Source organism: Mesocricetus auratus, unplaced genomic scaffold (assembly GCF_017639785.1).
Source record: "Mesocricetus auratus isolate SY011 unplaced genomic scaffold, BCM_Maur_2.0 Super-Scaffold_100014, whole genome shotgun sequence".
NCBI classification, from domain to species: Eukaryota; Metazoa; Chordata; class Mammalia; order Rodentia; family Cricetidae; genus Mesocricetus; species Mesocricetus auratus.
Genome location: NW_024429197.1, coordinates 3,810,506 through 3,951,152, shown reverse-complemented (window position 1 = coordinate 3,951,152; position 140,647 = coordinate 3,810,506). Strand labels below are relative to the sequence as shown.

Below are 140,647 nucleotides of genomic sequence, written 5' to 3'. Positions count from 1 at the left end.
GAGCCTGGCGGGCTGGGCCGGGCCAGGCTGTGGTGGGGCCCAGATACCACAGCCCACTCTAGACTGAGTTTTGTCTTCCCAGCCCATTACTGGGACACCAGGAAGGGTGAGCAAGAAGGCAGGCAAGGCCCTTGCCAGCTGTCCCCCAGGATCCTGGGGCCAGCCCTCCCTGGGCTCCTATTTTGTCATCTATGGGTGACACTCCTGACCCTGCCTGGTTCCTAGCCCAGACATCTTCTGAGCTCATTGGAATGTGTTTGTTACTGTTTCATTTCCCTCTACACAAGGGCTCGGAAGACTTCTTCCTGGCTAGTCAGCCTGTGGATGTGGGCAGACCCCTACCACTCCTGTGGAGGCATGGTGGCTGCCAGCAGCCGCTACACAGACACAGTGGTGCAGGACTCATCTGGTATGCCAAGATGCTGAGTTCCGTTCCCAGCACTAGCACCATACCCAGAGAGAGGGGGTGCAGGGGGAGAGAGAGAGGAGGGAGAGGGACAGAGAGGGAGGAGGAAGAGAGGGAGGGAGGGAGAGACAGAGAGATAGACAGAGAGGGGCAAGGGAGGTCAAAAGGCCAGTTTACAGGGGTTGCTACAAGAAAAGTAAGGTATACAGGTGAAACCACTGAGCTGTCTCCCACTTTCTGTGTGACCTTGGACTTTTTTCCTCTCTGTGCTGAAGGTGTTTCCATACCCATCACAAAGGGAACCTCCAAGGTACAGAAATGGTGTCGGTGAACATGTGATTCCTTTTGCAGGGGCATCTGGATAAGCTGTTTTCCAGGTGACTCTTCGAAGACACCCCCAGACTCCCTGGAGAAGTGTGCCGTGTCTTCTTCTCTTGTGGCGGGAACCAAGAAGAGAGAACGTGATCCGAAAAACTCACGCATTCATTCATCTGCCTTAGTTCATTCATTCATTCACTTGTTCATCCAAGCCCAAACTATTTGCCAGCTTAAGTTCCAATTAGAAATTGGAATTAGGAACTATCCCAAGGGGCTGGGGCTGAAGCAATGGCTCAGTGGTTAAGCAATGGCTCAGAGGACCCAGGTTTGAATCCCAGCACCCACATCAGGCAACTCACAATGCCTGTAACTCCAGGTCCAAGGAATTCTATGTCTACTTCTGGCTCTGTGGTCAAGTACACACACACACACACACACACACACACACACACACACATACACATATATAAATAAATAAGTTTCACCCTGGGAGAGAGTCTATTGTGTCTGGACTCCAAGAGTGGAAAGTGGGAGAGAGGTGACCAGCCTAACCTTAGCCTTTCTGAGGTAAAAGTTTCTCATTTGGGTCAACAGCAAGTGTGATGCTGTGTAACTTTAGGTAGACTACTTAGCAATCCTGAGCCTGCTCATCTGTAAAATGAGAACGTGTGGAATTCCCCTGCAAGGGTTGCCCTAAGACTGAGAGTGTAACCCTGGGTGACCAAATGAACACTGCACACATGGTGTTTCTAGGGTGGAGGTTAAGGCTACAGGTGTTAGGTGAACTGTTTTGAGTCCTTGTTCTGATATTTGCTGGCTGAGGGATCTTGAGTCCTTCCTGGCTCTGTTTCTTAGTCTGTTAGCAGGGCTCATACATATTGTGCAGATTAAAATTGTTTAAAATGTAGATTCTGCCAGGCGTTTAGTGGCGCATGCCTTTAATCCCAGTACTCAGAGGCAGAGGCAGGCGGATCTCTGTGAGTTCGAGGCCAGCCTGGTCTACAGAATGAGTTCCAGGACAGCCTCCAAAACAAAACAGAGAAACGAGAAACCCTGTCTCGAAAAACCAAAAAAAAAAAAAAAAAAAGTAGACACTGGGCCTGGAGAGATGGCTCAGCAGTTAAGAGCTCTGACTGCTCCTCCGGAAGACCCGGGGTTTGAATCCCAGCACCCACATGGTGGCTCACAACGGTCTATGACCCCATCTACGGCCTCCATGGGTACCCACACAGATGTGGTGGGAGACATGCAGGCGGGCAAAATATCCATACACACAAATTACTTATTTCTTTGTTTTTTTTTTTTGGTTTTTGAGACAGGGTTTCTCTTTGTAGCCCTGGTTGGCCTCGAACTCAGACATCCACCTGCTTCTGCCTCCCGAGTGCTGGGGTTAAAGGCATGTGCCACTATGTCTGAGTAAAACAATGTTTTTTTTTAAATGTAGGTCATCGGTGAAGTGTCAGTCCACCTGCAACCCCAGTTTCTCAGGAGACTGAAGGAAGAGAGCCACTGGAGCCTAGGGGCTTGAGGCTAGCCTAGACAATATAGCAAGGCTTTTACCCTCACAAAAAACAATGTCGACCCTTTAGTGCAAGGCCTGACACATGGTAGGCAGATGCATGAACACCAGTAGTATAAAATACTTTTATGCTACCCGAGGGTCAGCCTGCCAATGGCATTGGTAAACTTCTTTGGAGATGTCTGTCCCTGGGGAAAGGGGTAAGACCAAATTTATTTAATATTCATGTACATCAAAAAAAATCTTGTCCTTTCAAAATTTCTATTCCGGTCTGTTAACATTTATGTGGTACTATGACTTACCTGTGATTTACAGACTCGTGGATCTGTCTACTAGAGAGTGGGCAAACTGATTGGGGACCCCCTCTGTGGCTGGAAGATCCCCCACCCCATAGAGGAATTCTGTGACCTTGGATAAAGACTGATCACATGGCAGACAGGGCCTTGTTGGGAGGCTGGGATTTCTTTATATGGAATGGGCCTCGTGTCTGCACCTGCGGCTCGGTCGATCCACCAGAAACTCTGGATTCCGGACACTGAAGGTGGTGCCCTCCGCACCCCTTGGGTTTCCCGGGAGGGCTGGGTCTGTTATGACGCTTTGTTGTTGGGTTTCCATGGGGCTGCCAGGCCTGGGGATTGCAATGATCTTGGCTGCACCACCCTAGCTCCAGGCCTGTCTAGAGGCAAGAAGGGACCGGTGCCTGCAGCCTGCCTTCCAGGGTGACACAAAGGAGGAGGGAGAGATTTGCCTTCCTTTGGGGGTGGAGTCATTGGACTGGGAACAGAAACTTCGGTGGACCCAAGAGTTAAGTTTGGCTTGCACAAGAGTAGCCATGTCTAGAACCCCATTGGGCCCAGGAACCAAATGACTGGTTCTTCTTGCTCACAGGGCAGGCTTTGGTTCCTTATGTCTTCCAAATCCCAATGTGTAGCCAGTCTGAGAGCTATGTAGTCACAGGGTTACATAGTACTTGGGCACTCAAAGCATTTATTCATTCCCCATCCATCCATCCATCCATCCATCCATCCATCCATCCATCCATCCAGTCAAGAGTTTACTGAGACTGACATATTACAACTAGACCTAGCATTTTGGGAACCAGTGGGGGATTTGATGGCTTCTAGACATCTACAGGCTGGAGAATGTGATCGCTTATAACACTGGCAGAGGCTAGGGTCACAGACTGTGGTGAGTGTTGGTGAGTGTGTGTGTGTGTGTGTGTGTTGGTGTGATAGTGAATAAGAACTAAGAAACTTTGCTCCAGAGAGTGTAATGAGCCCACACACAGGCCATTTTAATTAGTGATCTTACGGCTGCTACAACTCTGAGATGTATGCTGATTCCCCAGATGTCCCCAGTTCCTGAGCCTCAGTCAGACCTGAGCCATGACAGAAGCTGAAAGAGAGCTGACTTGTGAGGACTTCCTGCTCTAGGAATTCAGGAAGCTCTTCCTGGAGGAAGTCACAGCTATTCATTCATTAAGCATGGTTGAGCACACCCACGGGGACATCACTGATGAGAATGGAAACATTCTTACACCTCAGAGCTTATGTCTCCTAGGAGATAAATAAGAGGCAGTCTGGAGGTGACAGAGAAGGCTCTGTCATGCTGAAGTGCCATGCAGGGGCCTGGGGGCGACAGGAAGGCAGGAAGCTTGCCCAGTGGCCTGAGATGGAGCCAGAGGCCCAAGCAAGGGCTGCTGTTCAGCTGCTGTGGTTTCTATTGAGGGTCGTGGAAAGCCATTTTTTAAAGTTATTATTCTCCCTGTCTGTTCTCTCCCCTCCTGCTCCTCCCCATTCTCCCCCCCCCCCCCCCAGTCTCAAGCTGTCCAGGCTAGCTCTGAACTCACTGCATAGCCAAGGATGACCTTGAACTCCTCATCCTCCTGCCTCCACCTCCCAAGTGCTAGAATTACAGGAGTGCACCACCACGCCCAGTTTATGCAGTGCCTGGGGACTTCTGGGAGCCAAGTGACAATGCCCAAAGTGTCAATCACTCCTTCCCAGATGAGCTATGGAGATCGGGATGTAGTGGCCCCCTTCTGTGAAGATCTGCAGCCAAAAGCTGCTGGCACCACAGCGCCACTATTGTTTTCCTGTGTGATGCTGGATGGTAGACACCGTAGCCCAGTGCCCGCCGCTCCCCCCACTCCCGCCGCTCCCCCCACTCCCGCTGTCCTGTCATCACAAGCCACGCCCAAAAAGCGTATTGATAGCCCAGAAGATCAAATTCAAAATTCAAAGCATAGTTTCTGGGAATGCATGTCAACTTAACCCACATAAAAGTTGGGAAACTTAAATCGTTCAACAAGCGGGTAAAGGCACTCGCCAAGCAGGCCTGACACCACCTCCCTCCCCCTCAAGCCCAAAGACCTGAGTTCAATTCCCAGAATCCACATAAAGGTGGAAGGAGGAAACTGACCCCACAAAGCGCTTGTCTGACCTCCACATGCGTGCCATGGCACTTTCTCTCTTTTTTAAATTTTTAATTATTTATATTTTATGTGCATTGGTGGTTTTTGCCATGGATGCCGGATCCCCTGGAACTGGAGTTACAGGCAGACAGTTGTAAGCTGCCATTCGAGTGCTGGGAATTGAACCCGGGTCCTCTGGAACAACAGTCAGTGCTCTTAACCCCTGAGCCATCTCTCCAGCCCCACCATGACACTTTCATGCATGTGTACACATCACCATCATCACCATTAGCAATAGCCATTAACTTTTAAAGTTATTTTTGACTTTACATTAGGCAGTCATAAGCCAGGCACCATCCATCTGTTTAGCAATTAAAAACAAATTAGTTACATTGGAGATGGAGCATAATGGTAGAGTACTCACTTGGTAGTAAGGCCACATGCTCCATCCCCAGCCTTGCTGAAAATAAATCATTGATAACTGACAACCCCGGGTGGTGGTGGCGCACGCCTTTATTCCCAGCACTTGGGAGGCAGAGGCAGGCGGATCTCAGTGAGTTTGAGGTCAGCCTGGTCTACAAGAGCTAGTTCCAGGACAGCCAGGGCTGCTTCATAGAGAAACCTTATCTTGGAAAACCATAGACGATGCTCACACCACTTCTGTTTGTGCAACCTTAAAATTCTAAACTTAGAAAGCCGCTGGGGATGTGGCTCAGCGGGTAGAGAGTTTGCCTATACGCACAAAGTTTTGGGCTTGGCTTGTGATGACGGACAGCGGGAGTGGGGGGAGCAGCGGGAGTGGGGGGAGCGGCGGGAGTGGGGGAACAGCGGGAGTGGGGGTACAGCGGGAGTGGGGGGAGCGGCGGGAGTGGGGGAGCGGCTGGAGTGGGGGTACAGCGGGAGTGGGGGGAGCGGCGGGAGTGGGGGGAGCGGCGGGAGTGGGGGAGCGGCAGGGGTGGGGGGAGCGGCAGGAGTGGGGGGAGCGGCAGGAGTGGGGGGAGCGGCGGGCACTGGGCTGCGGTGTCTGCCATCCAGTATCACACAGGAAAACAACAGTGATGCTGTGGTGCCAGCAGCTTTTGGCTGCAGATCTTCACAGAAGGGGGCCACTACATCCCGCTCTCCATAGCTCATCTGGGAAGGAGTGATTGACAGGCAGAAGGGTGGGTACACTTTGGGCATTGTCACTTGGCAACCAGAAGTCCCCAGGCTAATTTCTATTCCCACTGGCCGCATCTGAAAGTTCCTCTGTCTTTGAACCCTTGCCAAGAGTTGATCTTGTCAGCCTTTTAAAATTTTGACCATGTTTTGGGTGTAAAGCGGCAGCTCATTTTAATTTGCGCTTGCCTGATTGCTTGGGAGTGGACCGTCTAATTTTATGTTTATTGGCTCTGGGAGTTGCTTCTCCCGTGAACTGACTGTTCATATCCCTTGCCCATTTTTTTTTTCTCACAAGACTGACTTTTTCTAATTGACCTGTGGGAGTTGTTTATATATTTGAGTTACTACTTCATTGTCTTCCTAATGTTGCAAATGTCTTCTCCCACACTGTTTATCAGAGGGCTCTAAAGAGAGAGGAGGGACAAGATCCCATTTACATTGTCAAAGATCCCTCAGGCTAGGCATGAGGAATGGATGGGGGTGGCAGAGTCAGGAAGTTATCTTGGTGGTCCAAGGAGTGTGAAGCTATCCTAGACGGGGGGTTGGGGGGCACACACAGGGGGGAGAACAAAGTGGATGATGTGGGGTACAGGTTGGAGGTGGAAGAGAAGATAGACATCAGCATGATTCTGGGTTTTGGCCAGAGTGACTGGGTGGATGCGGTGCCATTGACAAAGATGGAAACTGACAGGCAGAGAAACAGGTTCAGGATGGGAGCGGAGGGAGGGAAGACAGCTGTTTGCATCACAGCAAGGTGATAGCCAGATGATCCAAACCATCCTGTCAAGGGGGCAGTTCAAGGGTCAGGCAGGGCTAGTCTAGACATTTGAGGCCACAATATGGGGATGGACTTTAAAGTCAGCAGACAGGGGTCTCTGACCGATTGAAGCACAAGCCAACATGGAGGCTGACAGTGATAAAGATTGGCCTTGGGCCGGCAGGGCACTTGTCAAATAAAGGCACCAAGCCTGAGCTAGGTCCCTAGAAACCACATAGTAGAAGGAGAAAATTGATTCCTCAGAGCTGTGACACATGTTCACACACACACACACACACACACACACACACACACACACACACACACACATAGACACACTAACACACAGTGTATAAGATTTGCCTCAAATGTAACTCCACAGGGAGCAGAGATTTGACTGACCACCTATTGTGTTAGTGTAAGGCTTAGGATAGTAGACCCTTAGTATTCGAGTAAAGATGAGACTAACAGGGCTATGAGAGTTGGGGAGTAAGGTGCTATGGGAACCAAGAGACAAGAAAGATCTGAGAAGGCAGGATGGTCAACTGTGTTGAATGTTGCTAACAAGTTACACAAGACACAGAAGGGACCCTTGGGTTTGGATGCTCAGGGATTCTGATGGCCTTGACAAGAACAGTTGAGCTTTGAAAGGTGGAGGGTTTGGGAGCTCCTACTTAGGAAGAAGGACATGTGGGCGGAGTGATGGGTTGGTCCAAGCCACTCAGGCTGTGCCAGAGGACAGAGGGTTTGAGCAGGGTCTGCAGCAAAGGGGCTGGGCTGTGGGAAGGCAACAGGTTTTCAGGCAGAGAGCAAGGGATGGGAAGAGTCAGTCACACAGAGGGTTAGCAGCATGGTGGCTCCTGAGCTCAGGCCCATCAACCAGGTTACTGAAGTCAGCAACTTGGTCTCAGTGTTATTCAAGGTCCTAGAGACAGAGTTACAAATTAGAGTCAGGTGTGCTGACACACACCTGTAATCCTAGGACTTGAGAGGTAGAGGCAGGAGGATGGTGAGTTCAAGGTTGGCCCAGAAGTGATGGTGCACTCCTTAAATAGCTGGACTTGTAGAATATCAGGATGTTTCCCCACCCACTCTGTGTAACAGGTTGTCCTGGAGCTTGCTTTGCAGACCAGGGTGGCCTTGAACTCATAGAGATCTGCCTGTGCTGGGATTAAAGGCATGCACCACCGCCACCCGGCTAAGGATATTTTTAATTGTTAATTATATTTTATGTATTTATTGTGTGTATGTGCACATGCCACAGCACACAAGAGGAGGTCGGAGGACAACTTGGAGAGTCAGTTCCCCTCTTCCACTATATAGATTCCAGGATCAAACTCAGGCCATCAGGATTAATGGCAAGCACCTTTGCCCCCAGAGTCATCTCATTGGCCCAGGATATTTTAAAAGAGAATCACTATAAGACATGCTCCCAACCTGGGGCTGTCCAGTGGAAATGAAATGTAAAGCTCTATGAATTAAATCTTCTAGTTGACTACAAACAGAAGCAGGAGGAATTAATGCTGAATTTAACTTACTGTTCAGTAGGTAACCAAGATAAAAATAGTAATATGAAAAGTAATATATTCTCTTGCATATTTAGTTTTTGAAATCTGTGTTTGGGGGCCGGAGAGATGGTTCAGTGGTTAAGAGCATTTACTGTTCTTGCAGAGGACCTAGGTTTGGTTACCAGCACCGCTATCAGCCTGATAATGCCAGTTCCACGTGATTTGTCGCCCTCTGCTGGCATCCACAGGTGTTTGCATGCAAGTGGTGCACATAACTCATGTAGACACATGCCCATACAAATAAATAAATGTATTTTAAAATTTGTATTGTATACATAGGCAGTCCTAGTGCCACATTTTCCTCAGAAGCTCCTGACCTGTGTTAAGATATTACAAAATTTACAATCAAAAGGAGAAAGTTTACATGTTATTCCAAAGACCGACAGCCTCCAAAACAATACAGAGAAACCCTGTCTCATAAAAACAAAAAAAAATTGTGTTTTTCTAAGTTACTTGCCACTATCACCTAGTGGCAGTGAACTTGACTGAAACGCATGAGGCCCTAATTTGATCCCCTGAGCCTCAAGCAATAAGCAAAGCTAAGCAATACTCCAGTGACTGACTTATAGAACTGTTTTTTTTTAATGTCATCTTTTGGGAAAAGTAAGTCATCTAAGTAGAAATAATTGTAGTCTAGACATGGTCCTTAAACCCCAGAGCCATGTGTGAAGAGAGACACTCCTGTCTGACGGCAGAGCTGGGACCCAGAGAGGGGAAGGTATCCACAGAGGCAGAACAGTGCTGAGCAGGCAGTGTCCATAGAGTCCACCAGGGCTGATTGCTCCCCTCACCACCTACAAAGGAAGCATCAGCCCCAGTCTTGGTGGTTTGGGAAGCAGAGTCCCAGAGTGCATCTGTCATTTTCCTTGCCTACCCCCACTTTCCAGAAAGCTGAGAGTTCCCAGTCTACTGCAGAAGACCCAGCCTACTGTTAAGAATCCCCATCTTGCCAAGGCCCAAAGTCTTCTTCAGACTGAACACTCAGAATTCCTTCGTTTTATGTTCATCTTTTGTGTGAACAGTTTCCATCACTGGGTGATAGGTAATTTTTTTTCAGAGTCTGAAAGGTTCTAAGGCTCTAAGGAGCATTAATCGAGCATCTACTGAATACTCAGCTTGGCATCTGGCTTAGTGAAGGTGACCCAGCTACTAACCTCTGACCCAGGCAAGTAAACATTATCATTCAGATTATGCGCTGGGTGGGGTGGCATGGGACCCGGCATATAGCTTGGCAGACAGTGCTGTGGGAGTGAGCTGATCATACACCTGGCTAATGGAAACCACCAGCCAGCAGCCTCCAGTGCCAGCTGAGTCTCCCAAGAGCTGGACGGGACCTTGGGAAAATTCATGAGGAGCCCACGCCTGGCAGTAGAGAGAGGCTGTGGCCTGTGGCTGTGGGGGTGTTTGGGTAACAGCCCAAAGACTAGGAGGGGCTGTTTACGTTGTTGATGTTTGGAACTGAGAGGGGCTATTGTTTTGCCAAGTCTTGGCTTGTTGGTGTATGAAGTTGGCACAGAACCATGGGGTGTTGCTAACATACCTTCATGGCAGCAGCTTTTACGTCTATCTGTCTGTCTGTCCATCTGCCTGCCTGCATCTCTCTCATACACACATATATGGATACATATGACGATCTACATAATGTAATTTGTACAAAGTGTAGAAATGAAACCCTTTGTTCATAAGTTCAGTTTGGGGGGGGATGGCTCAGTCAAAGTGCTTGAGGACCTGAATTTGATCCCCAGAACCTACACAAGAAAGATGGAAGTAGTGAAGTATAGAGAGATCCTTGGGGCTTCTGTGCAGCCAGCCAAGCCGAGTCACAAAGTTCTAGTCCAGTGAGAGACTCCGGGCCAAACACCAATGTGAACTGAGGAATGGCACCTGTCCTTGAACCCTGGTTTGCACACGAACAGGCACATGCACATATGTGAATGCTCGCCTGCCTGTAACTTCACATGCACCAGCCCCAAGTTCAGTTTCAAGATGGCATTGCAGAGTATCAGTCAAGCTCAGGAGCCTTCTGAGCATGGGTAGCATGACCACTCTATTCAAAAGCCCAGGAATCAGCCCCGCCCATGCACAACATGAGGCTCCTGCTGGTTGCCTTGGTCTGTCCTCCACCCTGAACGCCTGCCATCCTTACCCTCTCCACCAAGGCCAAATGCCACGCTTGCACCAAGTGCTTTCCAGACTTATCTTACACTATCTCAACATCCGGATGTGGGAGCTGGCTGTCAGGCTTTGTTGCATATGAGAGAATGAAGCTCTGGAGGACGACCTGGAACTTGAATTAACACTGCGAGTCCAAGGCTAGGTTTGCATTTGCACTCCCAAGCCTCCTAGGAGAAGCTGCCTTGTTCTTTGTGTCTTGGTACCCCCAACATTTTCCTTTGAGGTGTTAGTCAGATGGTCAGTGGGGCTGATCAATGGTGTATAGCTTTGCCTTTGCCAGGGTCCTCACCACCAGGACTCCTGGCATCTCCACACAGGGCTCTTGGGCACTTGCGTTTGTTTCTTGAGTTGCCTCGGGCTCCCGCAGCTGTTGTCCCTTCCCCTTCCTTTCAGTCCCTTCTCTGGGTACCACCCATAGGAGCAGCCTGGGGTTCTTCTGAGATGTGGGGTCACCAGAAGAAGAACCAACAGTTTGAAGGACATATTGATGCTGATCTGTTCACCCACCTTCAGACTACCACTGCCCTGAGCCCTCTTTCTTGTCTCTGCCATACCTTCCTACTCTTTTACCTTTTCTTCCCAGTGCTTGGACTGCCTTTCCTTATCTATTCATCCATCAACCACCTATCCACCCATCATCTGTCAATTTATCTATCCATCCATTCATCATCCACCCATCTATCCATCATCTATTCACCCATCCACCCATCATCCAGCCACCCACCCACTCATCCATTCATCCATTCATCCACCCATCCATCAATCCACCTATCCGTCTGTCTGTCCATCCATCTATCCATCCATCATCCATCCACACTTGTTGAACATCTAAGCTGCACCAAGCTCAGAGTTTTGATGCTGGAGACACAGAAAACAAAAAGGACATGTTCTTGAGGATTTCAAGGATAGAAGGACACTGGACTAGAACTAACACATAGTCTTGTCTATGATAAATTCTATGAAGGCAAAGGATGGAAAACCAGAACAAGAAGGGAAGACTCATCATAGGCTATGTTTAAGACAAGGTCTGCAGGACGCACATGGCCGGGATGAAGGAGGTCTTCACTAAAGGGATCATCCTTGGCATAAGGAAGCACTGATCTGAGTGTAGCTAAGATGTCTGGTCTGGAGTTACAGGGAATGGAAGGAGTAGGATAAATGGTGTGGTACTTTGAAACAACATGGCCCCCAAAGGGAATGGCACTATTAGAAGGCATGGCCTTGTTGGAGAAAGTGCATCACTGTGGAGGTGGGCTTTGAGGTCTCATACATGCTTAAGCCATGCCCAGTGTCTCAGACCACTTCCTGTTGCCTGTAAGCCATGATGTAGGACACTTGGCTACTTCTCCAGCACCATGTCTGCCTGCATGCCATTATGTAACACCATGATGACACTGGACTAAACGTCTGAAAATGCAAGCCATACTGATTAAATGTTTTTCCATTGTAAGAGTTGTCACAGTCATCTGGGCGTTGGTGGTGCATGCCTTTAATCCCAGCACTCGGGAAGCAGAGGCAGGCAGATCTCTGTGAGTTAGAGGCCAGCCTGGTCTACAGAGCAAGTTCCAGAACAGCCTCCAAAGCCACAGAGAAACCCTGTCTCAAAAAAAAAAAAAGAGTTGTCATGGTGATGGTATTTCTTCACAGCAATAGAAACAATAGAAATACTAACTAAGACTCTCTTCTGGACTGATAGCTGATGAGTGCTGGTGGCAGCCCCAGTAAGCCTCCTCCTGCGTCTTTTAGCTGAGTCGGTGCTGGGGCAACATTTGTTTCTTCTTTGTTCATGGAGGGCGAGATTATACCTTGGGGGATGCACCTAATGGTGAAAGGGTAATCAGGGCGGCCTTTGTTTCCTTCCTTAGAATCCAAGTACTAACACACACACATACACACACACACACACACACACACACACACACACACACACACACACACGCGCGCGCGCGTGCATGCATGCGCAAAAAAACCTTAAAAGTTCAGCATTGTATGTTGGCAAAATTATTGGGAAAACTGCTGCCATAAGTGATTTTGGTGAGAGACCAATTTGGGGTTAGTCACTTAAACTTCAAATGTGTGTGACCAGGGACGGGGCTTCTCAGAATCTCCCCAGAGAGAGGCTGGGCACATGACTTTACAGGACTAGTCAGAAACAATAAACTAACAACCTGAGCATCCAACGGCTGAACTGTGGGAGATCCCATTGTGCCACCTCGTGAAGATCTCCTAGGCAACGAGGATGCTCAAGACTCATCAGTACAGTGTGCACATTGTGACACAAACGGCACGAGAAACAAACAGCCCAAAGACAGCTGCAGACTACTTAAAAACACTTTTATTTTATGTGTATGAAAGAGTCTTGCACCACATGCCTGAAGTGCCCCTGATGTCTGCAATGGGGTGTTGGATTGATCCCCTGGAACTACAGTTACAGGTGGTTATGAGCCGCCGCAGGAGTGCTGAATTGAGCCTACGACTTCTACGCGAGCAGCGGAGCCACCTCTCTGGCGCCAGAGCAGGCTGCTCACTTCCAAATGCGTGCACGTGCTGTCACACACAAGGGATGCTGAAAGGTCTCAAGGAGGAAGCATGCGAGCTCTCCCAGTGGTCACTGGTGGGAGGGAAGTGGACACCGGCAGATGGTGGCAGTGGCGGCTGTGCAGGATGACAGCTTTATGAATTCTGCTTCACCTTATTTCCCCGAGAGGCTGTCATTCTGCATCACTTGTATAATTAAAAAAAAAAATTAAAGAGTCGGAGATATGGCTCAGTGGTAGAGCACTTGCCTAGTATTTATGAGGTCCTGGGTTTCAGTCCTAATACCACAAACACATAAAAGTTAAAACTGAAATTAACACATAATAATTGTATAGAACTAATGTGTCTTGCCTGTACAAGTGTACACATTCATTTCATCGTAAATTCTTTGAAAATGGAGCTGTGCAGCCTGGCATGGTGGTAAACACCTTTACTTCCAGCACTGGAGAGGCGGAGGCAGGCAGATCTCTTATGAGTTTGAGGCTAGCCTGGTCTACATAGTAAATTACAGGACAGCCAGGACTGTTACAGAGTGAAAACTTGTCTTGAAAAAACAAACAAACAAAAAGAGAGGAAGGCTCATCACAGACTGTGTTTAAGCCAAGGCCTGTAGGGCATACTTGGAGGCAGAGGAGGGTCAGGAGTTCAAGGTCATCCCCAGCTACACAACCAGCAGGAGGCCAGCCAGGGCTACATGAGATCTGTCTCAAAACAAAACAAAAAACAAAATCAAACACAAGCATCCCCAGTACCACACCCCAGATACAACCACCATGAAAGTCTTACTCTTTCCTTTTTTTTTAATGCCTAAAATGTAAAAGGTGACCGAAACACCCACTTTTCTTCCATTTTCTTGTGGCTGTCTTTCCACGTCATTATTAGCTTTGTTTTTGTTACATTTATTTATTTATCTGTAGGTGAGTGCATGCTCCACTCATGTGGAGGTCAGAGGACAACTTGCAGGAGTTGGCTCTCTCTTCCTACCATGCAGGGCGGGAGGGTAGAGGCTCACGCTCCTCAGCTCACATGCTCTGGTGCTGAGCATCTTGCCAGCCCCTCAAGCATTCTCTCAATGGCTCCATTGTGTTGTACCAGCTTGCACTTAATGAAATCCCCTGAGACTGATGACTGAGGCATGGCTCCTTTCTAGTCTTCCTTATTATACAACCTCGTAAGTACATCTTTACATCTTTGTCTCACTGCTGAAGAATGCTTTATTAGGAGTCTTTGCTGGGCTGAAGCAATTTGAGGGTTTTTGATGGCCCGTGTCTAGTTGTTTTGCACAAATGGGGAGGCCCTTGCAGACTGAACAGGCCAGGATGTTCTCAGACACCCCATTTGCCTCAGGCTTTTCTGGAACACCTTCCATCCACAGGGAGGAAGAACTCTAGCTTGTCTCCCTCATGGAAAGATCTCAGAGAAGAAGAAATGACTTCGCCCTTGGTGATGAGGTCAGAGATCGTCTCTAGAGGACCCACTGGTCACAGTACGGATTTAACAGAGCCTCCGAGATACTGAACATTTCTGAGCAGTGGGAGTGAAGTCAGGGATAGAAAGAAGTGTAAAGAATCCAGCGCACTAGTGTTCACCGGCACTAGAACACCCAGCCTCAGAGTTCAGAGTTTGGAGACAGCATATGGCCCAATGGCAGGCCTGGGCAGCATCTCCAGAGAATTTTCCACTTTCCTTGTATGCTCTCTCCATCTTGCTCTCTCCATCTTGCTCCTCTCCTCTCCTCCCCCTCCCCTCCCCTCTCCTCCCCTCCCCTCCCCCTCTCCATCTTGCTTCTCTTCTCTCCCAGTTCCTTCCTTTTCCCTCTCTTTTCTTTGAAGCAATGTCTCATGTAGCTCAGTGGGCTCAAATTCACTGGGCAATGACCTTGAGCATCTCATCCTCCTGCCTATACTTCCTGGGATTACAGGCACGCCTAGGGAATGGTATCCCCCACTTTTAGGCTAGGCCTTTACACACCAATCAACAAAATCAATATAATTTCCTATGGACATAACCCCAAATCAGCTTTGATAAGAGCAAGCTGGAGTTGTGGAATTCCAGGTAGGCTCCAGCTAAGGGCCTGGGGCTGGGCCTGTTGTTTCTATTTTAAAGGGACAAAAAGGTTTTGAGCAAAATAAAACCAGAGGAGAAGTCTCCTTGTCAAATGTAGGGAAGGTGCACAGAGGTGCGAACAAGGTGTGCCTCATGTGGGGATCAGAGTTATTGAATGCTGTACCCACAAGTCTAAGATCATCTTGGGGTCAGTCTCGGTAGCCCCAGTGTGGATGTGACACCGGCAGAACCTGAGGTGACAGAGGTAGAAGCTTTGGTATCCTGAGCTCTAAATAAGATGGCCGAGTGTGTCTGATCAGCCTCAGGGCCCCTGTTGGCCGCTGCTGAGCTCAGTGACAAGTTCACAGCCAGTGCAGACTACTGCTGTCCTTACTACAATCCTGCTCAGGGCTAATTATATTAGTAGCCCTGTGGGGCCAACAGTGGGCAATGGCTTGCTGTGTATGTATGAGGATCTGCGTTCCGATTCCTAGAACCTACCTAAGGCCAGGTGTGGGAAGACAGGCACATCTGTAATCTCAGCACACTCCCATGGAGATGGGAGGTGAAGATGGGAATTTGTGGAAGCTCATGGGGCAGCTAGCCTGGTGTACGCAGCAGGGAACAAGAGATCCTGGCACGAAGTTGACCTCTGACCTCCACATGCACCCCTGCACTCATGCATTTGTATACATACACATGCACACTGATTTTTTTTTTGTTGCTGTTGTTTTTGTTTTTCAAGACAGAGTTTCTCCGTATAACAGTGTCCTGGAACTCTCTCTCTCTCTCTCTCTCTCTCTCTCTCTCTCTCTCTCTCTCTCTCTCTCTCTCTCTCTCTCTCTCTCTCTCTCTCTCTCTCACACACATACACACACTCATTATCCTAAGGATGGACAGAGCTTCCAAGACCATGATGCCCTGAGGCTTCAGACATCCTCTCACAGCATTGACAAACTAATAATTAAGATTGCAGAGAGAGTGAGTCAAGGGCCTGAAAGCTACCATAGACCTGGGGGAGAAGGCTGACTCTGTGTGACCCCAGCCGCCTCTCCCAGGTGGCTTCATGAGGCTCGTGACAACCAGACAGAAGAGTCGGGATGTTGGGAATTTTAGATCCCTAGCCAGAGGATGATACTGTCAGGGTCTCCTCCGCCTCATCTGAAAATGGGGACAGTGCTACTTTATACACAAAAATATGGGCTGAGCCAGAAGATTCTCTTGTCTGATTCCAGTACCTCACCTCTGACCTGGGGGGTATCTCAGATCTTGACCCTGATTTTGACAGAATGACAGGTGTCAGTCACTCTCCTCCAAGAAAATTCCTGATTAAGGGATTATAGTTTGGCTGTAGGAGACTAGAACTGCATTTTAAAAAAATTACTTTATGTGCATGAATGTTTTGCCTGTATGCCTGTATGCCTGTATGTATGTATGTATGTATGTATGTATGTATGTATGTATGTATGTATACCACATGTAAGCCAGGTGCCTGCTGAGGCCAGAGGGCATTGGCTGCCCTGGAACTGGACTGTAGGGTTGTGAGCCGCCATGGGGGTGCTGGGAACTGAGCCTGGGTCCTCTGTAAGAGCAGTAAGTGCTTTTAACTTCTGAGCCATCTCTCCAGCTCCATTGCTTGTGTTTTTTGAAAATTCCAGTAGAAATTTATATAGACGCTTGTGGGATTTTTGCAGGTAGGACTTTATCCTATCCACCCCTGATTGCTGGGGCCTTGTCTGGCTTGAGCTTGCACAACTCTTGTGTGTGCTGTCACAAGCACCGTGAGTTCATAAGTGCAACTGGCCTGACAGTTTCCTTACAGTCATTCACACCTTTGACTCTCACAGCCTCCCCACCTCTGTCTTCGGAGCTGGCCCTTGAGTCTTGGGAGGAAGGGATGTAACATAAATGTCCCATTTAGGGCTGAGCATTCCACAGGTTTTATTCTGTAACCCCTGACCAGTTGCAGGCCTCTGGGTTTTTGTTTGTTTTGTTGTTGCTGTTGTTTGGTTGGTTTGCTTTTGTTTTTTTATATTTATTTTTATTTCATAAGCATTGGTGTTCTGCCTGCATGTATGTCTGCATGAAGGTGTCAGACCCCCTGAAGTTACAGACAGTTGTGAGCTGCCATGTGGGTGCTGGGAATTGAACCCAGATCCCTCTGGAAGAGCAGCCAGTGGTCTTAACCACTGAGCCATCTCTCCAGCCTCTGTTTTTTTTTTTTTTTCTTTTCCGAGACAGGGTTTCTCTGTGACTTTGGAGGCTGTCCTGGAACTCACTTTGTAGACCAGGCTGGCCTCGAACTCACATAGAGATCCGAAAGGCATGCACCACCAATGCCTGGCTGACACAGGGTTTTTCTCTATAACAGCCTAGCTGTCCTGTAACTAGCTCTGTAGACCAGGCTGGCCTCGAACTCATAGAGATCCACCTGCCTCTGCCTCCCCAGTGCGGGGATCAAAGGTGTGCGCCACCACCACCCGGTGGGTCTCTGTGTCAATTGCCATGTCTACACAAGAAGCTTCTCTGATGAGGGCTGAGATGTGCAGTGACCTTTGGGCATAACTGTAAGCCATCAGGAGCTGGCTTCTTCAGGGACATCGTTCCACACCTGCAGTGTAGACAGGCTGCCCTTCCAGACTGCCCTGAGCACCGCATTTTAGGGACAAACCAAGGCTTACATTGTTTTCTGCTGTTGGGCACTTTGTGGTTCTTTCCATCTGTTTTGAGTCTGGCTGGTGGGTGGGGACAGGTGTGAACCGAGTAAGCTTCTGAAGTGTCTGCAGTTACAAAACTGTCACCAGGGAGGTCACCAGTCTGACTCAGTGACTTCTGAATGTTGAGTGATTTCTAAGTTTGTGCTGAGAACAGCAGGAGACCTCTTTGTCATCAAGGCCTGGGTAAACTCAGGGCATCGATCCTCTTCACGGTTCTGGCTGGGCCGGGCCACAGGGATAGGGCTTCTGATTCACCCTCTTTTCCGGTCACCTCCCAGAAGTCCCGTGGCTAGGACCATTGCTGCAGCAGTACTTGTTTCACAAAGCTACTAGGACCTGCCTTGCGTTCCACCGAGGGCTTCCCCTGAGGTATGACACAACTACCCATAAAGCCCGAGCCTGGGGAGGTTAAATGTGCATGTACCCAGCTGCCTTCTACGGGGAAGAAAGGCAACCTACAGGGAAGGCAGGAGGAGCCCAGCACAGACAGGACACCTCACTCTCCCGTCCCTGTAGTCTCTGGATCCCTTGGGGTCTTCCTGGAAAAACCCCACTCGCTGTATTTCTCCAGGGAGCAATGCAAAGGAGGCACACTGTCCTTGCTTCACAGCACAGTGTTCACACGGGACCCGCCTCCACATTTGGACCTTGGCTCTCTGAGTCCCAAAATGAAGAACCTTCTCCTGGCTGCCTAGCTTCTCTTCTCTCAACTCCAGTTTCTCCATCCTTAAAATGGGCATGAGGGTCCTACCCTGGAATCCATGAGAAAAGAAGGCGCCTGGCAGGTGCCGCTAAACTCGCTGCTGTTGGGGCTGATGTGGGCAGGGCCTGATGAGCGCAGACAGGACACTGCTCATGCTAACAGACAGGGGCTCAGTGCCTTCCTTCTTCTTGGGCTGGGGTCCGTCTCTGTGGACTTCGATGCCTTTAGATGACAGTAATACTGGGGTTGGAAAAGTCATCTCTCCTGAGAGGGCTGCAAGCTCTCCAGTAACCTGGATGTGACTTTGGCTCCACGCTCCTCTGCCATCTCCCAGAGACCATGCACGGTATCAGAGAGAGAGAGAGAGCGCGCTCAGCTCAACCTCTGAGGCACCATTGCATTCCTATTCTGTTTTGATTTGTTTTTGGATTTGTGTGTGTGTGTGTGTGTGTGTGTGTGTGTGTGTGCGTGCGTGCATGCACGTGCGTGCACACGCGTGCCTGTGTGTGTGCATGTACATGTGTGTGGGTGCATGTACACATGTATTTAGAGGCTAGAAGTCACTGTAGGGTGGGTGTCTCCGTCGATTGCTCTTCATCTTATTATTACTATTATTTTGGTAAATGTTTTTATTTTATGTGTATGAGCGTTTTGCCTGCATGTATGTCTGAGTATCACATGTGTACCTGTTCCCACAGATGCCAGAGAGGGTGTTGGATGTCTCAGGACTGGAGTCACAGCAGGCTGTGAATCTCCATGTGGGTGCTGGAAACTGAACCCAGAGGCTCTGCAAGAGCAGGTGCTCACAGTCACTGGTCCCCTCTCCAGTCCTTCCCCTTCTGTTTTGACACGTGGCCTCTCAACTCAGAGAAGCAGATGCTCAGTGAACTGGGACAGCTGGGCTGACAGTGAGCTCTGGAGATCTGCCTGTGTGTCCCCAGCCCCCATTTTGCTGTCCCGGGGTTACAGATGTGTGCTAGAGTGCCTGGCTTTTATGTGGGTGATGGGGCTCTCATGCTCTGTGGCAGGTACTTTACCAATGGAATCGCCCCCCAGCCCCAATTCCTATTTTACTGGTGGGGAAACTGAGGCTCCAAGAGGCCCAGTATTCCTGTCCCTCCCCCATCAAGGGAAGAACCACCTCTTTAGGCACTGGGCTTCAAATGAGTTAGCACACAGCAAAGAGGGACTTATGTCCTCCAGACAGGACTTCAAGGGTGCTAGGAATACTATGGAAAAGGCTGGGTGATGGGCTGGCTTCATCTTCCTGAAGGATCTGTGGGTCGGGTGTGAGAGATGAGGGAGGCAGTGTGCTAATGGACACATGACAGAAAGGTTTGGCTGTGCCACAGAGGAGCAGTGATGACAGCGGGCGTTAACTATGCTGGTTCAGGACTTCCGTCTATATTCCCACATACTGCTGATTTGCTGTGCAAAGAATGGTGGGCTCAGAAAGTTATCTGTTGGTATCTGTTAGCACTGAACTGCTTGTTTCCACTGCTGCCATGATCCATCTCTGGGGCTGTAACCAAGATGGACAAGCCCCCAAATTTACCAAAAGCATCTCTGAGAGGGTCTGCACCCAGCACCTCCAAGCTACGGAACAACCCAGGTGCCCACCTGTAGGAGGGTGGCATGAGTCCACCCTGATGCCTCTATACCACGTGACACCGCACAGTAGAGGAACAAATGCTGCTCTATACACACTGTGTGGGTGAATCTCACGTACATGCTGAGAAAAATAAGCTGAGGACATCCTGCACCAGAACATGCAGTTTTAGAATGGACTGGAAAGAAATCGAGGGTGAGAAAAGTCCTCATGATTTTGGGAGCAGGAGTCTGAAAGGGAACAAGAGGGAGCTCCCTCCTGTGGTCTGGTGAATAAATGTACATTTATAAACTCATTGAGCTGATCACTTGGTACCTGTGCATTTACGGAATGTAAGTTATACCTCTGGGTAGAGTCAAAATGAGAAGCAAAAGTCAGGAGCTGGCCAGCTAGAAAGGCTGGGGACCGATTTCTGGAAGAGGCGGCCACATGTGCAAAGGCCCAGAGGCAGGAGTACATGATGATGTCACTTCTGAGCTCTGGGTTCATTGATGGCACCACTATGACTTGCGTTTTTGCTCTTTGTTTTTTTAAGACAGGGTTTCTCAGTGGGGTTTCTCTGTGTAGCCCTGGCTGTCCTGGAACTTGCTCTGCAGTCCAGGCTGGCCTGAAACTCTGTCTCCCGAGTCCTGGGATTAAAGGTGTGAGCCACCAGCTGGCTCATCCCTTGCTTCTATATGCCTCTTCCTACTCATCTGAAGGTTTCTGAAGACATAACTTATTCCTTCACTCCACTTTAAGATGGCAGGGGAGAGGCTAATGAGATTGCCTCACCAGTAAAGGTGCCTGCCACCCAAACTAAAGACCTGAGTTCCATCATTGGGACCAACACCATAGGAGAGAATCGACTCTCATAGGTTGTCCTTTGACCTACACATGAATGCAGTGGGACACATGCACCCATGCTTCCCGCCCCTACACACGTTAAATAAAAACGGAAAACAGGAAGCAAAAGGTGTTATGGGAGGGGATATGGGCAGAGCAGGGGGGGCTTTGGCAGGGAGGTGGGAGAGCTGTGCTGAGTCCTTTCCTCCCATGAGCCTCTGCTTCTCCATCTGTAGGAAAAGCATTTGATAGATGGTGCTTTCGTGGCTGGTAGGGGTGGGGAAAGGATACATTCAACAGACACCTGTACTGTTTGGGGAGCGAGTGTACACCTGTATGAATCAGCATTGATTAACCACAAGAGCATGGCCACGTTAAGGACACCAGTGCCCCAGACCCATGGGAACAGCAAGACCATCCTCCGGCTCACAGATGACCTTTCCCTAAAACTAGTATGACAGAAAGTAAGACAGTATCTACCACTTCCTCCTCAGGATGACTGTATCCTCAGACTGCTCTTGACAGAGACCCCCACTGGCATTAGCTAACGCCTCCCACCCCTGCCATCTCTACATAATAAACACACTGAATTTCCCACAGCCTAACCCCAGCTGCCCTGTATGTGTGTCTGCCATTTCTTCATTCCCATTGTCTGGGTGAGATCAGTCTGTGGGAGACAGGGATAGAGGCCGATTGCAAGGCCCCGTGGCTCTCTGTGGAGTGATCCAGGTTGACCTTAGGTATGCCTGGCACAGAGTTCATCACCACCCAGGACAGGGTAGGAACAATGCTGGCATATGACAGTTAGCATGTCACAGCTCCTATAAAAAACCACAGAAGGGAAACCGAGGCACAAGGAGGTTGAATAACTTGCCTAAGATCACACAATTAGTCATCTGTGAGGCAGGCCCAAGTCTGGGTCCCCTGCTCCCAACAACACTACATAGACAATGGTACCCAGGCTAGCATCTTCCATTGGGAAGGGGCCTGAAGCCACCAGGGGCTCCCTCAAGACTGCTGACCAAGATCAGTCCTGTCGCGACAGCCAGCAGGACACTCTGGCGCCCTGAATTTAGTGAGATCCACACCCTTTTCGAGGAAGGTGAACACACCCAGAATAATCGTGGAGCCAACAGACAGCTGAAGCCGTGTGTAGCCTGGAGGTCCCAGTAAAGAGGAGGTTCTGCAACGTGCCGCTGAGCCCAAGTGAGCTCTGGCCACCATTTCTGCCAAGATTTTTTTGGAGGGGGGAGACTGCTGCTGTTGTCATTATTGTTTCTTTGGGGGAGGAGCCATGGGACATCTCAAGAATGAAGCCTGGACAAGTTAGGCACATCTGACACTGTGAGGACTCAGAGCCACTCCCTCCCCTTGGTGCCATGATGGTTTACCGCACTCTTTCATTTCGTTGGAGAAGAGCCTGATTGGAATGTTCTAGAAACTGAAGCTTGGAGGGATGGGGGCAGGGAAAGGGGACCCCTTCTCCTGCCAGGCAAGCAGGTTGAACTTAGGCACTGGATGGGGTGCTGGGTAGAGTTGTAGGAGATGCTTCTCAGTGCTTGATGGGCACTGAGAACTTTCTGTTTGCTTGAGCAAAGCAACCCCAAGTGGAGAATGATGCTAATACTGGCAGTCAAGCTGACAGGGATGCAGTCAGCTCTATCTGGGCTGGAGGGCGGGGCAGTTGATCTAGGGTTTGGGCACTGAATGTCTGCATCAAGGGAAACCCCCGCAAGTTCCGGGAAAACTGGAAGGTTGTTGTCACTTAGCTGGTGGGCTATTTGGTATTTCCCCCTCTCACCTTTGGCACAAGGAGCAGGACACACGACTCACTGCTGGTGCCACTCTTGGCGAGTAAGCGGCCTCCCGGCTCTCGTTTGTAGGTACCACAACTGTACAGCTCGGTGGGAGCCCTTCAGTCTCAAGGACCGTTTCTGTGGTCCTCTTCAGACCTGGTGTGTGTTCAGCCATCTCCTCCTTCACGCCCGCCACTGACTCAGGAGGGTCTAGTGTCCCCAGGAGCTCCCCTCCAGCACCCTGCTCAGCTTCCTCTGTCCAAGCAGGAGTCCATCCAGGGTGGTGGGATGGCTGAGCCCCTCAGTGCTCAGGACAGGGCTGTCCCTCCCCAAGAGGGCTTTATACCCAACTAGGGCAACTTGGCAGGACAGAACTTTTCAGAGGTATGGCTCCTTAACCCTTTCCGTGCCATGGGCTTCTCAGACATCTAATGAAGCCTTCAGACCTGCTAGGAATGATTTGTAAGAATTGTATTATGAGGGCACATATGGTGTTCTTTAATCCCAGAATTCCATATGCAGAGTAGATGGGTCTCTGAGAGTTCAAGGCCAGCCTGGGCTACAGAGAGAGACCCTGCTGTCCCAACAAACAAACAAAACAATGCATTGAGGTGTAGCTGTCAGAAGAGTACTTTCCTAGCCTGCACCAGGTGCTGATGCATAGACCTTGTGTGATGTCCTATGCCTATAAGCTCAGCATTTGAGAGGTGGACACAGGGAGATCAGGGATTCAAGTCCAGCCTGGGCTACATGATACTCTGTCTCAAAAAATGAACAAACCAAAACCATATCTTTTTTTTGTGTTCTGACAAAATTCATGCAATGGACAGAATTTAAAATGCAAGTCACCAAAGTATTCAAAAAGCAAATTCGCATCATGATGTATTTATTTCCTTTCTTTTAAAAATTTACTTTTATGAGCATTGGTGTTTTGCCTGCTTGTGTGTCTGTGTGAGGGTGTTGGATCCTGGAGTTGTAGACAGTTGTGAGGTGCCATGTTTGTACTGGGAATTGAATCCTCTGGAAGAGCAGTCAGTGCTCTTAACTGCTGAGCCCCATCTCCAGACCCTACATGTTTATTTCTTTATCAGCACATTAAATAATGGGGCTTGAGAGATGGCCCAGTGGGCAAAGCTCTGCTGCACAAGTGTGAGGCCCTGAGTTCAAATCCCCACGACTCACATAAGACTGGATGCAGTGGCAAGAATCTGTAATTCCAGTGCTCCTACAATGAGATAGGAGGAGACAGGAGAATTCCCAGAACCCCCAGGGCCAGCTAACCTGGGATATAGAACATCTGACAAGAGATCCTGTCTCAATTGAGGTGGAGGTGAGGACCAACACCTGAAGTTGTAGTAGGTGTGTGCTTGCACCACACACACACACACACACACACACACACACACACACACACACACACACACACGGTTTTTTAAAAATGAGATTTAGGACTAAGGATGTGGCTTGCCTAGCAATTGGGATGCTCTGAGTTCCATCCCAAACTCTGCAAAAAACAAGCAAACAGTTATAGCAGTAAGCCCAAGATGGCTTTCAGAATGCTGGCTGCTTAGGTCTCAGCACATTTACAGTACCTCTCATACGGGCGTATCTGATTGCTACCGGTGACAAGGACTTCATTCAGAATCAAAGGGAATGCTGGGTAGTATCCAAAAGACCAGCAACCATAAAAGTGGAACTTGGTCCATCCCAGTGTCACAGCCCCCTCAGAATTCTATTCTCGGTCCACATGGGAGCCCAAGAGCCCCCACTTCCAAGCAAAGGGTCCTTGATTCTTTGGGGTGCATAAGGGAAGCATTAAAGGTTATGAGATCTAAGAGTTGAGAACAGTGGCCAGGTAGGGTTGGGTTCAGAGGAGAAAGACTTCCAGAAGGGAATGTCAGAGCTCAGAGATGAGTTCATTTGCCAGGGAGCAAATGGGGAGTGAGGGAAGGCAACATGACCAGACCCGAAACACAGAAGTGACATCAGAGACACAGCACCATACCAGAGCAAGCCACTGTCTTCTCTGTCCCCAAGGCATTGTCCCCATAAGACAGGGCACCTGCTCATAAGCTTACACCAACAGACAAGACAGATGCATACGTTAGTAGGAAGACAAAAGGGCAAGGAAAAGAAAAAAGTGTGGCTGGAAGAATCTAGAACATACCACATATCTGGTTAAGAGCTGACAGTGTAAGCCACAGGCATTCAAGGGTGGTGTCGCTCCTCTGTGAAGTTTGTGGTGAGGATCAAAGGCCAGCAGCTTGGAAGGTTGGTTAGAGCATGCTTTGAGACAGTGGTGACTGCTCAGGTCTCAGTGACCTCTGTAAAGTGAGAGTAATACTTAAGTAGGCACCGACTGTATGCTAATGCTTGCAATGGGTGCAGGAGGTGCTTGGAGATTTCAGGAGACACTGACTTTAGGGTGGTAGGTGTGAAGACATCTGAATGAATGGATGGATGGGTGAATGAATGAATGAACAGATGAATGGATAGGTGCGTTCTCTAAATAGATGCTTCTCTCAGCAAGGCAGCTGGGAGAAATGATGGCGAGACCCCCAGCTCTGGGCTCAGCTACATCACTGCAGCCTGAGAGAATGTGGTGGTGGGAGGTGGCTAGTCAGGGCTGAAGACAGGCACGCTAGGATCGTCATTGCTTGCTCTTCCCCGGCCTACCTGGCGTCCCTGAATCTGAGTTTGCCAGTGGACCCGCGGGCACGAAGGCTGCGGACAGAGGCGGGTGAGGAGCCCTGGATCCGCTTAGTAGGGGACGGAAGGGCGACCTACGCCACTGAAGGCTGCAGTAAGGGAATTGACAAGCATGTATCTTCGCACGCTATGGTTGATGCCAGATCTTTGCACGCCACAGTCACCCGCATGCGTGAAAATCTGGGGCAGGGGAATTTGGGACAGGGAGGGAGGGGCGGCGAGCGGGAAGTGGCAGACTTGGTGGGAGAGGGCACCCCAGGAGGGCAAGTGAGCCGATCCAGACCGCCAGCCTCTTTAATTAAGAAGCTGCAGCTCCCGGCTCTGCCGCGCTCACCGCGGCAGTTTCGAATGCAGACTGCGTTAGACTATCTGAACCCCGCTAGGCCTGCAGCGCCGCACGCAGGCGAGGGCTTTCCGGGCCGTTGCTGGGCGGAGCCTGAGCTGCAGCAGTTGAAAGGCGCCTAGCAGATAAGTGGCGCAGCTCGTGGGTAGGCGGAGTCCGAGGGCCTGTGGGCGTGGCCAGGGCTGCAGGACCTGAGAGCCCAGTCTCAGCGGGTGAAATCGCTGCATTGGGTGGAAGGGGAGTGGCCTATGCCCGCAGAGGGCGGTCCAGGCAAGGGGGCTTGGCCTTCGCCTATAGAGGGAGAGTCAGGAAGGGGCGTGGCCTTTGCCTGCAGAGGACAGCCAGGCAGGGGGTGTGGTCTATGTCTGCAGAGGGCGGGCCCTGGGGGTGTGGTCTGTGCCTGCAGAGGGCGGGGCCCGATGCAGAGGGGGCAGCGCCGGCGGAGAGTCCTCTGCGCGCCGCTACTGCGGCCGGTCCACAGCAGCTCTGACAGTCGCGGCGCAGGCACGGAGCCCCTCGCCAACCCCACGCAACCACAGCGACCTCCGGCTCGTCTCGCTCTCTCTTCCGGCGCTGCGGAGCTGCATCTGGCGTGCATTTGGCACCACTCCGTCCGCGCTGGAGCCCGCGCCCGCCCTGGCCCGGCCACGCCGGGAGCCCGGCCCCGAGCTGGAACCCCATCTGGAGCCGCGGGCCCGGGGCCCTGAGCCGCGCAGCCGGCGCATGGTCAACTCGCTGCTGTTCGGGGAGATGGCCTTGGCTTTCGGCTGCCCGCCGGGGGGCGGCGGCTGCGCAAGCGGTGGCGGTGGTGGTGGAGCCGGGCCGGGGCCCTCGCCCGTAACGGCGGCACTGCGGGACGATCTGGGCTCCAACATCCACCTCCTCAAGGGGCTCAACGTGCGCTTCCGCTGCTTCTTGGCCAAGGTGCACGAGCTGGAGCGGCGCAACCGGCTTCTGGAGAAGCAGCTGGAGCAGCAGCAGAGCGAACGCGAGCGGCGACTGCGCTACAAGACGTTCTCCCGGGAGCAGGCCGTGCAGACTGGGCCCGAACTGCTGCGGCCGCCGGCGGCGGGCGGCGGGCAGGCCCTCGGCGCGGCCACCGGCATCAACGCCAACGCGGTGGCCCTGGGCGGCCTGCCCCCCGGCGGCGGATCGCACCCGCAGCACTACGGCCGCTTGCCCGGGACCATCTGGAGCTACACGCAGGTGCGGCGCACGGGCGGCGGCGGCGTGGAGACAGTGCAGGGCCCCGGCGTGTCGTGGGTGCACCCGGACGGCGTGGGCGTGCAGATTGACACCATCACGCCAGAGATCCGCGCACTCTACAACGTGCTGGCCAAGGTGAAGCGCGAGCGTGACGAGTACAAACGGAGGTGAGTGGGTGCGCCCCTCCTCCGCCGCTCTCGGGATGGGCAGCGGGGCCTGACAGGTGGGCTGCGAGCTGCCGGGAGGACTCGGTCATCTGAATCCAAGAGCGCAGGGCTATTGCAGAATACCTGGGCGCCGACCACCGGGGCCAAGCACATTGTTTCTCAGGGACGTAATAACCAGAGGACTTGTGGTGATCTCATTCTGTCCACATGACAATGCGGTGTGAGGCTGCCTCGTCCCCATATTGCAGATGAGGAAACTGAGGAGAAGAGGTGCTAAGTGACTTGCCCAAGGCGACTTGGCTAATCGGTGGTGAAAGTCAAGATTTGATCCATTGATGGGAGTCCTGGCTGGTGTGTCTCCCAGGCTTGGTATTTCTCCAGAGATGTTGGTGGTAGATTCCCTTTCCACAGCAGGTGTAAAGAAAAACTCTCAACTAGTACATTATCTTTTTTTTTTGTCCTTGAATTTAATGAGCTCATGTGAGAAGATGGATTGATCTGTCCCGAGGGCCCCAAGATTGGCTGTCTTGTTCCAGGTCTGTAAGGCCCAGATTGCTGGGCTGCAGAATCAGAGCCAGTCACCAGCCTTTAAAAAAAAGTCATCCTTTCTTCACGTTCTCCCAAGTCTCAAGGTTTATTGAGGTCCCCCGGGGGAGAGACACCCATGGGTTAGAATATGGGGTGGACCCAGATCCTGGGTCCAGCTGGAAGTCAGAGGCAGACTGCTTTCAAGATGGCCAGTGTGCTCCTTGAAGTTCAGATTCCCTGGCTGCCATACTGGTACTGCTTTCTGCCTGCAGCCTGGCTAACAATACTGTCTGCTCAGCTTTCCGACACAGGGAGGGAGAGAGAGACAGAGAGATAGAGACAGGGTCTGTGTGTAGGTCTCAGGTTTGCATGGGGGAGGGGCCCTCTGGTCTTAGGCTTCTATCTCAGGCCTGTGTATCTAACTCTGCTTTTGTTGTTCTGACTCTTAAGGGAGTAGGGCCATTCCTTCCATTCCTACAGTCTCCCTGGAAGCTGGGGCCGGGTCTCCTTTCTTACCCTCTGCTGAGGTCTACTGACTGGGAAGAGGTCCAGGACTAGCTCCCATCACCTGCAGGGTAGATGGTTTGTCATCAGGGAACTGGGAATAGAAAACTCCAGACAGTGCTCCAGGGTAGAGTGGATGAGGCTCCTGTTGGAAGGTGTAAAATAATCAAGTAGATGCTATTACCTGTGATAAGCAGGGTGCAGAGCCGGCTAGAGTCCCTGTTGCAGGTGCAGGGCCTGGCTTGGGAGGGGGATCCTTTTCACTCTGGCCTTGTCCTGTGCCCCTCATAGTGAGACCACCCTCTGCCCTTGGTGGTCATCCCCATCAGAGCAGTCTAGGGAAAGAGACACTTGTCTTTGATGGTGAAACTGGAGGAGGAGGAGGGTTGGGCTGGCCCTCCTGTCCGACACCCTTGGCCATGTAGTCATGACACAGGCTTGCGCTGTATTTGTTTGGTTGTGTGTGTGCTTTTTGGCCCTGGCTACTAAGGTGATGGAAAAACTGCCCAGGCTTAGGGGAGAAGGGTTGGCATTGAGCAATGAGCTGTTCAGGTTGCACCCAGGGTGTGGGGTGTGATGTCAGCTTCTGGCACTGTCCTGGAATGAGCTGGCCCTGCTGAGACAGGTGGGGTGTGAGCACCTCTCTTCCCGCCTTTCTGGGAAGATCATGTACACTTTCCTTCCTTTTGTTTTCTTACCAATTGGAAAGACCTGTCTTCTCTGAAGTTGATTCAAAACTTTGGATTTTTCCAAAGTGAGCATTCTGCCTTGTTCAGTCCTCAGTTTACCTACCTGCAAAGCCCAAGGTTGTTGGAAATTGCTGTGCTCCTTGAAGCCCTGGGATTGCTTGGTGATACTCTTGGGGAAAGCTCCTTTAGTTAATAAAAATACAGCAAGGACCTGTGAGGTGGCTTCAGCAGGTAAAGGTGCTTACTGCCCAGCCTGACAGCTGTAGTTACATCCCTGGGAACCACATGGTGGACGGGGAGAATCTACTCCTGCAAGTTGTTCTCTGACCTCCACACATTTGCAATGACACGTATGCATATACAACACACAACATATACACATAAATGTAATAAAAATCTAGATCTAGCTGTGTGGTGGTGGTGCACGTCTTTAATCCCAGCACTCAGGAGGCAGAGGCAGGGGGATCTCTGTGAGTTTGAGGCCAGCCTGGTCTACAGAGTGAGTTCTAGGACCGCCAGGGCTACACACAGAGAAACCTGTCTCAAAAAACCAAAGGGGGTGGGGGTGTGGGGAAGCCCAAGCCAAACGCATCAAAGTGTTTGCACAGTCATGAAAGTGCTCTTGCTTTCACATTGATGTCAATGTACCTGATCCCACTAGTGTGAGATTTTAAAAATATTTATTTGTTATGTGTATGGGTGTCTTGCCTGCATGTATACACAGGCATCCTGTGCATGTCTGGTGCTGGTGAGAAGAGTAATGACTCCCTGGAAGTTGAGTCACGAGCAGTTGTGAGCTGCCATGTGGGTCCAGGGAACTTAATCCGTGTCCTCTAAAGAGCAGTAAGTGCTCCTAGCCACTGAGCCATCTCTCCAGCCCAGCATGATCACTTCAAAAAAGAAAACAAAAAGTCTCGGGAGGCAGAGGCAGGTGGATCTCTATGAGTTCAAGGCCAGCCTGGTTTACAGAGAGTTCCAGGATATCCAGGGCTACATAGAGAAACCCTGTCTCAAAAAACCAAAAGCCAAACCCTCCCACAAAACTCTAGTCTACACTACCTGCAAGGGGCTGCCTTGGCTTGTCAGTAGATGACTCTGTGTTTGCGCTGGGGTTGAAACTCCATGGCCGATCACTTACCCAGAATGCAGGGGAAATTGGGTTGCAGTAAGTGAATATATCTGAGCTGCTAGCCTACCTCTGGTACCTTGACTATTAAGAGATCACAGTCCAGGAGATGAGACCAAGGTGTATGCCTGTCTGGTCTGTAGACTGCCAAGAGCATCATAGCTTCGTGGGGGTGTCTAGTGTAGAACCCCAGTGTTGAGCACACTGGAGAGGGAAGGGCTCCAGGGTTCTCTGGCATCAATCTGGAGGATCTCAGAGCCTCCTGCTCCAGTCACTAAATGGTAAGCCGGAAGTATAGCCAGTTTGTTAAGCTGCAGGCCTTTCTGGTCCCATCTCATGATTGGTTTCTCTCCACGTGCACCTCTAGTTTCCTGCTTTCGCTGAGGTGGAATTGGTCCATCTTAAAACCACTCAGTTTAAATACAGCAATGGCTTTTCTAAAGAAAATTTAGAGCAGTGTACCCATCTCCAGGGTCTAATTTTAGAAGCTTGAATCCACTCCCAGCCCACCCAAATTTCTTTCTTTCTATTTGCAAACAGCTCTCCTCTGGAGCAGTCACCAACTTGCCTGGTGTCTCTGCCTATAAGCTTTTTCTGGACAACTCAGAAATGAGATCCCATGATATGTAGTCTTCTAAATCTGGCTTCTCTGACATAGATGGTGTTTTAGGAGTTCTTCCTGTTGTGCCTGCATACATCTGTAGAATAACCCTCATCATCGCTAAACCGCATGCACGGATGGGTAGACCCTGTTTGTCCGTCCCTTCACCTTACATAGTCTTGTGTTCCAAGCTTTAAGTCACTGAGTTCTGTGGCTGACATGGTCTACCATCAACAATACCTACCCATGGCCCCGCCCCGCCCCGCCTCCTTGGTTTCCCTTTGGTTCAACCTGCTCTTTACTGTGTAGGAAGTGTGGTCACTGAGAGTGTATAGAGGGCAAAGTTGTGGAGCGTTGATCTGGAAACCAAAACAAACACTTCTTTCTGCCGCTACCCGGTGCCACCAAGATCTCTTGTTCTGAGTTTGCAAGTTGGGGGTTTTCCCCAGGAGAATCCTGTCAAATTGTCTGAACTTTAAATACATGCATTTTAAAACAATTGGCCTCCAAGAGAGCCTGACTCCCTTGGGTCATCCCTGGATCTGTGTCGGGGCTGATCTTTTTACCTTCTCAGATGTGTTTATTATGCCCCCTATGTGCGGGGCATCCTGTTTCCTGTCTCTTTGGATGACCATGGCCCATACCATGGCATGTTTCCATGATTACCCCTCTTGGTCACTGGAGAAGGAGGCTGGGTTACTTTGTGGTTGTCAGGCAGAAGTTTTGTGTAGGTCCCACTGGCTGCATCAAGGAAGTTGTCACTACTGTTCCAGGAAGAACAATGACTGGTGGAGGCAGCCTCGCTGCCTGCGGGGCAGTGTGTGACTTTCTAGTGTCCCAGGTCCAAAGCCCTTGTAGCCCTGTAGGCCCAGTGTGACTAAGGGCTGACAGGCTTTCTCCCCTCGCTGTGGGTAGACAGGCAGGGTTTACGTGCTCCTGGCTGGCTTTGTTCTTGGTGCCTGGGTGAGTGGAGAGCTGTTAGAGGGTCTGAGGGACCTGGGTTGTCTTTCGTCTTGGTAGATTTCAAGCGGGTGCTTCAGGTCCCTGGAGCCCATAGTAGTACTTCATGGGTGATTCTGGGGACAGTGAGAGGCTGAACCCCTGGAATCTGACATATGCTAACCACAGGCTCCTTTTCCGTGATTCTAAAGGGCTGTCTGTGTGGAAACAGGCTTGCTATTGACAAAAGAAAAATAAATTACCAATTCAGCTATGTATGTTCATTTCCGAGGTTGGGAAACTGAGGCTGGGGGAGGCTTGCCATCTCCAGTGGCTTTGGGCTGCTCTTCTGTCACTTACTCCCTAATCCTCATCTGATGTGACGCCCACGTCTGCCTCAGGCAGGGGCTTCTCGAAGGTTTGCTTGCCACCTTCTCGGGTGGCTGTTTAAAAGGCTCCTTCCTAGGAGGGACTTTTGTCACAGCTATTTCTGACTATGAGACAGAAGCGGCTGGGCTGTTAGCTAGAAGGGGGGACACCAAAACGGGATGTCAAGTGGGCAGCTGGAGTGTCCCTGTCTTCCCCAGCACACCCCAGGGAGGCCCTCCAGCAGGTGGGCCCTGGCCCCTGGATGTCCCAAGCCCTAAAGTCTGCCTCAGAAGCTTGTCCCCAGGCCACTGGCACTTTTTTAATTTCAGAAGCTCCCAACAATAGTTTTTTTTTATTCTGATATCTGAGTGAGGCAGTCTGGGACGGTGGGAAAGGGTTCAAATCCTGATTCTGCCATTCTGTATGACCATGGGCAGGTCTCAGTCTCTCTGAGCTTGCCCCTCTGTGCCGAGGGATGCTGGGAAGGAGTAACTTAGTTCTGCAAAGGCCTCTATGGCTTGGGAAGCTCTAAGGATGTCCTTCGATGGAGCCCACAAAGTCTGTTCCCTTAATTTATGGGGCCTTCTGGGCACAGCCCTGGGCTGCCCAACAAATCCATTTCAGGACACATTGCTGGTCTCTGTGTCCCATGGAAGGCGCCAGAGATGGTGCTGGGGGTGGAGAGAAGCCGGGCTGCCTCTTTGTCCTGCCGAAGTGCAGTCTAGCCATTCTCAGTAGTGATTTGTGCCTCCGGAACTCCCGACACCCCCACCATCCCTTTGTCTTAAAGGAATCTACACCCACAACCCCCCCCCCCCCCCGCTTCAGGACCTCAGTTCACTGGAGAACCGGGTTACTAAGTCTCTTGGCCAGCTAGGCATCTCCCTGGGGACAGATTTGGGAAGGACTCTCAGAGCCTTGAGCCAGAGGGAGGGGGGGGGAGGAAGGTCCCAGAAAAGAAGGGAAACCAGGGGACAGCTGACTCTGAAGATTCCTTCCTTCCCAGAGGAATGCAGGCGAGGCTTTTGTGGCCCCACCGGATGCATGCCTATCCACCCCCACCCCCAGCCGCTATGCACAGTCCCACGTACATGTGCACAAATGCACTCACACATGCATGCGAGCACCTGGTTTCTGGCTTTGGGTCTCCAGCTTGAATCTCCACGTGTCCCGTCACGCCGCTGTTGAAGGACACTGAAGGGTAGAGCAGAATCTAGCAGGATCGTGCATGTGTCCTTTGCTGCAACCAGACTCCATGGCTTCCAGCAGAATTGATCTGAACCCCGCTGGGTATCAGATCCTGGAGGGTGGGACTTTGGCATGGGGGGGGGGGATGAAGCCAGGCTGGCATTCTGTGTAGTTCCGTGTCACAGACGACTGGAGGCTTGAGCAGGACAGCTCTCTGTTTCTTTGTGCTCAGGAGTGAAGGTGTGAGCCCGCAATGTTCCGGAGACCTCAGTACCTACCATTCTGTAGCCCCCACACTCTTAACCCCCACTGCCCAGGATGTGTCTGCTCCCCAATGCGCTTGTGTTCCGCTGTGCCCAGCTTTCTTCTGGTGTTCCCAGAGCTCAGCCAGGCCGGCCAGAGTCCACACTGAGTAAATATTTGTGCAGCCAGGGAGGATTGCAAGTCTGGCTGCTGTCTGCTACTAGGCATCTAGGAGACAGGGAGGTCAGATGAGGCAGACTCAGCATCTAGGGGTCTGCTGTGACGGGACGAAGGGTCAGTGTCTGGAGTCAGAAGACCCAGCTTCAGTCTCAATGCAGCGACTCCATGAGCTGGCATGATGCCCAGACCTAGAACAATAGTGAAAAGCTGTGTGAGCCCGGGCTAGGCGCTGGGCCTCTTCCGGCCTCAGTTTCCCCATCATTACAGCAGGAAGGCTGCCCATTGTGGTGCCACGCATCTGTCATCCAAGGCTAAGGAGGCTGAAGCAGGAGGATCTCCATGCGTTTGAGGCCAGCCTTGGCTATATAGTAGGTTCCAGAACAGCTGGGACTACAATGTAAGCTTGTTTCAAAAAAAGCCAAAAAACCAAAATAAAACTAGAGTCAATCAGTTGGATAAACTGGGGAAGCTAAGCTCTGTGTCCAGGATATGGGAGGAGCCAGTGGCTCCTATGGCTATAGGAGGTTATATACATGAGGCAAAGAGCTGTGTGGGAGGAGTTTGCGGGGCGGTGTGGGAACCGGGTGAGCTCTGTGCAGTAGAAGCTGAGAACCGAGTGCTTGCTTGGGACCTGGGCAAGAGGTTAAGGGTTGTGCACACTCTGGGTACCCCATCCTGGGAGGTTCAAGGAAGGTCTGGGGCCAGATGGGAGGCTGACTAGTGAACAGTGGTTAGCCATGTCAGGGAGCACCCTCCCATCCACGTCAGGGAGCACCCTCCCATCCACGTTAGGGGACTGGTGCTTGCTACCTGGAACCCTGTGGTTGTGGTTGCTCACAGTTCCTGGTCAAGGAGCTGTCACTCAGCATAAAGCCAGCAAAAATATCTGGTCCTCTGGAGGGTTGTAGCCTTGCTGAGCCCCCTAGATGGTAGTGTGGGCTGCCCGAGCCGTGTGGAGCCCAGTCCTTACAGAGACCTGCCTAGAGATGGTGGGGGTTTCACCTTGCCCCCTGGGAATGGAGGAGGTGGGCTTGCCCATGCCTGTGAGCAACACTCTCCTGACACTCCTGGAGGGTCTGGATTTGATGAGGGTCATTTTCCCTCTTACACCCCAATCTGTCTGCCTATCAGGACTTGGGAGGTTGAGACAGGAGGATTGCTGAGAGTTTGAGGCCAGTTTGGGCTACACGGTTCATAAGTGAGTTCATGGCCAGCCTGGGATTCATGGTGCAACTCTGTCTCGAAAGGAAGAGGGACTGGCCAGCTGGCTGGCCTAGGTGCAGGAACCACCCCCAGGTCTCCTAGAAGCTCCACTAGTCCCTTGCTTCTGCCCCTCTGTGAACTCAGGCCATGCCACCTGGAAGCTGACAAAGGTTGCCCTAGGTGAGAGAGAGGCAGGAGCCACCCTGGAGCAAGGTCTTCTCCAGTGCCTGTCACAATGTTGTCATGGCTGGTGGCAGAGCAGAAGGCGGAGACTGGGCTGTGAAGACTTCCCGCTGTCACTTTACAGCAGTGATTTCTTAGGTAGCAAATTAGTCACCAGCAGCAGCTGAGGCTCGGAGCCACCCTACAGGTCATCCAGCCCCCTGCTCTTCAGAGAGGGCCCTACTTCATTGGGGGGGGAGGAGGAGCTCCCGATGAGGGGTTTGTGGCTGGGTGAGCTGGGCTGTCTCTCTGGGTTGCCCATGAGTTGCTTGCTCCGTGCTCTTACCACAGAGATGTACGGAAGTGCATACCTGCTCATGGCTCCTCGAAATGTCTCAGCCCCTTGTGGCGGTTTAGTAGAAGGCCTAGGGTTGGAGTCAGCCTGACTGTGCATCCCAGTTTCTCAGTGAATACTCCTGTTGTCCCTAGTTCCAAGGTGTCCGTGGACAATGGCTTGAAGGTCTTATCTGTTCACAATAAGCAGCAAGGAGCAGGGAACATTTTGGGGACAGCACAAAAATGGGGACCCCCTAACATTTTGTTTCTGGTCAGCACTGTGAGCTTTGCCCGGGCATCAAGAACCGGTCGCCATCTTCTCTTGTCTGTTGCCGGGGACGATGGGTCTGGTGAGTGCGATTGCCTGAGAAGTGAGTGTTCTGTCATCCTCATGGCAGCCACTGGGCACATGTCACCATGCGTTACCTGAGAACCAGGCAGCCTCTGCTGCAGGGTCTTGGAGTCTGGGGTGTGTCATGGTATGTGCCAGGCGCCTGTGAAGCAATGCCCATGCACAGGATAAATATTTCTTAGTCAATCTCATAAGCAAATGTTTATACAGCATTCCCCTGTTAGCAGGCTCCATTCAGAGAGGGTCGCACACATCTAATTCACAGACCCTCACTCCAACCCTGGGAGGTGGGTACCATCCTCAAGCCCATTTTAGAGATGCTGAAACCGAGCCATTGAGGGAACTGGGCTAGGTGAGATTTAACCCTCCAGATCCAGCCTTTATCCTGTGCTGTGCTCATTGAAGGGAGCCCACAGCAAAGATCTCTCCTGTTCCAAGCCTCAGCTTTCCCTTCTGTGAAAGGGGTGAGCAATCATCTGACCCCAGGAGGTTGCAGCGATGCTGGGAAGGTGCCTTGGGAAAGTGCTGGATCTCGCGCGTGGCCTCCTCTAGTGCCACCGGGGGTACCCCAAGCTCTGTGATACGCTACTCCTCCCTCTTGTCCTTGTCACCATGCCTTCCCTGGCCCCTGACACCAGCTGGCAGAGTGTTGGGTGGAAAGCTGCCGAGGAGGCTGCTTGGAGCAGAGCTCTAGCAGAGCCCTCTGGGGAATGGGAGCCTGCTCGTGCTTGCACTGCCCACCGGCCGCGAGACCTTGGTAGAGCCTTTGCCACTCGGAGTCTTGTTCCTTTACTTGGGAATGTGGCTCGTCATAAACACTGGGCGGGCTGCACAAGGAGTCATGACACGATTGCCCTCAGGCCCTCAGGCTGCTCTGAATCTTCAATCGAGGTTGGCACTGGAGAGATGAAGATGGGCCCAGAGTGGTCATGTGCATTGTCCCTCTGAGTGGCTCTGATTGGCAGGACTGAGCCACCTGGAGAGGTGTGTCTCTCTGCGCATGCTGTGTGTGTTCTGACTTCAGATGTGCAGGTTTGCCCAGCCCCTGCCCTGCCCTGCCCATCTGTCGCTTGGCGGGAAGGGCTCCTGCAGTGGGCACTTTGCCTTCCGCCCTCCTAGCTGGTCATTTTTATTATTCAGTTTATTCAAGGCACTTCTATTGGCTGCCTTGCGGGAGAGGAAATATCTTCTGTTCTAAGTGGACCTTGTGAAACCCCCTGGCATTCAGGCTCATCTCTGAGCAGGGACAACATAGCTTCCCAGGGCCTAGTGGGAACCCCCTCTCTTCCCTGGCCCACTGTGGTGCTGGGCCAAAGGCCATCCTGTTAGAAGGCAAAGTGGAAGTTTTGCAAAGTCCAGAAAGTCCTGAATTCTGACTTGGGTACTGCTGAAGCCCTGGGGTGACTCCAGGCCCAGGATCCCAGGAATTACCCCTGCACGGTGTAGGGTTAGTCAAGGAAGGCTCTCTGGAGGAGGCAGCACTTGGGTTACATTTTGAGGGGCAGGGTGAGAAGCTGCAGAGGAAGAGGGCTCTAACTGAGGAGAGCAGCATGTGCTGAGACCTGGAAGGGAGGCGGCCACCAGGGCCACAAGCTGGGGCTGCTCCTTGGTCTAGTCTTCAAAACTTTTCTTGGTTTCAGTCCCTCTCTGGTCTTCTGCGTTCTTGGATTCCAAGTCCCTGTTCTCATCTTGACTGCTCCTAGTTCTTGTTCTGGTTCTTGATTCTTCACGGCTTGTGTTCCTGCCCCTGTCTGAGGCATCACTGGGTGAGGGCAGGGCGTTTGTTCTGTACTCCTTAACCGGATGCCAAGCTTGGTGGGTAGCTTTTGCTGCTGAGGTGTTGGGAGGGAGTGTGTGTGTGTATGTGTGTGTATTTGTGTGTATACTCGCGCGTGTGCCTGCACATGTGCCGCTCAGGCATGTATCCAGAGTGGCTGTATACCCTAAGCCCTCAAGGTCAGCCCCCCCCCACTCTTGTGCAATAGGCTGCAGTGTTTATGTAGTATAGGGTAAGAGACTTTGACCGCTGGATCTTAGAGGCCATTGCTGGCCTTGGGGCCTCAGCTCCCATGCAGTGGGAGTAGAGACCACTTTACCTCTTATGATGCTTAGGTCTATTCCCGTAGTCCACACTGCTCCAGGCACTCTTCATGGTCTTGTTACTCACCCCTTCCTTCCAGCAAAATCCTTCCCTAGGCATCCCCAGACAAGTGCCTGCTATCTCTCTCTATTGTTTTTAAGTTGGAGTCTCATGTAGCCCATGGTGGTGTCCAACTCTGTGTAGCTGATGCTGTCATCTCTCAGGTCCTGGGAAAATAGTCATAAACCATCACACCTGGTTTATATGGTGCTGGGCATCGAACCCAGGGCCTCATGCATTTTGGGCAAGTACTCTACCAACTGAGCTACATCCCTAGTGGGCAGGGGTGCTACTGTCTTTTTAAGAAAGATCAGGAAGTTGTTTCTCAGTGTTTCCTCTTTGCCCCACTTGTGTCCCTAAGGAACAGATACTTTGAGGTCACACAGTTGATCTAGGGCTCCAGTGAAGCTGTTTGATTTAATGTCCCCTGGGGGCAGCTAACATAAGGCTTGAAGGTGGAGTTTGGAAAACACTGGACAGGGGGAGGCATTGAGGGGGATCAAGGATGGTGTGCGGAGGGCTGAAGTGGCCTCCCTGGGCCTTGAGCTGATGTCTAGGTTGACAGTACTGCTGGTGGGACTTCCTCTCTCAGGGCAGGGCAGACACCCACAGGGCTTGTCTGCTCATAAGTGAGGGCACTGAACTAGACTCACCTTACTTTGGGGTCTTGGGGTATTGACTGATCCCCCATCCTGATCTGCAGCCATATGCATAGTTGCATTGGTTGTGTGTGTGTGTGTGTGTGTACACGCGCGTGCCTCTGTTTCCTGTTGAGTGAGAGACCCACAGGGCATAAGGCTTGAGTGCTGGGCCTTTCTCCCTTCCTCTAAGGTAGGTACCGGAATTGTAGCTTTGGATGTTGGTGGAACTTCCTGACCCTACAGAACCATGTCTTCAGAGCCCGCCTCCTTCTGCCTGAGGGTGCGCCTAAAGGGAGGTGCATCTGTTATTTGCAGACTCTTCCTGTGTCTTACTGTTCTTGGCAGTGGGGCTATACCTGTCTTTAAAGACAGCATACCATAACTGAACCTGAATGGGGCGGCGGCGTTCTGAGTTCTGCAGGCTGTGACCAGCAGAGGCCACATTCACCTGGTGCCAAGTTCAAGGACTTGCAGGTAGTTCCTTCCTGAGCCTTCCGGCATGATTTAACTCTGGGGACTGCGAGACACTGCTCTGATCTGTCTTCTTTGGGGGTCACCATTGGCCTGTGAGTTAGCCTTTCATGCAGGGTGGGAGCCCCAACTCAGGCTCAGGCCACTGGGGCTCACCTCACTGCCCCCCCAGCCTCTGTCTTTCTGTCTGGGGGGGTGGGAATGACCCCACAGACATAGGTTGTCACAGGGTTCTGGGGCAGAGTGTGCGCCACACACTAAGCAGTGCTGGCCCTTAGCAAGACTCTGTCCTTGGCCTTCCCCAGCCCCCACACAGTGGGAACTGGTCTATTTCTTCCTGCTCCCAAGGCAGGCTAGCCTTTTGTGTTCTGATATTTCCTCTCCTTAGTACCGTGGCCCATGAAGACGAGGCCATGTCCTCCTCCTCCTCTGTCTGCAGGGTGACCAGGAGGGACGGCATGGCTTGGCACTCAGGGAACAGGATGTGGCTGCCAGGTGGCAGGAATGGGGGAGTGTCTCTGTCCCTGCCTCCCTAGGGATCTTGGAAAGTCATGACCCCTTCTCCGTGTGGCTGTGGAAGCAAGTAGCCCTCTTGGCCTGAGGGCTGGCTGTGAGGGGAGGCGGACGGTTTGCCCAGAGGACTCTCCATTCTCAGCTCACTCTACCAGGCTGAGAAATGGGCTCACATTCCTTGCCCTCTCCTTGGAGTTGAGAGGCAGGAGTCTCATTACAGGGTTTCATCTGGGCTCCTGGGGGACAGGCAGGTGGCCTTCTGGGACCTCAGAGAAGGCCTTTCCCAGGCCTTAGCAAAGGGGTGACATTGAAGACTGGCTTGGTGTTGTTTTCCAGCACTGACGTCAGGGCTGTGGTTTAGAGTTTCCTCCCAGACAAAGGGTGCTTTGTAACTCTGGGTGAGCTGAGCCTAGGAATCTCACTCCAGGTGAGGCCAGGTGGAGGAGAAGCAGGGCTGGGCAGAGAAGCCCTCTGAGGCCTGCCTGTCCTCAGACCCATCACTCCATTTGCTCGTTCTCCAGGAGTGGCCATGTGCCCCTTCAGATGCACTCTCTTTGCCAGCATCATGGCTCTTGCCCATGTCACAGATGGAAAAAACTGAGTCTTGAAAATGAAACAACGGAGTCCAGAGCTGGCAGTGGGCACGTGGGCTTGAGTATCTTTATCTTCAAGAATTACCTTGGGTTCAATTCCCATCAAGCCACATCTCTCCTCCAGTTTTGGCAGTGTGTTTAAAAAGTCAGGGACCCCAGGAGAAGAACAGTGCAGGATGCACTCAGCTTTCAGCAGGCACAGGCTCTGACTCCTCCTTTGAGGATCTGAATTGGAGTGTGTGTGTGTGTGTGTGTGTGTGTGGAGTATTCACACGTGTGTACATGTTAGGGAAGGGGATTGGTTACCAGTGGGTCTGTAGTCACTGGAAATGATTCCAGGGAGGCCTTGTGGACTGGTGTTGTAGTCATCCCAGAGGACACCTAGGACCTTCTGTTCCGCGTTTTTTCAGGATCTATCCATCCATCCATCTTTCCATCTTTCTGTCTGTTCGTCCATCTATCTATCCTACCACCCACTATCCGTCTAAATACTCACCCATCCATCCATCATTTATCCATCTGCCCTCCTCCCTCCCTCCCTCCCTCCCTCCCTCCCTTCTTCTCTCCCCTTCCCCCTCCTTCCCCCTTCCTCCCTTCCTCCCTCCCCCTCCCTCTCTCCCCCTCCCCTCCCCCTCCGTCCCTCTCCCTCCCTCCCTCCCCCTCTCCCTCCCCTCCCCCTCCCCCTTCCTGTCTCCATCCCCCTCCCCTCCCCCTCCCTCCAGACTCCTGTTCTTGGTCTTTGGCTTGAGCTTTGAGGACAACTCTGTGTAGACTGGGGGCCCTTCCGCCGTCTGTCAAATCAGAGCAGGAAAAACCTTGCAGGTTGTTGAATCCCCTCTCCCCCTTTTCCCAGGGAGGGGTCAGTGACATCCAGCCTGCCCAGTAAGTTCTTGGTAGAGCCAGCATTCCAGCCAGCCCTGTGTCTCCTTTTCTGCTGGGGTGACAGGCAGCTGTCTTAACCTGCCCCCTTTCCTCTCCACTCCGTTGATGTTTGGCCTGTTTTGAGACACAGCTAGAGATACCAGAATACAGTCCTGGGCTGGAGCCCAGGTTGGTTTACCAGCTCCAAGACGCCTTTTACCTGGAGGCTAGAAACACGGACAATCCTGCTCAGAGTTCACACTCAAAAGCGGATGGACTTGCCCCTTCTTCCAGCTGTCTTTCCTACTGGGAAGTGCTTCCTGGTCTCTAGACATAGTCCTGAATGCTTCATTCCTTTTTGGTTATTTGAGCTTCACGGCAGTTCATGCCCATTTCCTCACCCTCTTCCCTCCTGTATCCTTTGCTGTTGTCCTGAGGGCCCTGCCTTGACTCAGACACAAGTTAGGGCGTGTTCAGTAGGAGGAGCTGCCTGGACTTCAGGATTCTGCTGGGTCCTGGGAGGGAGGCATACTCTCCCAGGACCCAGACTCTGGACTCACGAGTCTCTCTGAGATAGAATTGGCATGCCTGCCTAGCCCAGGCCCACCCTTCTTGATGTGGAAACTGAGGCCCAGAGAGGTTGAGCCACGTAACTATGGCTGCTCAGCCAACACAGCAGAGTTGGGTACCTGCATTCACCGGTGGCCATGTTTCTGTTTGGACAGAGCCCGGGGTTCCCAGCATGAGGGTGGTAGCTGGGGGATGAGGGGTGGGCTGTTCGGGACTGGTATCTCAGAAGAGAAGAAGCCTTGTATAGGCGCCTCCACAGATCCCTGATGATCCAGGGCTACCCTCACTGGGTCCCAGGGAGGCTCCTCAGATTCCCACCCCAAGTGGGTGTTCGGAAGGCCCGAGAGTGTACTGGTGAGTAAAATCAGGGAATGTACCCTTGTAGCTGGGCAGGAAGGGGTTAAGCAGTTCTGTCTTCCAGGTCTAGGTTCCCAGTTGGTGTCTTGGCCCCTCAGACCAGCCAGGCCATCTGGCAGACAGATGCCATACTGTGTCCCATCTGTCCCAAGACAAAGTCACCAGGAGAAGACCCGCCTGCTGCCTTTGTGAACCAATGGGCCGGTCGACTTCTTACTGTCTGTTCCTGGGAGGCTAGGCCACTTGGGAAGGACTCATAGGCAGCAGGCTGGCCTCTGGCCATTTTCCCTGATGCCTGGGTTAACTGGTGTCCCCAAAGTGACAGAGTCTGGGCTTCCTGTAAAGATGGGCCTGGAAGCCGGGTGTTTGTGGTACATGCCTTTAATCCCAGCACTCGGAAGGCAGAGGCAGGTGGACCTCTGTGAGTTCGAGGCCAGCCTGGTCTACAAAGTGAGTTCCAGGACAGCCTCCAAAACAATACAGAGAAACCCTGTCTCGAAAAACCAAAATAAACAAACAAATAAGCAAATAGCTAAATAAAATAAAAATAAAAAAGATGGGTCTAGAGAGGTGCAGAGACAGGCCCAGGGTCGCACAGTGAGTCCGTGTAGACAAGGTGGGCATGCACCCCTGCTAGCCTCCTGCTCGTAAGCGTATTCCCCTAGCAAGCATCCCCCAAGAGCCTACTATGTGCCTGGTAACTGGAAGTCAGGACAGTGCCCCATCCCAGTGTCAGGGACCAGGAACTATGAGAGCAAAAGCCAAGGGAGGAAGGGCTCATTGCACCCTGGCACACACCCAGAGCCTGGACACTGTGACAGTTCTCCCAGAAGCCATCAGCTGTCCCTAGCCACAGTGTTGCCACCCCCATTTTACAGATATAGAAGCTAGAGGGACTGGTCTGAGAGGAAGTCTCAAGTAGAGATAGCTCAGTCAGTGAAGTACTTGCCTTGTGAGTATAGGGGCATGAGTTCAAACCCCAGAATCCACATAAAATCAATGAACAAGGTGACATGTGCTTGTAATCCCAGAACTACAGAGCAGGGGACAAAGGGGATCCTTGGGGCTTGCTGGCCAGACAGCCTATCCTAGATGGCCCACTCTGGATTCAGCAAGAGAGGCTATCTCCAAAGATACAGACAAAAAGAAAAGATGATGGGCAGCGTCTAAAAGATGACATGTGACTTCCACATACGTGTGCACGTATGTGAATGCATTCCTACACATGGACATATATGCACATACGATCATATATACACATGCGTGTGTACACACACATACGGGGTTGTGGCTTGCCCTGGACAGCACTTGGAGCACTCTCTGTGCTGTGACGGGAGCCACCCAGAGCCACAAAGGCCTGGCAGTCCAGGGTGGCGCCCTTAGCACTCTATATTCGAAATTTTAGCTAGTGAGCAACCTGATGCTGGCTTCTGATCTTGGGGAAACTGAGGTACACGTTCCTCCCCATCCTTCTCCCTTCTGGTAAATCACCTTGCCCAAGGAAACTAGTTCAGGCATTGGGATCAGAAAGACCCAGGTTTGGATCCAGCCTTAGCTCTGTCACAGGGCAGCCTGCCGGTCTCGGGCTTGTGCCTTGGAGCCATTGGGAGGCCGTCCTGGCTCTCGAACTTTCCAGCTCTGCGACGTGACCTTGCGGTTGCTTTACTTCCTGACCTTCAACTTCTCGTTTTTAACGTGAGCACAGTAGTAATTCTACCTCACAAAGTACCTGTGAGGTTTCAGTGAGCCACACGTGCCTCATGTGTGCTCACAAGTCTTGATGTGAGCCAGTGTGATTGTGTGACGCTCTGAGCCTCAGTTTCCCCAGCAGCCAAATGCAGGTGAGGATACCGGAGACTCCAAAAAGATACTGTCCCAGGGACCACGACACTGCAGAAGACTCTCTGGAATTCTTCAGCTCCAATTCTCCCCCTCTGTCCTCAGGGAACTGACTGGGGCAAGGAGACCTGGGTCTCACAGGAAGGCAGCCGCGACCCTGTGTGTATTGGGGTGGGGTGCCATCACCCTGGATCACATCAAAGTGAGTGCCAGGGTTGCCATGGTAACCCAAGTTTGTTCCTAGGAAACAAGTCTCCCCTGTTAAGTGGTGTTGAGTCACTCAACCCCTCTCCCTGATTGGGCTAGCCCAGTCTAATTACCCGTCCCAACACAGCCTGGAGCCTGCCTCTTCCCAGCCAATTAGGGTGATGACGGGAAGGCACACGCAGGCACTCCCTGCTGCAATCCCTCTGCGGTTGCAGCAACCCCAGGGATAATTGGCGGGTCCCTCTCACTCTTCCGCCTTCCTCCGTGTCAGTGGCATGGCCCGAAGCACACCTGGCCTGGCATGGCCTCCCCGCTTCTGAGCTTCTCTTTGAAGAATGGCCCGGACTCTGTGTCCCCTCTGACACCATGCATCCTGTATTCCAGGCTTTTTTCTGACACCCCCTCCCCAGAACCACTTTTTGCTTGGCCATTCTCATTTAATCCAAGTGGGGTCTCTCCCACTTTACAGATGAGGAGAATGAGGCCTGGGCGGGTGAGCTGACTCGAGGCTGCAGAGCCTGGGGGGAGCCTCCGACAGTGATAAACTCGGGGTCTGAGGCAGTGACACAGTTCACCCGAGCTTACAATGCCCCATACTCACCTGTTGCTACTCAGCCACTGGCAGTAAACAGTGGAGAGACCCAAGGTGCACATTAGCGGTCCAGAATAGCCTGGGGAGGTGTTTTTCTCAAGGCTGTAAACATATCCCTGGGTGAGGCCCTCACCCTGCTGGGCACAGGCCCTTGGAACCTCCTGCTTCTGGTCCAGGGCCCCTCCACACAGAGCCATGGATGTGTGAGGCTTTATAACGTGTGCCCAGACACTCTGCTGGCTTCTGACACTGGGGACAGAGCGGGGAAATTCACTGAGTGCTTGGCCAGGCCCAGGTATGTGAGTCAGTGTCCTGCAGATAGACAGCTATGGCCCAGCATTTCCAGCGCTGGGTAGGCTCGGGCTTCAGGGTAGGCAGGAGAGAGTGGTGGAGCTGGCCTGGACTGTGGAGATTAGAGCAACTGATAGGAGGCCATGCCCAAGGCCACGGGCAATCCGAAACTTGGACTGGCCCTCTCAGGAATAGGTCTGGAGGCCGTAACTCATAGGCCCTTTTTATTCATTGACCATTTATGTGACTGCTGGGTGACGGGCCCTGGGCTGGACACTGAGTTGTAGCTCCGACCTTTAGATAGGCCTGATGGTGTACATGCTGAGTTATCTGAGACATGCAGGTAACAGAAATCCTCTGACCCCAGTGACTCAAAACCACGTCAAAAAGGGGGCTTGACCCTGACCTAGGAGACAGAGGAGGCTTCCTAGAGGAGGTGGTATGTAGGCCGAGTTCTGAGTTGGTAATACGTAGAGAGAGATAACAAGGGTGTGTGTGTGTGTGTGTGTGTGTGTGTGTGTGTGTGTGTGTGTGTGTGTGTGTAGCCTTCTAGACAGAAACTAACTCATATGTAAAGGTCAGAGGTGAGTGGGGTCAGGGGTGATGGGACAGCCGGAGGTGGGAACAGGACTGGGATCTCACTTTTTCTCAGCTCCCTGGGCAACTGGGAGCCTGTGGTGTGGAGTGTGATGCCACGTGACCTCACTCGCTGCTGTGACCCATGAGCAAGTAGTCTTGTCACACACATCTCTTCGGAGGGTAGCAAAGGCCTTTTCTGGGTCTGCCCTCGGCCATAGCAACTACTGCTTAGTGTGTGAATGTGAGTGTGTAGCCGTGATCTATGCAGGGTGACCTTGATCACTAGGATACAGGAATGGCTTTGGAGGACCCCTAATGCATGGCGCCACAGGGCACCCACCATCCCATCTGGTAAGACGAGCTGGTGGAGATGTGGGGCATGCTAGCAGACGCTTTCAGGAAGGAGGACTTGGGGGGAGGGCTGTTGAAAAATTTTCTTGTTTGCCCCCTCCCCCGATTTGTTTTTCTGTCCATGCCAAGTCATTGTAAACCACTCCTGCAGTTCCCAACAATGGGGGGAAATGAGCAACTGGTTTGTTTTCTTAACGTTAAAGTGGTTCTAACTAAATGTATGTGACACCATTCAAAAGCAGAAAGATTCAGAGGAAGAGTGTATCGGTCTGTTTTCCGCTGCTAAAACAAAACACCCAAGGCCAGGTAACTTAAGGCATTTGGTTTAGCCCACAGTTTTGGAGACTGGAAGACGGAACAGGAACAGCATGGCACTGGCTATGTTACATTGTGATGGGGGGCATCGTGGAGGGGGTTGTGTTGACACGGAATGATTTCCTGGAGAGACAGGAGGCCAGGGGGCTGGGAAGAGCCAGGCTGGTCCTTCTATAACAGCCTCTTGAGAGAAGCAACCCAGGCCCCGTGAGAACATTAATCCCTTTCCAGGGAGACCTGCAAATAGGGACCAAGTGACCTGGAGTATTGAGGTTTGGATCCCTCACTGTCGCCCCCCCCCGTCTCTTCAGACAATGGAAATAGCAGTTGTCTGAGGTGTTGATTGATTCAGGAAGAACCTGGGCCCCCAGAAGAGTGAGTTCATGAGCAAAAAACATTCCCAGGCTGAAGAGCCCTTGGCTCTGTGTGCACACCCGGGGAACCTCGACCGGGATGTTTCTGAGCACTGCACTAGGGCACTGAGGGAAGGAGTTTGTGGAGCCCGGAGAACCAGTCTTATCTCCGAGGCTGAGGAGTTGCATAGCCCTGGGATCAACTTCCGGACAGTGCTTTGGTCTGAGCCTCAGTGTTCTCATCTGTAGCATGGGGCTTGTGATGCCTGGCTCAGGTGTGAGGAAGTGACAGAAGACTCACTGATGCGTTTTAAGCATTGTGTGGCCCACATAAGGCTTTCCCCACCTTGTGGGAGTGTGGTGTCTGACCACACAGACGGACAAGTAGAATGGACAAGGCTCTGACTGCCATAGCCAAGTCAGGACTCAGGAATGAAAGCTTCAGGATGGACAAGCGGCAGCATATTCTGGGGGAAAGCAAGGAGGGCTCCCTGGAGGAGGTGACGGAAGTATCCTAGCCCTGGAGAGGGTTGGAAGTGATACCCCAGAAGCATCACAATGGCCTGCAACTTGGGACCCAGGTTCCTCTCTAGGGGACACTTCTAGAGTTTTTACGGAATGGGGCAGCATGTGCTCAGGTGTGAGTTCTGGTCAGAGGTGCTTGGAAAGTTTCCTTAGCATTGGCTGCCTGGCATTGGCCACCCAGAATTGACCTCCTGACCTCGGCTGCCCGGCATTGGCTGCCCGGCTACCACTCAGGATTGTGGGGTTGTAAGTACCTCAAAGTGCTTTTGTTGTTTTTGTTTTACTGATGGGTCCCAGGTGTCCCTGACAGACAGGGGCTCGAGACAACAGGGCAGTGGCTTGAAAAACAGTCAGAGCCTCAACTTGTCATGGAGGCAGGTGGCCATGTCCCTCTGGGGTCCACCTCGCCTGCTGGCCCAAGAGGACACTCCCTTGTTTATTTAGAGATGGGGTCTGCTTATGTAGCCCTAGCCGTCGTGGAGCTCGGCCTGCCTCTGCCTTGAGGGTGCTGTGACTAAAGGCGAGTGCCGCCATGCCCGGCCATGAAGACGCGCTTAAACACCGTGTCCCTGACGCCAGCAGGCCCTCCTCTTCCCCACTTGCTGCCGTGTTGGTCCTCGTGACCCCAAAGGACTGGGTAGAATCCACTTATTCTTGGGGCGCATTGTGAGCGGGGTAGGCAGATGCAGGTGTTTGTCTGGAGAATATTGGGTGGCATTAGCGCCTGCCTTCTTCCCTTCTGCTGCCCATCCCCTTGTAATGCTGGTCCCCCACCCAGGGAGTGACACCTAGTTCATTGTCATGGCTGTCACCAGTGACTATGCAGCTAGGAACTTAGGGGCCACATAGCCTGGATGCCATCTGGCCTGTCACTTGCGTTATTTCTCAGGTATGCTCTCAGTCTGAGAGACCGTCATGAAGGGGTCCTGAGGCAGAGGCTGAGGAGTGGTCTGCATGCCCAGGGCATCCCAGGGCCTCTTCTGGACTCCTTCCATACAGTGTGCCATGACGTAGATGCACATAGCACCGATGTCCAGAGAGGGTAGGTAATTTGCTCAAGACCACCTAGAAGCAATCAGGTAGATTCAGGGTGCTCAGGCTCCAGAGCCCTTCCTCCTCCTCTATACTTGTTGGTTTGACCTTCAGGGCTGATGTCTCAGCTGACTCTGAGACTCTGGGGTTCATTATGTAACCATGTGGTTGTTGTAGGTATTTGTCTAGGGACCACAGAAACTGTTTCTGCTTGCTCTGGTGGGCAATGAGGATTAACCCAGTTTGACCTCATGCTGTCACTGAGAGGGAAGAGATTTGCTTAAGATCACACAGCTGAGCTGAGCGGTGGTGGCATGCACCTTTAATCCCAGTACTTGGGAGGCACAGGCAGGGAGATCTCTGAGTTTGAGGCCAGCCTGGTCTACTGAGTGAGTTTCAGGACAGACAGTCAAGGCTACACAGAGAAGCCCTGTCTCAGAGAACAAACAAACAAACAAACAACGAGAACGACAAACCCCCACACAACTGAATAGAGCAGAGGGCAGTCAGACCCAGGACTTCTCTTGTACATGGGCTCAAAGGAGTCAGTTAGTTAGGGTTGTCATACTTTGTCTCTGTCCCTCCTTTCCAAGACCCAGTGGCTCTGCGTAGACAGCACAGAGGCCACCAGCTGCCCTTCGGAAACTGTTCTTGACCGTTGGCAGACAGGTGATGGTCCCAGTCTTTGGTTCTGTAAAGACCTGAGCATCACTGGGCAGTGGTGGTGCTCACCTTTAATCCCAGCACTTGGGAGGCAAAGGCAGGCAGATATCTGTGAGTTCAAGGTCAGCCTAATCCACAAAGAAAGTTCCAGGACAGCCAGGGTTGTTACAGAGAGAAGCCCTGTCTCAAAAAACAATCAGAAGACCCGAGCAGCTTGTAGCAAGTGGCATCGGAACTCTTGTGAAACAGTGAGACACAGGGATGAGTCTGCCCATGCTGCCACCCTGCCCCTTGCTTGCAACTAGGCAGAGGAGGCTCGGAGGCACCCTTGAGGGCATCTGAGCTGGGCACTATCCAGGCCGGTACTGCCTGTCACTTGGGGCCACGGCCAGAGTATGCAAAGAGCACTGTGGATGCACTATCCAGAGAGATTCTCCCCGCTCCTCTGCGACAGGGTCATGCAGCCTGGATTCCTTATGCAGTTGAGGCTGACTTTGAACTTCTGCTCTCCCTGCCTCCACCCTGCACTGCACCGCCATACCTGGTTTATGTAGCGCTAGAGAAAAAACCCAGGTTCTCATGAGTGCTAAGTAAGCACTCTGCCAACTGAGCTATATCCCCAGATTCTTGATGATGATGCTATTACAGGTAAGTGGGCCTGGAGCCGAGAACGAGACTTGCCCAGATTACGCAGTGAATTAGCCACAGCCAGTACTCAAGGACCTCTTGACTCCTTCCTCAGTACCCTCCCTTGCACACAGAGAGAGAGCTTCCCTGTGACTTGTGACGCTGCCTGCCCTCTCCCCAGCAGCCTTGTGGGATGGTTCAGGCTCTGAACTGGCTTATGTGACTGGTGGACGACCATGTGCTGGGGGAGGGCTGTGCTGGGTCTGGAGGGTTCCTTAAAACGCAACCCATTACCAGCCTGTTGTCTGGGCTACAGCCCACTCCAGCTATTACCGCCCGCCTGTAATGGGATCGGCTGCCTGGGTTAAGTGTTCACATTAAATTAATACCTCCTCCGTGGAGACAATCAGCTGGCACTTAATTTGCGTTTCCTTCTGGGCGGCGGAATACAGCTGGGCAGCCCTAGTGGGCATGTCTGTGTGGCAGCATCCCTTTCTCAGGATCCCGGCTCTGGAGAGTGGTACCCAGAAGGTTAAGGCAGGCACAGGTGGACGGGAGTGCAGGGCTCCCTACAGAAAGGTAGGCAGCTTGAGGTTCCTGGTTGTTATCTTCACAGTTCAGGCATGAGGAAGCCAGGAGGGGAAGAGGGAAGTGGTTCATGGGTTTGTGACCCAGCCTTCAGCTTCCTGGGGCACGGGCTGGTGGTTGGTTTTGCTGGGTTCTCCCATTCTTTCTGAACTCTGCTGCACACACAGAAGGCCAGTGGTCCAGAAGAGGGGCGGGGTGGAATGAGGACCCAGTCTCAGCCAAGATTAGCCAGCCCCTTTGGAGGGTGCCGTGGAAGCTGTGGGTCTTCCCAGGAGAGTCTCTGCCGAAGCCCCTGTCTAGCAGAGAGGTATGTGACTGGGCCTCCGCTCTGCTGGGAGCCCCTTGTCTGTCTGTACCTGGCCCTGCTGCAGGGCAGTGGGATTAACTCAGCTGCACGAGCAGGGTGGAGCAGAGAAGGCACAGGCAGACGGAAGGGAAGGAAGCTGCTGTCTGCCCCCACCCAGGGCCAGGCCCACGCTTGGCCCGGAATGAAGTTTTCCACTGATGGCCCCAGCCCAGCCATGATCACCTGCGTCTGTTTCCTATCACCTGAGTGAGTCGGCCTGGGTGTGCCTGCTTCAAGGTGGGGACCACACTTGCTGCTCCCTCCTGGTACCCTGAGGCTCCCGCCTGCGCCCGCTCCCCTGCCTGCCTGGCCTGCTCTTGGAGCCAGACTGAGCTGAGCCGCTGGCTGGGACTTGCTGCCATGGCTCAGGACTGGGACTTGGGGTCTTCACCCTCCTCTTCATGCAGAGTAGTTCCCACAACTATCCTCAGAGATGAGATGTTCTCCACCTCCAACACCCAGAGATCTCACGGCTGGGGAATGTAGCCACAAGGGCTGAAGTGTTACCAAACTCGGAGCCACAGTCTGGACCCCCAAGAAGCCAAGTTCAGCCACCCATCCTTGGGAAGCTAATTAAAACAATCAAATTAACCGTATGAAGAAGAGAAATGTATTCAGTGTGGCCACACGGGCAAGAGGGACAAAGAGATCCAGTGACCCCTCAAGTCACTCTTGGGGTCCTGAAGTGAGGCTAAATCTTTAAGTAGGAGGCCATGATTTGAGCATATATGGAGTCCTGGACAGAGTGTGGTCCCACCCACCCAGGCCCAGCCTTGCTTGGCTTCACTCTCAGCCTGTAAGGTGCTCTGACAGTTGTTCGAACCGTGTGCAGTCCTTTTCCAGGAGTCAAGGCCCCCTCTCTGGCTGTAACCTTTTCCTTGCTGCAGTATGAGATTCCTGGGGAAATTGTCATTTCTTGGAGTCCATTGTTTCTGTGGCCTGAAAGTCAGATTGAGGAACACAAGTGTCTCATTTTCAGAATACCTTCTTTTCTGCCATGCTGCTTCTACAGTCTGGGGGCTCCAGGACTGACTCCCCTCAGGCCCCAGGCTGTCTACTGAGCTCTGATTATCTGCAGGGGCTGCACCCGCTTTCTTCCCGGGGCCTCTGAGCCTTTTTCTGACGGCTCAGGATATGAAAGCCCCGTGAGTCAGCCCCTCAGCCAGAGGCTTCAGCTTGCGTTTCCGCCTCTCCTCTCGGTAGCCAGGCTTCGTGGGCTCCTTCTTGTGTCTGTGTCATTTCGAGCTGTGGAGGAGGGGGAGCCACCGGCCCTGGTTCAGGCAGCCAGGACTGGGCTGGCTTTAAAGCCGACCCCTCCTCCCCTCGGTGGCCAGCCGAGATTTCTCATCTGTCACGTGGTCCCGGCACTGGCTCTTCAGGAATGCTGAGAGACCACATCTGGCAGTGACGGCGCTGCCTCCTCCCCCTTCAGTCGCCGGTCTCCCACATGTGCCTCTTCCGCTTAGGTAGTGGGGGGGGGGGCTGCTCTCAGAGCCTGGCTGGGCCACTTTGTGGAGTCATTTCCTCTCCTGCATTGATTGTCTTCAAGTCCCTGCCTCCCCTCCCGGCCTTGAAGGGCTGTCAGCAGTGGGAGGGGAAGGCTTCTCTTTTTCCTGCAGGCTTCCTGTCTCGGATGTGCCTGCCCCTCCCCCAGGAGGGGTGCGGGAGCCTGGAGGACACAGAGCTTGGCTGTGTGGGAATTTGGCTGTGGATTCCCCAGGCTGGGAAACAAAGATAAGATTGGGGGCGGGGCTTAGGCTGAAGGAAAGGGCCTGAGTGTAGACCATTTCATTCATCAACCTTCTCATTCATCCACCTCCCATTCATCTACCCTCCTACTCCTCCTCCCGCCCATCCACCCACCACCCATCCATCTCACCCACCCTCCCATCATCTCACCCACCCTCCCATCCATCTTCTCACACACCCATCTAACCCATGCGTCCATCCCATTCCATTCAATAAGGGTCAGCAAGATGGCTCAGCAGGTAGCTGGGCGTTGGTGGCCCACGCCTTTAATCCCAGCACTCAGGAGGCAGAGGCAGGCGGATCTCTGTGAGTTCGAGGCCAGCCTGGTCTACAGAGTGAGTTCCAGGCCAGCCTCCAAAAGTCACAGAGAAACCTTGTCTCGAAAAAACAAAACAAAACAACAACAACAAAAAAGATGGCTCAGCAGGTAAAGGCAGTTGCCACCAAGCCTGGCTTCAATCCTAGGACCCCCTCGTGGTGGAAGAAGAGGACTGACTCCCTTTCCATTCAATGAATACCCCTCCTTACTGAGAAGGGGTAGGGAGGCTGGCCCCCAGCTTTGGACCCAGCTCTACCCTCTGCACCCACAGAGAGCTCATTGTTTTCATCCCTCCTTGCTTCATTTAGCCAGGGCCCTGGGTGCTCCGAGCAAGGTGAGGTCGGTGCCCTTAGTAGAGGTGGACTCACTTCTCCTTACTCTCCCTAGCCTCATGGGCCTGGGTCCCTTAGGGGAGAGCTAGAGCCATGCACATGATACCAAGGGTACCTGGGAAGAGCTATCGTGGTGCCCGGGTCTGGCTGCCTTAAATCTGTGGAGTGTTTTGAAGAGGATGCAGTGGAGAGAAGATGACATTTGGAACGGCATGGGAGAAGGGAGAAAGTTCCAGGAGGCAGAGGAGGAGGGAAGGAGCAGGCTAACACCTAGAGGCCAAGCCTGCTTTATCTTCAGCATGGGGCTTGACCTTGGGGGATTGATGTATCCTTCTCTCCAGTTCCTGCATCCATCATCCCGCACTTAAGAGATGTTGGAAGGATGGGTATCAGGACAGTGTGGAGACACCCACCCTTCTGCCCCACAGGTGGTCTCTTGAAGGTGATCCCAGCCACTTTGTCCCCACTCAGAGCCCCACCCTAATAGAAGCTTAGGGAACAAAGGCTTTCAGGAAAGCGTGTCCACGAAGCCCCTGGCCTGAAGCTTTTAAGTGTGTGTCCCCTCCTGGTGGCAGGTGGTCCTGTGCCTTTCTGCTGCTCTGTTCCTTGTTTTTTTGCGGGTCCCCCTCCTTGGCTAAGCCTCCCTCTGTGGGCAGCCCTGGACAGGGCTTGGATGGTGACTGGGAAACAGGTGTTGAAATCTCAGCCAGCCACTCAATTGACAAGATTTTGGTGAAGCTGGGTGCTGGGGAAGACGTGCCACCCGTCTGTCCTTTAATAATTCAGGCAGCTCGTGGCTGAAGGGCAGAGATTTTCTGCATTGTCAGCACGTTAGCCAGCTGTGCCAGCCTTTCCCGCTGCCACCGCTGGGAGGGGCAGCTCTTCGGGGGCAGTGGGCTCAGTCTGTGCCACCAGCTGCTGCCCACATTCAGGGTCTGTCCTTCATCTCCCGGGGGACAGGGGACCAGCTGCACACCTACCCCAGCTTTAGAAATAGAAGACCTATGAAGTCATTTGTGCAAACCCATCCTTGGGATGCAGCCTGGGAAATGCGACAGAAGAGGGGGGTGCAGGGCGTGGGGGTGAGGAAGGGGAGCAGGGAGACAGAGGCACTGATACCGTGGACACACAGAGCGCCACCTGCAGGCTGGCGTCACCGGGAGCTGTGTGCCTCGCATAGACTGGCTGAGTCTGCAGGGTCTAGGCTGAGTGAGGTTTGGGTCCCAGCTCCCTATTAGCAGCTGTGTGATTTTAGAAAAGTGACTTCGTCTCTCTGGACCCCAGCCCCCTCCCCTGTGAAGTAGTTTTGGATAAAAACTCAAGAGGATCAGTAGTTCATGTGAGAGCTGAAAGTGTGTAGGAGGAAATGAATCCTGTGTGTGAGACCCAGACAACATCTGCCCGTATGGTAGCTGCTGTTCCTGTCTGGAGATCCAAAGGCATGCATGGTTGATGAGGGTTAAGCCTGACTTCTGGCTAGCTGAGTAATGGCAGCTGCATTCCAGGGGTGTATGGGGGACCAGTGGTGTGCCTTCTCTCTCCTTCAAGCTTTGCTTGGTTGCTCCTGTTGTTGGCTTGAGAGGACCTGACCCCAGAAACTGGACAACAGCCAGTACCACACACTTACTCTCCCTTGAGCCTTCTCTGCCCTCCCCCATCAGAGCAATGTGGCCAGGAGTGATGATTCAGCCCGGACCTGTGTCCTGAGCCTTCACCTCCCTCGAGGGAAGCCCCAGATGCCCTGGGCAGCTGGCAGTGGTGAGGGTAGCCTGGCACCCCTGCCCTTGTCGATAACCCCACCCTCTTCAATGAGAGGTGACGTGCTCTGAATTCAGCCTCATCCATGACATACTGTGTAACCTTGAACATATGCAGCCTAGGTCTCAGTTTCTCTCTGTGGGGGGCATCTAGGGAAATAGTCCCATTTGTGTGAGGCCCTGAGATCCATTCTGTGTCCTCTGTGCTTGGTAGCTCCAGATTTGAGCTCAGGGCAGATACAGGCCCTGCCATGCCATGGATTAAGGCGAAAGTGGACCCATGTCTCCAGGGAGCCTGGCAAGGCCGGCTCGTGTGGATAGAGGAGGAATTTTCCTCAGTGTGTGCAAACAGTATCCATTTTCTCTTGTTTCCAAAAGCTGGTGATGTAACCAGCCCTTCATCCAGTCCTCCCCTCTGGCCTATTTTTAGACTGGCCCCACAGCTTCTTCAGAGTCTCAGACCTCCTTGCTCAGCGACCATGTAGGGAGGGTAGCATGAACAAGGACAGAAGCCTGTCTGTTTGTCCCAAGGTGGAGGAGGGTAGGCACAGGCTGCCGGTTCCTCCGGGCAGGGAGGGGAATCTTAGTGAGGCACTCAGTCTGGCTGCCCCTGGCCTTACCACACATTGGGAAGGGTCTCTCAGCCATGCTTTGTTTATCTGCGGTGACATGGGGATGATGGTGGCACCCATCCTACCCACTGCCAGAGGCCTGAGTTGCATCATGTAAACCTCTCTGGAGGGAAGCTGGTGCTGTTACCTTGTAGTGTGCCCCTGGATTTTCACAGCCCCCTGGAGCTGCCCCTCCCCATTGCATGGTTAATGTTGGGGTATACATTAACCTGTGTGCTTAGCCCCTGTTTCCTCTTCAGTTCCGACCAGCGGATGTGTAAATGAAACAGCAAAGTCCTCAGACTCTGGCATACAAAGAACACTGGGGCAGGGAGGGCTGGGCCTAGCCAAGGGTCAGGTGTGTGCCTTTGGGCAAAATATTTAACCACCGAGCTCAGTCTCCACTTCTGCAAGACTCTAAGACCTGCACAGGCAATTTCTGTGGCCTGTGAGCTGTGCTCCGCACAGCCCTGATAATAGTGGAAAGCTTGCTTCTTAGAGAAGAGTTCTAAAGTCCAGCTTGGGTAGTCTACCTTGCAGTGACAGCTGGACCAGCAGCACCTGTAGAATAGCCCTTCACAGTTTGCAGGGATAGGCAGTGTCTTTCCCCCCTGTGTCCCCATAGTACCATGCTTGTGCCTCAAAGGTGGCATTTGCCAACCCCGGGCCTTATGGTTAGCAGCAGTCCACTCCTCCCTAGGCTAGGAGTTCCTGGAGGGCAGGCGGGTTTCCCTAGGCCTCTTTCCTGCCCTTCGTGGACAATAAGGGTGGGGACTGGCAGGAGGAGGTCCTCTGACCATTTGTTGTTCTTGCTATTGCAGGTGGGAGGAAGAGCTGGCCAAGCGCATGAACCTTCAGACCATGGTGGACACACTGCAGGAGGTAAGAGTCCCCAGAGTCCCCAGCCAGTGAGGCTTGCAAGTTAGCTGTGGGCCGTGATGGGGAAAGTTGGGCAGAGAGTCCTACCATAGCCCCTGCCCTACTACCTCAGCCATTTTGTTTACACGACAGAAGAGCTCAAGCATAGGACTTGGGAAGTCTGGGTCTTACTGAGTGTCTGGGGCCAGCGCTTCCCTATCCTGCCTCTCAACCTCTAAGTGCCACTTGGGCTAGGTGGTCTGCAGGTCCCTTTGACCTTCCAACTGCAAGTCCCTCAAATTAGAACTGATGCCTTGGAGAGACCTGGGGACACATCACCTGGTAGCCCCAGCCCAGGCAGGCTCTGGGGCAGACCTGAGGACATTCGCCTTGTTGCTCTCTCTGGCTATTCTGCATTTGGGGCTGCGACACTCACATACTTACCAGGAACCCTGAGCAGCACACTTTATCTTTAGCCTGTTTCCCCTTCTCTGTCTGCCACATGTGTCAAGACCAGCAGCACCGTGAGAAGGCAGAGCAGAGTTAATTTAATGTTTGTTTGTTTTTTTTAACAGCTGGGTGTGGTGACTCACACTTATAATTACTTGGGAGGGGGAGGCAGGAGGATGAGGAATTTAAAGCCAGCCTGGGCTGCATAGTGAGTTCCAGGCAGCTTGGGTTTCATGATACCCTGATTCAACAAAAGCAAGTTGGGCTGGAGGTGTGTCTCAGTGGCTGAGTTCTTTACCTGTCTTATGCATAGCTCCAAATTTGATCTCTAGTACTGAGAAAAATATTAAAAAGTATAACAAATTGTTTCTAGAATTAGTTAAAATTCAAATCACTTTTTGACATTTAAAGTATTTGTTTTCCAAGAAATTGAGAGCCACATCTCAGTTGGTAGGATGTTTGCTTTGCACACACAAAGTCCTGGGTTCCCAGTGCAAACCGTGTGTGGTGCACACCTGCAATCCCAGCATTTGAGACGTGAAACTGGGAGGGTCTGTTCAAGGTTGAACTGGGCATGTTGTCAGACGCCTTTAATGCCAGCACTTGGGAGGCAGAGGCAGGTGGATCGCTGGGGTTAAAGCCAACCTGGTCTACAGAACAAGTTTCAAGACAGCTAGGGCTGTTACACAGAGAAACTCTTTCTTGAAAAACAAATGAACAACAACAAAAGAAGTTTAAGGTCATATCCTCAGCTACAGAGAGAGTTTGGTCTCAAAAAAAAAAAAAAGGAAAGAGACAAATGTCCTCTTTTTCTTTATAATAAAGTTTTTTTTTTCAGCATATTCACAGCCCGATGTTGGAAAAGTCCATAAAATCACAAAGGATCAAAATTATCTGCAGTTCTTCCTTCTGGTTTATCAGTTTTTTTGTGTGACCTCCCAGCCTTTTCTGCACCAACGTGCCCACATCCCAATCGGCAACCCTCAAGTGCCTGTCTTAGAACAAAGGCTTGAAGTTGTCATTTTTCAATGCCACAGCTGGTCAGACATTGGCACCTGGTGGGTTGGGGGTTGACCTTGTATTTTTAAGTGCTGGGGAGCCTGCTGGTATTAACCTACCTTAGCTCCCGATAGCTGCCTTTCTTCACCATAAATGACCCCCAGGAAGCATTGGGAGCAGTCAGCACCGCTCGGCAGCCAGGCTGGGCTGAAGGTCATAGCTTATGTAGACACTGGGTGTCCAGGGCTCTGGACCCAGGTGTCCATCCTCTCCGCCCCTTTAAGCCTGCCTGTCTCCATCCGTCCACAGGCAGCTCAAGAAGCCGAGGCTATCCAGGAGGAGATGAACGAGAAGATTGAACGGCTCAAGGCCGAGCTGGTGGTGTTCAAAGGGCTCATGAGTGACGTAAGTGGTGTGGCCGTCACCCTAGGTGTCATGACCTCCCTTTACCCATCATGCCAAACGCTTCATTCACTCCGAGGCTCGAGCTCGGCTTGTAGTTACAGTCGTGGCTGGCTGGTTTGCTCCGATGAGGGATGCATCGGGGGCCAGGCGCCTCCCCACCCTCCCCATATCGCTTCCCTGTGTCTGAATAGAGGTGCTTTAACTGCTGCTTAACCCATCGCCCTCCTTCTCCTCGGGCCCCTGACATCTGTATGTGTCCTCGCCATGTGATGGCCTCGGTGTCTACAGAGCACAGGCGACCCAATGGGCTTGGCTGTGCCAACCCGAGAGACTTCAGGCTCAGGGAGCACACCCTCCTGTAGGGTGTCCTTGTTAAGTTGGGAATGGCTGGTGTGTGCATCTCCTTGGCCGTCTGAGTGACCAACCACGGGTGGAAACAGCCGTTAACTCTGTCGGCCTCTTTGACTCTTGGGCCTGGGTTTCTTGCCGTCTGTAGGAGTGGGTAGTCTGCTAGTAGAGCCCACCTGAAGGAAGGGGAGCCTGGATTTGGTGACTCAGTCTGGCTCAGCTCCTGACTTTCAGGGACATGCAGTTAAGTGTGGTTAGAAGTTGTGGAGCCCAGGTGGAGGCCACCTGTGTCTCTTCATTTGGGTGCAGAGGGAACCCTTGCTCTTTCTATGTGACGCTGCTGTCATCTGTGGCAGGAATCTAGAGAGTGTGAGAGCCACTGAGGCAGGCATGTTATGGGAGACAGTGGGGCACGAGGGTGGGAACAGAAGGGGAGTCTGTGCATTTGTGTGTGTGTGTGTGTGTGCACGGGCACGCGTGCTGGGAATTTAAACCAAAGGCCTTGTTAGGCAACGCGCTCGCTCACTGAATGACACCAGCCTTGGACGGGTTCCTTTCCACGGTCTTGGTGCTCTCCCTTGCCCTCCACTCCAACTAAGCCAGCATTGCCGTGCCCTGCAGCCCTGAGGGGAACCAGCACACACAGCCTCACATCTCCCCTCCTGAAGCCCCCATGACCCTCTCACCCTGAGCAGTGCTGACCAACCCTCCACCCTCAGGAAAGCCTCAACACCCAGCCCCGAGACTGACTCCAGGGCTTCCCCACCCTCGGGTTCTTCCTACTCCTCTGATGGCCCCCTCATGCTTGCTCCGTCCCTCGCTCACGTAACCCCTGCTGTCCTCCCTGCAGCCCATGACAGACCTGGACACAAAGATCCAAGAAAAGGCTATGAAGGTGGACATGGACATTTGCCGCCGAATCGATATCACGGCTAAGCTGTGCGACGTCGCACAGCAGCGGAACTCGGAAGACGTGTCCAAGATCTTCCAGGTGACCAGGGCTGGCCCCTCTTCACCAGTCCCCACCCCAACCTCTTAGAGCAAGCCCCGACCTCCACCACACCCTGTCGCCGCCTCTTTCCCTCCACATTCCGTTCACCCCCTGCCCACCCTGAGGTAGTTGGTCACCTGACCCTCTGACCTCCCCTAGGGAGACACAAACTTGGGGATTTGTAGTTTACAGCTAAGGAGACTGGGGCCTTGGGGGACAACAGGGTGTACCAAGAAAGGACATGGTGGAGCCGGGTTGGAACCCAGATCTTCTGGCTCTCCAGGCTGTGTCCCCCTGTGCCCACCATTTCTCATGAAGCCTCTTTCTCTGAGACTCTGAATTGTTTCCACGGTGGGGGAACCTGGCCAGGTGATGGGGAGTCCTGGCAACTGGCCCTCAGGATCCCCCCAAAAGTTATTGGCGTTTGCCTAATTCTCATTCTCTCATGCGCCCCTCCTCCCCTGGTTTCCCATGCAAGAGAGAAGGCGGTTGGTTGGCACCAATGGGCAGTTCTGGAGAGGGCCTAGTTGTGGTCCTGCTGGCACAGGGCACACGTCATTCTTAGGAGTTTGGGTCATAGTTTGGCTTGTGCTTAGCAGTGTGTTGTTGCTTTCTGTGTGTGACTCTGGATATAATTGGGGAGGTGGGAGCCTCCCCCCGTCCTTTCTCCATCTCATGCCTTTTTGCTGTTTCTGGGGGGACTGATCCCTGTGTGGAGCTGTGCAGCCCTCATTTGCTTGGGTCTCGTGTGCTTGGAGCAGAAGCTGGGTAAACCCTCTGTGTCTCTGCATGTGAGAGGAAGGTTCTGAAGGCATGTGCTATTTTGACCTTTGTCAGGGTTTCTTGGTTTCTCTGGCTGGCTTTGAGACATCCCAGGTGATGGTACCATGGTCTGGTGTACCATTGTACCAGATCATGGGGCTGCTTTTCTGGCGATGGGCGAGCCGAGCTGGCCCAATCGCTAGGCCTCCCCGGGCAGGACTTGGTCACTCTGTCTGTGTTGTCCACCCTGCATGCCTCATACCTCACGCGCTTCCTGCTAACGCTGCCTGCTTCTTAGAGGACCTATGCAGAGCTCCCTGCGGGGGTGGCTGGCCCCAGCCATACTCCATCTACTCCTTGGGACACCAGTTCCCTTCCAGGCTCACCCCCCACTCTCCACCCCAGCCAAGCACCCCAGTTACCTTGGTCTCTTCCTTCCCTATCCAGGTGGTCCCTAAGAAAAAAGATCGTAAGGTGGCTTCGGATGATGACATCTCCGAGCAGGATGGTGAGGTGAATCGGTTCTCAGATGAGGAGGTCGGATCCATGAACATCACAGATGAGATGAAGCGCATGTTTAACCAGCTGTGAGTACCGAGGTTGCCCAGCAAGGGGACATATATCAGTGGTTGGCCGAAAAGAGCCTCGGATGTGATGTGTTTGAGAAGAGTTTGGATTCTGTGTGTGTGGGTGTGTGTGTGTGTGTGTGTGTGTGTGTGTGTGTGTGTGTGTGTGTGTGCATGAAGATCAATCTTGGTGGCAGAGATCAATCTTGGGTGTCATTTCTCAGGCGCTACCCACCTTGTTTCTGGGAGGGAGGGTCTCTCATTGGCATGGGGCTCACTGGTTAGACTAAGTTGACTGGCCAGCGAGCCTCAGGAATCAGCTGTCTCCTCCTCCCTAGTACTGGGATGACAAATTCACAGCACCAGACCAGGCTAGCCCCAGACTTAGAGATCTGCCTGCCTCTGCTTCCTGAGTGCACTTTGGTAGCTTAGACGTTGTCATTGCAAGAAATCTATATATTCAGGACTCCCTTCCCAAGCCCTATAGAGAACTGTGCACCAGAGCCCATTGAATATATTGCCCTGGGGCTGGGGTGGCGCCATGGCCTTGGCATATTTGGTGCTTTGTTCTGAACCCCAGTCCATTTTTAAACTAATCCATTCAGTACCCTACAGTGGGATTGGGAGAAGGCACTGGGTGAGTCAGGCAGGGCCGGGAACCCCATGCTCTTGGGCACCTGGACTCTGAAAGCTCAGCTCTGCCACAGCTGGCGCCATCCAAAGACCAGGCCACCAGCTCTTTGACCTCCCTGTGAGGGAAGTACTTCAGGACCACACAACAGGCAGAGCCGAGCCCACTTACAGGGTTCAGTGCTCTGTTCCCTTAGCCTCTTCCGTCTTCTCTCTGCTCTGTCACTGTTCCCGGCTGGTCCCTCTTCGGTTTCGCTAGGTACTTAATAGAGCATGAGCAATGTGGAGTTGGGAGTTCCTCACCCTTCAGACAGAACCGAGATGGCCCTGGACTTTTGCTTTTGATAATGCCAAGGACAAGGATACCCCCTGACTCTTGGTTCATCTTTCAACTTGAGTCTCCCTTGAGATCTCACGCTCTCACCTTCTACTGACCAGAGGGTGTCCCCCAGGTCCCACCTTTTTTTTTTTTTTTTTTTTTTTTTTGAGATAGTGGCTCATGTAGGTAGCCCTGGCTAGCCTCAAGCTTGCTGTGTCTAGAATGATCTTGAACTTCTGCTCTTCCTGCCTCCACCCCTTGAATACTAGGACCAATGCCTGGTTTCGGCAGTGCTGGGGATCAAACCCAGGGCCCCGCATGCGTGACAGGCAAGCACTCTCAACTGAGCTGCAGCGCTAGGCTTTTAGAAAGAAATGTGGCTTGGGTCCCGGTTTTCCCAAGGTTGCTCTGGGAATTCCTGCGCCTAAGGCACTACTATTGGATGTTCAGACACTCAGATGGCCTTTATTTTGTTGACTAAAAGAGCTCAGAAGAAATCTGAAGTATTTCATGAAGTCGCTAGGGAATCGTTAAGCTGATCAGAAATGAGGTGCACTGCAGGGGTACCCATCCAGAGAAGCTGAGTTGGGGCGCCTTTGGCGAGGGCTTCTTGTGTGTGGAAAATGCATTCAGCTGTGAGTAATGGAGTAGCCATCCCCCATGTAGTGGGCACTGGAGTGTTGACAGGGTTCAGTGTTTAATTAGATTTGTCTGACTTCTAGTTGCCTAAATTAAAAAAAAATCTTTCATCGCCCCTACACCTGGCTAGTTTTTCCTTACCCACCTGATATCCCTGTGAGCCCATGGCTCAGCCCCGTCCGTGGTCACTCCCACCCCCACTCCCAGCCACTTCTAGGGAGGCCTTTGAATGACACGCCCATGTCAGAACTCGGTTTTGTTTTCATCCAAATCAGTGGCTTGGGCTTCAGACCAAGGCTGAGAGAGGAATTTCAACCGCCTTCCAAAGTCCCAGGGAGGGGCGGGGGCTCTTTCCGTCTCTGCTGCCATCCATCTTCCTGTCCGCTCTGGCTAACCATCCTTCAGCGGGGCTTCCCTTCAGATCTCAGACGCTGGAAAGGAAGTGAAGTCAGTAGTGGACTATGTGATGTGCTCAGAATCGCCTCCTTCTCCGATATCCATCCCAAGTTTATTTCCTGACTCATGGGCGCCATCTACACGCTTCTACAAGAATTACTGTTGGGCAAGGAAACCAGCCTGGTTTAGCCCTAGGGGGCGCTGTAGGGAGCTTTATTATTATTATTATTATTATTATTATTATTATTATTATTATTATTATTATTATCAGAACTCCATCTGTGTCGCTGCCAGTTGGTCTCTAGCTAAAAACTTTGTTGAATGATGTAGAGCTCAACATGGAGTGTGGGGGCGGGAGTGGCTATTCTTCTTTTGACTAGAAACATGTCTAAAAGTGTGGGGTTGGGTGGGTGGGGGTTCTGAGGAGATTTTTTTTTCCCGAGACAGGGTTTCTCTGTGTAGCTTTAGAGTCAGTTCTGGAACTCACTCTGTAGACCAGGCTGGCCTCACACTTACAGAGATCTGCCTGCCTCTCCCTTCTGAGTGCTGGGATTAAAGGCGTGCGCCACCAACGCCTAGCTCTGAGGAGGTTTTTAAACAAGACTTATTGTATTTATGTGTGTGAGTGTTTTTGCCTGCGCACCATGCTCATGTAGCACCTGTGGAGTCCAGAAGAGGGTGTCGGGGCCCCAGAACCAGTGTTAACAGACAGTTTTATACCACCATGTGGGTATTGGGAACTGATTTCTAGTCCTTTGTAAGAGCAGTAAGTGTTCTTCACTGCCGAGCCTGGGGGTGGGGGGTGGGGGATGGGGTAGATCTTTGATTCAGCTCAAGCTGATTGGAACTCACTATATAGCCCAGGCCAGCCTTGAATTTGATCCTCAAATATCATCCTCCTGAATTCTGGGATTATAACATGCACCACACTACGTTTGACCTAAAACCAGACTTTTAATTGTAGAGAAACATTTGCATTTTGGATAAGACAATTGGCTTTGGCTACCACCCTGTCTTTGTTGAGAGCCGCCTCATGGGTGGTATGTGCCCCAGGAGCCTGGCTTCTGTTAAGTCATGCCCTCTGATGTCACCCACAGGCGGGAGACCTTTGATTTTGATGACGACTGTGACAGCCTGACCTGGGAAGAGAATGAAGACACTTTGCTGCTGTGGGAGGATTTTACCAACTGTAACCCGACCATTGACCTGCAGGGCGAGGTGAGCCCAAGACCTGTCTTCTCTGCGGCGGAGGGGGGAGGGGTGCCTCTTTCTCATGATCCCTCACTTTTGCCCTTTTCATGCAGCCTGTGCTCCCCAGATAAACTGTTCCCTCTATCTCCCCAGCAAGAAGAAAACTTGGGCAATTTGATCCATGAGACTGAATCCTTCTTCAAGACGAGAGACAAGGAGTACCAGGAGACGATAGGCCAGATCGAGGTAAGAGCTTGGGCCGTGGGGCCTGCTACTGAGTCTGCCTGGGCTGTATAGTTGAGATCCTGGGTGATCAAGTGCCCATGGAGATGCAGGCTTACAAAATGGAACAAGCAAGGGGGTCAGGAGCCTGGAATTGCAAACCTGTGCTTATTAGGGTGTTGGTTTCCTAAGTTGGGCAGTGATTCTTGCCACTCCTAAAGACGCCGAGGCAGGACACTGTCAATGACAGGCATACCTAACAGCATCATTGGGCATCACTCCTAGGTAAACTCTGGTTATTCTGGGTTGTCCTTACCGCCTCCTCAGCTGTAGGAACTGGGTACCCATACAGAGAAGGAAATGATGTCCAAAGAGGCCAAGTCCCTTGCCCACTGTTTCCAACTCTGGAAGCAGTATTGAGGTCAGTGTGCTTAGCCACTGCTGTACAAGAGTTAGTGCTCTTCCTATGTTAGAGAAGGACAAGTCCAGACTTCTCCCTCCTTCCTGGAGGAGTAGGGGTCACAGTACAGGAGAAGGCTCAGAGATATGAAGAGTTTTCCTCTTCTTGCCCATAGCCAGTTCCCCAGAGATGCTGAGTACAGGAAAGTCCCCTGAATCAGATGGGGCTTAGCCAGACAGAGCTCCTCTGGGGTTGCTAAGCAACCATTCTCCTTTTGACAAGAAGCATGTCTAAAGAATATTGACTGGTGTGCAGAGAATAAGGAAGGTTGACACCCACAAGGCAGAGACTTGAGAGCCCAGTGTCTAGGGATGGCCTGGATGGTGCCAGGGATGGCCTGGGTAGAGGAGAGTGGTTGCTGCTGCTGGTAACTCGAGGTTAAAAGGTCCTCTCAGCACCTTTATTCCGCATTGACTCCCTCCAGCTGGAGCTGGCCACAGCCAAGAGTGACATGAACCGACATCTGCATGAGTATATGGAGATGTGCAGCATGAAGCGAGGCCTGGATGTGCAGATGGAGACCTGCCGCCGGCTCATCAAAGGCTCCGCAGACAGGTGCGGCCCCTGCTCCCCTAGGCTTCGGTGGTGGGGGCCTTAGAGAGACGTTCCGGGGCTGCAGCATGCCCCTTCACAACATTTTCATTTTCCCGACCATCCATGTGTCCATCTGTGCATGTCTCCCTCCCTCCCTCCCTCCCTCCCTCTCTCCATCTATCCATGCATCCATCCCTCCCTCCATCCATCCATCCATCCATCCATCCATCCATCCATCCATCCATCAAAGCCCTCAGTATAAGCATACCTACTCCGTACCAGGTGATTTATGTACCTAATCTCACAGAACTTCTGTTTACAGCAACATTGACTCAAAGGCACATTGTGTACAAGACCATCTGAGTTTGCTTTCTATCGCTGTGATGGAACACCATGCGCAAAAGCAAGTTGGGGAGGGAAGGGTTTATTTAGCTTACACTTCCACATCACGGTCCACTGCTGAGGAAGTCAGGGCAGGAACCTGAGATCAGGGACCGAAGGAGGGCATGGAGCAGTGCTGTTCCCTGGCTTGCTTTCCATGGCTTGCTCAGCCCGCTTTGTATACCGCCCACCTGCCCAGGGCTGGCGTCACCCCTAGTGGGTTAAGAAACGTCAGAGCTTCTGTCCTTGGAGAGTATACCCCGCCCCTTGTTATGCACAGAGGTGGGGGTGCGGGAGGTGGGCAGGGCACACACTGTTGCTGATTGGGTTCCTATTGCGTCCTTCCTCCTTTCTCATCTTTCCACCCCGCCCACGTGGGTCTGTGCATCAGATGTGGTTGCAGACCCCTTCAGGATATGCAACCTTGTTGGGGGACAGACACTTAGATAATAGGATGGGAATGCTTGGCTTAAAGCTCAGCTTCCTTTTCTTGTGCCAATTGTCACTGTATAGGAGGGAGCAGTGGCTGTGTGGGAAGCGTAGTGGGTAGCAGAGGTTGACTTCACCTGTCCAGCCTTTAGCTCATGGAATCCCCTAGAGCCCACTATGGTCATAGGCAAGTGGAACTGCTTACCAGAGACCCCTCAGGCAAACTGAAACCCGGGCCTGTTTCCTCCAGCCTGTGTAGTCCCTGATGTGTTCTCAGTTACCTGGGGTTTACTGGGTACCACTTTGTGCTCAGACCAGGAATGATGGATGATTACAGCGTGAAAAACCAAGCTGGATCCATGACCCCCGCTCCCAAGGGGAAGCCACACAGTAGACTAAGCAGTGGCTGAGGCAGGGGGAGGGTGTCCCAAGGAGTCACAAGAGCCATAGGCAGCTCATGGAACCTAGAGGAGCTAAAGGAAGGAAAGTGTACCCTAGGCAGGGATCACGGAAGGAGCCCCTCAGGGTAGATCGTTTGGTTCTTTTTATGTTATTGCTGGGGGTGGAACCTAGGATTCCACACTAGACAGATGTTCTGCTTACCCCAGCCCCTTGGGGTACCTTTTTACAGATGCGACTGCAGAGTTGCTGGCCCTGGCATGTCAGGGGACCCAGGCTGCTCGCTGAAGTCTCCTCTTCCTTCCATGCTTTTCAGGAATTCACCGTCCCCCAGCTCTGTGGCCAGCAGCGACTCAGGAAGTACAGATGAGATCCAGGATGACCTGGAACGAGAGGCAGATGTGGAGCCCATGGTCAGCTGATAATGGAGGCCCCGTGCGACTGGTGGTCTTGGTGATGGGGTCCAGACTCTTCTCCTCACCGAGCCAAGAGGGCTCCTCGCCACACAGACTTCTGTCCTCCCTTCTCCGGAGGCCCAGAGGGACCGCTGCTTCCTTCCTTCCTCCACCCCCCACCCCACCCCCACGGAATGGTGCTGTCGATTTTCTATCGTTCTCCACATCACAAACGCAGACTTCTGTGCAACGATGCAGTGCAACTGTGCCTTCTCCCTTAAGCTGAGCCACTTTGAGCTCCAAAGAATTCTTCCTAGCAGGTGTTTTTATACAAAACTCTACGGTGAGGGCGGGGCCTGGGCTGTGGTGTCTTTTGGTTTTCTCCCTCTCACCTGCTCCCCTGATTGGCTATGAGCTTTGCCCTCCCTCCCTCCCTCTCTCCCTCTGTGTGAGGTCAGTGGCCACTTGGGGAAATCTGCCTTCCAGAGGAAAGAGGCTGTTAATCTCCAGACCTGGGTGAGCTCTCCCTAATGTTTCTCACCCACTGAAAGACAGGTGGATGGAGTGGTGGGAGGGAGGGAAGACCCTTTTTTTTTTAGATCAGGTGGCAATGTGTTGAGGCAAGGCACTGTGGGGGAAGGTAGAGCCTCACTGTTTAAACTATGCAAAAACAAAAACAAAAAACAAAAAGCAGCTTGCCTTATATCAGTGGGGAAGGCAGGTCCTCTCTCAGACTCCTGGAAACTGGGAGGGAGGCCAAGTTTAGCCTGAGACCCTTGTAGCCTGTGAAGGTGAGCAGTGGATTTGGAGGTGGCCCCATTCAGATCCCAGTGAGGCCTGCGTTCTGTAAGCTGGCCCACTGGACTGTTGGCTTTCTTGGGGACCTCTGTGGGGTGGGGTGGGGTGGGTGGGGTGGTGGTCTTTTATTGTCCTGATGACTTGATGTTCTTTCCTGCCTCTCCAGCCACCTGCCAGGTTCCACAGTTGTAATTTCTCTGTGAGAAAGTATGAACAGGCCAGGCCACTGGTACCCACTCCGGCTGCCATGGTGCCATCTTGGTCCTCCATTGTCCCTCTGGCTAGAAAAAAAGCCTGGTGAGGGAAGAGGAGGGAGGTGGTAAGGCTCCTGGCAGGCTGGTGGTAGCAGGTGCAGAAGCCCCAAGTGAGGACCGTCCTTATTCTAGGCTTTTCCAGACCCACTTGGTTAGACTCTTGAGGAGTCACTCTGAGCCAGTGTTTCCCCAAGACGCCAATGGGCCTGAGTTAAGGGGCCATAAAATAGACCATCCATCTAGTCTCAGCTAGGATCTCACCTAGCAATCAGGTTTTATTTTTATTTTATTTGTTCTTATTTTTGTGTCCACTCTAGAGGTTTTGATGGCCTATGTTGTTTTTGTTGACCCAGAAGCTCCCTCTGGAGGGCAAAGGAACAAAATGTACCCAGGGACCAGAACCCATGGGCCCTCTGAGGCCTGTGTGTTAAAGGGTGGGGGACTCTGGGCTGGAGCCGTGGTGGTACCCTGATTCTCTCCTGAATCCTTGTATCTCTCTCTGAGTGGCCCCATCTGTTTTTGCATGTAGAACCGGTGTGTATAATAGGCGAATGTATGTGTAGAGAAGAGAGAGAATGTATTTTTGGCTATTTCTTTATATAATTTATCATAATTTGGTGACTTTTCTCATGTGTGTTTTCCATGATGGGGTGGGGCACATCCCACTGGTTGCCGTGTAGCCTGGCTGCAAAGGTTCGCTCATCATCTCTTAGTGACCAGCCAGTCCCTACTGGCAGGCACTTGGAGGGACAGTGGTTTGGAAGTGACACAGCCCCTTCCCTCACCCCCTTTCCCACCAGCCATTCTTTAAGGGTTACAGGGTTCATTCGCTTCTGGTTATTATTATTGTGTTACTGATATTATGTTTTGTTTTTATTTTAACCAAAGGGTATCAGAGCCAGATGGGCCTGGACCTTAGCTGCTGTAAAAAATTTCCGTTTCCATGAGGGCAGGAAGGTGGCTGCCCCCATGGGTCTCCTCGGCTGAGGCCGAGGAAGGTGTCCATCCAATGGTGGAGGCTACGATTCGGGCAGGCAGAGTAGAAGCTGCCCTGGCTGTTCTTCAAGGTGGTGGTGTGGTGACACATATCTCTAGAGTTAAGACAGTAAGCTACAGTGTAAACATTCGGGGTGACGATGGTTACCCTGGAAGGTGGTGTTATTTTTTGCTTTCCCAACTGTATACATAGGTCATTTGTCTAGGCGTATGAGAAGGGCAGGCTCCAGCATATTCCTCCCTGCTGACTTTCAGGGTCTGCCTTCCCCTGGGGAGTGAGGCTCTGAGGCAGGAGGATGATGGGAGAGGAACAAGGGAGTGGCGGGCATGCCTCCTGGGCTGGTTCTGGGGTCTGGGCCTGGCCTCCTCTCTCTCTTTTTTTTTCAGTTTGTTGCCAGTGCTTGTCCCTCACTGTGAACCCACAGCTTGCCAAGAGAGACCCCACCGCTCACTGGGGCAGTGCCTGCCCAGTCTGGACGAACTTGTCCGTCCTTGTAAACATGTACATACTTCCCTTTGAGTTTTCTATGTCTGAGCCTGGTGTCATATTGACACTGGTGTCTCAGGGCTTCTCAGTGGACTCTCCGTGTGGCCCTTGGTCATGCTCCTAGTTTGGGGACCACATACACAGGCATAGCAGGGAGTCAGCAGCATCCTTTCAGGTCCCTGGTTGGTCGTGTGATACACACACACACACACACACACACACACGCGCGCGCGCGCGCGCGCTCATGCACACACTCACGCACACTCCTCTAAGACTCCAAAGGAGAATGACTGGGAAGCAGTCTGTCTCCCTGTGGCAGTGTGTCTGGAAGGTCTGTCCACTTTGGACTCTGCTCTGGGGGTGGAGCTCAGATGACCTATGGAGAATCAAACCACTTTGATTTGGGGCGGGAGAGGGGGCGGGCTGAGGGATAACTTAAGCTAAAGGTATTCTATTTATAAAGCAAGAGACTCTATTTTTATGAAAGGAAAGGGTTTTTTTTAATGTAGGGTAGGCAGTCGTGGTGGCCCAGCATTTTGCTGTGGATGAGACACCACCATGTTTGTTGACTTGGGGTGTGTAGCAATCAGTGCCCCTTCCCTCACCTTGCCTTCCGTCTCCGTCTTCACTGCACACAGCTGGGGCAGAAGTGGCTTCCTTCTTTCCTCAGCCCTCAGCTCCTCGGAAGTCTTGGAAGAGAGCTGGGGCGGGGGATGGGGGGAGCAGGCAAGTGGACTGCATGAAACCGAGGTGGGGGAGGGGAGGCTTCAGAGGTAGGTTCTAATTAGTTTGCCCAGCTCCCCTCTGTCCCCACTCAGTTGTGTGGAGGCAGAGTTGGGAAACACTGTGGGCTTGGGGACACAGGACTTCTTCCGGGCCTGGGCTTTACTGTGTCTGAAGTTGCCCTGCAGCTGGAGTAGGCACAGAAGGGACCCAGGATGCTCAGAGCTCAGCCGAGGCTGTGTGTACTCCAGGCCAAGGTTCAGCTTTGTTCCCCGGATGAAGTAGCAGGGCTCTGAGGATTGCCTCAGACCTGGGTCCTCCCTGTGGGACCCTAAACTTGGCTTTTGAAGGGTAACTACCTACAGGGAGGTGTGGGTAGGGATCTGAGCAAAGCCATTTGCTCTCTCTGGGAGGGGATTTTCCTTGAGTGAAGATTTCCAGGCTCAGAGTGGGCTTCACATAAGTCTTAGGCCAACCCCTCACTTTTCCCGCTCCCTCCCAAGCTCTCAAGGAACTGTGGTGAACTCCTCACAAAGCCCCCTTACGCACAGTGTAGCATCCACCTGGTTTTTAGTCCTACCTACCCCACGGTTGCTGTGTCTGTCAGTTGAGTCTAAAAATCACCGGGAGGGGTTTGTACTCAACGGAAAGACTACTGACCCTACCAGAAAACCAACCTGTTTACTGTACTGTTGTAAATACCGTGCCCTTTATATCCTGTATATTGGCTTCTTTTAAATAAAGTAAAAATGTCTTAGAATGATGGTGTGTGCTTCTTTTTGTCATGGTGATTGTGGGGTGTCAGAAGACTGAAGCAAACACATTAACCAATCAGGGATAAGATAGGGAGCTCACACACTGTTTGCAGAGGGAGATAAGGTAGGACTTGAGTGAAGAGTCCCAGAGAGATCCCAGGCTAATTGGCACTGTCAGGCCTGGAGCTGAGGTTCCAACAGCCGCAAAGCCCTCATTTCACAACCCCCCCCCCCCCCAGTGTCTACAAGCAGCACCTACTGGGCTCTGGATTTGATACGGTTCACTGTTCTAGTGACTTTAATGGCCACATTCAAAAGTGACGTCACTCCACTGTGAACTGTCTTTCCCAGGGATGAAGGGGAACGGCTACTTGCTCATATTTATGCCCTTTTCCTACTCAACATTCTTGGCTGAAACAACCTGTCTCAAATGGTGTGACAGGGAGTCAAAGGAGACGCCCAGGGGGACAGGGGTGTTCGAGGTGGCCATTGTCGTCCAGTTCTACAGAAGAAGAAACTGAGGCCCAGACGGGCTGTATTGGACAGTGCTTATGTCAACTTGATGCAAGCAAAAGGCATCTGAGAGGAGGGAACCAAAATAGAGAAAATTCCTCCAACATTTCAGGCTGTGGGCAAGCCTCTAGGGCATCTTCTTAATTGATGGGGAGGGCCCAGCCCATTGTGGGTGGTGCCACCCCTGGGCTGGTGGTCCTGGGTTCTATAAGAAAGCAGGCTGAGGGCTGGAGAGATGGCTCAGAGGTTAAGAGCACTGACTGCTCTTCCAGGGGTTCTGAGTTCAATTCCCAGCAACCACATGGTGGCTCACAACCATCTACAATTCAATCTGGTGCCCTCTCCTGGAATGGAGGCAGAATACTGTATATGTAATAAATAAATAAATCTTAAAAAAAAAAGAAAGAAAGCAGGCTGAGAGCCAGGCGTTGGTGGTGCATGCAGAGGCAGGAGGATCTCTGTGAGTTCGAGGACAGCCTGGTTTACAGAGCAAGTTCCAGGACAGCCTCCAAAACAATATAGAGAAACCCTATCTTGAAAAACCAAAAAAAAAAAAAAAAAAAAAAAAAAAAAGGAAAGAAAGAGAGAAAGCAGGCTGAGCAAGTCAGTAAGCCGCACCTTTCCATAATCTTTGCAACAGCGCCCTCCTCCAGGATTGTACCCTGACTACCTTCAATGATGAACCAAACAAACCATTTCCTCCCCAGCCTTCTTTTGGTCATGGTATCTCATCACAGCAATAGTAACCCTAACAAAGGCAGAGGCTAACTTGCCCAGTATGGTATCGAACTAGAATCGGATAGAAGTGACCTTACAGTAAATGCCCTGGTCACACTGCCAGAGACATAGAAATACATTATTAGAATAAAAAGAAACCCCATACTGGTATCTTGGGAATATAGTGGTTCTTAAAGGTAGGCTTCAGAAGCAAGGCTTCTTTTGGGGGGGGGGGGGAAGGGTTTGAGACAGGGTTTCTCTGTGTGGCTCTGGCTGTCCTGGAACTAGTTTTGTAGATCAGGTTGGCCTTGAACACAGAGATCCACCTGCCTTCCCCCTTCCCCCGCCCAGTGCTGGGACTAAAAGTGTGTGCCACCACCAGCCGGCTCCAAAGCTCCTTATGCAGAAAACTGATAAATTTTTCAGGTGGGGCAGAGGAGCACAGAGAAAAAACTTTTTTTGTGGTCAGAGGCTTTGCAAAAAAAAAAAAAAAAAAAAAAAGGAAGAGGAAGGAAGGAAAGAGAAAACAAATAAAAACAAAAACCGCTAAGCACAGGCCCGCTATGGTTTTATCTCACACTGATCCCAATCTGGAAGGAAGCAGGCCCTGGCAGCTGGCTTGGCCCTGCGCCAGGCTGGATGGCGGAGGGCAGATCAGGCTCTATTCAGGGTGTCAGTTCTCGGGGTGGGGGCGGGGAGCTGGCCTTATTGTGGACCCGCGGGCTCGAGCAGAGTAGTGGCACAGGTGGTCAGCCTTCCAGCAACCAAGGGTCTGGGACCCCTGCTGCACCTGTCACGGAAATCTGGTCCCCCCTGCCCCATCTACCACGGAGCACGCGCTTCGTGCGGGATCTATCATTGGCTCCTGCAACTCTCCTACCAGACCTAAGAAGTGTGCAACTTGCTGGTCCCGCTGGTTGGCTCGGAGGCTTCCACGTGTGACTGTGATTGGTCGGGGACGCTCACGCCCTCTCTTCTTGGATCATACCATAAAGAGAGGAGGAGAGGAGAAAAGAGTAACAATTTCAGGGCATTTCTGCCAGGTTCCCTTGCACCTCAGTCCACAGAGGCCGTTTTGATTGCTAAATAAGGCTGCTGCTTATTGACAGGAGGGAGTGCCCGCAGATGGACCCCGAGGCAGGTGGACCGGCTGATGCTCCTCCTCCCGCAGAGATGGTGTGCTCCTGGTTTGACTAGTCCAACCTTGCAGGGCCGACTTAGTTCTTCCCACAGCCGCACGGGAGCCTTAGACTTACCTAGCTGGATTCTCTTCCTGCCATCGCTGCGCCGAGCCATGCTTTCCCACGTGTGGAGGAGGGCAGGGTGAGTGACCTTGCTCCCGGAGCCCAGAGAGCAGCGGGCGACTCCCTCCCTGCTGGTGCTCCGGGCTGCAGCCACCCTCGCACGGGTCGTCATGGCTCGAGGGTCTCGTCCTGCAGAGCCACTATCCCATGGAGACCCGGCGTCCCCTTCCTAGGTCTCCCTGGATGGTCACTTTTCCTTAGCTAAGGATTTCCTCCCCCCTGCCCCGCCCCTGCTGGTCGTGTGTGGTGCCTGGACTGTGTCGCACGCCCCCTTTCTTCATCCCTCTTTCTCCTAATGCTGGATATTCCAAAGTCGTTGCTTTTCTCAGTCCCAGGACATCCCTGAGTTCACGTTCTGGAGCCTCCTGATACTGCCCGGGTCTTCTATCCCACTCCCTTTTAAGTTCAATATTGGGCTTTTGTTTTTCGGTGGGTGCCATAATGACTTTTATAACGCGTGATGCTGGGTTCTGAATGGCTTATGGCTTTTTTTGAGATTTTAATAAATTCATTAAGATAAATTCCTGCTGGGCGGTGCTGGTGCACACCTTTAGTTCCAGCACTGGGGAGACAGAGGTCAAGGCCAGCCTGGTCTACAAAGGCCAGCCTGGTCTACAGGACAACCAGGTCTACACAGAGAAACCCTGTTTTGGGGGTGGGCGTGGGGGTGTGTGTTTGGTTGGCACTTGAGGGTTCAAGGCAGGCCAGTTTGGTTTATGTAGCCAGGGCTGTCACCACTGGCACTTTTATTCAGACTTAGATACAGATTCAGTCATAGATACAGTCATTACAAGTAATGAAGAAACTGACAAGCTCCAAGGCAGAGCTGCTCTTCAAATCCAATTACACAACACTGTTTAGCTGGAACCTCGGCACCCTCAGTAACATGTTCTAAGATCCTGCCCCAGTGGGGCTCACAGTCTGTTTCTGTCTGCCTTTTAGAATTACACAGCACCCACACCCCTGCTTTAGTTACTATTTGCTGGCTCTGTGGCCTGTGACCCACCGTGTCTTCCTCTACTGAGTTGTGACCTTTCTGAGTTAATCAGTGACCCTTTCCTGCCCCCTGTGGGACAGCATGGGCGCGTTTCAGCTCTTCTGTGTGCCTTGGTGGGGAACTGGCAGGAAGAGGAGATGGGATGGAATGTATTCCTCTTTCAAACTGAGACTCCCGGTCCTTCAACCTCTTCTGCACTGAGGCCACAGGCACAGAGACCTTCTGATCGCTCGTAGAAAGCAGTCTGTGTTAGGAAATAGTTCCGAATTGCAGTATCATTTGGCAATCTAACAAGTGTGATGGACCCCATGCTGAGCCTAGGAGCTTGTTCTGTTCCTGCTTGCAACTGGGGACCTCTCTGCCTGTTGGGGCAGATGTAACTGGGGTTACAGTTGGTCTAGGTCCAGATGCCCGTTCTTCGGTGTGCCGCCTCCTGAGCTGGTGGGAAGAGGACTTTGCAACCAGTTCTCCAGGCTCCGGCTGCCTGCTTTTTGTAATGCGGCTGGCCTGGCAGGATGCCCAGGTATGTCTCTCAATGTCTGCAGCATTCTTCGTTCTTCTTTGGGGCAGGTCCTGCTCTGCCCTGCAGAAATGCTTAGACCTGTGTTCTAGTGCCAGTGGCTTCTTCAGTCGTGACAATCTTCAGGTGTCTTCTGGTTATCACCAGTTGAGAGGCATGATCATAGGACAGCTGTGGTTGTTTGGTCCTTCCCCCCTCTCCCTCCCCCTCCCCCTCCCCTCCCCCTCCCCCTCTCCCCTCCCCCTCCCTCCCTCCCCCTCCCCCTCCCTCCCCCTCTCCCCCCTCCCTTCCTCCCCCTCCCTTCCTCCCTTTCTTCTTTTTTTTTGGTTTTTCTGAGAGAGTGTTTCTCTGTGTAACAGCACTGGCTGTCCTGGACTTGCCATGTAGACCAAGCTGGCCTTGAACTCACAGAGATCTGTCAGCCTCTTCCTCCTGAGGGCTGGGATTAAAGGTGTGCACCACTACATCCGGCCTTCTCTTTTTCTAGTTTTTGTCATCTTGTGGTTTTTTTGTTTTGTTTTTGTTTGTTTGTTTTTGTTTTTTGTTTTTTTTTGAGACAGGGTTTCTCTGTATTGTTTTGGAGCTGTCCTGGAACTCAATCTGTAGACACTCTGTAGACCAGGCTGGCCTTGAACTCACAGAGACCCACCTGCCTCTGCCTCCTGAGTGCTGGGATTAAAGATGTGTGTCACCAATGTTCGGCTCATCTTGTGTTCTTTTTTTTTTTTTTTTTTTTTTTTTGGTTTTTCGAGACAGGGTTTCTCTGTGGCTTTGGAGGCTGTCCTGGAACTCGCTTGGTAGTCCAGGCTGTCTCGAACTCACAGAGATCCACCTGCCTCTGCCTCCCGAGTACTGGGATTAAAGGCGTGCGCCACCAACTCCTGGCTTCATCTTGTGTTCTTAATGGATTTGTGAACTCACATCTGATCCCTGGTTCTATTGCCAAGGTTATGTGAATGTAAATATTTTAAATCTGAAGAGATGTGAAATCCGAAAGACCGGTGATCCCAAGCGTTGTGGGTAAAAGCTGTCGTCCCTTGGCCTGGATGTCCCCAGGGCGGGGAGCTGTGACTGACATTGAGTAAATGAGTGAACTTGTCAGTGAGCCCCGTACTTGCTTGTAGACATTTTGTCATCAGATCACCGTGTGGCCTAGGAGGAGGGTTGGTGACAGTGGCTTTCATTTGTCTTTTTTTCCCTTTTATTTGAGATGGTCACTCACGTAGCCCAGGCTGGCCTTGAACTTGCTATGTATCAGAGGGCGACTTTGATCTTGTGATCCTTCAGAAAGCTTTCTCATCTCAGATGCTGGGCTCAAGTGTACACTATAACGATATTCGATGCTATATATGGAAAACAATATATTTATTTACCAGAGAGAGAGAGAAAGTGTGTGTGTCGCACAGACCAGGAGTTAGAAGCGTGGCTGGCTTCCAGGAGAAAAAGGGAGGTTCTTTCTTCTTTCACTTCCTTTTATATCTCCCAGTGTCAGTTTACATGTCTCCGCCCTCATGGGTGGATAGCTTTGTGGGGTTCACTCCTACAATTCCCCTTTTAGTCTAAGTAGAAGATTAAAATTTGATACAAACTCAAACATATACAACATATATACATAGAGGGTGATAATTAAGTTATAATCTACTTATCCTAAGCTAAACATATCCATTCCACCTAAATTCTAAACTTATCTGAAAAGGATGCCTAACTCTGAACACCTCCTTCCAATCCCAACCCTAAAACAATTGTAAATTAACAATGACAGCTGTAAACTATCCTCTAATATCAATAGTAGGGAGAAGGGACGTGAAATTCTCAAATTTACTTCCTGCTGAAGTGGGACGATGACAATCATGTGGACCCATGGGAAGAAATTGTTAGAGTAACAAGAGTCTTAAGTAGGTCAATTAGTCTCTGTTTTGTAGGAGAGGCTTGACTGAAGTTCTGGATTAGATTTCTGATTTTGATTGAAGCTCTTGTCTGAAGCTCTGCTCAGATTGTAGAAGATGCACTGTATCAGTTCCTTGGCCTGACGATGTGTCAAGTGATGTAGTTCAAAGCTGGTTTCAGGATGGTGCCTTTCAGGTGGGGTCGATGATGTGGGGCAGTTTAGATGTATCCAGTTGAATCAGGCAGAGTCGGGGGAAGTTAATCCACATTCTCTTTCTGAAGCAGTTGAAGATCGTTGTCAAGAAATCCCCTTTTCTCTGGAAAACTGATATATTAATGTTAGCACAGAAATTTTTAACTTTTATGTGTATGAATACTGGGAAAGGCAACCCTAAGGAAGATAATACACATGAAGGAGATTAGAGTTTTAGAAAAGAATCAAATATACACAGATGACAGTCCATATATATATATATTTTGTTGTTGTTGTTTCTGTCTTATATCAATGGCTCTTTGATATAATACAGAAAGTCTGAATTGCATTTTAACAATATGCTTGGGTTTAAAGCAGGAGAGCCAATCCAACTCCAAAGCCAGCATTAATTAGATGAATTGGGACTCAGGCATATTAAGAAGTGGAAGAAATAGAAATTACAATAACAAAATAGAGAGATGTAGACATTGATAACACATCACATTATTGCATGTTTGGTGGTCCTCTGAGTAGCTATCCTTTCTTCTTTAGGTATCCATATACCTAGGATTTTTCACTGTTCAGAACTAATTGTCCTGTAAAGACATAAATAGACTACTTCTCTTTCCTTTAATGAGGTGGCGTGTTCCCAACCTCACCCAGCACTCTGCCTCAGTGTCGTCATCTGCACAAGAGGGCTGATCCTGCTAACAGCCATGTCACAGGCAATGACAAGGGTCAGAGCGTGCAGGTGTGGTGCTGGACATGCCCTTTGCACATACTGTGGGGGACTGTAGGTGGGTTTTTTTTTTTTTTTATTTTGTCAGGACTGCCAGTCAGCTCTGTCCAGCCAGCCAGCTCCCAAATAACCACACAGAGACTTATTATTAATTGGAAATGCTCGGCTGATAGCTTAGGCTTGTTACTAACTAGGCTTTACAACTTAAATTAACCCGTATTTCTTATCTATGCTCTACAGAGTGGCAGTGCTTTTTTCAGCATGGCATGTTCATGCTTCCTCTGCATCTGGCTGGTGGCCCCCTTTTCTTCTTCCCAGCATTCTTTTTTTTTTTTGTCTGCATGTCCCACCTACCCTCTACCTGCCTAGCTATTGGCCACTTAGCCCTTTATTAAGCCTGTGAGGACAACAGATATTCACAGTGTACAAAAAAATAGTTCCACAGCAGAGGACTAGATGGAACCTGAGGTCCTTGTAATCCTTCTGACATGGTTCAGATTGGATGGCACTGGCACCCAAAAACACTGTGTGTCTGGCACTTAGTAGGTGTTGAGCTGTTGCTGTCAGAATGGCCCAGAACAGAGTTGTTGGGGGAAGTCCTGTGCATTTGTCAATAAAGTACTGTTGAGCCTATAGGGAACCAAGATAGGAGGGACTAGGAGTCCAGGAGAACTCTGGGAAGGAGAAACACAAGAGAGTCAACATGTAACGCCATGGGGGTAGGAAGCCCAGAACTATTCTCCGGTAAGAAACATACTTAGATTAACAATTATGGGGTAATTACTTAAGTCAGAGCTAGCCAGTAAGAAACAAGCAAGGCCAACAGCTTCATAATTAATACAGCGTCTTGTGTGTTTATTTGGGGACTACAAAGCAGCAGAGCCCAGGCGGCTGGCGGGTGATAAACCAAAGCGGCTAGCAAGATAAAGCTTCTCTTAACACAGAGTACCGAATGCATCCTGGCCCCACCTCTCAGCAATTCTGTGGCCCTGGGCAGGTGGCTTGGCTTCTCTGTTGTCGTATGGAAAATAGCAGTAGCTGACTGAAAGGGTTGTCTTATCTTTGGGGATTTTTTTTTCTTGCAGTACAGGGATCTTGTATTTGTAAGGCAAGTGCTTTACCACGGGGTTGAATGTCCATCCCCCTTTTAACCTTTATTTTGAGACAGAGTCTTGCTAAATTGCCCAGGCTGGCTTTGAACTTGCAATCCTCCTCCCCCAGCCTCAGAGTAAGTAACTGGGATCATAGTTAGCTTCATCACTAGGTCTCGCCTTGAGGGTTGAATGAGTTCACGATGCTGAGTGGTTTGACATGTGCCCAGTGACCAGGATTGCTGCAGTATGGTGACCCATGATGGAAATAACAAGGATAGCAGGACAGCAAGCGAGTCCTCCAGGCTAAGTGTGGTGGTGCCACCACACCTTTGATCCCTGCACTTAGGAGGCAGAGGCAGGCAGATCTCTGTGAGTTCAAGGTCAGCCTGGTCTACATAGTACATAGTGAGGGTTGAGTGTCAGTGCTAGGGATGTCCAGCCGAAGAGGTCTCCTTCTCCAGAGGGGAAGTGAGTGGTTCTGACATAGTGTGTGGTCAGGCGATTGACGTGTCACCCAGCCTTCGTCACTGAGATGTTCTTTGACCACAGATTGCCTCTCTTGAGTGAGAAGAACTGTAAATTAAGCTGGGCTTGGTGGTACATGGCTTTAATCCCGGCATTCAGGAGGCAGAGGCAGGTAGACCTCTAAGTTCAAGGCCAGCCTGGTCTACAGAGTGAGTTCTAGGACCAAAAAAGCCATAAGTGTGCTCAGTTACAAAAGAGGTGAGAGTAAATGGTTTACTCTTCCATAAAAAGAGGCCACAGTGCAACCTACTGCATTTGGAGGGTGAATTAAATGAGATGGTACTTGTCCCTGCAACGGTTAGCTTTAGTTGTCAACTTGATGCCACCTGAAAACACCTGGGAAGAAGAGGGTCTTAGTGAGAGATTGTCTACTTTTGGTTGGCCTGGAGGAGGAATGTCTTCATTAAGTTAATTGTGAAAAGGCCAGCCCAGTGTGGGCGGCGCCATTTCCTAGGCAGGAGCTCCCGAGCTGAGCATGGGCCATTGAGCATGTATCGTTCCCTCTGCTCCTGACTATGGATTTTATGTGACCAGCTGTCTCGAGCACCTGCCTCTGGCTTCCCCACAGTGACAGACCTGGATTGTGAGCTAGCATAAAAACCCTTTTCCCCTAAGTTGCTTTTTATCGTAGCAATAGAAATGACACAAGAACAAAATCTGTAGCTCACTCAGCTCAGTGTTCGTCACCCTGAGAGCTCAGGGGGCGATGTGTACTGTCTCAGGGAGCATCAGGGTAAAGTGGCTCATGTAGCCTGCCCCACCCTGGGCCTGTACTTTCTCCTCCCCGGGAGCCTCCAGTGCTACCCTAATGACACCTAATTGAGTGATAAGGGGATTGGCCTTATCAGGCCCCAGATTACAGCTGGAAAACAGGAGGCCAAAGGAAGCTTCTTTTGCTTTCTTCTTGACCTGGTATTAGCTGGCAGGAGTACAGGCCAAGTTCAGCCCCACAGGTCTGGTACTTTCCAGGTTTTTCTCTGGTGGTGTTTTTTCTGGGCTGGAACTCTCAGGACACAGCCTGCTTGAGGAACTTGTTGCCCGCTTCAAGAGCAAGATGCTCAGGCTTCATCTCCAACCTTTGCTTGGTTTGGAGATAACGGGGAGGAGCCCCCTTCAGACTGAGGGCTCCTTCTGTGAGGGGCTGCCAAGTGTAGTGGGGAGGTCTGAGGAGAGGGCGGCCAGCTGTGTCCTGCAGGGAATGCGGTGGCGGGGAACGAACCTGAGGGCTCCTGGGGATCTGGAATCTTCGTTTTAGAAGAAGTGGTTTTAGGTTGAGGCTCCCTTGATCCAGTTTTCTCATGTTAAGATCTGGGTCTTGGGCCCACAAGCTGGCTTAGTAGGTAAAGGCATTTGCTGCCAAACCTGACAGACAGCCTGTGTTTGGTTCTCAGGATGCATGTGGTGGAAGGAGACAACTGACTCTTAGAAGTTGTTTTCTGGACTGGGCGGTGGTGGCGCATGCCTTTAATCCCAGCACTCGGGAGGCAGAGGCAGGTGGATCTCTGTAAATTCGAGACCAGCCTGGACTACCAAGCGAGTTCCAGGACAGCCTCCAAAGCCACAGAGAAACCCTGTCTCGAAAAACCAAAAAAAAAAAAAAAAAGTTGTTTTCTGATCTTCACATGTGGGTTGTGACACATTCGAAAGAAAGGAAGAAATTGAATATAGTTCTCACTGTGCCATAGAGACAGTCATGGACCTCACTCATCCAGTAGTGGTCCCGTATAATTGTCACAGAGGGCTGAGTTCATGACAGAGCCTGAGCATCTGCTCTTTGCAATGTACTGCCTAACATGCATGGAGCTCTGAGTTCCATCCTCAATGCTGTATAAACCCAGCATGGAGGTATACATCTGTAATCCCAGTCTGCATTTTGGAGGTTCAAGGTTCTTTTACATAGTGAGTTTGGAGCTAGTCTGGGCTGGGCTACACACAGTAAGACCCTGTCTCAAAATGAAATAAAATACAGTAGGGAAGTTTTCTGTCTGCAAAAGCAATGCACTGTATCACAGCATGGCAGTGTTGTGCATGTCCCGTTTACAGCATCCCCCGATTGAAAAAGGTCCCTCTTGAGTGCCTTGCATGTGTGAGTTTTCTGTATGAATGTTCTATGATGCAGCCACAATGACCAGCTTGTTTAGATGTGTAATTTCTCAGAGCAGGACCCTGGTGCTGGTGGGGCAGGATTGCGTAGCTTTGGTTATTGCACGAGCAGCCTGGAGATGGTGGAGGAGATGTGTCTGTTGAGTCAGCTCTGATGAGAGAGAGGGCTGACAGCACCTTGAACCTTGGACAGGGTGGAGCCTGTGCCCTCTTCCTCCCCATCTCGTCCCCTAAAGAGTGCTGAGTTTGCTGGCACAGACCCTTCCTGGAAATCCTGTCTCTAGGGGGAAGGGAACATGGACTCTGAAGCTTGGCTGGGGAGAACCTCTTACTGACTTGGGCCCTGGCTGCAGGTTCTGTGTGTGCGTGTGTAAGTGTCCCGGGTTGCTAGGGGAGCCTGAGTTGGGTGCAGCTCCAACCCCATACTTCCTCTCCACAGAGGGAGGATTGAGGGTGGGGTCAAGTCTGCCTCCAGGACCAGGCACCTTTGAGTCCTAGAAATGTGCAGGGAATAAACACCTGGTGTGTGAAATAACTCCGTGTTGTTGCTGTGGGGTAAGTGTGCTGACTGCATAAATGAATGAATGAGTGAGTGAATAAATGAGGGAAGAGAGTCATCCTGCCTACAAAGTCCTTAGAGATTCTTCCTAGAGCACTGGTTCTCAACATGTGGGGTGTGATCCCTTTCGTGATCCCTTTCAACAAACCTCTATCTCCAAAAATAAAATATTTACGTTATGATTCGTAACAGTAGCAAAATTGCAGTTATGAAGTAGCAATAAAAATGTTTTGTGGCTGGGGTCACCACAACATGAGGAGCTGTGTTGAAAGGTCAAGGCATTAGGAGAGTTGAGAAGCACTGTCTGTCCTAGAGGCCCTGAGTCTTGTGGAATGATCCAGCTTCATCTAAGCTAGTGGAGGGTGCCTGTTAAACTGGGGCGGAGCACTAGCCGAAAAGAGAAAGAGAGCCCGTTGCAAGAGAAGCCTGTTGTTTTTGGCATCACTTGACTCGGGCTCAACTTGATCTTTGAACTTGGTCTCTTTAGTGCCTGGAGACTTTCCAAGGCCAGAGAAAGTCCTGAGCCTTAGGTCACTGTGGGCCTCTGTCTCGGGGAAGGTAGAGGGACGGTCTGTGGGATTTCTGTTTCTGGCATCACTTTTGGGGGTGGCAGGGAAGAGAGGCCTAGTGTGGGTGGGGTAGGGGTGGGGGTACTCTCGTTTTCCTACCTGATTGTGATCCTGGTATGTGTGTGTGGGGGGGTGGGGCTTTGGAAACTCCTGGACCTGTGTAAGTCTATCCAGAGCAGTGGGTGAGGAATGACTGTCATCGCTGGAGGTTCCCTGTAGTGTTCTGGCTCTTCCACCGAGAGAGTAGATGAACTGTGCTGACCAAGAGGGATCTTGACAGACAGGAGCGCCAGGAGTGTTGTCTTTGATTTATCTGCTTCCAGAAATGGCAGTGTCCAACATGGTGGGTGGTAGGGCCAGGCCTGGAGCCTTGCTGGACTCAGCCCACGCCCAGCTAAGGAACCTCGGGGGTAGATTTTTATCATTCCACGGTCAGTCCCTAGACATTTCTGCCTCCTCTCTTCCTGTTCCCAGGACTGCAGGAGGAGGGGGCATGGTGGATTCCTTTAACTTTGCCTTCTTTTAGCTGTCCAATCTCCATAGTAACTCTAGGAGATGGGCCTCACTGTTCTGTACGGAACGCCAGGCAAACGGGAGGCAGGATTGGGTAGACTCAGAGGCAGCTCCTGTCTTACCCTACCTCCTCTTCCTTGGCCAGACAAGGGTGGGAGAAAGGGGTGTGACTTGGCCTGTGGGTGTGGCTGTGGGGAGAAGAATGGACATCCTCCCTCCTTCAGCTAGATGCTTCCCCTCCCTCCTCTTCAAGATCTTGTCCTCAACCCTATAGACCTTTCTCTGCTTTTATTTACCCAGCCTGTCAGCTCTTCCTTCCTCCTGGAATGTGGTCTCAGGGTCACACCCACCCCATATGGGTTTGTTTTCTCTCCATCAGGTGACTTCTTGACCCTCACATTCCTTTGGGTGACAAAGGGAGAGACACACGGCCCCACTGCCTCAGCCTGGCCACTGTGTCCTGCTGAGCATGGTTAGGCTGGTGGAGGCCCAGCCAACAGCGTTGCTATCGCTCTGACCCGGATAGGATGAAGCACAGAGTTCTTCGTTGTCTCAGCATAGTCCAGACCGCTGTGCGCCCTCAGAGTAGCGCCTGGGGAGGGGTGGCTCTTCTGCCCAACTGTAATACCCCTCTCATTTCCCAGCAACACCCAGCCCAGGGCACTCACCCCCCAGCTTTCTGGCTGTCCCCCCAGGTCACCCAGCCAGTCATGTGGTGGCTTTCCCAGTATCTCTCACGTGGTGCCAGCTTTGTCTGGACTCGAATTCAGGTCTCTTCGAATTTCGGGCTTCAGCCGATCATTTTTCTTATAAAAATGCCTAGATGACTTACTCCATCAGGGGTGGCTGTTTGAGCGGTGGATGAGGCCTGGCCTGGGCCCTGTGCTGTGTGAACATCACCAACATTAAGATGTCCTCTGAGGGGCTGGAGAGATGGCTCAGAGGTTAAGAGCACTAGCTGCTGGACCAGAGGTCCTGAGTTCAATTCCCAGCAACCACATGGTGGCTCACAACCATCTATAATGAGATCTGGTGTCCTCTTCTGACCTGAGGGGATATATTCAGGCAGAACACTGTATAACTAATAAATAAATCTTAAAAAAAAAAAAAGATGTCCTCTGAGCTGTCCTCATTTATAGAAGAAACTGAGGCCCTAAGGGGACATCTCATGTCTGTGAAGTGGAAGAGCCAGGCCTTTAACTCTGGAATGATGGACCCCAAGTACTGACTCTAATCCCCTTCATCTTACCCCCTGTGGGCCCCAGATGAGGAAGGAGGCAGTGTGTGTGTGTGTGTGTGTGTGTGTGTGTGTGTGTGTGTGTGTGTACATGCTCAGTGATAACTAGGCTCCCCAGGCCAGTCCTCCAAGTTCATGGTCCATATCTGATGCCCGTGTTCACCTGAATGCCAATTCTCTGCTGAGGGCATCTCCCTGGCTCACACTGACTGAGCTCTCACAGGCTACCTGTTCAGTGCTGAGAAAGCCCGTATCTGTGGGGTGAATTTCAGGGGAGAAGGGACAGTGGCCTTCAGCTTCTACAAAATTGACTTCAAGTAACCGTGTGGGTTTGGTGGCTTATTCTCATAGAAACAAACTCAGAGCAGGCAAGTCATGCAACAGGAGACACATGGCGGTAGAGTTAGGGTTCCTAAGTATTAGACACATGGCAATAGAGTTAGGGTTCCTAAGTATTAGACACATGGCAATAGAGTTAGGGTTCCTAAGTATTAGACACATGGCGGTAGAGTTAGGGTTCCTAAGTATTAGACACATGGCAATAGAGTTAGGGTTCCTAAGTATTAGACACATGGCAATAGAGTTAGGGTTCCTAAGTATTAGACACATGGCAATAGAGTTAGGGTTCCTAAGTATTAGACACATGGCAATAGAGTTAGGGTTCCTAAGTATTAGACACATGGCAATAGAGTTAGGGTTCCTAAGTATTAGACACATGGCAATAGAGTTAGGGTTCCTAAGTATTAGACACATGGCAATAGAGTTAGGGTTCCTAAGTATTAGACACATGGCAATAGAGTTAGGGTTCCTAAGTATTAGACACATGACAATAGAGTTAGGGTTCCTAAGTATTAGACACATGGCAATAGAGTTAGGGTTCCTAAGTATTAGACACATGGCAATAGAGTTAGGGTTCCTAAGTATTAGACACATGACAATAGAGTTAGGGTTCCTAAGTATTAGACCCAAAGCCAATTGTCTCCCCAGGCCCTGGATTTGCTTTGATTTCAGCTGTGGCTCAGCTCAGGACCACCTGTGGAGTCAGAGGGGCTGGCGTGATGGCTGCTGACCTGTCTGGTTTTTTTTCCCCACGCTTGTTTCCAGGCTGCGTTGGAAGCACACCTCCTCTCTGAAGGTGGCCAATGAGCCCATCTTAGCGTTCACTCAGGGCAGCCCCGAGCGGGATGCGCTCCAGAAGGTAACAGGGTGCTGGGGTGTCCCCAGGGTGTGTGGGGCATGGGGCTAAGAGAGGCAAGAAGTTCCCATCCACATTCTGTCCCTCTCCCCAGGCTCTGAGGGACCTGAAGGGCCAGACAGAAGCCATCCCCTGTGTTGTCGGGGACGAGGAGGTGTGGACGTCTAATGTGCAATACCAGCTGTCGGTAGGTCTGGCAGGGGCAGGAGCTGTGGTCTCTGCCTGTAAGGGTCATTGTCCCCTCCCAGGTCTTGAATTCCTTGAATGCCTATAACTTCTAGAACAAAGGGTCCCATGCCCAGCCCACTCCTGAGTCACATCCACAGTGAGGAGAGTGGGAAGAGTGTGTGTGTCCCTGGTGACTTCTTCCCAAGGGATGGAGAGCTGGGTTTAGCCCTGTGGAAATGAGCACGTACCTAAGGGAACCGGGAAACTTGCAGATCTCCCAGTCTGGGGGTGGGGGCAGGAGTGAAGGACTGGCCTTTTGGCCAATGAGTCTATTTAGGTGGACCGCTCCAAGAGCACTGTGTACTGGATCCAGGGTAAAAGAGCGTTTACTGCCTAGCAGGCTCACTAATTTAGATTGAGTCAGGGTGTCTCTGTGTAGCTTCGTAGACCAGGTTGGGCTTGAATTTACATAGATCTGCCTGCCTCTGCCTCCCGAGTGCTGGGATTAAAGGAAGAACTTAACTGAGGCTGGTGGGCTGCTTCTAGGCATGGAGAGCCGGGGAGGGGGAGGGAGCTGCCATGGCCATAGGTGAGTGAGCTGGGGTTCAGACATGTCTGACTGAACACAGAGGCTATGCTTCCCCTGAAAGATGAAGTGGCCTGTGGTCTTGACCTTATGAACCGTAACGCTCTCCGCCCTTTCTTCCAGCCTTATAACCACGGACACAAGGTGGCCAAGTTCTGTTATGCAGACAAGGTAAGTCCCCGGTGACCATGACTCCCCGGCTAGTTGTGGGTGTACCTCAGTACTTCTTTCTTTGACTCTGGGGAGTCTTTGGGCTGAGTCTGCAACAGATCCAGTCATGTGCGGGTTAACTCAAGCCAAACTAGCTCAGAGTGGGAATAGCACCAGACATTCCCACTGACGTGCCCACTGCTTAAAGCAGACCTGGGGAGGGCTTCTGGGGAGGGGGGTGTGGATTCTATAAGACTGTCAGAACAGTTAGACATAGAAAGCCAGGCAGAGAGTAAGAAAGAGGACCCATGGGACAGGCTGGTGGCTGGTGCCACATGGTAAGAGGGCGGTGGGGTCTGGGGTTACCTGCAGCTGGTATGTGTGTCAAGCTGTGCTTCTGATGGCAAGGCTGGAGTCCCACAGGTCCCAAGGATGGGGCACCTCCTTAGACCATGGGAGGAAGTGGGGCAGGAACTTTCTTTAGTAACAGCTGTCTAACCTTGCAGGAGCCTAAGACCTCAGAATGACAGCAGGACTGGCTATCCCTAGCAGTGTGTTCAGGGGCCTGTGGGGGGAGGGGCTCTGCTGGTCGCTAGTGTCCTGCTCGTTCCTCCTCTGTGCCTGGGGCTCTTCCTGCTGTGTAAGGCAGATGGTAACCCTTTACCTCTGTCTCTCTCTCCAGGCCTTGCTCAACAAAGCCATTGAAGCTGCCTTGGCTGCCAGGAAGGAGTGGGACCTGAAGCCCGTGGCAGACCGGGCCCAGATCTTCCTGAAGGCAGCAGACATGCTTAGCGGGCCACGAAGGGCTGAGGTCCTTGCCAAGACCATGGTGGGACAGGTGAGGACTGACAGTCCCAGTCAGACTGTCTTACTCTATTCCTGTCACTAGACATTAGTGACAGGAATAGAGTGTGCCAGGAGCTGTTGGAGACTTGGAGATGTTCCCTAGAAATGTCCCTCAGAGTCAGGGATGTAATAGAGGCAGGTGGTGCCGAGCCCATGTGTCCTGCCACGTGGGCCCGTGACCTCATCTTCATTCCCGTCCCCCTGCTCTGGGCCAAGCCTTTGTCATTTCATCAGTTGCCCTGCTAGGAGCGGCTGGCCTTGTGACATTGCTCTATGGCATTGCCGTCTACAGACGTGTCAAGCCGTATGCACAACCAGCCTGGGACACACCGGGCTCACAAACTGCGAGCTGAACCCTGCTTCCAGCCTCTCTGCAGCCCTCAGGGGGAGCTTTTAAACATCCACAAAGTTACTCCTGACCCAGGGACCACCAGGGCCGCTCTCCCGGCTTCTCATCCTATACCTGGGCCCCTCTACCCATCCTCTGTTTGGTTCCCCGGTCACTCTTGCCTTCCTTGCCAGGCTGTTCTGCCCATGATGGAGTTGGGACTCAGCAGGAGTCTCTGGGAAGCCCAGGCCTCCTCGCTCTGTCCAGTGTCCCCTGCCTAGAATGGACTCTGATCATGTAGTCCGGTTCTATCCTGTCCTCTGTGGGCTTCCTGGCATTCCAGGCCCAGAAGGGTGTTCTGCTCAGTTTGGGAGTGTTTTGTTCTTTGTCAGTTACAGTTACAGCTCAGGTAGTGACTGGTGTTAAATATATCTATTTACTGCCCCTGCAAGATATGTCTTGCTTGATCTTGGTCTTTAAGTTGTCAGAGGAGTCTCCTGAGAATTTGAGAAATGGGCTTTTCAAATGAGCAGTGCTCTGCACTGAGGAAGGAGCCAGGGAGAGGCACAGTTTGGCTTTCTCTAAGAATCCCCTTCACCGAGTTCGAGGCCAGCCTGGTCTAGAAAAAAAAAAAAAAAGAACCCCTTCACCAAGCCAACCCCCCCTTGAGTCTCACCTACTCTCCTGTCTCTGTGGTGAGAGCGCCCTCTGCTGCATGGAGGTGGGATGACAGCTCCCCACGTTTTTCTGCGTTCTTGTGATGTGAGTGACACTGTCAGGAAGATGTGTGGGCTGTCACACTGGGGTATGTTTTTATTTGGCTTGAGATCCAAAGGATTCTGGGTAGTACTCTGCAGGTCTTAGCCTTCTAGGCTCCACACACTAATGACTGCCAGGAATTATGAACCGTGTAGCTCTGCAAGATGGTCAGTGGATGCCTTTCCAGTCCCATGTGCGTTAGTCTGTCTGATGGAGGAGGCTCGGATGCCTGAGAATCGGGTCCTTTCCCTCCTCAGTCCTGGGGGCTGGCTCTGGCCTGTCTGCTGTTTTTGAACCTGGGCCACCCTCCTAACAGGGCAAGACCGTGATCCAAGCGGAGATCGATGCCGCAGCAGAGCTCATCGACTTCTTTCGGTTCAACGCCAAGTTCGCCACGGAGCTGGAGGGGGAGCAGCCCATAAGTGTGCCACCCAGCACCAACCGTGTGGTGTACCGGGGGCTGGAGGTACCGAATGCAGGCGGGGCAGGCAGTGGGCCACAGGGGGGCTGCTGGGAGCCTTGCGCTCCGCCTCACCGTTTCCCTCTTCCTCAGGGCTTCGTGGCGGCTATCTCCCCCTTCAACTTCACCGCAATCGGGGGCAACCTGGCGGGTGCACCGGCCTTAATGGTGAGGAACCGGGCACAAGGGCAGTTAGCGAGGCCCCAGATCTCAGACAAGCACAGGCCACTCAGTCATGGGAGAAGTGCAGTGGTGGCAGCAGGAGCTGTGGATAAGCTCTGGGTCCCAGCATAGCCTTGTCCATTTGTGGAAGACCCAGGCAGACCCCACGCTCAGAGGCACAGTTTCCTTCTATCTCAAACGGGAGCAATGGCTGCTCATGGTGGCGGTGACCTGGAGTGCTCACCTGTGTGGCAGCCACTGACACTGTGCTGATGATGTCATTTAACTAAAAAAGCAATGAGAGAAGTGGTTGCCCCTGTGCCACCCGAGAGGTACAGTAGGGACTTCCTTGTCACAGCCAGCAAACAATGAAACGGATAGGAATTTGTGGAGTGAAGGCGCCTGTGCCTGTGGCAGCTCCCACAGATATGGGGGATACAGGCCAATCCTCAATCGGCTGGGCAGGAGGAGGGTCGGTGTTGACCCAGCAGTCTGGACCTCAGGCAGGGCATGCACGCCCCATGTGCGTCTTATGTGCATGCACAGGGACAGCCTCTTGTATCATCACATGGGCTCTCCCGGGACCTATTATGCTGCACATGCTCTCACCCAGCACACGTGCAAAATGTCTGTAGGTACCTGCCCAGCCACACCCAGGAGTGGCCCGGAACACGAGAACAGCCCTAGCCTGGAGTGAGGGCAGGACTCAGCCCAGGCTTGCAAGGAAAGGGAGCCCAGGCTAGGGTCAGAGATGAAGCCTGGGGCCTCCGTGACAGGGTTCTCTGGAGACAGTACAGATATTACGTGAATTGGCCTAGCTGGGGGGCAGGGGGCATAGTGGTTCCAGGTAGGGGTGGCCATGCTGTCAGGTACAGTTGAACACATGGCTGATATGGTTGGTGTCCTATTGCCCTGTGAGTCGTGCTCACACCTTTTTGGCAGGGCAATGTGGTCCTGTGGAAGCCCAGTGACACTGCCATGTCGGCTAGCTATGCCGTCTACCGCATCCTCCGGGAGGCCGGCTTGCCACCCAACATAATCCAGTTTGTGCCGGCTGATGGGCCAACATTTGGGGACACAGTCACCAGCTCAGAGCACCTCTGTGGCATCAACTTCACAGGCAGTGTGCCGTAAGTCCGTGGGGGTGGGGGTGGGTGGTTTAGGGCACAGTGGTGTAGGGAAACAGTGCTGCTATCTGGGGCTGTAAATCAGAGGTCACATCCTGATATCACCGACTCTCTCTGTGTGACCAGTCTGTCTCAATCTAGTTTTATAATACCTGTCAAATGAGAGTGGGTTCCTATCTTTTTCTTTTCTTTTCATATCTCTCTCTCTCTCTCTCTCTCTCTCTCTCTCTCTCTCTCTCTCTCATTCTTTTTTTGGTTTTGGTTTTTTTCAAGACAGGGGTTTTCTGCGTAACAGTCCGACTGTTGTGGAACTCTCTTTGTAGACCAGGCTGGCTTGGAACTCACTGAGATCCACCTGCCTCTGCCTCCCAAGTGCTGGGATTGACGGTGTGCGCCACCGCCACCTGGCCATGGTTCCTGTCTGGGTTAGAGTTTGAAAGGCTGGGAAAGGAGAACACTGTGTGGACCGGAAGCACAGCCTATGGCAGATAGCAGCCATCTGCAAGAGGGCGTGCATGGGCGAGGGGGAAACGGGAGAAATTGGTCCTGCTTCTTGGAGAAGGCACCGGGTCTAAGATTTGCTAGGCAGAGGTGAGGAGGTGGGAACAGAGTTATAGGAAGGGGAAGGACACCAAGGGGACCTGCAGGCTGGTAGGCTGCAAGGCATGTCCCTTGGGGGAGGGCTGGACAGGCTGCATCAGTGACTCACTGACGCAGCAGGTGTCTTCCTACCCCTGCAGCACAGGGTTCTGTGCCACGTCTGGAAATACGTGAACAGTGAGGCCCCCACTCACCATTCCTCTCTGCTTCTCTTGGTCCCGCCTCTCAGTGGCTCCTAGGGGCCTTTTGAATCTACTAAAGTGTCTGAGCTGCATGCTGAGGGTGGCAGGAGACACAGAAAGTCCTAGGGCATGGCCTAAGCACAGTTCTGCTTTAGGCTGGGGCTGTCCATTGGACCCTGGGAGTGTGGCTTTATTGGATTCCTACTAGCCATGGCCTGACCTTGTCTAATTGACACTGTTTTATTTAAAAAAAAAAAAAGAAAATCACATTGTGTGTGCTCTGGTCCCTCTGGGCCTGCGTGTCTCATGGTACCATTAGCTGGATGTGGACAACACTTTGTAGGGCTCCAGGTCCCACCCCAGGCCCTGGGCCTGCATATCCTGGGTCTGCCCATTGCTGGCCCTCCTGATCCTTACGACTGTACTCTGTCCTAGGAACTGACTGGAGCTGCTCCAGGGCCTGCACAGGAGGTTGTGGGCTCCAGGAATTGGGATAATGACCATGGCCAGGCAGGGATGTCAGAACCTAGGGCAGAGCAGCATGGTGAGCTGCTGGCAGTCTGCAGGGCTGGGGTCTGGGTCCAAGACCTTTTGACCTTGACAGAGAGGGCATTGCTGACCAGGGTAGACCCTGTCAGGAGTACAGGCATGGGGGAAGCCGAGTCATGTTTAGGTCTTGACCGAGGAGCCTTCTGGGCATCTGGGATAGGTGACCGGGCAGCCTGGTGTCCCATTTTGCACCTGCAGCTCTTGTCATGGGGCACCTACTACAGTGGCTTCTCTGTACCCTCCCCACCTGGATCGCTGGTGTGGGTGGCAGCTTAAGAACTGCTGAGGAGGCCTTTTCCCCAGAGGCCTGCTCCTCCGTTGCTCAGGTCTCTGCCTGTTAGCAGGCGGAGTGGGCCTGGCCCTGGTTTGCCACGCTCTGGCAAGCTGCTAGGCCGAAGGTAGGAAAGTCATAAATTACCGTTAGCTACCGTGGCTGGGTGATTAGCATTTTTATTGTTTTGTGGTGTTGAGGTTGGTCACAGTGAAGCCTGGGGAGGAGGTGGTGTCTCCGGGGCGGGCAGGGCAGGGCACAGCCTGGGTTGTTGGTTTGGTCTGTCAGGCCAGGCACTGGGCCATGATGGCCCTCATAGCCACAGAGTTGGGTATTCTTTGCCAGGCACTGCAAGTGTGCCCAGCGTGATCCTACGTTCCGAACCACGCTGGAATCCATGCACATGGAAGGTTCTTGTTAGTGGGTGAGGTAAAGGGTTGAAGGTTCAGAGACATTAAGTCGTGAGTTCGACATCACACAACCCTGTGTCAGAGCCGGGATCAGCGCTTTCTGTTTCCGCATCTGGGCCTTCCATGTGCCACCCTGCTCCCTAGCCCCCATCACAGCTGCCACCACCCACTTAGTTCCTCCTGGTACTGCGATGGCCCCTCCCAACCCCAGGACTCCTTCCAGGTCTTTTAGCCCCTTCCTAGAGAGGCTTCTTGACTCTCTATTCTCTGGTTCTAGCACCTTCAAACACCTTTGGAAGCAGGTGGCTCAGAATCTGGACCGTTTCCGAACCTTCCCACGACTGGCTGGAGGTAAGCCCTGCCCCTCACATGCTTCCAGGGAACCCTCTTCCTGGGACATAATGAGAGAGCAGCGTTTTGTTAGAGTAGGGTGGCCGGGATTCTGGGAGCCAGTATTGGAGACTTCTCTACCTGCCTCTCACCCCCACTCCCAGGAGCCGCGTGTGGATACGGAGCACTTAAGCATGCCCGTGTGTGGGGCTGAGCGCTGTGTTCCTTTTAGGCTTGTGGTAGTTGTTAGCACACATGGCTTGGGGTTGCTGTGGTGGATAGCATGGTTCTGGGCAGGGAAGGAGGGAGCCTGTGTGCGTGTGTGTGTGTGTGTGTGTGTGTGTGCGTGCACGCGTGCGTGTGTGTGCATGCAGTGGGACAAGAGGAGGAAACTGACTGAGAGGGCCGCCTCTCTTTGACAGTGATGACTCCTGAGAAGCCATTCTGTGGTCACAGAAACGTGACACATGTGTGAAACACAGCCAGTGGAGCCTTCTCGGCCGTTAATACTCCATTCATGTACTGGGAGAGCATAGCCGGCTATACAATGTTTCTCAAACTCCCCGGGCCACAGAACCCCATTTTGCAAAGTCCCTGTTGACCAAGAGTTTTGTGGAACACACTTTGGGAAAGTGCTGAGCCTTAAGGGTAGTTCTGTCTGGGGCACACTCCACAGTAGAAGCTGGGGCTGGCGTTAACCTTCTAGCCCCTACTGTGTAGTGGGGCCCATGGGAAGGCCCTTCCTGAGCTTCCCGGATTGGCTGTTGAGTTTCCCAGCCCTCATGTCTGGTCCTTGCCTTTGTGAGATGAATGGTGGACTCTGCAGAGGAGGGTGTTGGTGGCCCTTCCTTCTCAGGGCCATGGTTCAACCTGAAGCCAGTGGCTTCATCACTTTGCCTCAGTTTACTCGTCTTTGAGGTAGGGGAGTTGTGTGTCCATGGGAGTGGTCCTTGAGACGAGGGGAAGACAGCCCAGGGTGCTTCCTCCAGTGCCTGGCAGGTGGTGTGTGCTTTTGGCTACTGTTACCGTTGTTGCTGAGCAGGTAAACTGAGGCTGGAAGGTGCTGTGACAGTCTGAAGGTCTTCCCAAAGGGAATAGGTGGGCTTCCGTGGGAGGTTTTAGGACCGTGGGCTCTTGGGACCTTGGCTTGCTGTGCTTCGGCCTCAATGGCACGTTGACCATCTGGTTCCCTCCTCTGTGATAGGGAGGGGTTGCATGGTTGCCCTCTGCTCCCTGCTTCCTCCCCTGGCGGCCTCACTTCTGGGTCTTGGGGGGGGGGGAATGGGCGAGGCCTGGCTCGTGACGCCCCTCGCTCCTCTCTGTTTTAGCTGCTGAGCGTGGGGCTGTGGATTGGTGTGGGTGGTGGCGTGGGCTGCATTCGGCAACCTCCATTCATGTCCACACCCCGTGCTCTGCAGAGTGCGGCGGGAAGAATTTCCATTTCGTGCACAGCTCGGCCGATGTGGACAGCGTGGTGAGCGGGACAGTGCGCTCGGCCTTCGAATATGCTGGTCAGAAGTGCTCAGCCTGCTCGCGCCTCTACGTGCCTCAGTCTCTGTGGCCACAGATCAAAGGGCGCCTGCTGGAGGAGCACAGCAGGATCAAAGTGGGCGATGTGAGTGGCGCCTCTCCTGCGCCCAGCGGGTGGCTGATGGGATTGGCTGCTGCTCTGCCCAGCTCTTTTTTGAGTGCCCCGTCCTTCCCTGGGGCTCTCTCTGCCTCTTTGAGGCTGGGTCCTTCCCCTGGGGCTCTGTGGGATGGGCTGTGGGGAAGGGATGCCCTTTGTCTCAGTGTCTCATCTCTCCCTCCCTTGTCCCCAGCCTGCAGAGGACTTTGGGACCTTCTTCTCTGCCGTGATTGATGCCAAGGTAGGGTGTGGGTATAGCACATTCTGGGGGAGGGGTGCTGGGCACAGAGAAGGGCAGGTTAGTCAGTGTGGCTTGTAACCAGACGTGTGCCTCCCTGGCCTTGAAGAGGACAGGGTCACCCACAGCCGGAAATTGTTCTTGTCTGCACACTCTTGAGCCAAATTCAGCAGACCCCTGAGGCATATATATGTGCACACACTCATGTACACACACAGGCAGGCCCACATATGTGTACTTGAGATCACAGCTCTGGAACAGTAGTGTAAATGGCCATGAAAAAACATCTCTGAAGCCACATGTACATATCATGTGCTTAAAATGTAAACACATAGCTATACACGCACCTTTCTTAATGTTTGCCTCCAAGTGTGTTTATATGTAAGGATACCTGTAGTTTTACCATACATGAGCATATGCACATACTATGTAACACATATACATAGACACCACAGATATAGCCTACATACTCACATACATACACCATATACATACCACACATACGTACCACACATATGTAATTATACACACACACTGTACATGCACTCAGACACAGACACATACTCCACACACACACATATAACACAAGCAGGTACTCTTTGTGTCCCTGCCATGGCTTAGTCTGGCCTTGCTCTCTCTCACCTCAGTGCCCCTAACCCTGCCCCCTTTCCGGAACTCAGGCCCTTTAGGCAGAGGTATTTGGGGCAAGTATGAGGGACAGCTAGCTGTCTCTGACACCCTCCTGCTCACCTGCCCTAGGCCTTTGCCCGCATCAAGAAGTGGCTGGAGCATGCGCGGTCCTCGCCCAGCCTCAGCGTCCTGGCGGGGGGCCAGTGCAACGAGTCTGTGGGTTACTACGTGGAACCGTGCATCATTGAGACCAAGGACCCGCAGGAGCCCATCATGAAGGAGGTGACCGCGGCGGGCTGTCCTGGCACAGCGGCACGCTCATTCTAAGGCTTTCTGGTTTCGTGGACGAGAGGCGTGGGGCGGGGTGGCCTGGCAGGAATGGCTCACAGCTGGTGTGATCAGACCTGGGTCTTGAGCTCCGGAGCTCAGGCCTGTCCAAGACTCTTGTCGCTGTCGGCGCTGGCCTGGCGCTCCGTTGCCACAGCTACCGCAGCCACTGTGGGATTATGGCAGCTGTGGACTCCCTGGCTCACTGTCTGGCTGTGGTGATACCTAAGATGGGGTGGTGGTGCAGGACCAGGGAGAGGGACCCCGAGGAGGAAGGTGCCTTAGCACTTGCTGTTGAGCGAGCTTCTGCTCCTCAGGGCCGTGGCTGCTTTACTTTCCAGGTGAGGGCATGGCACGAGGCTGGAAAGTTCTGGATCTTTTGCCAAATGGTCAGGAAGCTAGGCACGCTGAGACCAGAGGGAACCTGGAAGAAACCGTCCATCTCTGCCCGTGCTCTGGGCTGCTGTGTGATCTGAGGGCTGGGATGGTGGAGAGGATGGCCAGATGGAGACACTGGAGGGACTAACCTCTTCTCTGTCTCCCAGGAGATCTTCGGTCCTGTGCTGACAGTGTATGTGTACCCTGATGACAAGTACAGAGAGACTCTGCAGCTAGTCGACAGCACTACCAGCTATGGCCTCACGGGGGCAGTGTTCGCTCAGGATAAGTGAGTGGCTTCGGCCCTGATAGCAGAGCTGGTGTGCTGTCTCCACCAGCTCAATACCCGCCTCCTAGGCACAGCTCCTGCTAACCCCGCCTCTGCTTTCCCTCTCCACTCTCCTCCAGTCCCCTCAGTTTAGACCTACACAGGACACACAGCAGGCTGGCTTGTTAGGACCAGATATCTGGAGCCCCTGGTGACCGCTGTCTGAATGTAAAGGGACGTCCTGTAGGGGCCCCACTGAGCTAGGCGACCATCCTGTCCCATGCTGTGCAGTCTTGCTGCAGTGGAGGCTGATCTAATCTGGGTCCTGCCACCCTAACCTCGACTCTTTGCATTTTTCTTCTTCCTTGATTCTGTAAGCCACCGTGTCTGCCTCAGAGAGGAGTGTTGGGATTGAAACCCAGGAGAAAGCATGGGGTCTAGGTGTTAACTAAGATTCCGTGAAATGGCTGGATTGGGCTGGGACCCCACCCCCCTTTGCCCCCACAGCTGTGGCTTGACCCCCTGTGCTCTCCACCCAGGCCTCCCGGTGGCCCCAGGAAGTGGGTGAGCTAATCCCCTTCTCAGGGGAGGAGCTGAGCCTTGGAGACTAACTTGCCCAGGTCCCACTTTAGCGGCTGGCCAGTGTCCTATTCCTAACATGGCTGTCTGCTTAGCTGGGAAGCCGGTGCGGGCTGCTTGAGGGGCTGGCAACCCTTTTGATCACTGTGCTGTCTCCCAGGGCAATTGTCCAGGAGGCCACGAGGATGCTGAGGAATGCTGCTGGCAACTTCTACATCAACGACAAGTCTACTGGGTCTGTGGTGGGCCAGCAGCCCTTCGGGGGTGCCCGGGCCTCAGGTGAGTAGGAGGCCATAGGTCATTGCCTCAATCAAGGCTGTGAATAGGAGCAGAAGAGCCCACCTTGGGGGACGGTGTATGATTGTTCAAATACAGAGTCCCTTCAGGAGCTTCTGAAGCTAGGGGGTTCTTGTATTGTACAGGGGAAGAAACTGAGACATGGGGGAGGGCTGTGAATGCTAGTTTCCATGCCCACACTTTTCCCACCAGGCTCAAGATCACCTGAGTCCCTTGCTCTCTAGGTCATTGATGGAGAAGCAGCTCTGCACGGGCAACAGAATTGCCAGGAGCTAGTACCTCCTAGTGCCAGCCAGGGCCAGACACATGTCAGTGGGGAATGTGATGTTTCTACCCATGTAAACAGCATGTAGCATTTAAGGGAGACTGTCTTTTCTAATACCTGTCTTTGTGTATGCGAGAGAGAGAGAGAGAGAGAGAGTAAAAACATCCCAAGGCATTTTTTCTAGGTCTTTGAAATACATGGCATAATTGTTACCCATATTTACCGTAGGTGCAGAATGCTGTACCCCAGGATTTGTTCCTGACCTAACTCAGTATCCCCTAAATTCCCAGCTTCTAGTAACATCCTCATTGCTAGTTTCTGTGAGATCAGCTCTTTCAGGTTCCACGAGAGCGAGAACACACCATTCTCATCTGGCTTATTTAATGCAGCATAATGGTTACTAGTTCCCTTTTTGTGACTGAATAACGTTCCACAATGTGTAGGTACCACATTTTTCTCAACCACCCATCTGTCAATGGGTCCTTTGGTTGTTCCCTTTTCCTGGCAGCTGTGAATAGAGAAGAAATGGATGTTGGTGCAGAGATAGATGTCTCTTCAACATGCTGCTTTAATTTCCTTTCTTTGCTAAATGCCCGGCAGGAGTGGGGGGGGGGTGAATTCACAGGGTTTCTCTATATGGTCCTGGCTGTCTTGAAACTAGCTCTGTAGACCAGGCTGGAGATCTTTATTTGCTGTGTCTTTTTTTTTTTTTTTTTTTTGCTTTTTTCGAGACAGGGTTTCTCTGTATTGTTTTGGAGGCTGTCCTGGAACTCGCTCTGTAGACCAGGCTGGCCTCGAACTCACAGAGATCTGCCTGCCTCTGCCTCACGAGTGCTGGGATTAAAGGTGTGCGCCACCAACACCCAGCTGATACTCCTGTATCTTTGAGATTCATTTATATCTTCTTCCTCAGGATAAAATGTTTTTTTGCAAACCACATATAATTGGGTCTTTTTTATTTGTCTACTTAAAAATAAGTAAACTTTTTTGGCTGGGTAGATGGCACATGCCTTTAATGCCAGCTCTTGGAAGGTAAAGGTAGGTGGATCTATGTGAGTTCAAGGCTATCCTGGTATATATAGAGAGTTTCAAGCCAGCCAAGGCTGCATAGTGAGATCCTGTCTCAAAAAATTTTGGCTTGAAATGTGCTGTGTAGACCAAGATGGTCTTGAACTCACAAAGATCCACCTGCCTCTGCCCCCCCAAGTACTGGGAGTAAAGATGTGCCCCATCACACCTAGTCCAGCATATTTTTTAAAAATAACTAAAAAAGATTGTGTGTGTGTCTGTGTAACAGGCCACATGTGTGTAGGTACGTAGAGAATCCAGGTGATGGTGTTGGAACCCCAGGATCTGGAGTTCTTGGAGGTTGTGAACTGCCTTGTGTAGGTGCTGACAGCTGAACCCTGGTCCTCTAGAAGACCAGGAAGAGCTCTCTATCCAGCCTGGGTCTTTTTTTAAAATACATTCACTCACTATGACTTTCAATTGCAGAATTTAAACCCATTTACATTTATGCCCAAGTGACTCACTCAAGTATTGGGCTTCACTTTGTGTCTGGGACTGTCGCTCTGTCCTTCATTTCTAACGAGCAGCTTGGCTGGGCAGTGTTGTTTTTCGGTTGGTGTTTTGTCTCTTTGGTACTGTGAGCCTCAGCTGCTCACCTGCCCTCTGGCTGTGCTCAGCAAGCCCTGAGGCTATGAATCTGTTTGGCTTCCACTCCACCACTGCCCCACCCTGCCCCATTGACTCTGCCAGCCCCCAGCCCCCAACCTGCCAAGAACCATCGTGCGTCCTCTTTTCCACAGGAACCAATGACAAACCAGGAGGCCCTCACTACATCCTGCGCTGGACATCACCCCAGGTCGTCAAGGAAACGCATCAGCCTCTGGGGGACTGGCGTTACTCCTACATGCAGTGAGCTCTGTGCCACCCACCTGTCTGTTCATCCAGACGACTGACATCTCTGCACTGACCCCTGGCTCCCCACCAGCTCTTCCTGGACTCCTTACAGCTTGAGCTTGACCCTGTCCTGGCCATTGGGCTGTATCCTGACCCCTCCTCATTTGGTGTCAGGTACCCAAGCTTTGGCTTTGGGTCATACTGGGAAGGAAGAGCCAAATTCACCCAGAAATCTCATCTGCTCCGGAACACCCTAGGGCTTTACGCTCCTCATCCCAGGCCCGGCGGCTTAGAGATTCTCAGAACCGAGAGAGACACTCGGGACCCTCTGGGGAAAGGAGACAGCTCTGGTGCCCTGTAGCCTCACCACTCAGACTCCTGATCTTGGCCTTGACCCTCCCCATATCCAGTGAGATAGGACCTCAGTCCGGCTACAGGGGTCCTGGCTGGCTTTGCCCCTTGGCCTGCTAGATCCTCCTGCAGGCACTGGTGCCCAGCCATATGCCTTAGACCCATGTGCCTTCCTCTAGGATGCCCGGGTGTCTCTGAGCCTTCATCTCTCCTTGCCATCTGCTGGGAGCGGCCAGTGGTGGTCGTCTGGGAAACCTGGAGGTGGCCCTCCATTTCCTACTCTTGGTCAGAGTAGCCAGCTCAGTGGCGGCCAGCGTTGACTTCCTACTTGGGTCCTGGATGATAAGAGTGTTGTTTTCAGTGGCTTGAGAGTGTGCGGAGTTCCCCTTCAAGGACATTTGTCAGGGGTCCACATAGAGCTGGTGTGGCTGTCACCAAGGGCCACCCTAAGGTCACCACTGTCCACACTCAGGGGCAAGCCAGCCCTGAGCTCTGCTTCCTTTCAGGGTCTATATTGTCTCCCAGGGAGCAGGGCTGAGCTGCGAGTGTCTCAGCGATGCTGGTTCTAAATGGTGAGGGGGGTGGGGCACACCTACTGCCACCCAAGAAAATGCCCACTACCAAATGGAGGGAGGTGAGGCGGTGGCTAGCTGCTCTTTCCAAATCTAATGTATTTCCAGTGTCTTGTCATATGGTGCAGTTCCATGCCTTGGTGGAATGAGGGGGCTCTGAGGCTGGGGAGTCCCTGATGTCTCTGAAGCCCGAGGATCAAATGAGCTAGTCCATGTGGATTCCAGACAGCATTAAGACAAGTAATCAGAAATGTCACCTGTTTACCCATTGTTATACCAACCATCACTGTGTCAATTTTGCTGGGCCATAGTGTCCAGAGACCTGGTCAACCATTGTGGAAGTTTCTGTGAAGATGTCTTTTGGATGAGAGTAAGACTTAAATAAGTGGACTTTTACATTTTTATTATGTGTGTTTGTGTGTTTGTATGTACATGTATGTACTGGCACCCACAGAGACCAGAAGGGGAGGATTAAAACAGCTGGGACTGGTGTTCTAGGCATTTGTGACCTGTGCTGTATGGGTACTCAGATACAAATCTAGGTGTCTGATAGGGCAGTGAGCGCTCTAATGGGCTATCCTTCCAGCCCCAGCAGGTTTGGTTTGAGACATGGTCTTGCTCTGTAACCCCGATTAATCTCGAATCCAGATACTTTAGCCTCCTGAGTGCTGGTTTTACAAGTGTGTATCTCCATGCCTGGCTTCAGGAAGCATGGCAGATTTTTCATAGTTTGAATGGGCCTCGTCTGATCAGCTGAATGTTAAAATAGAACAGTGGATGAGCTCGTCCAAACAGGAAATTTGCCAGCGGACTACCCTCTGGAGACAGGTCTTCCCTGGTCTTCTTACCTTCCCTCCATCTGTCTCCTCACAGCCATCTTCCTCCCTTTCCCCTTTCTGTACCCCATGAATTCTGTATCCCTGGAGAACCTTGGCTGATATACATGACAAGGACTCTGTGTGTCTCTGTACTCTCAACCCCACTAGCAAGTACAGCCTTATTCCTTTTTTACAGATGGGGAAACTGAGGCAGAGCTGACATGGTTCTTCCCAGCTGTCTCAGTTAGGGAAGAGACACCATGACCACAGAAACTCTTACAAAGAGAACATTGAATTGTGGTGGCTCCCCGCTTACAGTTTCAGAGGTTCAGTCCATTGTGGCGGGACAAGGAGGTATGCAGGCAGACACGGTGCTGAAGAAGTAGCTGAGAGTCCTACGTGTTGCAGGCAACAAGGAACCGTCTGTCTGTAGCACGAGTTCTAATTGGTCTTAGTAATAAAAACCCAGAGTCAGAAAGATCAGAGAAGTAAAGGAGGCAGCCACTAGAGAGACTTCTCACCTCTACCAAATCCTCAGACCAAAATGGGCAATTCTGTTTCTAGGAGTCCTCAGACTGAATGCAATGCGCTCCTGTCTTCTCCCACATTATAATCCTCTCTGCCCAGCTATGTAACTCCTACCTCCACCTCCCTAGTGCTGGCATTAAGGTCGTGTGACTCCCAAGTCCTGGGATTAAAGGTGTGAGCCACCACTGCCTGGCTCTGTTTCTCTTTTAGACTGGATCAGTCTTGTGTAGCTCAGGGTAGCCTTGAACTCACAGAGATCTGCCTGCCTTTGCCTCCCTAGTGCTGGGGTTAAAGGTGTGTGCTACCACCGCCTGGCGGCTATGGCTGGCTCTGCACTCTGTTAGATCACAAAGAAAACATCACCACATCTGTCTCACTGAACCATATCTTGAGCATCTGTGAGACCTCAAAAAGCCGGTCCCCACAGTGACACACCTCCTCCAACAAGGCCACACCTCCTAGTGGTGCCACTCCCTTTGGGGGCCATTCTCTTTTCAAACCACCACATCAGGAGAGTGATACATACTGTTGGAATGTGAACCCAGATATGTCTCTGCTGTACTCCTGTGTCTGCCCCTTGTGATGTGTCTCCTTGGGGAGTCCTGTTCTGCCAGCCCTCGGAGCAGCCACTGATTCCTGCTGGAAGGAGCCAGTGAGGGGCCCTGCCCATACACAAAGCTCTGGGTTCAAGCTAACTGGCCACAGTAGCTCCCCTCTAGGCCGTAGGAACATGGATGCCCCGACTGTGACTCACAGAAGGGGAAGATGGCATTTATAGCTCTGTTCTTGAGTGAATGGTGCCAATTACTCAAGGGTGTGTCGAGTAGCTTCTACAGTACCGAAGATGGACCCTGGACTCTGGCACACGATGGCTAGCACTCTATCTCTCAGCCCCAACCCAGCCATCTGGAAGCTCCTCTCTCCCGGTGACCAGACCAGACCATTATGTGATCTCTGTGGTAGGGCCAGTGGAGGTCATGGGTGATGGGACAGTAGAAGGCAGACTCGAACCCAAGTCTGGATGCCTGTAGTCCATATTGGCAGTCTACTCCTGAGGTCACTGCTTCTGGGCTCCTCTGTCATTGTCACTATATGACCCTCCCATGATATCTCTGTTTTAACTGGGAGAGAAGGGGACTCAAAACCATCAGTGTTCCCTAAGGTTTGGGACTGTTGGCTCTCAAGGCCATGCTCCCTGTTTAGATTCCTGAGGTTTTCTTTGCATGGTCATCACTGTCAGTTCCCATGTCTGCGGTCACCCACAAAGCCCCTTCATTTCCCTGCCATGGCCAGCGCCCCAGCCACAGCCCTGAGCCTGAACAGAGACCATTTGACTGTGGCCGGACGTCCCTGCCGCCACTGCTGCATGCACTGTCACTCAAGCATATGTTCTAAGGAAATGAGGGACATCTGCTACCTCCTGGACACTGTGCCCGGGAGCTTCAGCAGGATGGGGCAGGGGACACACCTGTCCCTTCTCCTGGTCCTGTCTTCATGTCCTTAGTTCATGTATCAGCTCCATGTCACTGTCGTCCCAGTGTGGTCTAGAGCACTGGACTGAGAATTTAGCCATGGACTGGCAAGATGGCTCAGAGGGTAAAGACACTTGCCACCCAGCCTAGTGACCCGAGTTTGATGGTAGATGGCAAGAACCCACTCCTGCAACTTGTCCTCTGACCTCCATCCGCTCACCCTGGCATATCCGTATGTGTGAGCGCGCACAGTAAATAGTAACAGAACAAAACAGAAAACCTTTGATCTCACCCTTCATAGCAGCTCATAAAAGTGAGCTATTCCATCTTTCCCTGATGAAGACCCTGAAGGACAGGTGGGTGACAGGGTACCAGTACAAGAGGAAACGTGGGCCCAAGCTTCTGTTTACATCCCTGGATGTTAAGCCATGGGACACCACTACAGCTTCTCGTGCAGCCTGACTGGTGGAGTCAGCCCTGACCCTTCAGCCTCAAGTTTGACACTTCTCAGTAGCCGGGGACCAGACGAACTGTTTAAGAGACAAAACTCTGGGGTGGCAGCTTGCAGCGTGGGGCACTTGGTGAACGAGGACCATTTAGCCTCAATGTCTGTCCTAGAGGCTGCACACCAGTGGGAATGGAGACCTGGTTATGGGCCCCGTGATCCTGCCAGTTAACTGTTAAAAGTGGGGAAGGGGACATGTCAACTTGGTGGTGGTGATGGGTGCTCTCATCCCCATGCAGAAATCGTCCCAGGTCTACAGAAGCCATAGTGCCCCACTCATTACCTCTTCAGATTTTTTTTTTAGGTCTCCAGTAGCCCAGGCTGGTCCCAAACTCCCTGTTCTGGTCCCAACAGCTTTCTGTTGCTGTGATAAAATACGGACCAAAAGCAACTTGGGGGAGGAAATGGTTCTTTTTAGCTTAAAGGTTATATCATCCCTCATGGATGGGAGTTGGGGCAGTGACCTGGGGGCTGGAGCTGATGCAGAGGCCGTGGAGGATGCTGCTTGCTGGCTTGCTCCCTGTGGCTTGCTCAGTCTGCTTTCTCATACCTCCCTGGACCACCTGCTCAGGTAGCACCTCCTACAGTGAGCTGAGCCCTCCCACATCCTTCGTGAGTCAAGAATAACCCTCTAGAGATGTTTCCCAGGCCAGTGGGATGGAGGACGTTCCATAATTGAGGGCCCTCTTCCCAGATGACTTTAGCTGATGTCAAGTTGTCAAAAACTAACCCACGCCCTGTATAACCAAGGCTCTACCTCCTGAGTGTTGGATGCCAGCCCTACACCACCATACCCAGTCACCCTTGAGATGTCTTCTAACATCCTATGAGGCTGAATTAGGATCTGTAGAGGCCGAGCCAGTGGGAACCTAGTGCAGACCTCCCCAGCACTCCCTGCCCAGTGTCCGAACAAGGCAGACTGGCTTACAGACCCTGCCTTGAGGAAAGCCTACCCCTCAGCATCCCAAGCTAGCTCAGAGCCCAGTGTGTCCAGGAGGGGGGTGGGTCAGAGACCAGGACTAAAGAGACAGGAAAGGGTATAAGGGTCATGAGGGCACATGGTGGAAGGTGGTGGGGAAAAGAGTTTGGGCAGCCATTAGTCCCTACCCTGGCCCCTTCTATCTACTGGGCATGCCAACTGGTATGCCGATTTCTTCTCTTTATGTGCCAAGGGAGACACCAAACCCACGGACCAGGCTGGGCTCACTGTGTCCATGGCTACCCCCTCTGCCTTCCCTATGTGCTTTGCATGTCACCACAGCTGCCACCTTCACCGTCAGTGGCCACACAGGTATGAGCTCAGGCAGGAGCTTGGGTGTGGCCACATCATGAAGACGCCTTGTCCTCCGGTGCCGTGCAGGCCCCACTGGGCCCCAGAACTGTATCCTGCTCCAGCTTCTGCTCCTTCCCCAGAGCACTTAAGGCTGTCCACCTGTCCCCAGACAGGATGGTCACTATGTAAATGTGTGTGCAAATGCCTCAGTGTGGGGTGACAGGCTCCACAGCGAGGTAGGGGCATCTCCCAAAGCTGTTGTTACTCCGCTGTCATGGGGCCCCAGGCAAGGACCCTCCACTTACTGTTTCTCCTGCTTCGTGCTCTGACTAAGCCAGTTGAGCTGGTAGAGAACTCCGACTTCCACCTGGCTGGGGACTACCTCCTGGGTGGCCTCTTTTCCCTCCATGCCAACGTGAAGAGCATCTCCCACCTCAACTACCTTCAGGTGCCCAAGTGCAACGAGTGAGTGCCCACGTGAAGCTGCCAGAGGCGGGGGAAGGGGAGGCGAGGCACGGAGTCAGGACCAGGGAAAGGGTAGTCCTCAGAAGGCCAGGCCAGGACCCAGAATGCTTCTCCTCATTCATTGCCAGCTCCCCATCCTGCCTGCTAGTCTCCAGTGCCCCCATCCCCTGCCCAATTTGTGCTGCTGAAATTTTAAGCAGTTGTATTTGTAACCCTGAGACCTGGATTGAAGACGAGATGTTTAAGCTCACAGGGTCACCACCAAAGCCATCCTCAGCCGAGTTGGCAAATGTGGGGGCCCCAGTAAGACCATGCCAAAGACTAGTCTAGACGCCAGGCTCTGCCTTGCCAGGCAGAAGGTGGTGTTTGGGTAGCAGGTTCAGACACTGGACACTGAGGGGAGCTTTGCAGTTTCCAAGGTTGTGGCTGGGGAGACAGGGAGTGCTTCCAGGCTTGGAGAGTCCTCTTCCCCACTCTGTGAGCCATTTGGGGTGACAGCACCACTTGGAGATTGAGTGAGCACTGGAGCCATCCTGACCTTGTTCAGGAGGAGGAATGTTCTGGGAGATGGGGAAGAGGGAAGGAGAGGGGAAAGGCTGCCTGAGGGTGGACTGTGGGAATTCCCCACTTAGGTGACAGTGGGGAAGATGCTATGTGGACTTGAGGCTGGTGATGTGGTGGTGCCCAGCGATGGCACCGAGCGTGGTGCTAGGCTTTCTGATGCCTATGAAGATAACGATGCTGCTGCTGATGACGATGACGATGATGACGACGATGATGTTGATAACGATGCTGCTGCTGATGCTGTGGTCTCTAATGATCGACAGTACCAGTGGCAGACACATGGCACTGTCACTAATAATGCTGACTGCAGTAATAACGGTGGTAGTTAAATGGGGATAGGGATGGTGGCGGTGATGGCGGTGATGGTGGTAGCAGTGGTAATGGCGGTGTTGATGATGATGGTGGTGATGGCTATTGCGTTAGTTGTTTTAGTGAGGGTGGTGTTGATGCTGATGGTAGTGACAGTGGGGTTGATAGTGACTGTTACAATGACGGTGCTATGGTGGTGAAGATGGGAGTGTAATGGGATAGTAGTGGCGCTGGTGATGATGTTAGTGGTGGTAGCAGTTGTGGCAGTAATGTTGGTGATATGCGGTGATGGTGGTGGCGGTGCTGGTGGTAATGATGGTAGTATTGGTGGCGACAGTGGTGCAGCGGCAGTGATGGTGGCAATGGTGCTGGTGGTGATGGTGGTGGTGGTGGTGGTTGTTAGGGGTAGAAATAGTGGTAGTAGTGGTAATGGTGTTATTGGTGGTGTGGTATTAGTGTTGATAGTAGTATGGTAGCAGTGCTGGTATATGATAGTGATGGTGTCCTTGTTGGTGATGGTAATGGTGTGATGGTACCCATGGTAGCCACGGTGCTGATGTTGTTAGTGGTGGTGATGATAATGATGCAGTAGTGTTGATGGTGGTGATGGTGATGGTGTTGGTGATGGTGATGTCATTGTCGGCGATGATCACAAAGATATAGTAATGGTGAGGCAGTGGTGGTGCTGGGATAGGGAGAGACAATGGAGACAGTAGGGATGGCAATGATGGAGGAGATCACTGTGGGGATGGGCGGACAATGGTAGAGATCATAGGACTCACAGTGTGGCCACAGAGACAACGATGGCAGGAACGTGGTAAATGCCAGAATCTTCTGTAGTGCGCTCCTTGCCAAGGTTTCCTGTGTGGGGAGCAGGGCAGCGGCTTCTCTTATCTCTTTCCCTCCCTGTGGCCCTGCAGGTACGACATGAAGGTGCTGGGCTACAACCTCATGCAGGCCATGCGCTTCGCTGTGGAGGAGATCAACAACCATAGCACTCTGCTGCCAGGTGTGCTGCTTGGCTACGAGATGGTGGACGTGTGCTACCACTCCAACAACGTCCAACCTGCACTCTACTTCCTGGCACAGGATGATGACTTCCTGCCCATCCTCCAAGACTACAGCTACTATATGCCCCACGTGGTGGCTGTCATTGGCCCAGACAACTCTGAGTCTGCCGCCACCGTGTCCAGCCTCCTCTCCCATTTCCTCATTCCACAGGTGATGCCTGGGAGATGTGGCTGGGGAGGGGCAGAGGGCAGCTGCCCAGAGGGTGAGAAACTCTTCCCTGTCAGCCATGGTAGGAACATGAGCAGGGGCAGACAGCAGTTCAGGCTTAGGAGGCAGCCTGACTATACCAGGAGCCTGTGGTGAATCTCTTCACCCTTCTGAGCCTCAGTTTTCCCATCTGTAAGTGGGCTGATGAAGCTCCATCCAGGACTGTCTGGGTTAAAGCGGTCAACCTGAAGGAGTTTTCAGCACACAGTAGGTAGTCTGTAATGCTGTCACTACTGCAAGCTGCCTCTCTCTCAGGAATGAGAACTAAAGACCGTGCAGTATTGGCTCATTCAGTTGTCTAGCACAAGACTTGACTCCTTAAAGCGTGCCGCTGGGGCCTGGAGACGTGGCTCTGTTGGTAAAATAGGTCCTCAAGGAGTGTCACCAGGACCTGGGGAGATGGCTCTGTTGGTAAAATAGGTCCTCAAGGAGTGTCACCAGGACCTGGGGAGATGGCTCTGTTGGTAAAATAGGTCCTCAAGGAGTGTCACCAGGACCTGGGGAGGTGTCACTGTTGGCAAAGTGCTTGTTGTGCAAGCATGGGGACCTGAGTTTGGATATCCTGCACTCACATAAAACACCAGGACCGGCACTGGGGGCTGGGTGGAGACAGGAGGCTTCCCTGAGCTCACTGGATGGCCAGTCTTGCCAAACTGGTGAGTTCCAGGTTCACTGAGAGGTCTCATCTCCAAAAACAGGGTGAGCATTGATTGAGAAAGACACCTAATGCTGACTTCTGGCCTCCACCCATGTGCACGTGGACCCATACACACATGCTCACACATACACACATGCTCACACATACACACATGCTCACACATACACACATGCTCACACATACACATATGTGCACACAGATTGTGCACACATACACTCAGAAAGTGCTGATTGTATGACTGCTATTATTGTTTAAATTTGGAGGGTGGAGCATGAGATGGGGGTCTCTCTATGTAGCCCTGGCTGTCTTAGAACTCACTCTGTAGACCAGGCTGATACTTCAAACTCACAGAGATCCACCTGCCTCTGCTACCCAAGAGCTGGGGTTAAAGGTATGGGCTGCCATGTCATGCTTGGCATCTTTTAAGTTGTTTTTATACATTTTCATTTACTTATTGGGGAAGAAAACATGCACATGTCATGGCACATGTGTGGAAGTCAGAAAGAAGTCTGTGGAAGTCGGTTTTCTCCTGGAAGAGTGAACTCATCCTCAGGCTTGGCGCAAGTGCCTTTTCCTTTTCAGCCATCTTGCAAAGCTCTGACTGCTGTTAATCTGTCACCAAGCACAGAGATGAAAGCGCCCAGTCCAGCAGAGCTGTAGAATATTGACTAAAGATCAGATTGGCACACAGTAGGCTGGCACAAGTATTGAACTTGCTGCTGTGGCTCTTACCTTGTAGTGTACCCTGAGCAGGGTCAGACACATAGTAGGTGCTAAATATGTGCTAATATTTTGGTGTGAAATGTATGGTCCAGGACTGAGCTCATCCCTTTATTTATGGAACAGCTATTTCTTGAGCACCTACTGTGTGTCAGGGATGGTTGTAGGTGCTGGGGAAATGACTGGGAACCAATCATAAATCCCTGCCGTCATGAAGTCTGTCTTCTATGGGAAGACACAGACAACACGTGTGGATAAATGGGTGATGCAGTATGTTAGAAATGCCATGGGTAAAAGGCAGAGTAGCCAGGGGTGGGGGTTGAGTGTTTGGGGTGGAGACTGAGGCAGGCTTGAGAGGACTGGCCTTTTCAGCGTGGTGATTAGGTGGGTTTGCTGAGCACAGGAAAAAGGCTCAAGGGCTTAGGGGAGCTGTGCGAGCATCCGGGAGGAGAGTGTTCCAGGAAGCAGGGTTGGCAGCTGCAAGAGGCACTGATGGGCTTACGGAACAGGATGAGCGGAGCTAGGGCCTGGAGGAAAGTAGGAGGAGAGGGGGGCAGAGGCCACGAGGACGGTGGCTGGGATGGATGGGGAGGTCGGGACGGGTCTGGGTGGGCACCCTCAAGGGACGACTGAAAGGACTGACTGATGAGTGTGTGACGGGGACCCTGCGGGCGTCAGCGCAGGCAGTGATCCGGGAAGAGATGAGAATGAAAACCCAGTGCAGACTGACTTTGCGAACCCGGATCAGACTTCGGGGAATCTGGTGTCAGGTGGTTCATAGTCAGCATATTTAAAACACTGTACAGTTTGGGAAAAGGTTTCTAGGAAACAATCATTCCAGGTGCACAATAAGCTTAAGGTGTGACTCCACAGAGACTCCTTTACACAGTACAGGTGACCGCAAGGGTAGGTTCTGTAGCAGAGTGGGTTTGCTTAACTGGAGCTATGGAGGAAGAGTCTGGGGTAAACATTCTGGGGGATTTGGGTGAGGTCTGCCACCACAGATGACAAAAAGGTCATCAAGTCGTTAACAAAAATCCATGTTCAGCTTTATTTGATCCCTCCCATTGAGGAGATATTCCTCTGTGATCAACCTTCCTGGTTTCTCTAATGATTTATGGGCAGAAAGATCTTTGCACTCCCAACACCTCTGGACAGGTGGCAAGATGCTGGGTGGACTCAGAAAAGCCAGAGTTTGGAGTCAGAAAGGTGAAGTTTGAGATGGGAGGTGGACATTCCCAAGCCCACACCTGAGGTTCAGGAGGGAGGCTAATGCAAGGGCTGGATGATGGGGTCACCAGCTTAAAATGATGTTTGTACAAGAAGGGAGGGGTGGTGGAAGAGAAATGAAGATAGGAGCCTACACTTAGGAGTGTGCTGAGACTGAGGTCACAGCAGACAGAAGGAACCGTGAAAAGAGAGAGTAGCCAGTGAGTGGGAACTAGACCTCATGTAGGGTCTAGGAGGACGTATGGTCAATGGAGAGGCTGGGATGCTGCTATGAGGATGAAAACAGTGCTCAAGACATGCGGAAGGAGCTCAGTCAGGGTTCCTAAGTGTTGGGAAGGGGGCAGATGTGCATCACCTAGACAGGGAGTGACACACAGTAGGTGCCCTGTTAGGTAGGTCAGTAGGTGATGAGGAGACTGATGGGGTCACTAGTCAAGTCATGGTGCATAGTAGGGTTTCCTATTTCCTAAGGTAGCCATGATAATAACAATGTAAACACAGCTTTGGGCATGCATGTGTCCCCATATGTCACCAGGGTAATGATGTCAGAAGGAGTACTGATGGGGAATGTCCTTTTGCATGTATGTTTCTCTTATTGGTTGATGAATAAAACACTGATCGGCCAGTAGCCAGGCAGGAAGTATAGATGGGGCTATGAGACGAACAGAATTCTGGGGAGAGGACTCAGAGGGAGGTCTCGAGGAGACTCCATGTAGCCACTGAAGGAGTAACATCTACAGATAAGGCCCTGTAGAAATACATAGATTAATAGTCATGGGTTACTAATTAAGAGAGAGTTGGCCAGTAAGAAGCCTAAGCCATCGGCCAAACAGTTTTAAATAATGTAAGTCTCTGTGTGTTTGTTTGGGGCAAAGCCGCGGTGGGATCAGGCGGGACAGAATCTCCATCTACAGGGTACCTCCTCTAATACCTCACTCCGGCAGATCACATACAGCGCCATCTCCGACAAGCTGAGGGACAAGAAGCGCTTCCCTGCTATGCTGCGCACAGTGCCCAGCGCCACCCATCACATCGAGGCCATGGTGCAGCTGATGCTTTACTTTCACTGGAACTGGATTGTGTTACTCGTCAGCAATGACGACTATGGCCGGGAGAATGGCCAGCTGTTGAGCCAGCGTCTGATCAACACAGGTGACATCTGCATTGCCTTCCAGGAGGTTCTGCCCATACCCGAACCCAGCCAGGGCATGGGGCCTGAGGAGCAGAGCCAACTGGACAACATCCTAGACAAGCTGCACCGGACCACAGCACGTGTTGTGGTGGTGTTCTCGCCAGAGCTGGCCCTGCACAACTTCTTCCTGGAGGTGCTGCGCTGGAACTTCACCGGCCTTGTGTGGATCGCCTCCGAGTCCTGGGCTATCGACCCAGTTCTGCACAACCTCACAGAGCTGCGCCACACGGGCACTTTCCTGGGTATCACCATTCAGAGGATGTCCATCCCAGGCTTCAGCGACTTCCGAGTGCGCCACACCAAAGTAGAGCACCCCATGGTCAACAAGACCAACCTGCGGGCCACTTGCAACCAGGACTGTGATGCCTGCTTGAACGTCACCGAGTCCTTCAACAACATCCTTGTGCTTTCTGGGGAGCGTGTGGTCTACAGCGTGTACGCCGCGGTCTACGCGGTGGCCCATGCCCTGCACAGATTCCTGAGCTGCAACCAGATCCACTGCACCAAGGGGATGGTCTACCCATGGAAGGTGAGGGCCTAATCTTGCAGGGACTACTCCACCATTGCCATGTTCAGGGACTCAGGATCTGAACAAAGGAGTATGGGAGGCCACAAGGCATTCCCCTATCTCCAGGTGCCCAGAAAACACAAAGGTCTGAGTTTGAATCCTCAGAACCCATGTAAAAAGCTGGACTTGGCTGTGTATGCCCATAACCCCAGTGCTCGGGAGGGTAGAGACGGAAGGATTGCCGGGGTTGCTAGCTGCCAACCGAGCTCCAGGTTCAGTGAGAGACTGTCTCAAGGGAATAAGGTGGAGGAGAGTGAAGGAGCAAGCCTCTTGATGTCTTCCTCTGGGCTCCGTGCAGGTGCACAGGCACACACACGCCCCACCCATATAATGCACTGCACACATATACACCCCCCATAGGTACACCAACACAACTGTGCTCTATTTCAGCCGTGTGTCTCCACTGCCTAGCCTCAGAACCTAGTCCCACAGCTCTACGTACTTCTGTTTTGAAATGTGTAGTTCTTTGAAAGGCATTTGGCTGCCAGCTAGAATTGACTCTTGGGTGCCAAGACCTTTGTAGCCCGTGTCATTGCTCAGAGCGGTGCTGCACCGATTGCTTGGTGCCCCCTAGGATGTGTCATCATGGTTGATCTTTTATGCTTAGGGAGACTGGGGCACAGGGAGCCAACTCAGGGCACAGCTAGAACTGCAATTCAGCTCCAGGCTGCTCTGTTCAGAGCACACTCTTGCTAGCACCAGTTTGGGGAGATGGACTCAGAGAGAGCTGACCCTAGGTGTGGGGAAGTGGGAAGGACTGAATGCTGATGTTTGCAGTTGAGAGAGCCCCTGAGGGACACCCCAGGTGACTTCTGGGGAGGGGAAGGTGAGAGAGCAGTATTCTCTGCTACTGCTCTAAGTTATGTTAAAAAATATTTTATTTATGTGAGTGCTTGCCCATGTGTTTATGTCTGTGCACCACATGTGTGCAGTGTCCATGGAGGCCAGAAGAGGGCGTTGGATCCCCTGGAACTGGAGTTACAGGTGGTTGTGAGCAGCAATATGGGTGCTGGGAATTGAATCCAGGTCCTTGGAAGAATACGCAGTGCTCTTAACTGCTGAGCTCTCTCTAGCCCTCATTCTAGGTTTCTAACGCGGCTCCAGAGCCCAGAAGACAGGGTCCTACTGCCTCCACTTTGCAGAAAAGAAACTTGAGTCCAGAGAGGTTAAGCAACAGACACAAAGCTTCACAGAGTGGCAGGGCCGAGGTCTAGCTCCAGGCACATCAGGTTCCAGAGTCATCCACCACCTGCAGATGGCCGCTTCCCCAAGCTTGACACTCACATTGACAGCCGCCGAGGCTGACACGGGGGTGGTAGACTCTCAGATGTCTGCTCCCTTCTCTGAGGCCAGCTCTGTTTCCCCTTTCCGACCCCCTCCAGCTACTCAGGGAGCTCCGGCTTGTCAACTTCACCCTCCTGGGCAACCAGCTCTTCTTTGACCAAAACGGGGACATGCCGATGACGTTGGACATCATCCAGTGGCAGTGGGACCTGAGCCAGAATCCCTTCCAAAGCATTGCCTCCTACTCCCCCATCCATCAGAGGATGACCCACATCGCCGACGTGTCCTGGCACACCCCCAACAACACGGTCAGCTTGGAGGGTAGTGCCTGCGGGCTAGTCAGGAAGGGTCCTCACAGATGCATCAGTGACAGCCGGTGGGGTCTCCGTTTTGGGGGGTAGGGTCTGGGGTCACGTCAGACTTGCCAACTGAGAGCCACGGAGCTTAAGGTGCTCTAGATCCAGGAGATGGGGGACTCAAGGGTCTCTGCTCACTGCCCTGTGATGAAGCACACACACACACACACACACACACACACACACACACACACACTCACTCACTCACTCACACATGTGACTCCCGTATCAGCCTGGGGTGATGGCATTAATCACATTCCTTGGTGCTGATGCCAAGTGACTGATAAGAAGTAGTTTAAGGAATGAAGGGTTTATTTAAGCCTGTGGTTTGAGGATACAGTCCATCATGGTGGGGGAGGGATAGCAGTGGGAGCCCAGGGCAGCGGGTTGCAGCGCATCCACAGACAGGAAGCAGAGAGAGATGGATGTGGGCGCTCAGCTCACTTCCTCCTTTTTAATCAGCCCAGGACCCCAACCCGTGGGACGGTAGTGCCCACACCCAGGGTGGATCCCCCCTCCTGTGCCAAAACCTTCTAGAGATGTCCTCTCAGAACTGATTCCCATGGATTCTAAGTTTCATCAAGTCGATGGGATTACCCATCACAGGGACTCTCCCCATGGTGTGGACTAGAACACCAAAGGCACAGAGAGGTTACACAATATCCTGAAGTCCACACAGCTTGTCTGTGGTTGAGGCTTTCTCGACATAGTCTTCCAGCTATAGTTCAGTGTTGAGCTTGTGGAATCAGCCAGGTTGGTGTCTCTGCCTGTTTTCTTGAGCTCAAACCACAGGAGTTCTTTGTCTCAGGTTCTGGAGGCAGAAGCAGAGGGAGAAGTGCCAATGGTCCCCACCGAGGCCAGAAACCCACTTGGCCTTTCTCCTGGGGTTTGGCAGCTTGCTGGCGCTCCCTGGCTCTCCTCGGCTTGTCAATGCTCCACTCTGATCTTTGCCTTCTTCTCCTGGAGTGTCTCTGTGCTCTTATCAGTGTCCAAATGTCCCCTCTGTGCAAGAACACCAGTTCTCTTGGACAAGGGACCCTTCTTTCCCTTAGTTATCTATGCAATGACCCTGTAACGGAATCAGGTTACATATTTAGGTCATTACAGACATGCCCCCAAGTACTGGGATTGGGAGATGGGAAGGCATGAGGAGAGACCAGTCCAAAGAAATGTCCTCAAGCCAGACACTGGTGAGAACCACTGGAGTGCCACCTTCCTGTCACCTTCCAAGGACTTGCCTTCAAGCTAAGTCCCAAGGTAGAGAAATGGGCAGCTGGATTGGCTGGATTCCATGCCCTGGTGGCCACAGGTTGCTCTGGGGAATGCAGGTCCCACGTGGCTGAGTGCCTGGCAGCTCCAGGTGGACATCTTACACTACAGTCCACGGTAGACAGTGAAAGACACGGCTTGGCAAACGTTGGCTGCATGAGACTGTCCTGCTTGAGCCTAGAGGGTCTCAGAGCCTTTAGGATATTGGGCAGCCCTGTCTGTGCAAAAGGGGCATTTGGTGGCCAAGTGGCAGGTGGCGACCATCTCTCTCTTCCACCTCCATTCTGGAGTCCTCTTTTGCTAGCATGTAGTTTCTCTGGTTGACTACTCGGGAATGGTGGTACACATCCTCTGGTTGACTACTCGGGAATGGTGGTACACCTCTAACCCAGGGTCCCCAGCCCTCAGCCCTACAGCCCTGGTTGTAAATGGATCTTAGCAGCTATCCCCAAGACAGAAGCATAGGGCTGTTCTCAGGTACCCAGCAGTCTACCCTGAATGACCCAGCTTCTTGTGAGAACCCGACCCCCTCCTTGTGTGACCTTCTCATTCGCTGGTGGGAGGACCTCAGAGAAACCAGATGGTTTGCCGTGGATACGTCTCTCCACTGGGGACCAGAATCCTACTCCTACACCCCCTCCTACCTCAACTCTTACAGTCTAGTACAGCAGTTCTCAACCTAGGGCTCACTACCCTTTGAGGGTCCCCTAAGACCATCAGAAAACACAGATATTTACATTATGATTCATAACAGTAGCAAAATTATAGTTATAAAGTAGCAATGAAATGATATTATGGATGAGGTCACCACACATGAGGAACTGTATTAAAGGGTGGCAGTGTTAGGGAGATTGAGAACCACTGGTCTAGTTAACGTCAGTGATTTGAGGTCCTTTATTATTTGTTTGTTTGTTTGTGTACTCTATGGTGTTGGGGATCAAACCCAGGGTCTTTCACATGCTAAGCAAGAGCTCTACCATCTAGCCACACCCTTCTTGCCCTCCTTGTTTTCCTCTCCCCTTTCCTTTTTCATTTCCCCTGCTTCCCTCCCTTCCTCCTGTCCTTCCTTCCTTCCTTCCTTCTTCCTTCCTTTCTATCTTCCTTGTTGACAGGGTCTCTAACCCAAGCTGTTTTCAAATACATTGTGAAACTGGAATGAAATTGAATATCTGATCCTTCTGCCTTCACCTCCTGAGTGCTGGGATTGCAGGCATGTCCTATCACCCTTGGGATATGGAGTGCTGGGTTCAAACCCAGGGCTGCATGCATGCTGGGCAACCTCGGCCAACTGAGCTACATCTGCAGTCCTCTTTGGTTTTCTTAGCTAGAGTCTCACTATGCAGCCCAGGATGGGTCCTCCGCAAGAGCAGCCGGTGCTCTTAACCTCCGAGCTGTCTCTCCAGCCCCTCCTTTTACCTATCGCATTTGTTTTTTCTTTGCTTGGAGAATGTGTCTGCTGTGATTTCAGTCTTTTTAATTTGATTAAAACTTGCATCACAGCCAAGCCTGCATAGCGTCTGTCCTGGGAGATGGTCATGTGAACTCAGGAAGGTGCTGTGCTCTGCTGCTCCTGCTGGGCAGAATGTCCTGATGGCATATGTCATTTTATGGTGTGGGTCAGCCTTTTCACTTCATTGTGGATCCTCTGTTTAGTTCTCTGTATCAATTGAAAGTATGATGCTAACATCTCCACCTGTTGCTTTGGAATACTACACATTCTCTGTTTTCCTTCAGTTCTTTCTTGTTTTGTGTATTTGGAGTCCCTCTTGCTAGGGGTGTATGTGTTTATACTTGCATTATATGTGGTTCCTGTGCCAGAAGCTTACATGCCCTTCATATTCTTTTTCAGGGTCTCTTACAATATCTTTGGGTTTCTCTAGAGATTCTATCTTTTATTTATTTATAATTTTATTTTATTTTAATCTGAGTGAGCAAAAATTCAGCCTCAGTCAGTCAGTCATTTGCTTGGTAAGTTTTCTTATTAATTGTTCTCCCTGGAGGTGTTTCTGTTACCAGTAAGTAGAATGCTCTATGTGTTCCTGAATACCCACTTCATGCACCTGACAACATCTTTGGAGGCTGTGCTGGACCCCATGGCCCAGTTCTCTAGGGATCTGAGTTCCTGATTCCCAGTTTGCTCTTCTGTCTTCTCACTGTGAGGTCTCCGGGCTCTCCATGGTCAAGCTGGAAGCCAGCCATCCTGTTTCTCTCAAAGTCCCAGTGAAGCTCTCCTGTTTAGCATTTTTGTTTTAGCATTCTTCATGCTATTTAAAACTGTCTGTTTTATTCATGAATATGCAAATCTTCAACGCTGTCCTCCAGCATCTGCCATCAGTTTGTGCCCCAAGTTTGTGTGCATGCAGCTGTGCATACATACGTGTGCTGGTGCATGTGTAGGTATGTACATGTGGAGGCCAGACTTAACCTCTGTAGCTGCCCATTTTTTTTAAGACAGGGTCTCTGACTGAGACCTGGGATTTTCCAATTTAGCTAGTCTGTCTGGGCAGCAAGCCCCATGGATTCCCCTGTCTTCAGTCACCCAACATTGGCATTACAGCCATGAGCTACCACATCTGGCTTCTGACATGGGTGCTCTAGAGATGGGACTTGGGGCCTCATGCTTTTGTGGGAAGCACACTGCCAATGGAGCTATTTCTCCCAAGCTATCTTCCACGTGTGAGTGGAGGGATGAGTGAATGAAAAGCATGATGAGGTCTCAGGGGTGCAAAGCAGGATCAATCTGGTCACTCAAGAGCTAGTTCAGAGGTGGGAGAGGAGACAGACCTGGCAATGTGTGGTGGACTATGGCGTGTGTATGCATATGCACATGTGCGTGTGTGAGCATGTATGTGCTGAGGCTCGTGCACCTGCACAGTGCATACTCATATTCTTGGCAGAGAAGTCCCCATAAGGCACTGGGGATCTTTTAAATTTATGATGTGTGTCTGTATGCATGATGCATATGTGGGCATGCCTGTCACAGTGTGCACATGGAGGTCAAGGTACAGCTTAGTGAAGTCATTTGTTTCCTTCCATCTTTACATGGGTTCCGGGGATTGAACTCAGGTCTACAGGCTTGGCTACAGGCACCTTTACAAGCCGAGGCATCTCATCAGCCCGCGGATATTCACTTTTGACTGCTGAGAATCAGGAGAGGTTTTCTATGAAGTGCTAGGGAGGGTGACAGGTTGTCTATAAATGTCATGTGATGGCCGGGCACTGGAAGACTGGGGGACATGAAGGCGAGACCTCAGAGTTGAAAGAGACAAAAAGAGATGGGCTCTGGTGTCGAGGGTCCTTCTGTGGCTCCGTGGTCTGAGCCCCAGGCCCTTCTTGGCTGTATCCGTAAGAGATGGTTTTCCTTGGCCGCAAAAATGACCTCTGTAGGACCCAGTGGCTGCTCACCTGCCCCAGAGCTGTGACTGCCTGAGGCACTTCAGTGTCTCCTCCCTCTGCCGTGCTCTGCCCACTCATGGCTGCCCTCACTGGGCTCACACTCTCCATCCTCCTCATCCCCTTCCGTGTCATCCTCCCTGCCGTTCCCTCTGTGTGTGAGTCGTCCATTCAGTCCCTCCCTGTGCTGGGCTCCCCTGCAGGAGAGACAATAGGCGTGGATGTCACCCTCATGTTCTAGTTCACCCGAGACCCCTGCTCTTCAGAAGGACGCGCAAGCAAGAATCTTGGCTTTAAGCGGCAGGAAGGCATGGTAGCGGAATAGATGGCAACAGTTTAGGCGAGGATGGCTGCAGGGTCTCTCGGCATCGTTCAGCTCTCCCCAACCAAGGTCAGGTTTTCCTTTGGCCATGGTGTCCTCTTTGTGATAAGACGGCTGCCAGCACCCTCAGGGTTCCACTCTGTCTTGTCAACTCCCCATGAAGTCTCTTTCTTAACCCTTGGGTGTTCTTCCAGAGGGTGGCGGGTTGAATTAGGTCACAGATGGGCAAAACCGAGAGAGTCCTGCAAAGACACAGTTCTAACAGCAGTTCAGTCAGGGCTAGGCTACCCTCTCCCCAGGAGCATCCTGCTAGGTGGGGAGAACACTGGTATCCCAGAGGGGGAGAAAAAGGTGGGAGGCAAAGGCAGGTGGATCTCTATGAGTTCGAGGCCAGCCTGGTCTACAGAGCGAGTTCCAGGACAGCCTCCAAAACAATACAGAGAAACCCTGTCTCGAAAATTACACACACACACACACACACACACACACACACACACACACACACACACACACACACGAGGGCTCAGGATCTCTTGTCTTCTTCCTCCAGATCCCTGTATCCAGGTGCTCCAAGAGCTGCGAGCCTGGGCAAATGAAAAAACCCGTGGGTCTCCACCCCTGCTGTTTTGAGTGCGTGGATTGCCCCGAAGGCACCTACCTCAACCGCTCTGCAGGTATGGCTCCCACTGCCCCTGCTTGGCCCTCCCTTAACAGACCGCAGGTTCCCTTCATGGCTCAGCACCCCTGCCCTGTCTGGGAGTTTTCAGGAGTCCCTTCCCTTTGCCGGGGTCTCTGGGGCCTTCCTAGGGAATGTGAGTATCAAAAAGCCAGAGACCGGGCCTGCTGCCTCCTGTGGCTTCCCATGAAGCAAAATGCCCAGTATGGGTTTCTGTGTGGTACTCAGACCAGACATCCCACTGTGTGCCAAGCATTTACCCCGTGAGCCAGATCCCCGGTCCCAGTGACTGAATTCCCACTTGAAAGACACTCTCTTTCTAGAACACCGACTCCTGTATTTAAATTCACGTTAGTGTAGCACACAGTTCAGGCTTGAGTGTAAATCTTTCTCATGACCTCATTGGTTAAGAATTAGTTGACGATTTCACCTTTGATTAAAAGCACCTTCTGCGTGAGGGCCCCGAGTAAGCGCTGATCAAGTTTGTTGAAGGCGTCTACTGGCCTGTCACAGTTGTCAGTGACCTGCAGACAGGGGCCAGGCTTTGCCGGTCTCCAGAGCCCTCCATCTCTGGTACCTGGGCTGGGGACACACTGTTGGTAAAGGGCCTACCTTTTTTATATAAGGACATGGGTTTGATCCCCAGAACCCATGTGAAACGAGTCAGGCATGATGCACTTGGAAGCAGTGCTGGGATCCCTGGGACTCACTGGCCAGTCAGTGTAGCTGACTTGTTGAGTTCCGGGCAAGTGAGAGACCTGTTCTCAATGAGAGAGAGAGAGAGAGAGAGAGAGAGAGAGAGAGAGAGAGAGAGAGAATGAAGAAGAAAAAGAAAGTGGATGGTATTTGAGGAATAATACCAATGCTGTCTTTTAGTCCGCATACTCATGTACACACACACACACACACACACACACACACACACACACACACACACACACGTGTAAACACAAATATACACCACTCAAAATGCTAACTGAATGAGGTTGCAGGCCTCTCCCACTAGGGGGCGATATCTTGACAGGCTTTATAGTTGGGTTCTGAGCAAGGAGACCCGGGTTTGCATCCTTATTTGGCTTTGTGACTTTGAGAAAATGACTTAACACAGCTGGGCCCTGTTGGTCTGTGAGGTGAGGTTACAGGGTGGGGGTGGGGGTGGGGATGGTTGCTCAACTCTCTGGCTCAGGGTCTGGGCCCAGAGGACATGGGCTCACAGGTGGGGGTCCCGCTGATGGGAGTCGCTGTGGGCTCTTGCAGATGAGTTTAACTGTTTGCCCTGCCCGGGTTCCATGTGGTCCCACAAGAACGACATCACTTGCTTCAAGCGGCGGCTGGCCTTCCTGGAGTGGCACGAAGCGGCCACCATTGTGATTGCCGTACTGGCCGCCCTGGGCTTCTTCGGCACACTGGCCACGCTGCTGATCTTCTGGAGGCATTTCCAGACACCTATGGTGCGCTCCGCGGGTGGCCCCATGTGCTTCCTGATGCTGGTGCCGCTGCTGCTGGCGTTCGGGATGGTGCCGGTGTACGTGGGGCCGCCCACGGTTTTCACGTGTTTCTGCCGCCAAGCTTTCTTCACCGTCTGCTTCTCCGTCTGCCTGTCCTGTATCACTGTGCGCTCCTTCCAGATCGTGTGTATCTTCAAGATGGCCAGACGCTTGCCACGAGCCTACGGCTTCTGGGTGCGTTACCGCGGGCCCTATGTCTTTGTGGCCTTCATCACCGCCATCAAGGCGGTCCTGGTGGCAGCAAACATGCTGGCCACCACCATCAACCCCATTGGCCGGACCGACCCCGACGACCCCAACATCATGATCCTCTCATGCCACCCTAATTACCGCAATGGGCTGTTCTTCAACACCAGCATGGACTTGCTGCTGGCCTTGGCGGGATTCAGCTTTGCTTACACCGGCAAGGAGCTGCCCACCAACTACAACGAGGCCAAGTTCATCACTCTGAGTATGACCTTCTCCTTTACCTCCTCCATCTCCCTCTGTACCTTCATGTCCATCTACGATGGGGTGCTGGTCACTGCCATGGACCTCCTGGTCACCGTGCTCAACTTCCTGGCCATCAGCCTGGGATACTTTGGTCCCAAGTGTTACATGATTCTTTTCTACCCGGAGCGCAACACTCCAGCTTACTTCAATAGCATGATCCAGGGCTACACCATGAAGAAGAACTAGCCTTGCCTGCCGGCCTCGGTGGCGGAGACCCCCAGCCTGCTACTGCTGTTCCTATGCTACCATTCCTGTAGTCTGGCTTTTTTTTTTTTTTTTTTTTTTTTTTTACCCATGTGGCGCTTGGAGATACCCTTACCGAACTCTTCCCTCCTGAGCTGTTTCCCTGTCCAGGAGCTGCCATTCACTTATGGAAGAAGCCACCCAAGGTGACCTATGGGGCTCCAAGGACGGTCTGATTTATAAGCCTACGTCTGCCACCTGGTGGCCACAGTGAGTACCTGCAGTCTGTGGCCCCACGCCTTCCAGCTTGCTCAGGGCTGGTGGCTGTGAGGCTGACAGTGGGGTCCAGTATGCTCCCTGGCTGTCCTGTGCTTCATTTCCAGTTCCCAGGAAGCACAGGTCTGGGCTTCTATGTTCTAAAGGACAGCTGGGCGTCGTGGGTCCTTCGTTGTTGCTTACAATAAACTTTCCTTGGATGCAATCAATGTCCCTTTTTGATTTCAGAGGTTCCCTGAGGATGCTTCCTCCTGGGTTAAAGGACAAAAGTGTGTGTGTGTGTGTGTGTGTGTGTGTGTGTGTGTGTGTGTGAGGGGGGTGGTTGTGGATGACTTGAAGAGAGGCGGGAACACAGACCGGAAGGAAAGGCAGCTGGGGCCCAGGGCAGAGGCTCAGCTCTGGGTCTCTGGGCCTTGTCCTTTCTGAGTGTTCCTGCCCGTGTCCCTCTGCTCTGTCACTTGAGAAGCCATGCTGGCACCCCTCCCTCGCTTCATGTCCAGCTGTGTCTTCCCACAGCCCTCAGCGTGAGTCTTGTGTAGGGGCTGGAGATGGTGAGGGGAAGGCCTTGCGTTGGGCAACACTTCCCAGAGGAACCACGCAGGGCTATAGGATGTGTGCATAGAATGAAGAGGACGTTTCGATGACGAGATCTCTGGGCCCGGGGTTGAAAACTCCCCTGTAGTGATTTGCGGACAGAGGACTGGGGACCCGTGGATGCTCAGATGGAGAAGGCCAGCACTGAAGCCCCAGTCTGAGGCCAAAGGCCTGGGCATCCCTGGAGAATGCTGGGCCACAACCAGGTTCTCAGACTGAAGGAGCTGGAGCCTGATGACGTCTGTGGCAGCAGGAACACTCTCTCGGGGGTAACCAGATGCACACTGGGTTCCCTTTTCCTTGCTTCATCCTGCCAGACCCGCAGAGAGGGTCATACCCATCATTGCAGGGAGCCTCCAGAAGTGTGCGTGTCACCCGCCGTCTAGGTGGCTCTTGGTGCATCAAAAGAAGCTCTCAGCAGACCCAGGATGAGGGTTGGTTGTTTTTTCTTCCCTAGAAGTGAGGTCTTTGTGGAATGTTCCTTCTCCATCTCGTCCATACTTCCCTGGAGGGAGGTTGGAGCCCAGACACAGAGGCCTGGCTCAGCCCTAAGCTTTCAAGGAACAATTTGTAGGGTCTGGTCCTGGCTGTGTCCCATCTGTCCCCCTTGCCTGCGGGACCAGATTGTAGGAGCACAGGGAGTTTTAATCTCTTAATTCCTTCTCTTTACATCCTTCTGTGCCTTGGCTTAATTTCTCTCTTTTTTCCCCCTTTTTTGTTGAGAAAGAGCTAATGGCCTCATTTCTGGGTTCCTCTGGAGGACCTCCATTAGCAGAGACAATCCCCAAACCCCACTGACCTTAGAGTGTACCCGCTACATACCTCCTGCATGACCATTGTAGTGGAGGGGTCTTAATCCTTTCTTTCCCTCCAGTGGCTGAGGTCACCCTCCACTGTTAGACAACTACTTGTTGTGTGTGTATATGTGTGTGCTATACGTGTATGTGTTGTGTTGTGTGGACGTGTGTGGTAGGTTGTGTGTATATGCGTTGTATGTAGGTGAATGTGTGTGGTGTGTTTGGTGTATGTGGGTGGTGTATGCAGGAACACATACGCATGCACACTTGTGCGCACACATGTAACCACTCTTGTGTGGTTACGTCTTTTTTTCCTTTGGATCCATGACCTCTCACTACTCTGGAACTTACCCAGTAGTCCAGGCTGGCCTGCGAACTCCAGGGATGCCCCTGTTTCTGCTTTCCCAGTGCTGGGATTACAAGGCAGTCTGGCTTTTTTTCACATGGGCTCAGGTCCTCATGCTTGCAAGGCAAGATCAGTTACTGGCTGATCTCCCAGCCTAGACATCTCTTGGTGGTCGAGTGAGATTCTGATTCTCTAGATTGCTACTTAGGGACCCTAGCTGGGTGCTTTGGGACCATGCCTTAAACTTTTTCATGGTGGTCCTCCTCTGTGACAGAAGAAGGAATCTTCCATGACTTCCATTGACCTCCCATCTGCCCTGTATCTCCCCAAACACCCAGAAGCCCCTGTTCTCAGAGCCAGAGTTCTGTGGGTCCATCTTCTCGGGTGGCAGGGGGGAGAGATGACTTTTTCTTCATCTACAGTGGTTGGCTGAGGGGTGAGCACGTGACCTGGGTCAGGGGTGAACATGTGACCTGGATTGGTCTAAATCAGAGGTACTTGTGCTGGGACAGAGAATAGAAACTCGTAAGGCCCCGCACAGCATCAAGGACGACAGTGCCACCTCAGAGGACAATCCCTGCTCCAAGAAGCCTTCCCTTGTGTAGCACACAGGCTACGCAGTCAGTCATCCTGACACCATACTTGAGAAGTCATGGAAGCACCAGGGGACACACCTAGGCAGGCCAAGGAAGGGTCCTGACGTGTTGACAGCTTGTGTCCATCTTGAGCGCTGAAGAGTGAGCAGTGACTCTGAGCCTGACGGCTTGAGTTTGATTCCCAAGAACACAAGTAGTGGATGAATTGAACCACCTCCACACACACACACACGCACACGCAGGCACAGACACACATACACATACACACACGCACACACACACATGCATACAAACATACACACACACACACATGCACACACACATACACACACGCATGGGCAGATAGACAAGCTTCCAAGAAGGATAGGAGGTGGGATGCCATGGGGTGCTCCAGGAAGACAGCGAAGGCCCTGTGGCAGGGAGACCCAGCAGCCCAGAGAGCAGAGTTAGGGAGCTGAAGCTGATGGTGAGGGAGGAGAGGCAAGGGGCAGAGAGAGACAGGGGTGAGATGGGTTGAGGGAGAGAGCAGGAGAGAAAAGCAGGGGTGGGAGGAGACAGTGTGCAGAGGTGAGGCAGGGGCTGGTAGCTGTGAGAACTGCGCATGCCCTACAGGGCAGCTGTGGCCTTCAGCAGGATACCCACCACCAGGGAGTCCCTGACAAGTAAGATTCAGACTCTGTCCTGACACAGGGCCCAGGGGCTTTGGGAGGAAGGGAACAGGCTTGTGGGGTGGAGCTGAAGGGCTGATCGAGGCTGGGAGTGTGTGATGGAGCCGGTGATGGTCATGGGGTTGGGGCCACACCAACTGACTGACTTTGGGGGTGAGCTGGGGAGGGGGAAGGCGCTGAGGTTCTGGTTTGCAGCTGCCTAGGACTGTCGTTGGGTGGTTTGGGCTACACCAAGCCTCGAGGCATGCCTGACACCCAGGCTGGCATGCTGGTGCATTCTCACTGATTTCTGCAGGCCTCCCGTTGATGCCTCAGAGAAATCTCGTCTGTGCCAGAGTCCCACGGAGAACGTGAGACCCCACAGGCCAACAGCTCTCCAGGACCAACACATCTCCAGTGCTGCCCAGTTCTTGGGATACAGGCACCAGAGTTAGAGCCTCCCTTGTCTCAGGCCTCCAATCCTAGGACGAGGAGACCCAGCTGGAAAATCTAGGGTGGCAAGACAAGGCAGGTCTACTTCTACCAGGGAGGTGGCTGACTGTCCTTCCAATGATGATGTGTAGGCGTCTGTTTCCAGTTAGCAGCTCCAGGCGCCTAATTGGCAGATCAAACAATCTGATGTTCCACGTTAGATAAGTTGTTAACGCGTTCTACGGACACTGACACTTTCTGGATGGATTCCAAGGCCCATCTGACCACCACGGGAGCCGGGCGCTAATAAGATCCAGGCCCGTGTGCTCAGACATGAGCGGAGGTGTACACGTGTGAGTAGCTTTGAAGAGACGGGGCGGATGCAGCCATGGCCGCCAGGGACGCCACAGGAGCTGCTGAGACTCAAGTTCACTCAAGACAGTGGGCTTGAACACAGAGGTGACAGGAGCTCTCTGAGGGGACTGCTAACACAGACTCCAGTGGCCTCTGAGGTCTTCAAGGAACCCCCAAGTCCTGCCATGATGGAATCATGAATGGAACACTACTGATTCAAAACAGGGGACATTGGCTCCTAGAGTTTCTGTGACTTGCAGGGCCCCTGGTAATTGGCTGCAGCTTCATTACCTGGGAAGCCTGAAAACAACGGGAGGGGCCACTACACCTAAGGGGGCAAATGGTCTCAGGTTCCTACATGACCGAGACACAATGGGCCTCAGTGTGATCCTTATCTGCCAGGAATTATCTCTGAAGTCACAGTCACAGAAGCCTCAGTATAGAGTCACGATGTTCCCTCACATAGTCACAGTGGCGCCTCACATGTATCCCTCACAAAGTCACAGTGTTTTCTTGCCAAGTCAAAGTGCTCCCACCCACAGAGTGATAGCATCCACCCACCCACAGAGTGATAGTATCCCCTCACAGAGTCCCCTCACAGAGTGACAGTGTCCTCACAGAGTGATAGCATCCACCCACCCGCAGAGTGATAGTATCCCCTCACAGAGTCCCCTCCCAGAGTCCCCTCACAGAGTCACAATGTCCTCACAGAGTCATAGTGTTCCCTCACAGAGTGACAGTGTCCTCACAGAGTCACAGTGTCTTCACAGGGTCACAGTGTCCTCACAGAGTCACAGCGTTCCTCACAGAGTCACAGTGTTCCTCACAGAGTCAGTATTCCCTCAGAATCAGTGCTCCCTCAGAGTCATAGAGTCCCCCTCACAGAGTCACAGTGGTCCCTTGTGGGACCATAACTACAAGCCTATGGGGGCCAGGGAGTGGAATAGGAATGGTCCCCATATATTCAAAGACTTAGTCACCAGGGAGTGTCACTATTTGAAAGGATTAGAAGGATTAAGAAGTAATGTCTTATTGGAGGAAGTGAGTCACTGGGGTGGGCTCTGCAGTTTCAAAAGCCCATGCTGAGCCCAGTCTCTCTGTCTCTGCCTTTGTAACTCTCAGCAACTGCTCCAACATCCTGCATGCTGCCATGCTTCTTGCCATGATGATAAACCTATGAAACTGTGAACAAGCCCCCCCATTAAATATTTTCCTTTATAAGAGTTGCCATAGTCACAGTGTCTCTTTACAGCAATAAAACAGTGACTAAGACATAAGTTGGTACCAGGAGTGGGGTATTGCTGTGACAGGCCTGACCATGTTCCTTGTTGGAGGAGCAAGGAAGATGGTGCTGAGGGCAATTTAAACTGAGGGTCCAGCACAAGAAGTTTCAGAGGGTAAGAATATTAGTAGGTGGCTAAGACACCTTTCTTGTGATATTTTGGCAAAGAATGTGACTGCTTTTTGCCCCTGTCGAAAAGATCTGCCAGAGGTTAAAATGAAGTTTTAGATTAATGACATTGGCAGAGGAGATTTCAAGACAGACTAGTACTGACTCTGTCTTGTGGTTATTAATGCTCACTCTTTTGCAGATAATGAAGGGGAGAAGCTGGTCAGTAGTGGCATACATCTTTAATCCCAGCACTTGGGAGGCAGAGGCAGGAGGATTTCAGTGACTTCAAGCCTGCCTGGTCTACAAATCAAGTTCCAGAACAGCCAGGACTGTCATACCGAGAAACCCTGTCTCAAAAGAAAGAAAGAGAGAGAGAGAGAGAGAGAGAGAGAGAGAGAGAGAGAGAGAGAGAGAGAGAGATTGTTGGTCAAAGAGTTTAGAAAATGTACAGTTTGAAGAGAAAAGGAACACCAGGAAGTATAATGGAGCTAAGTTCTGTGTTCAAGAAGATAAAAAGTTTAATGAAAAGCCTTATGTTAAATGAAATAAAGGGAGTGGTGACCTAAGGACGAGATCACACCCAGCTAAGGTTCCAACTTGTGTAAAGGAATTTTAGAAAAGCCTAAGCAGTGAAGGAAACTGTGGACAACAGAAAGCTGATGAGCATATAATTGAATGAGGGGGCCAAGTTCCAGCCCCAGCCAGCAGAACTTGGCAGCTTCAGCAAACTGGTTCTGACTGTAGAGTCAAGGATAGAAGAAAGGGATTATCGAATCTCCTTCTGCAGCTAAGAAAGGTCACTGAGGTCAGACATGTGTCAGGGGTGTCCCTGCATGGAGGCCCAGAGAGGACACTGAAGCTGCTAATGTGAAGCCTGGATTGCCTTGGAGACCCCAACATGTTGGAGATGCTGGAGCTGTCGGATACCTACCTAGAAAAGCTGTAGACTGGGCAGGTAACCAGCCCAAGAGAGAGAGAGAGCTGTGTTACAGTCAACAAAGCTGAAAGGAGCTGGAGATCTGAAGAGTGATTTGACATCGCATCAATATACAGAATGGGAAATTTGTCCTGCTTGTTTTTGGCCTTGTTTTGGTCCAGTTTTTCCTCACTATGCTCCCTTTCCTCCCTTTTGGAATGGTGATGTATATCCTGGGCCATTATATGTGGAAGTATGAGATCTGCTTCTTGTTTTCGATTTTATAGGGGTTTACAGGTAAGAGATTGTATGAATGCCAGAAGAGACTTTGAACTTTGGATTTTTAAATAGTGTTTGTGAGAGACTGTGGGGACTTTTGAGGTTGGACTGGATACATTTTGCATTATGATATGGCTACAAGCCTATGGGGGCCAGGGAGTGGAATATGGTAGTATAAATAGGAATGGCCCCATAGGCTCATATATTTGAGTGTTTAGTCACCAGGGAGTGGCCCTATTTGAAAGGATTAGAAGGATTAGGATTGTTGGAGGAGGTGTGTCACTGGTGATGAGTTTTGAGGTTTCAAAAGCCCAGTGTCTCTCCCTCCCTCTGCCTTCAGATCAGGATGTAACTCTCAGCTACTGCTACAGTACCATGCCTGACTGCATGCTGCCATGCTCCCACCATGATGACAATGGATTAAGCCTCTGAAATGGTAAGCAAGGCCCAATTAAATGTCTTCCTTTATAAGTGTTGCTGTGGTCATGGTGTCTCTTTACAGCAATTAGAACAATGACTAAGACACCCCCTTACAGAATCAGTGTCCCCTCACAGAGTAACAAAGTCCCTCCTGAGTTACTATGTCTCTTCACTGAATCACAATGTTTCTCTTACAGAGTCACAGTGTCAAATCACAGTCACAGTGTCTCCCACAGAGTCACAGTGTCCCCCACAGAGAGTTCCAGTGTCCCCCTTACAGTTACAGTGTTCATTCATGGAGTCACCATGCTTCCCTCAGTCACTTTGTCCTCACAGATCACAGTGTCCCCTCACAGTCACAGAGTTCTTCTCTCAGAGTCAGAGTGTCTCCCGCAGAGTCACAATGTCCTCTTACTGACATTGTCTCCCTTATGGAGTCACACTGTCCCCTTTACAGTATCACAGTGTTTTCTCAGAGTCTGTGTCTTCTCATAGAGTCAGTGTTCCACTCACAGAATCAGGGTGTCCCCCTGTCAGAGTCACCAAGTCCCCCTCACAGAGTCACAGGGTCAAATCACAGAGTCACAGTGTCTTCTCACAGTGTCAGTGTCTTCCTCAGAGTCTCAGCGTCTCTCTGAAGTCACTGTGTCCCTCCCATAGAGCCACAGTGTCCTTTTACAGAGTCACAGTGTCCTCTTTAAGAGTGTTTCTCTTCAGAGAGTGGCAGTGTCTCCCTCTTTCCCCAAGTTGTGTTTTACAGTGAGAGGGGTGGGGAGTGCTGCCCACTTTCAGGGTGAGTCTTCCCAGGTCACTTAGGGACACATCCAGAGAGTTGTTTCCATGATGTTTCCAAACTTGTCACGTTGACAGTTAGGACAAACCCTTCCAGGCCTGTTGGACCAGGCTGTCTCTGAGGTGTTCAGTGGGAGCCCGGAACATGGACTATCTGTCTGGGCTGGCTGTCATTGTCCCTCTCCCCAGAGCTCCCCTACCTCCAAGTCACTTTACCCAACTGCCCGCCTCTGAGCTGCATAAGCCTGCCAGTCAGCCCTTGCCTATTGAGAGAGCAGGGCTCAATCTGAGAACATGGAACAGAATTAGAGCTTGAAAAACGTGTTTTGAGTGAAATCCCATGACCTTCCCTAGGCAGCCACTGGACTCCTCGCCTCAGTTTCCCCAGTTGGGGGGGTGGTCCCCGACTTGGGTGGAGCTCTAATGACAGAACTCATTAAAGGCCACGGAGCAGGGTTGTCCCTACGACCCCCGCTGGTTCTCAGGGTCACATCTTGTCCTCCTTCTGGGAAACTCCCCACGGGACCACAATGGACCCCACGTGTTCCCTGAATGGCAGTCCCAGAAGCTGACAGCAGATGGCGATATTGGTCTCATTCTTGGACCTCTCAGGTTCCCTTCCCCAGGGAGATGGAAAAGCTCTGTAGGGCTGGGACAGACGATGGACAGACAGACAGACAGACACACACACACAATACACACACACACACACACACACACACACGATTTGGAGACACAGAAAGAGCACTCAAGCCGTTGTCTTTTAAAGTGTCAAGTGTCATGTAAATGCTCAACTTAGGTTCACGTAAAACATGTGTGTTTACACGTCACTGTGGTGTCATGGCATCTGCCAGACCCGTTATGTGTGCAGAAGAGACAGCAAGAGCAGGGAGAAGCGCGGGGCAGTTGTGTTGGTTTCGGTGGGGTGCGTGAGCACGTGGTGCCTGCATCTGTGCTTGTCTGTGTGCGTGTGAGGGGGAGGCTGCATGAGCGTGAGGGGACAGGTGTGCGAGGACACTGTCACCGCCCTCTGTGTGCGTGACTCAGGTGTGTGGGGAGATGACGTGTCGACGGCTGTCTGTGTGTGCACGTGCATGTAGCTTATGTGTGTGTGCCCGTGCATGTAGCTTATGTGTGTACTTGTAGTTATGTTTTTGTTTACGGTGTGTGTTTGTGTGTTCTCTCTCTCCTGCCCTCTTCTCTGTGTGTGTCCATCTCAAAGCCGTGGCAGCCCTTTGCTAGATGATGGCAAGGATCAGGAAGAAGGGGTTGACTAGACGGCTCAGCAGCTAAGACCTTACGGCTCTAGTAGAGGACTTGGGTTCCATTCTGGCACCCACACAGCAGCTCACAACCGTCTATCACCCCAGTTCCAGGGGGTCAAATGCCCTCTCCCGGCTTCCACAGGCTCTTGTATACATGTGGTACACATACGCACATGCAGATAAAACACACACATACACAGTTAAGAAGAATGAGAGAAAAGAATCAATAACAGATTCAAGAACAAGTAGCTTGAGGAACAGGGCAATGTGATGGTCAAGTTTGATCTGCCACTCACCTCCATGTAGGAGAATGGCCACTCCAGGCTGACCCAGTGCCCAGACACCCCATCCAGGTAAGGCAGGCATAATAATCTTCAAGAACTAGCAGGGGACAGCCTTGTCACTATTGCTATGGGTGACACTGGTGCATTTGTGTGCTGTGTATACCTAATGCCCTTGTTGCACAGTTAGGGAAACAGGTTCTGGGTGGAGAGGAATTTGCTGGTGGGTCAGGATCTTGGATGGAAGTCTCACCCTGAGATCCACCCATAAACCCCTTCTACCTCATTCAAGCCAATGGAGGGACAGTGTGGCTATCATCCTACCCAAGGCCAGGTGAGCAGTGGCTGACTCGTGTGAGAGACAGGACGGCGGAGGGAAACTGACTCTTGTTTGAGGGATGGTGTTAGTACTGAGTCTGTGGGATGAGGTGGGCTGGAGACATAGTTCTGGGGAGAACACCTTCCTTCCAGAAAGATCCATGGTGGGAGGCAGGAACTGGGTACAGCAAGGCCCAGGCCCCACTACAAGGGATTTGACCTCAGAATAACAGTGTGTGTGTGTGTGTGTGTGTGTGTGTGTGTGTGTGTGTGTGTGAACTGCAGGGAGATGGGAAATATCAGCAAGATTGGTCTAGATCTGAGTTGAGCCACAAAACCTGGCATGGTGGCATATCCTCTCAACCTGCTAATTGGGAAGCTAAGGCAGGAGGGTCTTGAGTTCAAGGCCAGCCAGTTGAACTATGTAGGGAGACTTTATCTCAAAAGAGGCAAAGAGACAAAAGATCCTGAATACAATTAAAAGAATGTTCTGGACCTAGGCAGCTTGGCTACGTGGAGAAGACGATTTGAACTCTGGGTCCCTGTACAAGATTCCTCTGTCCCTTCTGCATATACCCACTCCCAGGTTCCTTCTGTGACCTCTTTGCTACTGCAGTGTTTGTCAGGGAGAGACTCAAGTATAGACCCTCTGTCCAGGCTGGGAGAGACTCAAGTACAGACCCTCTGTCCAGGCTGAAGACTGAAAGGCGGGTCTCCCCTTAAGGGACAGTTGACATCAATCCAAACGTGTTTCTGAAAGCCTCGTTTCCCTCTCTGTGCTTTAGAACGGGGCAGGTCAACAGGACTGTGAGCACTGACCACTCCTTCATGTCGATCGCCTGTTACTCACCCAGCCCCGCACAACGTCTTACCTCTCTGAACTGTGGTATCTCTCTCTCTCTAGATTCCCCAGGAAGGCCAGCTCCTAAATGTAGGAAGAGACTGAAGAGGGTGGATAGGGGTCACTCCAGCTGCTCCATGGAGAAGTGGCTTCTGCAGACAGCCAGCAACAAGGCAAGCTGGGTGTCAGGGTTAGCATAAGACCTGCCTCTGCCTCCCCAGCACTTGGGAGGCAGAGGCAGGCAGATCTCTGTGAGTTCGAGGCCAGCCTGGTCTACAGAGCAAGTTCCAGGACAGCCTTCAAAACAATACAGAGAAACCCTGTCTCGAAGAAAAAAAAAGACCTCCTTCCTCCCGCCACCATGAGCAGCATTGGAAAACTCCCAGAGTTCCTTGCTGTCTTCTATGCATGTTATGATGTGAGCTGAGGCAACTTTGCATCTCTGATATGGCTTCCCTCCTTCTCTGCCCTCCTGTCCACTGAGGTACACATGAGCAAGAGCTCGGGGACACCCAAGGCTGCTATCTGGGGCTCCATTCCTAACGCTGCTCATGAACCCACTCCTAGCCCATCTCCTAGCTCTGCTACCCCAGCCCTGCGTGGGCAAGTGCTCCTGGGGTGGGGCACTAGGTCCTTTTCATCTCTCACCCCTACCTCTTGCTCACCCCACCCACCAGCTGTGCTCACACAGTGCTTGGTGGCTGCCGGGAGAGAGTTGCAGATCACCAGGTTGACAGTTTAGCATCTGTGTGTCTCTGTGCCAGGCAGGCCATGGTTCAAGCCACCAGTTCTCCCTGCTTGGTCTCCAAGCACCACCTGGAGCATCGTCCTTCAGGCCGCTTCCTGGAGGCCTCGCCTGGGGCTGCCGGTACCCGACTTCTAGGACGGGAATAGTTCCCGTTCCCCATTGCAATCCTCTATGGGGTCCCGAGGGCTACCGTGGCTTCTGGTTGCCTTCAGTCTTCCCTGGGTCCTCTTGTTCTAGTCCACAGCACATTGCTTTCAGGTCCTCGGGGCCTTTGCACAAGCATTGCTCTCGAACCACAGTTCTCTGCAGCCCCAAGCCCATCCCTCCCCTGCCCTAGCCCACTGCCACTTTGTGTTCAGGTGTCTTTCTTCATCCCTCTTGGAAGTCCCCCTGGGAGCGTGATATGAGGGGTGCAAACAGTCACAGTGCAGCACTCTACCTGTAGGAGACTTGGATACACACGGGGGCCTGTCATTGGACAGTGGATGGTGATGGCCTCGGGGCTGTGGTCACTGCTGAGGGCGGCTGGTTCATGGCAGGCTTGGGGCCGTGGGTGCAGTGTTGGTGGTGTTTTCCTGGCTGCAGGGAGAGCTGGCCATGATGAAGGGATGTTGATGACACATGTTGACAAGGTTTAGGAATCCAATCTGTCAGGTGACACCCAGCTGCGTTGGGCTTTTTCTTTTTTCCTTCTTCCCTTCCCTTATTTCCCCTTCTCTGACCCTTGATCTTTCTTTCTCCCTTTCTTTCTGAGTTGGGGGGACTCATGTATCCCAGGCTGGCCCCAAACTTACTATGTGGTTTTGAACTTCTGGTCCCTTGAGATTACATACTTTTGCCACCACACCCCATGCAGTGCAGGCAGCTGAACCCAGGGCTCCATGTTGCTAGGCAAGTCCTCTACCAGCTATGCTATGGAAGTCTATGCCCAAGCCTCAGCCTGTGCTTAGGGTCACCAAATGTCTGAGCAAATGTGGGTGTAATGGGAACCATGGCGAGTTCACACACATAGGATTAGACGAGGGCACACGTGATCAGGCGTGGCCTGTATGAACAACGCCATGGGGATGTGGGAGGAGGCGCGTGGGGCAGTGTACCCAGGACGATGCCAAGGGTGGAGACCCCGGGGGATCCTGTTCCCAGAGCTAGGTGGGCCCAGGAGAACTTCCTGAACAAGAGTTGACCTGACCTCACAGGGAGGTAAACATATCTTAAGTCTCAGCCCTGGGTCTAGCCTCAGCTCACCAGGCCCTCTGTGTGTCCCTGGCCTGGCTCCACCCCCAAGAAACACCTGAGGGCTCCCCAGGCTTCTAAGGCTCTTGGTTCCCTCCCACTTTATGGATGAGCCCAAAGACTACATCTGGACGGCTGGGGGCAGCCTCACGAGGGCACCTGGGAGGCACGAGGCTGGCGTGTGTCATCGAGGGGTCAGGTGAGTTGTATTTCAGGGCACTTCCTGAACACCTGTGTCCTTTCCACCTTCCCATCGGTAAGGTACAGTGCACCCTCTGTATCTCTGGGAGCATGGCTGTCTAAGGGCTCGGAGCCCCAATAAGACATATTCATTCCCCACCAGCATCTCCCGTCCTGATATCCTCGTGCAGGAAGTGAGTGGCAAACAGAGAGGGCATTGCCTTCCCCCAAAGTCACACAGCATGGAAGGAAAGTTGCTATTTGATCTCGACCCTGGCTAGGGGTGACCTCAATGGAGTAGCCACAAGCTGGGCAGGTGAGGGCAGGGGAATTGGGAAGAAACGACCTGTTGATGTCAGAGCCAGAAGACCTGGGTTTGAATCCTGGCCATGCCGTTTGGTAGCTGTGTGGCCTTAGGAATGGACTTGAGGCTTCTTGAGAGGAATTAATGAGTGTGTGCAAGGGTGGCTACTGTGCCCTGTATCTCTTGCATCAGGCCGTGGTAGTGGGAGTGACCCTGCTTTACACACAAAGGAAGTGAGAGAGGGGAGGTTGATCCAGCCCGGTTTGTGCCCAGCCTGGCTGGCTGCATGCCTTCCCAGCCGCCTTGGCAGGCTAGTGAGGAGGGGATTGGAGGGCTGTGTGTGTGAGTGTGTGTGTGTGTGTGTGTCGGGGGAGAAGCAGCCAGCCTGACATAAGGCCCTCAAGAATGTGATCTGCTTCCTCCCGGGCCCCTGGGAGCCTGGTAATCCTGGATGTGGGGAGACAGCTGCTTGGCCAGCCCTGGGGCTGCTCAGGAGATGCCCCCCTTGCCTTTCCCTGCAGGGAGGGGGCTGTGGCTGTTAACCCTGGCAGGGCCAGAGCTGGGAGGGGAGAGGCACGGAGCAGCAGGCAGCGTGCAGGGAGTTGGCCGGGTCCTGCTTCTGTGCTTGCCTATTAGGATGAAGGTTTCACCATGTTTCCTGGGCTGGCCCTGAACCCCGGACCTCCTGTGGACTGGAGCTGTAGGTGCACACAGAGGTTCCATGCCACACCTACATCCGTTCAAATGTGGGGTCCTTGCCAGATGCCAGAGGAATGCTAGGCATGGGGCAATATAGGTTAGGAACAGGAAGATGGCTGAGTGGGAAAAGGCTCACTGTGCAAGCATGAGGACCTGGGTTTGGATCCTAGAATCCATGTAAAAGCCAGATGAGGCAGGAATCATCTGTAACTGGGGAGTGGCGGCAGGTGGGGCTCAGTGGCAAGCCAGACAAGCCAGTCCCTGAGCTCTGGTTTCAGTGAGAGACTCTGTCAGTGCTCTTAACCTCTGAGCCATCTCTCCAGCCCCAGACTCCGTCTAAAAAAGGAAGACAGAATCACAGAGATGGCCACCACAGCACACATGCTCTCTCTCTCTCTCTCTCTTCTCTCTCTCTCTCTCTCTCTCTCTCTCTCTCTCTCTCAGACTTTCTCTGTGTAGCAGCTCTGGCTGTCCTGGAACTTGCTTTTGTAGACCAAGTTGGTCTTGAACTCACAGAGATCCACCTGTCTTTGTCTCCTGAGTGCTGGGATTAAAGGTGTGCGACACCACCGGTCATTGGGCTTGTGGAGCCAGCACTTGTATTCCCTGAAACATCTCCCCAGGCCCCACACTCAGGTTTTAAAGCACCTCAGAGGGGAGAGAGAGAGAGAGAGAGAGAGAGAGAGAGAGAGAGAGAGAGAGAGAGAGAGAGAGAGAGAGAGAGAGAGAGCCCATACTACGAAGTTGTCCCCTAAACCTAACCTCCACACATGAGCTCTGGCATTTGCTTAGCCTGCACCATATTCGTGTACAATTAAAAAACAAAAAGCAAAAAACAAAAACAAAAGCCAGGCGGTGGTGGCGCACACCTTTAATCCCAGCACTTGGGAGGCAGGGACACAGTTGATCTCTGAGTTCAAGGCCAGCCTGGTCTATAGATCGAGATCCAGGACAGCTAAGGTTACACAGAGAAACCCTGTCTGAAAAACCAAAAAAAAAAAAAAAAAAAAAAAAACCCAAACAACAAAAACAAACAAAGCAAAACAAAACGGGGGCCTGTGGCACTGTAGCCATTTCCTCCTACTGAAACAGCCCCTCCTGGAAGAGGGGGGAGACTCCTAAGATTCCTCAAGACCAGAAAGTTCTGAGATCCTCAGTCCCTCCCCAGGCTGCATAAGCAGCAACTGTTACGAAAAAAAGAGGCTCTTTGGTGGGGTTGCCTGGAAGCTGTGCCGGAAGCTGCCCACTGCAGTCTTCTGGCCTCTCACCCTGCTTGCAGGGTGGTGGGGTGCGGAGTGGGGGGTGGGGTGGGGAGTGGGGGGCGGGGTGGGGAGTGGGGGTGGGGAGTGGTGGGGAGTGGGAAGTGGGTGGGGTGGGGTGGGAGTGGGGGGCGGGGTGGGGAGTGGGGGGTGGGGAGTTCAATGATGCAGCTCTCTGTGGGGCACCCACACTCCTGTAAGTCACCCCAACAAACTCCTTGCGTCACTACACTAGATTTGGGTAGATTTTTTTCTTTCATCTGTTGGGGGCGGGGGCCTGATGTGGGGTGAGCTGACATGTGTCTCCCAGGAAAGGTCACAGGACACCTGTGACGAGGGAGTTAAACAGTGGACACTAGCGCCCGCCCCGTGGACGTTGCTGCACGTGGCAGGGCTTTGCCTGTGGTGTTGCATTCACTCCTCGATGAAACAGCTGTCTGTTGGAAGGCAGGGTGAGTTTTCAGAAACACCCATTTTACAGATGGAGAAGGTAAGTAGGAGAGGAGACTGGAGTACAAGAAGGCACCCAGCTCTCAGCTGAGCTGGATTCAGATCCAGGTCTGGACGGTTCCAGAATCAATATCTGAGAGAGCGTCGTGATGGTGATGAGTGGTTGGGACACCACTGAGCCTAACAGGAGGGTGACTGTGGGTTGAGGGAATGCCCTTGTTTTCTTGGGGACATTGAGTGACAGGGAAGAAAGGGAGGGCACTGGGAGCCGAAGGTGAGTGGTTTAGACTATGGAGGACCCAGACTGCCAGACCCTGCCTCTGTCCCAGCATCATGGTGACAGTGAGGGGTTAGGGTGAACCCTAGTGGGGTTAGGGTGAACCCCAGTGGGGTTAGGGTGAACCCCAGTGGGGTTAGGGTGAACCCCGGTGGGGTTGAGGGTGAACCCCGGTGGGGTTAGAGTGAACCCCGGTGGGATTGAGGGTGAACCCTGGTGGGGTTAGAGTGAACCCCGGTGGGGTTAGGGCAGAACCCCGGTGGGGTTAGGGCGAACCCCAGCGGGGTTAGGGTGAACCCCAGCAGGCTTCTGGGTAAGAGAGTGCACAGGGAGAGACATGGGCATTGTTGACTGGACACAGAGGTTCAGATGTGGCAGGGGGCTTGTCCAAGACCATACGGCAGTCTTGCCCAGGGCTTCCAGGCTTCCTCACGTCCTCCTTGCCTTTTAGGCCCAGTGTCTCCTTGGGGAGTCCCCCCCCCCTTGAAGGGCAGGGTCTTCTCCAAGTCCAGCCCCGGACTCCAGGAGCTTGTGGGGGGTGTATTGGGAAAAAAGGGGAGACCAGGACTGAGGGGGTTTCTGAGTGACCATACAAACTGCCATTTCTGAGCAGAAATAAGAATTTTATTGTGACCCCCCACAGCTGTGGTATGATACCCCAAAGCCCTCATTTAAAGAGTCAGGGAACCCCAAGCTGCAGAGTCCAAGGGTTTGGAAACATTGTGAAGCGTGTGGGGGATGGGTCCGTCCAGGCTGTTTAAGGCACTGTGGTATTAGCCACAAGTAATAAAGTAGGAAAGCCCTGATGATCTGGTCAAGGTCACGGCCAGGGTAAATCCCTGGAGAGAGACAGGGAGGCTGCACAGGAATCCCAGAAGTCCCGAGTCTGACCTTGACATGGGGCAAGACAGCTGTGCCACCTCAAACAAGCCCCTTGCCCTCTCTGAGCCTCTGAACAGGTAAGCTTGGCCAACAATCCTCGTTTGCCCGGCTATGGGGGCAGGAGGCAAATCTCTTGCCCCAGCAGAAGCAGCATGGGTGGGGAAGTCCCAGCTCCCCTTTCTCGGATCCTGGAAACAGTGAGGTCTAATCTGCCCTTGATATTCCCTGGGGTCTTGGAGCCACGTGGGGGGCTTGGGTTGCGCCTAGTCTGTGTGATCCTCTGGTCCCCGGTAGCAGGTAGCACTTGTTTCACGTCACTCTAGGGGGGGGATTAAGGACCCAGGACTGGGGATTGGGGGTGCTGAGGAGAGAAAGCAGAGGGGAGGGGCTGAGGGCCAGCTGCAGGGTGAGGCTTCTTTGCCCTCAAGGTCCCTTTGTGGGGGTTAAGGAGTACATACTGGGTCTTGACCGTGACCATTGCACATGCAGTCAGCATTGCACACTTGTGACATGTGGGGATGGAAGGAGGAGGTCTCTTCCCAGGTCACTAGATAATAAATGAAGCCCCGCCCCTGTGGGTGGTGGCCCCGCCCCCCTGTGGGTGGTGGCCCCGCCTCACACTGCACATTCAGCTTCCAAGCCCAATCAGAGAGTGATAGAGGCCATCGAAGGCTACCAAGCAATTGATGGGGGGGGGCAGTCAGAGCTGTGTGGGAGGGCTCCTGGGAGCTGGAACTCAAGCTCTGACTAGCTTGATGCCTGTGGGGTCAGGACTCCTGGGCCATCTGGCTCTCCTCCCTGTACCTTTTCCAGACACTGATTGAGAGGTGCACACACGCTTCCAGGAGCTGTTGGTGACCAGGGCCAAAAGAAGACTCTGGATTGGTTCCTCTCTTCCCCCCCCCCCCCCCCCAGCCTCCTCTCCAGGTCAAAGTCAAGGGCTAGAGGCTTCATTAGAAAAGGAAGGATTCACGGGCTGGAGAGATGGCTCAGAGGTTAAGAGCACTGACTGCTCTTCCAGAGGTCCTGAGTTCAATCCCCAGCAACCACATGGTGGCTCACAACCATCTACAATTCAATCTGGTGCCCTCTTCTGGTATGTAGAAAAGGAAGGATTCCTGAGACTCAGTTTCCCCAGAGCATATCATCAAGACGGGAGTTAAATGAGACATTACATAGGAAGCCCCTAACACAGGCTGGAATGCCAGCTTCATTCACTCATGTGGAGTTCCAAGTGGTCTTCCAGAGTCCAGCTGATCTCCTGAGACCAAGTCTGGTGTGAAGGGTTCTAGACTCACGCTTCACTGGGCCATGCCGGAACGCACCTGGTAAAGGCAGTACCAACGCCCATTTTGGAGATGAGGTCTGGACTGGGGAAGCCGTACGGTTAGAGCCCGACTCAGCCCAGCCAATGCTTCCCTTGTGTCCTGGCCTCCAGTCCTGCATACCCTGAGTGGGCATAGGGATCTCAAAGCTGTGCTTTTCCAGAAGCCCCATGAGGATGGAGCCTGGCACATGGTGAACACTCATGAAATAAATAAATAAGGTAGCAGCTACCCAGCTAGTCCCTGGTAGCTCTGAAGAGAACTGGACTGAAATGGACAGTTTCAGCCTATACTTGACCTTGGAGGGCCAACTGCCTGGCCTGCCCACTACCCAGCCTCCTTCAGGGCTTGCAGCAAGATGGGCTGCAGAAGGCCCCGGATAGAATATCATGGCCGAGACTTGAAAACCTGATCTCGCCCCAGCACTTCTTCCCAAGGTTCCCGCAGCCATCAATCAGCAGAGAGACACGATCTTATTTTATGGCCCAGCCAGGCTGGGGTGGCAGGAAACCCAAGCCCATCCCGCTGGGGTCCTGCCTGCTTAGGGGGATCAAGGTGACCGGCAGAGCCTTAACTCTTTGTGGCCTCACTCCACCAGATGCAGGCACAGCCCTCCTCCAGCAGCCCTGCCCTGCTGGTGTCTTGAGGGTGGTAGAGTGACATCCACAGATGAGGGTGTAGGTCTCTGTCCCTCAAGAGCTTCAGGAAGGCCCAGAGCTCAGAGGAAGGTCTGGCCCAAACCTAAGAAGTTATGTTCTGGATCGAGGTCAGCCTGTTTGTGGCTGGGGGTCCTCTGGCAGGTGTCTTTCCCTTTCTGGGCTCCTGACCTCTCCCTGGGAATCCTGGAAACGTTCTATTTATCTTCATATGCTTGTCACTCCTTCACAGGGCAGCTGTGGCTTGTGGCTGTGGTCTTTCCCCTAGAGTCCTCCTCCTGGGTGAGCTAACACATAGTAAGACACTCTTGCCGCTTTTAGAGATTGTTAATTTTTTTTCTAGGACCCAGTGCCCAGATAGAATGACTCAAGACAGCGTGAGAGTTAGGCTGAGGTTCACTTCCTGCTGTCACCCCTAGATGACAGCATGGCTTCTGGCTTTGGACATGGATCTATGGGCCTCCCTAGGGCTCAGATTCTTTTCAAGGGTAATATGAGAGAGCCAGGGGTGAGAGGGGGTGGTGGTGGTGGTGGATGCTCTGCCTCCCCATGGGCAAGGCTCAAGGCTCAGGCTGAAGAGCAGAAAAGCCCAGAGTCAGCTTGAAGCCATGGTCCCGGCCCTACCTGCAGGAATGTCTTCCAGAAGATGCTGAGGCCAGAGGGTACAGCTACAGGGTAAAGGGCTCATTTAGTACCAGGAAGGGGCAGAGGACCACAGCACTGGTTCCTTGGCTGTGGGGTGAGCCAGCTCTCTGGTAGAAGGTAGACATCCAGCAGCTGGGTGACCTTGGTGCCTCAATTTGACCATCTCTTAGATGAGAAGAAAGACACCAACATGCCCAAATTATCCTGAGTTAAGTAATGATCATAAGCAATGGAGCCCATTTTTGGCATCAGGGCAGTCCAAGAGGCTGAGCTCCCCAAGACTGAGGGGTTATCACGAGGGGACTGGAGCCCCGTCTTGGTGCCAGTGGGGTGGTGGCTTCAACAGAAGCTGTGCTCCAGGGTCTCGAGTTTCCATCCCCTGGGTGGCAGGGGTCATATAGGGGATAGATGGGGACTCTTGGAATAACTTCCTTGGGTAGAGGAGACTCTGGGGACACAGGTGTCACACCAACAGCTGGATGTGTTGGGTTGATGGACAACTATTAGATTAACTTCCTATGACCTCACCAGTGTGGTGGGTGGGCAAGTCCGGGACACCTCAGGTTGGGATAGGACTCTCTATCTGGTGGGTGGAGCATGGCTCCTCCTTTATCCCAGAGGGCCAGCCTCCTCCAACCCGTTCCCAGGCTTTTCTTTGGGCTAAGACCTTTTACTTAACTGCTGTCCTTCTGGGCTTCTGGAGCAGGGGGAGGGAAGACCCAAATTCTGCGGGGAAGGAGGTCAAGTCTCTATGTGGCCTATCTTGCCTCAGTTTCCCTCTGAGAAAGTAGGAGTTGTCCTAAATTTCTCAGGTAACAGGCCACTAGGCATCTCTTGGTCAGACTTAAGGACTCGGTTGCAATGTTACTCTAGAGAAGTTGGCCATTCCTCCAGTCCTACTGTGCACTAACCCTCCCGGCTTCTCCCCTGCAGCACATCACACGCTGCCCTGACACCTCTAGCCTGAGGTGGTTCATAGCTGCTCTATCTAGTGTCTGTACCCAGTGGGACCGTGGCAGGACAGGTGGCAGGCTCTGGATTCAGTGCACCAGCTCTGACACAGCTCCCATTCTCCAGAGTAGAGGTTCTCAATCGTGGGTCATAACCTCTTCAGGACCGAATGGCCCTTTCACAGGCATCGCCTAAGACCATAGGAAAATACAGATATTCAGATATTCAGATTATGATTGGTAACAGACGCAAAATTACAGTTATGAAATACAAAGAAAATCATTTTACGGTGGGGGGGTCACTGCAACATGAGGAGCAGCATTAGGAAGGTTGAGAACCAATGCTCTAGAATCTGCTGTGCCCATATCCCTGTGGGGAAGTGCAAGTCCTGCGCTG

At 52.2% G+C, this 140,647-nt stretch overlaps 3 protein-coding genes across 4 annotated transcripts; all 3 read left to right on the top strand.

Annotated features, from left to right (window-relative positions):
* Window positions 1–26,326: 26,326 nt before the first annotated feature.
* Window positions 26,327–70,010, top strand: Iffo2 (intermediate filament family orphan 2). Of its 2 annotated transcripts, XM_005081065.4 has the most exons (9): window positions 26,327–26,976; window positions 55,440–55,500; window positions 57,235–57,330; window positions 58,529–58,669; window positions 59,879–60,018; window positions 63,079–63,199; window positions 63,326–63,418; window positions 64,279–64,409; window positions 65,914–70,010. In XM_005081065.4, exons 1-9 carry the CDS (start codon window positions 26,327–26,329, stop codon window positions 66,017–66,019), a joined length of 1,539 nt encoding a protein of 512 aa, XP_005081122.1. In that variant the 3' UTR covers window positions 66,020–70,010. The 2 variants fall into 2 exon arrangements, with proteins under 2 accessions (XP_005081122.1, XP_012976740.1); XM_013121286.3 differs by lacking the exon at window positions 58,529–58,669.
* Window positions 70,011–72,385: 2,375 nt separating this feature from the next.
* Aldh4a1 (aldehyde dehydrogenase 4 family member A1) lies at window positions 72,386–99,436 on the top strand. Its single transcript, XM_005081066.4, has 15 exons — window positions 72,386–72,558; window positions 84,580–84,673; window positions 84,765–84,857; window positions 85,548–85,595; window positions 86,257–86,412; window positions 87,824–87,973; window positions 88,061–88,135; window positions 89,072–89,259; window positions 91,546–91,619; window positions 93,017–93,213; window positions 93,419–93,466; window positions 94,223–94,375; window positions 94,966–95,087; window positions 95,806–95,924; window positions 98,016–99,436. Exons 1-15 carry the CDS (start codon window positions 72,389–72,391, stop codon window positions 98,126–98,128), a joined length of 1,800 nt encoding a protein of 599 aa, XP_005081123.2. The 5' UTR covers window positions 72,386–72,388; the 3' UTR covers window positions 98,129–99,436.
* A 6,457-nt stretch (window positions 99,437–105,893) lies between these two features.
* Tas1r2 (taste 1 receptor member 2) lies at window positions 105,894–120,170 on the top strand. The gene is made up of 5 exons (XM_005081067.4): window positions 105,894–106,187; window positions 109,797–110,573; window positions 111,995–112,204; window positions 117,787–117,910; window positions 119,170–120,170. Exons 1-5 carry the CDS (start codon window positions 105,894–105,896, stop codon window positions 120,096–120,098), a joined length of 2,334 nt encoding a protein of 777 aa, XP_005081124.2. The 3' UTR covers window positions 120,099–120,170.
* Window positions 120,171–140,647: the final 20,477 nt, after the last annotated feature.

Excerpts from the sequence above, each read along its gene's own strand:
- Iffo2 (XM_005081065.4), top strand. The coding sequence starts at position 26,327 with ATGGTCAACTCGCTGCTGTTCGGGGAGATGGCCTTGGCTTTCGGCTGC. Across the intron at positions 57,331-58,528 it reads TCAAAGGGCTCATGAGTGAC|CCCATGACAGACCTGGACAC; the intron begins GTAAGTGGTGTG and ends TCCTCCCTGCAG. Across the intron at positions 58,670-59,878 it reads ACGTGTCCAAGATCTTCCAG|GTGGTCCCTAAGAAAAAAGA; the intron begins GTGACCAGGGCT and ends TTCCCTATCCAG.
- Aldh4a1 (XM_005081066.4), top strand. The coding sequence starts at position 72,389 with ATGCTCCTCCTCCCGCAGAGATGGTGTGCTCCTGGTTTGACTAGTCCA. Across the intron at positions 84,674-84,764 it reads AGCGGGATGCGCTCCAGAAG|GCTCTGAGGGACCTGAAGGG; the intron begins GTAACAGGGTGC and ends CCCTCTCCCCAG. Across the intron at positions 93,467-94,222 it reads CTGCCGTGATTGATGCCAAG|GCCTTTGCCCGCATCAAGAA; the intron begins GTAGGGTGTGGG and ends CACCTGCCCTAG.
- Tas1r2 (XM_005081067.4), top strand. The coding sequence starts at position 105,894 with ATGAAGGTGCTGGGCTACAACCTCATGCAGGCCATGCGCTTCGCTGTG. Across the intron at positions 106,188-109,796 it reads CCCATTTCCTCATTCCACAG|ATCACATACAGCGCCATCTC; the intron begins GTGATGCCTGGG and ends TCACTCCGGCAG. Across the intron at positions 110,574-111,994 it reads GGATGGTCTACCCATGGAAG|CTACTCAGGGAGCTCCGGCT; the intron begins GTGAGGGCCTAA and ends GACCCCCTCCAG.